General features: G+C 39.7%; 5 protein-coding genes and 3 long non-coding RNA genes across 10 annotated transcripts; 5 read left to right on the top strand and 3 right to left on the bottom strand.

Annotated features, from left to right (window-relative positions):
* The first annotated feature begins 5,636 nt into the window (after positions 1–5,636).
* Positions 5,637–12,015, top strand: LOC108888412 (uncharacterized). Its single transcript, XR_001961819.2, has 2 exons — positions 5,637–9,590; positions 10,979–12,015. It is a non-coding gene; the product is annotated as an uncharacterized LOC108888412 (long non-coding RNA).
* Positions 12,016–16,944: 4,929 nt separating this feature from the next.
* si:ch211-136a13.1 (HHIP-like protein 1) lies at positions 16,945–35,624 on the top strand. The gene is made up of 14 exons (XM_018684396.2): positions 16,945–18,172; positions 24,302–24,566; positions 24,883–25,162; positions 25,306–25,431; positions 25,615–25,758; positions 27,853–27,965; positions 28,225–28,365; positions 28,758–28,832; positions 29,161–29,287; positions 29,537–29,682; positions 30,583–30,664; positions 31,165–31,247; positions 31,476–31,886; positions 33,802–35,624. The coding sequence occupies exons 1-14, from the start codon at positions 17,861–17,863 to the stop codon at positions 34,572–34,574; spliced, it is 3,078 nt and encodes a 1,025-aa protein (XP_018539912.1). The 5' UTR covers positions 16,945–17,860; the 3' UTR covers positions 34,575–35,624.
* Positions 35,625–43,324: 7,700 nt separating this feature from the next.
* On the top strand, positions 43,325–58,948 carry LOC108888397 (uncharacterized). Its single transcript, XR_001961815.2, has 2 exons — positions 43,325–45,826; positions 53,190–58,948. It is a non-coding gene; the product is annotated as an uncharacterized LOC108888397 (long non-coding RNA).
* Positions 58,949–63,980: 5,032 nt separating this feature from the next.
* On the bottom strand, positions 63,981–66,409 carry bloc1s3 (biogenesis of lysosomal organelles complex-1, subunit 3). 2 transcript variants are annotated; one of them, XM_018684380.2, is made up of 5 exons: positions 66,295–66,409; positions 66,006–66,121; positions 65,728–65,917; positions 65,325–65,425; positions 63,981–64,717 (listed from the first exon to the last, which is right to left on the bottom strand). In XM_018684380.2, the coding sequence occupies exons 2-5, from the start codon at positions 66,117–66,119 to the stop codon at positions 64,532–64,534; spliced, it is 591 nt and encodes a 196-aa protein (XP_018539896.1). In that variant the 5' UTR covers positions 66,120–66,121; positions 66,295–66,409; the 3' UTR covers positions 63,981–64,531. The 2 variants fall into 2 exon arrangements, with proteins under 2 accessions (XP_018539896.1, XP_018539897.1); XM_018684381.2 differs by having other exon boundaries at positions 66,269–66,387.
* On the top strand, positions 65,955–70,427 carry trappc6bl (trafficking protein particle complex subunit 6B, like). Of its 2 annotated transcripts, XM_018684382.2 has the most exons (8): positions 65,975–66,104; positions 66,589–66,736; positions 67,043–67,140; positions 67,310–67,377; positions 67,464–67,581; positions 67,974–68,057; positions 68,251–68,344; positions 68,515–70,427. In XM_018684382.2, exons 3-8 carry the CDS (start codon positions 67,045–67,047, stop codon positions 68,544–68,546), a joined length of 492 nt encoding a protein of 163 aa, XP_018539898.1. In that variant the 5' UTR covers positions 65,975–66,104; positions 66,589–66,736; positions 67,043–67,044; the 3' UTR covers positions 68,547–70,427. The 2 variants fall into 2 exon arrangements, with proteins under 2 accessions (XP_050921354.1, XP_018539898.1); XM_051065397.1 differs by lacking the exon at positions 66,589–66,736 and having other exon boundaries at positions 65,955–66,104.
* Positions 70,428–75,214: 4,787 nt separating this feature from the next.
* On the bottom strand, positions 75,215–80,210 carry zgc:114130 (uncharacterized protein LOC570332 homolog). The gene is made up of 2 exons (XM_018684397.2): positions 79,656–80,210; positions 75,215–78,375 (listed from the first exon to the last, which is right to left on the bottom strand). The coding sequence occupies exons 1-2, from the start codon at positions 79,710–79,712 to the stop codon at positions 77,131–77,133; spliced, it is 1,302 nt and encodes a 433-aa protein (XP_018539913.1). The 5' UTR covers positions 79,713–80,210; the 3' UTR covers positions 75,215–77,130.
* A 21,301-nt stretch (positions 80,211–101,511) lies between these two features.
* Positions 101,512–104,491, bottom strand: zgc:162730 (uncharacterized protein LOC564559 homolog). The gene is made up of 2 exons (XM_018684383.2): positions 104,327–104,491; positions 101,512–103,853 (listed from the first exon to the last, which is right to left on the bottom strand). The coding sequence occupies exons 1-2, from the start codon at positions 104,357–104,359 to the stop codon at positions 102,594–102,596; spliced, it is 1,293 nt and encodes a 430-aa protein (XP_018539899.1). The 5' UTR covers positions 104,360–104,491; the 3' UTR covers positions 101,512–102,593.
* Positions 104,492–108,576: 4,085 nt separating this feature from the next.
* On the top strand, positions 108,577–114,712 carry LOC127139074 (uncharacterized). The gene is made up of 2 exons (XR_007808957.1): positions 108,577–109,097; positions 113,559–114,712. It is a non-coding gene; the product is annotated as an uncharacterized LOC127139074 (long non-coding RNA).
* Positions 114,713–144,179: the final 29,467 nt, after the last annotated feature.

Below are 144,179 nucleotides of genomic sequence, written 5' to 3' on the forward strand. Positions count from 1 at the left end.
TCACATGGTTTCTCCCTCTCATGAAGCGTCACTCCTCTCTCTCTCTCTCTCTCTCTCTCTCTCTCTCTCTCTCTCTTTCTGGATGCATTCAGTCTAAGTCAGAGTGTAGGACGGGACAGACAGGAACTGATCTCTTTCTTCATATACAGCCGGCAGAAGGTACATCTCTTTTTCTCACTTTATTTTTTCGTCTCTTGCTCCTATGTTTCTTTTAATCTTCTATATTCTATATTTTTTATTATTTTCTCTAGTTAATCACCTTTTTTCTCTCTGTTAATCACAGTTTGTTCTGTTTGCTTATATTCATACAAGATTTAGGGAGGCATGTTTTACAAGTAACCAGCGCGAATGGTAGAATGATTTAATATGTGAACTTTGAATTTCTGGAATACTGTTTGTGTTTGATGCAGCTCCAGATGTTAGACAAATTCTGTGAGTCATATCTAATATTTAAGTACACATCTCAGCTGCTGTTCACACATCAGATTACCTGCAGTGAATAAACTTCCTCTCCACCTACAGAGAATCTGTAACAAATTAGGGTGTGCAAAAGGTGCATGATATCAGCAGTCTTGCATTTGCTTTTGTGATGCTGTTGTGATGTTTGAGAGTGTTTCAGACCAAACAACAGCAAACAGATTTCTAGTTTCAGCACTGGCACCAGGTTTGCCATGCAGGCAGTTTTTTAGAGGGGAGGATAGAATCTGTGCATCTTGTTTTTTTTTCCCTCACAGATTTGATTTTCTAATCACCTGCACAACTTAGATTCAATTGAATTTTTTCTTGTTGATTTTTTGGCCCACTGTGGTTTGTCTATTTGTATCGTAAGCTCTATGTTAAATCACTGTCTCACTGTCAGTGCCCTGGAATGGCTGGTTGACTGGCTCTTTTACCAACTTTGTGTGGGCTGCAACTATAGCTGCTGGTATCAGTTTTCTGTAACTCTGCCTCTCTGGTATGCTGATGAAGTAGAGCTGTGGAGTCAAATTACTTTATGTTTCAGTTGTATTAACTGTGATCCTTATTTTACTGATTGGGCATGTCAGGTCAATGTATACACCAAAATAAACTTAAGTAACTTTACTAGACTGTGATTGCAGATGAATGTAACACAAACAAGGTGTTGGTCAGACACTTTTCAGAGATATTCAAATAAACTAGGTTCACTTTTATTTGAAATCTTTGATATTTTAAAAGTATTGGTGCCTACTCTTCCTGGATCACATGAACCACACTTAACATGTATAGGTTCTGTGTTGTTGTTAAGTAGGGCTCTGAAGGTGGGCATTTTTTGCTATATTCAGACAGTTAATTGAGAAAATACTGAGCACATTAATAAACAAAAATAATCAATTGGTTGGAAAACAAACTTGTCAATCGGGTCAATCTAATGACGTGGTTCTTTCTGTGCATATGAAAACTTTAAAGCTGTCATCAGACCAAAAGAGGTCAACTCCTTATATAACTGTACCTTTAATCTGAATGAACAGATTGCCTCTTTTCTACACAGTTCAATGTTGATATTCAATGCAGCATGCATTGTGTGTGTTTATGTCTGTGCATGTGTGCATGTGTGCAAGTGTGCGTTTATCTGTCTGGAACGCTCTCGTTCCACCATATGACGTTGTACAGTATTTCTGAAGTCTTACTGAGGAAAAAGATAACTCAAAGTACAGATATGTATCTAACATATAACTGCGATGTGTTTTTAATTACTTTGAACTACGTCTTCATCTTTTGTTGACCCTTATTAACTATTAATTCCATCCAGACCTGATTACTAAGTGGGATAAAACTATGCAAAAAGCTGCTAAATATTATAGAGACAATACATTTATGACAGAGATTATGACTGCATAGCAACAGATTTATGAAGAATAAAAATCTAAGGTACCTTTGAACTAGCTCATTCTCCTGCAATTTGTTTTGAACTATGGTGAACAATGAGGCAAAGACACAAAGAGACAAATGTATTATGGACTAAACTGCTGAGAATTTGTTGTAGTAAGGAGAAAGTTGCTTCCTCCTCTGCAACTGTGCAGTTTATCTTTACATTACTTAATAGTTCTGCTCTGTTTGCTCAGTCATGGCATTCATGTCAGTTCAGCAGAAAATGGCAGAGTTAAAGTTATATATTTTCAGTTGACCATGCAGAGTTGCACTATACAACAGGTATTCAGCTTTTTGACGGTGCGGTTCTAAAAACAAACTCATTATATCTTTGGGTAGTTTGTCTTCTAGGCGTGCAGTGTAACAGCACATGCTCCTGCTCAGTGCTGTTTTTATTTTTTATTTTGTATTTTTTGATGACCTTTCTGTGCTGAGACACAGCTCCCAGGCAGAGACTTTTTAATGAGAAGGTGAACAAGTTCAGTGCTCCTGTCGCTGGAAAAGACTCAGTTGCATGTTGGGCGCTTTATGTTGTGTGCTTATGAACCAGCAAGGGGACGAAAAAAAAATGTACCCCTTTCCCTTTTCTACTCTCATGAAAAACCCTTGGAGGCAGTTTTAATTAAATATACATATTAAGTGGCTGATGTGAGAGCTCTTATAAATTATGCTGCCGTATCTTACGGGTTGCAAGACTTCAGACTCTTTTTTTCAGTTCAGGAGGAAGGAACACACGCACAGACACACACATAGTGTATATCAGTGGGATTTAATATTTAGCAGGTGCAGTCTGAAATCCATACCTTTTAGTAGGGACATGTTATCAGTATAGCCATGCGATAGACTGGTGATCTGTCCAGGGTGTATCCCGCTTCTCACCCAGTGTCAGCTGGGACTGGCTGCAGCCGACTCTTAAAGGATAAGCGGTATAGATAATAGATGGATGTGATCAGTATGTTTTTCCATAAGATTTCACCTGAATATTTGTATCTGTATCACTGAGAACTTAATCTTTTGTGCCATTACATCTACATTTAAAATTGGGATCAGTAATTATGAGCACAGATGAACTGAACAGCTCACACATAAAGCTTCTCTGAGGATCACACAAGTCCACCTAAACAGAATGAATGAGTTCCTCTCTCGTTCAGGTTGTAAGTTCTTTGGGAGATCTGGGGTTTGTCCTTATGCTGCAACATAAAATATAAAGAATTCCTTTCTTCCTTAGTGTCTTTCTAATTTGTTTACAAACTGCTCAAAACCTTACAGTAAATCATGTGCACCTCAGCTGGTGTATAGAAAGACCGAAGAAGCTGATTTAACCAAAACCACCAAACATCTGAACCACATGTCAGTGGCCTATACCTCCACTAACACAAGTGCTGTCAGATAATCTCATGAACTCTGCAGGAAAGTGTTTTTGTGGAAATACCTCCACTCCACCGTGAGGACATCATAATGATCAATGAACAGTGAGCATTAACTGAATATTATGTGCTATACTAGGTTTCTCTTATAACACATTATTTGGTGACGACAAAAGAGAAACAGTCTCTTGCTCCCCTCAGTACGAATGGTTTCCTCAGTGAGAATTTGCCCTGAAGTCGCATCTGCAGTTTGGGTGTGGAGACAGGGTGGATGAGGACGCAAGAGAAGCCTGAGGGGTACTCTGGGTCAAACTGAACCTGATGCTTGAAGCACACCAGAGCCACAGTGGAAGACAAAAACAAATCTATTCAAAGTCACAGGGGTCTGACCTCAGCTGCAGTCACACAGACACAGAGAGTCAGAAACTTGTATCCATCAGCTTCATCAAAGTTCATTTTCTTAAATACATTTTGCACTTGCTCTACCATGTGTTTTGTAACTGTTTCTAGGACTCACTTACAGATACGAATACACATTTGCAGATTCCTTTACACATTCACAAGACTAAGATATAGTCTCACAGCTATTGGCAAACAGTATTGCCAAACTAATACCCCCATATTCACCATAAGAATATTGATAATTTCTGGATTTGGGTGAACTAAGCCTTTAATTTTTTTTTTTTTCAAATGACGATAGAATCTCAGCTTCCCCATTATCCTGACACTTTGAAGCCTCGTAGAGTTAAGTCTGTTTTCATCCTATTTCTCCATTTCATACATTTTAATTATCAAACAAGTGACGATTGTAAACCTCTCCGCACATCGGGTTATAAGAGGATTTTTTCCAAAACTTTAACATCCCTGAGGGCCAATTTGGGAGAAGTGATGGTGTTGAGCAATCACAGAATGAGGCTTTAACATGCTAAAACACCCAAAAGTTAAAGGGTCAAACCGCCTTGAACCTTTCAGCTGTCAGAGTTGTTGGAATTATTAATGGCCACTGAGCTGTCCGTTTGTATCAGACATAATACAGTCTATGGTTTGCATGTACGTGAGAGAATGTGACAGCCCGTGTGCTTGTCTTATTGTCTTTTTTTTTACAGTGTGTCAGTGAGCTTGATGACAAGGTACAGTAGATTTAGTTCACACCTGAGTTTCTACCCCATGTCTGTGTGTGTCTACAGCACAGGTGTTGCTCCCTCAAGCAATACAAGCAACTACAACTGTAGGTGGTGTGTGTGTGTGTGTAAACGTGTGCATGTGTGTATGAGTGTTTCTTCTTCTGTAGACATTTTCGGTTGCTAATCACTGGAGGTAGAGCCATGTATAGTGGTTGCATCTCTTTTCTGTCTGTATGACCAGATGCTATGGAAGCCCCCCAGGGACAAACACGTCCAGCTGAGACAAAAAGTGAAATTCATTATCTGCCTCACTCATTTTTTGTCCTTCTCTTTCATCCTCTGTGTCTGTGTGTCTGTCTCTACTGTATGTGTGGCATGCGTCAGACTTTGTTAATCCGTCTGGGAATTAATCCCTTTGAGATGCCGATTGCTCCTCACTGTACAGTGCAGTTGTCCTGAGACCAAGCACAGCTGTGGGGTTAACCTTCTGAACAGAACATATTATTGTTCACTCACAACTGTTTGGTTCATTTAGGGCTGAATGCATCAGATGTTGTTTTTTTTTTTGCCATTTTGAGACTAGGAATATCTTAAGAATTAAAATGTCTCTGCAACTGCTGGGGGAGGAAATCAGACTTAAGTCAGAGCTGATGATCCAAACTGATCAGTCAATTCTCTATTTTAAACATTTGCATTCCAGTCTATTCCGAGATACTTGTATGGTGCTATCTTTAAAAGCTGCTTTAGAAAAGTTTTATAAGCCAGTTTACTTGTGCTGGAGATTAGTGGAAGTTTAGGCGCATAATCAAGATCAACAGTGAAAATGAATGAAAAAAATCATTTAGCTCAGTGAGCAATTTGCAAGATATGATTTTCTAAGACTATTTCGTAAAGTAAATCTAATGAACAACGCAATTTATTTCAACAGCTTAACCTTTCTGTCCTTCCCCTATAAGACAACAGCATGCCTGCATTGTAATGTGCTAATGTTCCTCTTTCTTTTCTTGTTCTCTTCCTCCGTCCCTCTCCTCTGACAGCATTTCCCGGCTGTGAGCGGGGCCTTCATGGATTCCCCATACAATGGCAACACGTCCCTGCAGACGTCCACGTCCAACCTCAATGCCGGCTACTCCCGACCCTCAGAAACAGAGGATGACGGCAAAGTGTCCAGTGACACCATCTGGCTATGGATTGCTGTGCTGGCAACTATCGGCAACATAGTGGTGGTGGCTGTGGTTTGCGCCTGTGCCTTCTGACAAGATTGGAGAGTCTCTGATAATGAGAAATCTTGTATATCCTGAATATATATATATATTTTTTTCTTTAGACACGATGTAAAATAGCCTTACTTTTAAATGGATGACCATGGATTTTTGAAGTGTATGCTTTAAGGGAATTCTTCATTCCCACACTTTTGACAAAAAAACATTCAACTCAAGTTAAAATAGGCAACAAAAAACTATTCTATTTATTTATGTATCTAAAGAGGTCATCCAATTGAAATAACGATGTGATAATGAAAACTGAAGCAGAGCTTAGTTAAAATACTGGAAAACCATAAACTGACCAAACACAACCACACACATACACATGCCACACATGTGTATACTTTGTTGCACTGTTTATCAGACAACCACTACTTAAGACAATCCTGCTATAAACCCTGTACTGTCACTAGAGTAAATAAATTTCACTTATTCATTTAACCCACCATTTTCAGCTTGTCAGGGGATTTCAACCAGCAATCTATCACAAGCATTACATTAATGTCAGATAGCGTTATTCAAATTCAGCCATTACTCACTGGTGTTTTGTTGGAGGCATTTACTTAGACAAAGACAGCTTTCAAATACTTTGAAATGTGTCATTTTAAGTTTACATTATTCTTTAGCAACAGTTTCTACTTAGATAGTTAAAACTGAGACCATTGAAAATACATTCAGATAAACTTGTCCTGAGGTTGGTTAAAAACAAAACAGGTCAAGGGATGTTAATCTTAGCCTCCACGTGAACAGAGTATTAACATTGTTTTAATGAGCATAGGTCCCAGAGCTGAACACTAATTTTATTCATGTTGGATTCCAGGCTGAAAAATTAAAAAACAAACAAAAAACACAAAAACACACACACACAAAAAAACAACTTTGGCCTTAACATAATAGTGCTATGCTTGCCAATGGTCAGTTGGTTATGCAAGCCAAGCTGGTGTTATATAAACTCATTCAGTCCCAGATACACCACAGGCTCAGCAGAGGTCAACGTCAGAACCACAAGGATTAGAAAAGATCATAGTTTGATCTCATAGTGGGATCAGAAGCCAGAGAGAGAGGGATCCACAGTTGAAGTTTTGGTGGTTAGAGAGATCAGAGCCCTGCGACAACCCTGAGGATGCTTGATCAAAGCACTGAATTCCAACCTGTACTGTCTATACTATTCTTTTCTATTCTATTGATTTTATTCTTACATTTTCAGCACCCAGTTTATTTACTTGACTAATTCTGATCACTCTGGCCAATAAGAGGAATTGAATTCTTGCTCCGTTACTGTTGCTACAACCGTCTAGCTTTCCATTTTTGCACAGTACATATACAGTTTATCGGTGATGATGTAGGCAGATTAAACACTAAAATTCGGTAGTAATTTTTGAGAAAAAAAGTGTCTCAACAAAAACATGAAATGAGCTGGCAGACACTTGGTTATGATGCTCCCACGCAGTGACTACAGATTCTGTTGCAGCTTCAACAGTCCTCCTAGTATCCACAAACCTCCACACTAATAGGTAATCTAAAAACTCTGGTTCATTCAACACGCATGTCTTGCATTTGAAGACACTGTGTCACCCTTTAAAAAGCCCAGAGGAAACAAACTCCTTTTAGAAAGGAGCAGGGTTCAGCGGGGGACTGAGCAGTGATTTGTTGAAATTTAACAATCAAAGACGATCACACAGAAGCATTTCTTTCTGTCACGGTTACTTTTCCCCCCATTATAAGGATAAATACATCATTAAAAAGAGTAGTGCCATTCGCTTTCAGCTCCCTTCAAATCACTCTGAGATCGTTAGTGAGGAGATAAAATTTCATGAAGCTGATGGGGGAGAGGAAAATGAGTTAGAGTCAGGGTGGGAGAGGAGAAGGCAGAGGGAGGACATGGAGATGCAGAATGAGAAAAATGAGAGTAGATCAGGTCAGAGGATGTCAAAAAGTAATGGGAGGAAACTTCACGACACTGGAATGTATAGCACAGCAGAGGACTCAAACTATACTCTTCATCAGGCTGCTGTGAACTTTGTTTGGTTCTTGGCGAGCAAATAGACAGTGGGTTTAAACTGGAAACAGCTACGTGCTGTGACTGATGAGAGTGGTGAGAGTGAACTAAGAAAAAAAAAACAGCAAAATGAAAGCTAAAATGCTCCATAGAGCTGAGGGAAACCACTGAGTCACTAACAAACAACCATGGCATTTTTCTGCCTAAACTGAGCCAAACTTCAGCCATTGCGGTGTCAGATCATAAAACAGTGTTTTGTTACAGTTTTGGAAGACAGATGATACTGTCCTGCCAATAGAAGCATCAGATCAAAAAATGCTGGAGGCCATGGACAAACACTGTATTTTGTTGGCTTAATTTGAATGGCTTGTTGGAAATATGGTGCATTATCAGGCCATCCAGTACTGTATGTAAAAATGGGGACTCTTCACCTACTTTTAGTCCCTGTGAGTTAAACTTGGCAGTCAGCAGCAGTAGCTTCACACATACTAATGCCATTCTTTATGCTACTATCCTGTCTCAGATAACGTGTCAACATACTGCAGTCTAGTCAGAATGGATCATACAGCCAATGTCTTACAGTTCACGTATATGTGTTTATACATATGCATGTGTTTGCACATGCATCTTGCTATCTCCCAGTTGAGATCCAGCCTGTGTGAACTGCGTTATTGTCCTGTCAGTGCTCTGCAGCGTAATGAGCTGTAATGTGCGTCTCGTTCTCCCCAGCCCAAGCTTCCTATCCAGTTCCTCCCCCCCCCCCCCCCCCGCTTGATGTCCCAGAGGGAAGTATGTCCCTGATGGCTATTAGGGCGGTCAGAGCTGATCGTATCACTGCGGCTGACTTTATTCAAAGATTATTCTGCAGACAGAATAGAACTAACTTCAGCCGTCAGAGATGAAGACAGAGCCTAAAGGAGCGGACAGAGAGTAAGATGAGCAGAGATGAGGAAAAATTACTCATCTGAGATAAAGAGTGGCAATGAGTGACACAAGAAGTGAAAAAGGAAGATGTGGAGGAGAGATGGGAGATAATGAGGCAGGAAATGCTCATTTTCATCTCAGCCATTAGTACATTTACCCACAAGGAAAAAGATGCTGTTTAAGAACAAGAGTGGGAAGACGGGAGAGAGTGGAGAGGACAGAGGTGGATGGAAATAATAGCATTAATAATGGTCAGAATCAGAATGAGTGAGAATAAGAGTGAGTTAGTAAATCAGGAAACAAGAAGCAAGGACATGAGCATATAGTAAACATTTTATTCACCTACATTTCTAATTAACTAACAACTGATAACACTTTCTTTTATTCGTTGCAGTGACAATGCATACTTATTTACTTACTTCCCACAATGCTATAGTGTCTTTATTGTAGTTATGCAGTTAACTGATTAAGCATGTAAATGAGCTCATTTCATGCCTGTAGTCATGATGACCAGACATTTACCACAGACCTCAGGGAAACCTGGGTCAGAGTTTATTTCTAGTCCTCACCACTTCATAACCACTATTAGCAACCACACAGTACATATTCACAACTGTTACACTCCAGACAGAGTGTGTTTGTGGTCTTTGTCTGGTCAGTAGGGGCTCAGGCGTCCACTGGTCACCACCACCTATAGTTTGTACCTCTGCCAACTCAACCACTGTCCAATCACGAGACAGTTTCTGTGGACGCATGGACCCACAGTTTCAGCCAATTAGATACCATCAGCTTTTGGAACAGACTCAATGGACTCCACAACAAAGGAAAGAATGCACACTTAAGTATCTGTTATTGCGGACAGGACAATTTACACGAGCCTCCAACCAGGCAGTTATGGGCTTCTTTCCTTTATCTTGCTACAGACAAGAACTGCTTGTAAAATCAAACCGAAGCGAAGGATAAAATCTCTTCACCTATCACCAACCCAGTAATCCCAGCTACTCAACCACTCCACCGCAAGGTTAGAAAAAAGCTGGCTCTTGTGTTGTGCAAAGACCTCACAATACAGTTTTAAAACACATTGCCTGCCTTGATTTTTTCTTTTGTTTGTCTTCTTTTAGGAAGAACATCCCCTGTGTATTCCTCATGTTCACATTTGTTTTTCACGTTTCTTTCTCTTATACAAACAGCTTGTATAACTGTAACATCATGCACTGAAAGTGATGAGCCTGTCTGTAGCACAGATTAGTCACCGTGGGCCTCTCTGCTTAAAGTCTGAGTTTTAACTCATCTAAGAGATCATGCTCACCCCCAGGGAGGTTTTATTTTTTTCTTGTATTAAGTGCATGAATCTGAGGCGCTCTGAAAATAAATAAAGGAGACAATCATGCTTAAATTTTGTGGGAGAAAAAAAACACAACAGACCCATCCAATGTTTTCAAAAGCCTACAATTTAGTAAATAAATAAACAGTATAATGTAATTTGTGTAATGTGAGTGGTATGAATTTGCATAATGAATCTTTTTAACAATAAAAAGCTCTTAAAAGTACACAATGACAATTAAAGAAGTGAAACTTTTCGCTTTGGTTTTTTGTAAAAGGTAACGTTTCTTGCTAAACAACATGATTGCATTAATTGGATCCCATGCAGCACTTTAAAGTGCTCTAAGTAAAAATTCTCTACACTGGATATGAACCCAAGATGGCAGCATAGCAAGCTAAATGATCCTGGAAACTGAAGTGACAGAGGATCAGAGTGGCAATTTATCTTTGCTTCCTTTGAGGAATACATATAAATCTTTTACAATCATCAGGTCCTTATCAGGTGCAGAAAACAGCACAACTGAGTATTGTTTATCAGGTTTAAAAACCATAATATTTCTTTGGTGTGTTTCTCTTGTGTATTACATTATGCCGTCTGTTGTTTTCCTTCTGTCTTTTCCTCTCTAACTGTCATCTACCACATCCCTCCTTTCATGCATGTGAGGCACCAGACCGTGAAGTCCACAATGTAAAACCCCTCTGTACACACACACACACACACACTGTTTGTTACACTATACCCATGGGGACTCTTCTTGGCATAATGCATTCATTAGCCCCTTACTCTAACCATAACAATCTCATATAAATGTTTTACCTTAAACCTAAAACATGAACTCCTAAAACCAAGTCTTAACTCTTGTCCCACGGGGTTAGCATGTATTGCAGGTTACAGTCCCCACCAGGATATAAAAACTAGTCTACACACACACACACACACCACACACACACACACACACACACACACACACAAACTGTCCTTACTAGACCTCTGACTCGCCCCACATCGCCCCAAGTTTTAATTTTAAATGCTTGTGATAGAAGAATGCACTGAATCTTTTTTCTCTGTTTTCTGCCTCTGTACAGATCGTCATCACTGATCTTCATACAGGAGATGCACCGAGTACAACAGCTCAGACAGATGACAATAAAACTGGTTTGACAAAATAAGCTGAGAAACTACATCATGGCACTGACTTCATTCTGATCCACTTTCCTGTATGTGGATGACCATGTTCTAAATAATTATACAAAATGGATTTGCATGGAGAGGGACTCTAGCCTGTGTAAAAATAGTGTGGTGACATGAAATCCTTATCTGGATGAGGACGAAAAATACCAGCAGCATATAATGGCAATCTCTGAGCCCTGATGACACTGATCGGCATAAAAGGTTTCTGTCTGGAGTCGATTTGAACACTGGTAATTGAAGATTTACAGTTACTGTGAAAACAATATGGGACTGACAGGAGGACACAGTTGTACAGATAAGACATTCAAACTGTGATGCAACTGTTAGTGTAAAGCTTGTCTCTTACTTTTTAGACAGCACAACTGTACAAGCATGAAATTAATGATTTGTTTATTTCAAATGTCATGATTTATTGGGGACAGGATGATGAATTTGTACTTTGTACTAGAAGCTGTGGTTAGGCTTCACTGTGAAGGCTAAGGCCAAAATATAAGGGAAATAGCATTGTAGCATTATAGTATCTTAGCATTACAGCATTGTGTGTACCTCACTTGACATGCATGGCTATTACATTTCTCTGTTTCCCTTTACTGTCCTCCTTGATGGAGTAAACTGTTTGCCTCCTCACAAATAAGTACGACAAACTTAGCTTAGCTTAGATTCATTAGTTACTATATACTTATGTGTAAGGGTTTTGCTTTAGATTTGATTCAATGTTCTTTCTGTAGCTTAGTTTTAAGTTTTATTTGAGAATTCATTTTTTTTTTGTGTAAATTGTCAATCATGTCATACATCACATTTCTTTACCTTTAAATGGAGTTCATTAAAGTTAGAACTTTCTACTTGCGTGGATTGTGCATGAAACACATACAATTTGAAAATGATGAGTTTTCTTAATTTATGCATTAAATAAATGCTCATTTAAAATTGATATCTTCTAAAAGTTTTTAGTGCCATATTATGCACATGTTCCAGAGGATAACTGCTGAAAAATGGTTTGAATGGAAGTGTCTTGTCTCAGTGGATTCAACACTGGATATTTTTTAGTTTAATGGTGCCTGCTGAGTACTAAGTAAGAAGGAAAGTCAACACAATTGTGGAGGACAGAATGATGAATACTCAGTGATTATAACTGTCACATTATAAGGGATACATTCATATAATTGATATTTTTACTTCACTGTATGAATGACATGACGAATTTAAAGTGAATGTGAAAGGGCAGGACTTCATCCTAACTCTGACTAAATGTGAATTAATGCTAATGTAGCTTCATCAGGATTTAGTGCCTTTTAACTTAATGATCACAGGCTGTTTCAACCAATATGGCTACAGCTCAATCATACAGATATTAGTTTTAATAATTATTACATCATTCCCCTATAATCATACAACATTATTTTAATCTGTCATAAAAATAAATGTACAGTTCAAAACATACGGATTACAAATATAATATAAATCCTTCTCTTAAAAATTCAACTATATAGTATTAATCCAATAAAGAAATCACATTTCTCCAGTTCTAAATACTTTAGACAACAGACAGATGGAATGAATTATTTGTACACTCTGATAGACTAAATCATGACATAAAATCAGAGACAAGAGCTGGAGAGAAGTCTTTTTTTCTTTATTCCTTTCTTTCTTTCCCTTTTTCCTGTGTCTCTTATTGGACTAAAATTTCAGTTTATTTCTGCCTGTGAGCTTTACAACACATTGTATAACTGAATGAGTGAGTATGCGTGTGTGTGTGTTCTTGTTCTTGTTCCGGTAGGGACTTTAACCTGAGCATACACTAACCCATAGGCACTCGTATCACTGTGGGGATGGAAAGTGAGGTTCCCATGGGTAGAGACTGCTTTTTGAGGGGTTCAGGCACTGATTATGTATAGGTTTAGGGTTTGGCACTTAGTTGTGATGGTTTAAGTTAGGGTGAGGGGTTAGGTAATGCATTATGTCAGGGAGTGTCCCCACAGGGATAGTGGAACAAGTCTGTGTGTGTGTGTTTGTATGTGTTAGCACTTCAGGCTATCCTAGATGCTCCATCTGTAGTCCTGCCAGGCTTGGCTGTCTTTAGAGCGAGCTACTCAGACAAGCACAAATAAATGCACATCTACATGCACACATCCTCAAACATACACGAGGAACATCCCATATTATCTACAACTGATTTTTTTTATGACAGTGAAATGTATAATCAGGGGTGTTCTCGTGTTTCTGTTTTCTGTCATGACAGTTAAATCAAATAGTTGATAATGGATTGGAATTTGTTTGTAATTTTACAGAAAATATTTTTTACTGAAATGAACTGATGACTAGAAAGAACTTACCATTAATGTGGATGAAATATGAAATACAGCTGTGAGGCAGTTGGCTTGTTACTGTGGCAAACCTCAGAGAGGAAAAGAAAACGCTATGAAATGAAGATATCCTGTTGCTGAGGACAGGATCACATCATACAGAATCAAATCCTCACATTCACTTAAGAGGTCATCACTGGAAAACAACGAAGATATCTCTTGTCAGAGGTAAACCAATATGTGGGCCTGGATTCAAGACTGTAAAAGCACAAATCTGCCAAAACATGCAAAAAACATCACTGGCCTTTTTGGCAGTACATCTAATCTCGCATGACGCCAGGCCATGAAACGAAAAGAGAAAGAGATTAATGAATGATAAACACAGACAGCGAAGGGCGAAGCAAACAATTTTGTGAACCAGACTGTGGTAAAATTATCTGACGTGTAACTCCTTAACCCTGGGCTGCCTGACCTGACTTATCTGTGAGATAAACAAGACACCCAGACACCATTACTGAGAATTAAGTTATAGGTCGTAATCTCTAATCTCTGCCTGTCACATTTTTGGAAAACACCAGTGAAGAAACTTCCTGCTGAATGCCTCAAAGCCAAAACACTAGAGGTTAGAGATGAAAAGTCAATAATAAATGAAGACCATGTTAAACAGCAAACAAACAAATTATTAATAATGTGTCCAGTAAACATATTCTTATTATCTTTAAACATAGGTTGAATTTCCGGAGTGAAATTAACACTAAATATATTTTTAAAATGCACTTTTAAATAGTACAACAAACTGAAGACTGTACAAGAAGTCTGGTTACAAGAGATCTACACCCCGTCTGACATCTTTGTCTTTCTTTCTACTGGTTTCTGACACACACACACCATAGTGTTTTTATTGAGTAGCTGTAGCAGTCTGGCACAAAGATGTCTATATATGGTTTGAGAAGGGCCGAGGAAAACAATGATGTAAACTTGGCTCTCTTGGTTTCAGTTGTTCTTGGCAAACTGGTGCTTAACTTTTACCTAAGCAGGTCACTGTCACTTTAACAGTCAAACCTGGTGGGAGGCAAGTGAAGTCTGTGCACATAGCAAAACACTGGGAGCTGAGGAGGTCAGATATAGAGGAAAATCTTATCTCTTAACGAGTTAAGATTCAAGATATATTACCTGTTTACCTGTACTTCTGTTTTCTAAGGAAACCCAACTAGTTTAAAAGACTGTTGGAGATCAAGACTTGGTTGTAGGGTTAGTGTTACAATTAGATTTAGGTTAGAGTGAGGTTAAGGGTTAAGGTGAGTATTTAGTTGTGATGGGTAAGGTTAGGGTAAGGGGGCTAGGGAATGCATTATGTCAATGACAGGACCCCACAAAGATAGGCATGCAGGGCTGCCTGTGTGTGTGTGGAGTGAACCCTGTGTCAAAGAACGACAACAGATTTTGCAGCAGTAACTACTCACTTACATTACAAAGGAATGACTGAATAAAACTGATAGAGACACACAGTTTGAGAGCCAGTATGGTTGTTTGCCTTGATAGCTCTGCTAGGTTTGTGCGTATTTGTGTGTGTGTGTGTGTGTGTGTTTGTGTGTGTTTGCCTGCTTTTTCCCGTAAAGAATGACTCACAGACTAAGTAATTCTAGTCATTTTAAAGATTAGCACATTTTACAAGCTGAGTATAAACACTGTCTGTAGAAAATGCTTTTTAGTGGTTACATAGCACAGGTCTCATCTTGTCTGTTCAGATCTGATCCTCTCATGGCTCTATAACTTTGCAGACTTTTGTTTTCCAATCTAAACAGAAGATGCTGGTTTTTCAGCAAAGGAAAAATGAACAGTGAAACAGCAAATACCACAGGCTGTGTTGCAATTTAGGACAATACTGACATACATATTCTGATCCAGATAATGTCCTGTGATGCCAAATGTGATAAACTGCATTGTTTCCTTCCTTTTTACTGTAATGTTTTTGTTAGTCTGGTTTTGGTTTGGTATATTCCACTTATCCCTTTTGTGTTGTGCTACCAAAATTTGCAAATTAAAATGGAGAATCCATTATAATGGAGGTGATGTTTTTGGTGCATTTGCTTATTATCTTAATAAGAAAATGGCTAAACCAACTTTAGTAATATAAAACATAAACCTCTAGTGAGGTTGGTGATAGCAGTTTTAGCAGAGAAAAGGTGATAAACTGCATTCACTGTGTGTAGGAGGTTACATTTATATTTTAAATGAAAATGCACCCATTTATTTTTGCTTTATTAATCTTTAAGAACTGTGATTAATCATGAAGTTACATAACATGTTAAAGTGTCTATCGATCTATTTAATTCCAGGAGCGTCTGGCTGTAGATTATTTTCCTATCTGTGAGTGCAGAGTGATAAAGTGTCTCACAGTCAGCCAGCCAAATGGGAGTCACTCCATGATCTGAAAGGTGGCTGGACAGTAATGAGACACAGATGGTAGCGGTATGTCCACACACAGGCGTCCACACACACACACACACACACATAGACACACAAACCACAGGCACATGCACCCACTGCTCATCCTTTAGTCTACAATATGCTCAATGCACTGTGACATTTCACCAACATTATGGGGGAAAAAATTATACAGTATGGGATTTACATTCCCATACCATATAATTTCCAAAATGCTGACAAATCAGTCTAAATAAAACACAAATTACTTTAACAACAACATCAAAGAAACTGGAAAACCTAAATGCCATTTTTTACAACTAAAATAAGTGATTTTTAAAAAAATATTAAGCATGCTTTAGTAGCTCTGCTTTGGTCGCCACCAACAGTCTGGCTTTTTAGCTGCCACATGCTCCATTGTCTGTGTGTCATTTGGTACTTTCTTTTGTTGAAAACAGTTCTCTGCTGCAGAGAGAGTGAACCAAAACAGCAAAGTCATGGGCCTAAAACTGCAGAGTCTGGTGATGATTCTCAGATTTTTGTTCCACTGTAAGAACCCCTTTTACATACAAGTAGTTACATGATTCATTGTTTATATAAAACTATCAATTATAGCTGCTTCAGTAAGTTACAAGAAAGTGACAATATCCAAATTCGAGTAACACAATGTGAGATAACACTAATGTTGTCTTTTGTTTGACCTGTCTCTGAGCTATTCAAAAGGAAGATATACAGCTACAATTACTTGAAGTAAATATAATTGGATGCAAATGTTGGCCGGGTCTGCTCTTTAACATAACACTTGGAATTGTGTCTGGAGAGTCCATTGGTCTTTTCTTCCAGCACACGTCCTGATTCATCTGACCACACACACACACACACACACACACACACACACACACACACAGCAGTGTGAGTGAGTCTGTCTGGAAACGGCAGAGACAGAGAGGAGGTCTGGGAATGCTGAAAGTGGGGGGAGCCCAGAGGGAGGAGAGGTGGAAAGTTGCAACTTCAGGGCAATATAGACCGCATGCTATGGGAAGGAATGCATGTGTCTTTTGTAGGAGAGTGAAAGAGCAAAGGAAAAGAAGAGAGGAGGAGGAGGAGGAGGAGGAGGAGGAGGAAAGAAGCAAGAAGGGAGGGATCTAAGCTAAGGCTGCAGCGTGGCTCTGTGTCTGAATGAAAGAGCCTCTCTCCCTCTCTCTCTCTCTCTCTCTCTCTTTCTTCCACTCTCTCCTGCCGTCGGTCTCTATGTATGGCTTATATCCGCTGCAGCGAGTGAGCACATGTCCAGAGCAAACACAGCGGGACTCTCCAAGTGACTTCAAGCTGGAAGTAAATATTTTGCAGAAACTTTGGCTGAGGATGCAAACTTTCAGTTTTCAAATGCTTTCTTGAATTTCATCCCTGTTTTTAAGAAGCTGGACTATTTCTTAGAAATGCTTTTTTGAAGACTGCTTAGCATCCAGAAAACGTATTTTTGAGAAATTATCACGTGATGGACATTAAGCTTCAGTAACTGGAAGATTTGAAAACCTGATCTCCTTTGAGAATTTGTGTTCGCTGGTTCTGCCAATCAATTGCAGATCTCCACCACCAAAAGATTTCACTGGATCTGGATCAGTTTGACCTTATTTACACAGATCACAAGGGGCAGGTTGCCATATAAGTGTGATGTGTGGGTTGATAATTTAACCAGCGCAATCCTGAGTGCTTTGTAGGCCTCTGGCCAACTTGCAGGCAGGTGTGATGCTGGATCAGTGTGTTTGATAGACACACATTTCTACACACACACACACACGTCTGCCTGAAACTGCGAAAACCAGGACATCAAATGAGGGCATCCAACACTCTAAAATATTACATGAATTTTAACCTTGAGTGTCAAACCTGTGCTTGACAGATGCTGGTGGAGATGTAATATATACATTGGCTTCCTTTCTCTCACACATTATACTGAAATATCACACACAAGCTGCTTTGACTAACAGCATTATTGGGTCCAGAGCTACACTATCCTGAACTGAAAGATAGCATCTTTACACAATGGCCCCACAGACCTGTAATTTGCTCCCTCAGCGTATCCTGCGGCACACCATCTCCCCTCACCTGCCTCTGTACGTGCTGCTGTTGCTCCTCCAGACCTGGTGGGGGAGCTGTCACCCACAGTGTTTGGACTACAAGCCTCCGTTTGAGCCCCGGCAGCCATTGGTCTTCTGCAAGGAGTACTCCAAGTTTGGATGCTGTGACCTGGAGAAGGATGGGGAGATATCAGTCAAGTTTTACTCCATCATGGAAAACTTTGACCACTCAGGTTACATCACCTGCAGCAAGTACATACGCAGCATCCTCTGCCAGGTAAGAGAAAGATTTCTTTAAAAAAAAAAAAAAAAAAAAATACCATTATGCTACATTATATGGGTAAGAGTTCATCTTCTTGGGCATCCTGATGTTAAAGAGACAATATCTGTTTTTAATTGCATTAAGCAAGATCTGAAACTGTGCCATTGCACTGGAAACATACCTGTCAATGCAAGACATACAGTCATTTTCCCAGTGGGACCCACATTCATCTTTTCCAGTATGTGTTGTACTGACTATTCAGTCCCAAATATTGTGAACCTAAATATGTCTCTCATGTAAGGTAAATTTGTCCGTCTGCGGATGTTTGCAGACCCAAGTAGGAAACCTGGTGTTGACGTGCCTTTAAGATTAGCACAGTGTGCATATTTTGAGCAGTTAAAATTCACGAGTATGTATCATATGTGTTTTAGTGGGGACTAAATAACCACACTGAGAACTCTAGGAAATCTAAGTTTCTGTTTCATTCCAGAAGAAAGCGTGGTGTGGTTTGTACAGTACAGTAACCAACAAAACGTGTGGTTTAATGGCTGCATGGAGAATGGGACATCTGTTAGACAGGAGTTTACTCATGCTTGGAAAGCTAAACCACAGTCTTAACTATCACTTCATGAGTTCTTGGTGAGGTTAGCCTGTAATTGTAATTGGGCCATGTGAACCCAAATAAGCCAAATAATGCTTTGCAATAAAGTCAAATTTTTAACTGTGGTTTGAACATTACAGCTAAATTCAGAGGAGGTTCTTTGACCCAAAGCAGAGCAAGTTATTGACTTAAAACTGTCAAACAAAGACTTGAAAGAGGACTCACTGGCTTACATTTTCTCATGTGTGTAACGCATACAGTAAATCCACAAAGAGTAAACTATGCCTCATCCCTCCGAGATTCCCAGAAAACATGTGTTTAGTATCTTTTCTCACGTGAGGCACAGACATAGGCATGGGTTAACAAGACTCCAGATGCTGATACAGAACAACTATATGAGAAAAGATTACAGCACAATGTAACAGCACACTTATAGTACTTTTTCTTTTTCCCACAAAATACACACAAGATTGAACAACATAATTGGGAAGTTCAGAGGAATTTGAATGTCTTGGGCATTAACTATCAAGCATATTGACTGAAATCTATGTACTACCTTAAATAGTGGAAAACTAAAATAAGCTGTATTCTGTGACAGTATTGTGAGTGGATATAAATGAACTGTAATAGGAGAATTTGATAAACAAGTAACAGTTTCAGACTGTTAAAGACCAGAGATATTAAAAACAATGACTCATACTGCAGTAGTCAAAAATGACAAAATAAAGTTAAATATTGTCATAGATTTGAGTTGTATTTTAAGTGAGATGGCAATCTTCATAAATGTTGGGTAATAATGACTTTCTATTTAGAGTATCACCACGTTTTAGTTTCTTTTCTGAGCTCACTAATGTTAGAGAGAGAGCCACGAAGCCAGTACTACTCACTGATTGCATAATTTGGCGCTGACTTTGCAGCTCAGACACTAAACTACGTGCAGATCGTGAGTGCAAATTGAATGATTGGTGCAGCGCAATTTTGGCCTGGTGCATACTTTATGCTCCAGATATAATCTTCATTCTACAGAAGCCAAAACAACCGGGCTGAGGGCTGTCCCACGAATAACACTTTTATCTTTGATATCAACACCATAACAATGGGGGAAAAAAAAAAAAAAACACTTTTGCCAGTTTTACTGGCAGTTTAAAAGATCATACACTATGTAAAGACAGTGACAAATCCTCTGACTCGTAAAATATAGGTTTCTGTCACTGTGGTAATTATAGCCTACTGTGGTTCTTTCCAAGCAGGGCAGGCCATGTGTTGTGTGTAATGACAGCACTGCAGCGCACGTACGACTTTCTATGGTTAGTCTAGTTTGACTGATATATAGCCTGAATTCAAAACAATGTAAATATGTAAAGCTTAGAGTGGAGTCTCTCTTTTTTTTAAACCTTACACACAGAGTTATTTTTAGTTAACGAGCTCCTGTAGAGAAACTGTTTTGAAGAAACTGTTATTTTGCAGGCGTGTGATTTTTTCATTTCTTAAATGAGCACAATTATCTTAAAAGTTATCTTAAAGGAAAACAAAAGTCCCAAACCTTTTTCATTTTTTTCAGTCTTTAGACCAAAGGATCAGTTAAAAGAAGTGAACTATAGCACTGAAATATGTGGTTGTTTCTTTGAACTATTAAAATTTTGTTAATATATTTTATCATGATTATTTGTTTAGTTTTTAGTTGTTTTTGTTTTTAAATCTCCTCTGGAAGGAGACCCATTCTGTGGTTGTGGTCGCTCCCAGGTCAATGAAAGAGGCCATGGAGGTGGTTGAGTTACACTGCCAAGGTACTTATCCTGGGTAAACCCACTACACTGAGACCCTCTGTTCCAGCTGCATTACAGGAGCTTCCTGATATCAATGACACAGGGAAGAGGGGGAAAGAGAGACTGGCAAGCAGATAGAGAGACAGAGACTGACAGACAGAGAGTGAGGAAATGAGTAAGCAAGCGTGTGTGCGTGTGCGTGTATGTGTGTGTGTGTGTGTGTGTGTGTGCGTGCGTGCGTGTCAGGGAGACAGGAGGGAGACTGTCATGATCCCTTAGCTTAACTGACAAAACAAACAACCATTTCCTCCCCTGGCCAGGGGTACAGGATATATCAAGCTCCTTCAAGAGAGGGACATAGAGGAGGAGAATGAGGAGGAGAGATACATAAAAGCAGTGAAATAGATTAAATCTGGCAGAAATTAAAGGAAACATAAAAACAGGCAGAGGATTCTTAAGAAAGGAGATCAGAGATTCCCTAAGACAGACAAAGAGGACAAGAGGCCATCAGTTTAATGCAGATGTAGAATAAAATGTGTGTGTGTGTGTGTGTGTGTGTGTGTGTTATAACTGCAGCTATTGCTCAACCTTGTTCTGCCTTTTTAATATGACTACATCCAATATTAAAATCAAAACCAACAAAATCCGACCTGAGGCTACTCCAAAAACATTTAGCAAGCACTTACTAAACAACAGAACACTGAATTAACTGTTTCCCCTGCTGCATTTTTAATAAGCACTTTTAAGCACTGTAACAGCGTTCCTTAATTTTTCTTGTTCAAGTTTCCCAGCAGCATGTGAATGCACCATACCACAACAAATCTCAAACACACAGCAGCCAACCAGCTGCTGTCCTTCTGTCCTTTTCTGACCACAATCATAACTACTGGAGCTCAGCATCCACGTGCAGTATCTGACTCCAGCTGTGATTTACAGTAAATGGATATCACACAGGTTTAAGTTTTGTTATTAAGTTATTCCTCCTCTTTTCTCTACATCTCTCATTTCTACCGTTCACTTTCTCTGTCCCTCCCTTTTGGGGTCCAGTCAAGGTTCAGGTTCACACATTTATCAGGCATCTGTTTGCCACGAGTCTTCTCTCTCTCTGCTATAATAAAAGACAGCCGTGCGGACCAGTCAGTGCAGCATGGAGAGTCAGGAACATAGATGCCAGTGAGAAAGACTGAAAATGGCATTTTTCCTGCTCAAGTTTGAATCTCGGTCTGCTCTGAACTGGACAGCATAAACACCAAATTATGGTAGTTTGAAGTGGTTGCATTGTTAGGGAACAGCTGTTAGAAGTTATATGCATTTATCCTACCCTATGATAATAGGAGCCAAAATAAGGCTGTCTCAGAACAATGGGTGGTTTTTCAGCTTCAGTTGGTCAAACAAGAGAGGTGAAGACCATGTGAACCTGTAGCTGCAGTGATGAGTGGGCATCAAATGATTTACCATATGCGTCCAAAACCAGACACCGCTATGTGAAACATCTGCATGACTCTTGCTTGAAATACAGTGTGAATAGTAAAGAAGATGAATAAAAAGGAAGCGTAGGAATCGATTCAGTCAGCTTCCATCTGCTCCACATCCCAGTTTGCTCCAGAAACTGCTTTCATCAACAGTTCCAGCAGTTCTGACTGAACACAGCTTTGGTTTCGCCCTGTAGAGCTAAAGCTGTTCCCAAAGATGGCTCTGATCTCTGCCCAGAAATGTACTTTCATGTCATTTAACAAAGATTCTCTGTTGCAGTTAGCTTCTCTGTCTCTATTTTTGGTGAGTAATGGTATTATTTATTCATACAGCTGTGTGAGCCAAAAACTTACAGTACATTCTCATCAACTTTGATTAAACAATATCACATCAACAACTTATAATGTTTTTACACTGGCACCAATAATGGTATGCTGAATTAGCTATTAGCAGCTCTGTTTGTAATGTACACATGGATGTACAGTATGCATCACTATCATTGGATGACTCTGATACTGAAGAAAGCTTAAAAACATGTAGGTTGTCAGACAAGTTCTACAGTTATGAGGAGCGTCTTTTACCTCTGATTTCTAAGTCAATTTATGGACCTTAGTTATTATGAACAGAAAAGACAGTGCCATCCTTTATATGTGTTGTGTATGTGTGTTGAGATTTGACTGAGTCATGACTTTGAAGGAAAATAAATCTTGACACACATTCTGGCAATCGGGTGCTAAGGGATTTAGCTAACTAAGTTATGTAATAACTAAGCTATTTCAAAAAATATTGAAATAATGTTTAAGCAGAAATAAAAGCATGTACAAGCACACAAACATGCCTTTATATAACTTGGAGGAATATCAACAAATAAATTAATAACTAAACCAGCACATACACACAAATACTTGCAGTAACAACTATGCATACAGTACATACACTCTCAGACTGTGACATATAACTTCCTTCCTTTTCTCTCCTGTATTATATCCATAATTGATAAGGTGTCACGGTTAATGGGGCTTTTTGAGCTTGACATGCACAAAGAAATAAAAATGGAAATAATTCATAAGCAGCTTTTTCAGGTACGAGCAAACATAAGCTCTGTTACACGCAGAGTTTGCCTGTGTAGGTGTGCAAGTAAAGTTGTAGTTTCTTGTGCATGGAAGTGTTTTCATCAACCAGGTTTCTTTGTTATTGTTACAGTAGATTATTTACATGTGCCTGCAATTAGATGTAGATGTATTTTTAACGAGAATAAATCCACCACTTGTGTAACCACTAGCATTAATCCACATTTGTGTAACTACTGAGTTCAGGTGGAAGACTGTGACACAATACAGTTGAAACTTTTCTTGAATTTATCTCTCCTTGGGTTAATAAGAGACAACAGCACATTTGGTTTCAAGGCCTACAACTGCTACGTGGACTAACAATAAGAGTCAGTCTAAGTTCTTCTGACTTGTGCTAAATAATTAAAACCTTTTTTTGCCTAAATGCCAAAAACATCCTTTGGGAAAGTGTACTCATCTCAACAAATTATCCACTAGGAACAAAATGAATTGCATGTCTTCTACAAACTGCAATAGATGAAAGTCCCGCTTTTACCACCGTTATTGCTCATATAGACATTTTACTCTCATTTAACTTGCCTGACACTGTACTTAACTACAGTTCGTGCATCTGTTACCATCTAGTCAGTTGGTTTTTCATATTTGTGTCCCTGCCAAACATTTTATGAGTAAATAAGTGATGTTATGCTGGTTTTTTTTGTTCACTACTTCCCGGTGATGATCAGTTAGGCTAATCTGGCGTTGAGTGAGAGAGCACCAGTCAACCACATGATGGTTTGGTTTGCCATGCCTCCATGTGCCTACAGCTCACTATTCTGGGTGTGGACAGTGTGGTTGTGACTTAATAACTGACTGGACCTTCCTGGGATCCATTTATATCAGGCAGCACTCAGACAGGCTGTATATAACCCAGGCCTGACCAGTTAAAGTGAGGCGGTGAGGAGCTGTGGCAGAATAAGTCCACAAATCCTCAGTTTATCTGATCCATACATGTCCTTAACTCTACCTCTGAGATAAACACATTTGCTTAAAAGAGGGATAATAAGCACAGACACTTAAAACTCTCAACCCCTGATAAAAATCTGCATAGAAAGGAGCAAAAAACTTCCATCTACAGTGTCACGCTTTTATTTTTTAAAAAAGTGCTGCATTTATAATGTCTTCATAACTTGAACCATGAGAAAATTCTTAAATATTCATTCTTAAATAAATTTGTGTTTCTTTTCCTTTGCAGGAGTGTTCTCCATATGCTGCCCACCTGTATGATGCTGAAGATGCCAATACACCTATGCGGATGCTGCCTGGGCTGTGTGGTGATTACTGCTCCAACTACTGGAATCAGTGTCGGTACACGCTCAGTCTCCTCTTGGAGGACATGGGAAGCCCACAGGAGTTTGCAAACCTGACTGCAACGATAGAAGAAGATCGCAAAAGGTTCTGTGACTTTCTGGAGCTGAAGGACAAACAGTACTGCTACCCAAATGTACTGACAAATGCAGGTATGGTGTTGGATCTATTGTTGACTGTTCTAATAGTGAGGATGAGTATTCATCCCCTGGGAACCATGAATGTCAAGGTATACATTTTCATGGTAATTTTTCCAGTAGTTGTAGAGGCCAGTCTGAGCCAAAGTGGTGGAGCAACCAACAGACTGGCTTTGCTATCCCTTCATCCCTTATTATATACATACACATGCACTTAATTGATTTTTATGCCAACATGTAGATATCTGGAGAATAGGGGGGTAGCAATCAAGTCTGTCTTCTTGCCATAAAGACTCTAGCTTTCCCTTTCTGTATCTCCTTCTGCCCCCAGAGCTAAATGCTAACCTCGGCTCAGTACGTGAAGATCCGAAAGGTTGCCTGGAGTTGTGTTTACAGGAGGTTGCCAATGGACTTCGTAACCCTGTGGCCATGATTCATGCTGATGACGGAACTCATCGCTTCTTTGTGGCAGAGCAGCTGGGTTATGTGTGGGTGTATTTGGCTAATGGCTCCAGGATCGACCGTCCTTTCCTCAACCTTACACGGGCTGTCCTCACCTCACCATGGGCTGGAGATGAGAGGGGATTCCTCTGCATAGCCCTGCACCCAAGGTTCATACTTTCATAACAACAGTACCAAGTGGCTTTTTGCACAGATTGTCACACCTTTCACCTCAAAGGAAAAGGTGACTGTGCCTACATCATGTGTAAAGCATGACTTGGACATGAACATTTAGCTTCTCTTCTGTACTTAGGTTCACAACAGTCAGAAAAGCCTATGTATACTACTCTGTGTCTGTCAAGAAGGAGGAGAGGATACGTATCAGCGAATTCACACTGTCAACACATGATGATAACCAACTAGATCATTCATCTGAGAGGTGAGAAGTCCAAATATAAACAAAGAGACGCAAAGTTTTCATGATACTTCGTCCATCTAAGCTGCATATACTGTGGCCTGTATGGTTTTACGTGTATATACTCCAACAAACACTTGCAATGTATTCATGCATGTCTTGGATGACATGTATATATTTATTCTCTTCTTATCTCTCTTGCTGTAGAACCATCCTTGAGGTGGTAGAGCCAGCATCCAATCATAATGGAGGACAGCTTCTGTTTGGCCATGACGGCTATCTGTACATCTTTATTGGTGATGGTGGCCGAGCTGGGGACCCTTTTGGAGAATTTGGCAACTCACAGAACAAGTAAATATAATTTAACAAATTTAGGTGCTCAAGAATGACATTAACACTGACCAACACCTCACATCAAACTCCTGAGCTAGCACACTACTGTTGTAACAAAATATGTATTCACGCCAAAAAAGCCAACCTGAAATATGCAGCAAATCTATGACGTGAGCCCAGGAAAAGTTTGAAACCTAATTGGTTAAGACAAAATTATATCTCTTTCAAAGCTTCACTCTTACATGTAATTTAGAATAATTTGACTAAATAAGATAAACACATCCCTCAGGCTGCTCTATTGAAAAAGAAACTGCTGATCAAAGAAAAATTTAAAAACCTCCTTGACAGTGAGGTGTTGTCAACATAAACATATATTAACAAAATACCAGAGCCTAGTTAACTGGAAACGATTTCCAGTTGCTTAAATTCCTGTTAAATAAAGTCTAATGAAAAGAATCTAAATTATGGAGAACATAAACTTAAGACCTGTTGCTTAGAGACAACTATATAGTAAATGATACCTGTTTGAAGACTGATAATCTTATACTTATAAAACTTCTCGTAAACCAAGGATCTCCTTGGGGTGGGACCTGCTCATATAAATCTAATTATTACTTCAAGGTTACAAAAGTATCCTTGAAACCTACAATGCTCTGCAGTGCACTTGTTTATTGATTTCAGTAATTAAAATACATTTTCAAAACTGGCACAAAACATACTTAAGGGTTTGTTCAGAGGACCTCAGTTATGTGCACTTTGAAATGAGTGTTGAACACTTTTGGTAGAAACTGTGTAATTGCATTTACAGGCAGAGAGGACTTGTTGTTCTCATTCTTAAATAAAAGCATTGCCCATACACTGTAAGTGTTTGGTTGCAGTCCACAGATGCTGATGAGAGATGTGTTTAGTTGACATGTACAGTATATGTACATGTACAGTATATGTGGATGCTATTATGTGGTTTGTCATTCAGCAACAAACTGCGACTGTCATTCTTCATTCTCATTTGATCTACGCACAGTGGTTTAAATGTTAATAACTGCCAAAGAACAAAAAAGGTGTAAATATAATTGCTCATATATGTTGCACATACCTCCAAGAGTGTCATATTTGGAGATTGATTATGGAAAAAAATAAGGTGTGATATAAAGCTAACTAATATTGCAGCTTCATGCCAAAATAAAAAAATATTCTTGTTATCTTTTAAATTCATACAGAGGCTAAAGCTAAAATGAATTGTTAATGGCACTGTGGTGGGAGAAACCGTCGGAGTAACACATTCATTTGAAGTCTTATAAGCAGAAGGTTAATGACACAGTTTATGAAACATTCAGTATGGTTTAGCTGAGATGCTGACACCTTCTCTGCAGACAGTTTGGCTGTTTAGCTTGTTAGTTCCTGAGGGGTTCTGTTGACACAGTGTATTAGCTGTTCTGGGAATGACTGGGGATACACCCAGCCAAATCTAATATTGACACTACACATTGCGGGCCACCACACACTGGTATGTGTACGGGAGAGAGAGTGGAGCGTGGGATTGGAAAGAGTGGAAAAGGGGTATAAGTGATCAGGGCATATGGAGGAGAAGGGTGCATAATGAATGACAAGGGAGGTGTACTTGGAAAAAGATGGAGAAGGGGAAACTAAGAAAGGAGGAAAAGGACTAACTTAGATATTCAGCTCAGATGGGGTGACGGAGAGAAAAGTGAAGGTAGAGTGGACACCAACCAAAGAAAGGATGTTGGATGGAGAGGAAGACACGGGAGCGAGGTTGAATATTTTAAGGATTAAAGGAGGGAGGAGGATCAGGTTGAGGACCAAAGTTGCAGAGATAAAGACAAAGATGGGGTAGAGGAAATACTGATGGAAAATAAAAAGCAGCGAAGTTCAGTACAGAGGAAGATAAAGTTTTATTTGCAATAAATACACAAAGAGGACAACAAGACAGAGTAAGGGGATTTAGGAGTTAAAGGTGAAACACAAGTTGAAAAGAAAAATAAATGAAAGAATCAGGCCTATTTGTACCAGCCTTTAAAAAAAGCCCTCAGTCACTCACCTCAGACTCTTTAAATCTTTCACAGTCTCTCATCTGCTCTTCCTTGTGTTGGATAGGTCAGTGCTTCTTGGCAAGGTGCTGCGTATTGATGTCGACAACAATGACGATGGCGCCCCATACAGCATTCCATCAGACAACCCGTTCCTGAGGGAGAAGCAAACACGACCTGGTAAAACCCCTAAAATATTCTTTTTGTGGAATATATGCGTGAGTTGTACGATGAATCGAACATTTAAGATGAATGAACTGTAAATGCCTGATCTAGACTTTATCTCTGAAGAGTTCATATAATGTGTGACTGCAGCACTCCTGCTGAGAAAGACATATCTCAGTACATGAAAGTGAATGTCTTCATAAACACTGCCATTTTCAAACAGAAAAAAACAGCTGTATTTCGTTTTTCATCTCATTCTGTCTTCCTTTTGCAGAGATTTATGCCTATGGAGTACGCAACATGTGGCGCTGCTCCATTGACCGTGGTGACCCCACTACAGGCCGGGGCAGAGGCAGGATGTTTTGTGGTGACGTAGGCCAGAACAAATATGAAGAGGTGGACCTCATTGTTCAAGGTAGTTTGAAGCAGCATTTCACTGTGGAAGGAGACTCTACTTCAAAGATCTCACTTGAGGTTGCTCACTCTTATTATCTACTCATCCCCACACCATATAAAACTACTCTCTGAGACCACACAGTCAGACAGTGAGTCAGACACCATAGCTTAATCTCCCTACGCTCCCTAACAATAACGGTGAATGGGGTCTGGTTGTGTTGTTCCAAAAAAAGGCATGAAATAAACAAACATCAAATTACATGTCTCTTTTTCCAGCCAATCCAACAATTGTTCTGCGATTACAAAAGTGTATTTACAGTATATTTACTGCGTTATGAAGCAACTCCCATTAGGAAAAATTGCACAGTGGTTTTTTTGATGAGTAAAAACTGTGTCAACGCATGTTTAAAGGAGGCAACTATGGATGGAGGGCAAAAGAGGGCTTCAGCTGCTACGATCGCAAACTCTGCCAAAACTCGTCTCTAGGTGAGTGGAATTTCTGAGTCTCTGTCGCTGACTTTAGACTCTAATATTTGCACAGAGAGACACAAAATAGCCTCTGCAAAGTGAACACAGACATGAGCTATTACGTTTCTTCTTCTTTTTATGAGTTGAGAAGGATTGAATTGTTAAAATACTCATAGTAATTTCTGTTCTATGAAAGCTTCTTACCAGTCATACTTTGTCATTTATGTCTGAACAAATTTGTGAGGTCAGGCTCCAAAATTACTTTAATATAACCTACAGTATATAGTCTGTGTCTACACTGTGTTCATGTTATGTGATGAACTAACGTGTTGTTCTGTCTGTGTAGATGACATCTTGCCTATCTTTGCCTACCCTCACAAGTTGGGAAAATCAGTGACAGGAGGATACATCTACAGAGGCTGTCAGATGCCCAACCTCAACGGACTCTACATCTTTGGGGATTTCATGAGTGGGTATGTATTTCTGCCTTATTCAATTGGTCAGTCAAAAATTATTATTATTTTTTTTTGTATGTGTAACACTTCACCGTACCTGGAGAAACACAAACACTTTCAGAAACACAAAGCACAACACGCTGCACTTACACTGAACAACAACATAATTTCATTGTATAGTACTAAAATGTGTCTATATATCTGTATTTAAAGGGATATATTTGTGCTGGTGTGGATATATGTGTATCTCTGTTTGTTTGTATTTAGGCGTCTGATGTCTTTAAAGGAGAATGTCACCACAGGTGAATGGCAGTACACTGAGATCTGTATGGGAACAGACCAGACCTGCAGATTCCCCAAACTCATCAACAGTCATTATAAATACATCATCTCTTTTGCTGAGGATGAGGCAGGTAATGACATGTATCAGGCTACATAATATTCAAGGTGGAGCTACACACAAATGTTGCATAACTAGCCAAAAATAAAAGAAATTAGGTCATTAAGGTGTGGGAAACTGTATTTTTGTTAATACAATTAAGTTGAGTAATACGATTGAGTGGTATGTGTTGGACTTTGAAAAAGAAAACCTGTTTTGCCAGGAGGCCTTCATCAACACATAATGATGTTATCACAAACTTGATGGTTCTTTAATGAGGTTGGGTGGATGCTGCTAAAACAGTCCAAATTTTGCATGTTGAACCAACCAACGTATCTCAGTGGTGATTATTATTATTTCCCTGCAGCGCAAATTTTTACGGCATTTTTGACAATATTAACTTACTCATAGTGATTCAGCTTTGCAAACTTAAAATGCAATGAACAAGTGATGATAAGTACATTTCAGTGACGTGAAGTTCTCAATTTACTACACTGTCTGAATTTCTGAGGAGTTTACATGTTTCAGTAGAGAGTTAAGTTTGACTTAGACTTTGGTTTGGATTACAGAGAGCAGGCTGCTGACTTATTAGAGAGAGTGTTGCACACATGCTTCTGGCCTTAGATAATCTCTTCTCTCCCTCTCAGAATGTTTTGAGGCAGATTTAAGTTGACAAGTTCAAGCAAAGTTCAAACCTCTTTACTGTAAGACACCTTCCCTCACCATAACACATATTTTGTACCTTGTTATGTGTCATTTTTCTTCCTTCTTCTCTCTTCATCACCTGTTTTCCCTCTCCCGCTCTTTGTCCTATTCATACTTGTAAATATCTCACTCCCTCCTGCTTCCTTTCTATGTGCTTTTCACCATATTTTCACCCCTTTTTTTTCACTAAAATTGTTGTTAATGAGTATTTCTCTTTGTCTTTTTCTAGGTGAATTGTATTTCTTAGCCACAGGAGCCCCAAGTGCGACAGCCAGAGCAGGAGTGATCTATAAGATAGTGGACCCTTCCAGGTAGCTAACCATCACTATGAGTGTGTGGTGTAGAAGTTAAGGTACTTCTGATCACATCTGAGAAATGATACATTTTCTTTGGTCTTGTCAAGAGGCCAACTGTGAGAGTGTAAACTTCACCAGACGGGAAACTAACCATCAACTAACTGGGACCAGGACTGCAAGTTATGGAGACCTTGACTAAACTAATTATTTCTAGAATACACTTAAATTACTTAAAATGTTCTTTAAAAAGCTACAGAACTCAAAAAGCTCCTCTGGGTCAAAGTGACCCGGTGGCCGACAATGTACCTTTGTGTGTGTGTGTGTGTGTGTGTATGTAGTAGTAGTAGTAGTAGTAGTAGTAGTAGGATTTGTTGTTGTGCATGACATTTGTGATTCTGAAGCGGTTATCTTTTGTTTTTGAATAATAGTAAGAAGAAAAAAGTATACGGAATACGAAGGGCAATGGGAGGGTTAATAAGTTACGTGTGTTAATTTTTCCTCTCGTTACCCCACAGACGAGCTCCACCAGGAAAATGCAGCATCAAGCCATCGCATGTTAAGATAAAGGGAAAACTGATTCATTTCCATCCCAAAGAAGGTACAGGAAGTCTTAAAATAATGTTTATTTCTCTCACAATGCTTCCTAACTTCTTTCTGTTTCACTTTTGGTTTCCTTTTGTTGTTGCTCTTTATACAAACATTAGACTATTCTACCAAAACCTCATCTTGTCATGTAGTCAAACACCATGAATATATGTTGTCAAAGTCTGGACAGGTTTTTTGACGTTGTAGAAATGTCTTTAATTCTTCCTCTTTGTATTTGCAGAGTATGTAATCAACAAGAAACCGACCACAACACCTGTTCCCACGACGACCACAAGAAAAACTACGACAACAACAAAGAAAACACCAAGAAAACCATTCATAATAATAAAACCACCAATGCCAACAAGAAAAACAATTAGAAAAACACAGCTACCAACACCACCAACAACAACAGCAACAACCAGAAAAACAACATTACAGACAACAAGAAAAACAACAACCAGAAAGACAACGATACCATCAACGACTATAAAAGTAACAACAACGAGAAAGACAACATTACCTCCAACAACAACTATAAAAGCAACAACAATAAAAACAACCTCAGCCACAACAGTAAAACCAACAACCTTACCTGCAACTGTCCAGATGGCCATGGCAACAACAACTTCTGCCACAACCACACCCACTGGTAGGCCCACTGGTGCACCTGGTTACCAAGCCAGCTCCACTGATTACCCAACTTCTAGGTCAACTGTTAACCCAACCACTAGGCCCACTATTTATCAAACCACTAAGTCAATTGTTAGGACTAAAATTACACCCACCAATAAACCAGTGCACACCTTGCCTCGGGGAGAAGCCACCGGCATCAAACCAGGTGGTTTCTTCATCTGCGCTCTACTTTTCTTTTACATTTTAACATGTTAATAGCTTAATTAACACTTCCTAACTCCAGGCACGTTTTCAAATGGAGTATTCTTTGCAATTTTACTTTCAAGTGATAAAATCACAGCACTTTTAGTACAATTATAATAACATCACAATTATAATAATATCACAGTTGTACATAATTGTCGCGGGTGTCTTGGTTGCTACAAATGTCAGTTACAGGCTGTCTAATGACTCAAAGCTATATGGAAATGAAACCTTATGAAATATAAAAGTTTTAATTGTTTGGCAGCTAAGTTTACTGTAAATTTGCAAACTTCACCACTTTTTGATCTGTATATCTATCTGATGTACTTATTACAGTGCCAGTCTGGCTATTACAACTTTTTTATATTTAAGCAGTTTTATTGTATGGGCAAGAATAGTGAAACTACCAAAATGCTTGTTCGAGTATGTTAGCGATGAGTTACATAGCTCTGAGGAGTTTTAGGTCGAGAAAGATGATTAAACAGGTGCTTCAAAGCAAGGTGATAAATAACTTAAAAAAAACAAGTGGGCTTATTTGGTAAATACTATAGTAATATATTTATTTTAAATTATGCAATTGGCTGTTTTGCACAGTGCTCTAAGAAACTGTTTCACAAACAATTAAAATTACTGTACTCATGATCATTTTTATTGCTTTAAATTATAAGCAAATTGTATTTTAAAATAGACATTTTAATTTTTTCATAGGTTATTGTTAAATAGTGTATTACTTATAATTTAATCTCTTCTAAGACTTGGTGCAATTTTGTTCTCTTACTTATGCTTCCTATCAGTCTCCGCACTTACTTTACAACAACTCTGCACTGGAGAAGTCAAAAGAAAAAAAATCCTCTAAATCACGGAGGACTATAGATCTGCTTTAACAGATTAAAGCAGTGTTCACAACATTAAATGTTAGTAAAATTGCAATTAAATTGTTCAAAATGTAATTATAATTACAGTAGAGGTAAATGTCTTACTACTGGGTACTTTATGTTATTAATGAATAAGTTTGCCTGTGCAGATATAGACTGGGGGATGAGCCATTTGCACGAGCTTATGTCAAACTCAGGTACTGGAATTAGCTAAAGTGGCCTTCATTCCCAACTTTAATTCCTGCTTACGTGCTTTTCTTTGGCTGGTACAAGAGTCTAAAGCAGGATAAATGGTGCTTATCAATGTTTCGAGTATTTGCACTACTTTAAGTTAAATCAGGTACATTGACATTATTTATTTTGAATAAATGGTTCTGCATCAGCCTCAGTTTGGACATTCATCTTTGTGTGTCTGTGTTTATGTCTTTCCTTTGCCTGCGTTTAAGAAGAAAAATTCTCTAAATGGCTTTAGTGAGCTGTCAGGTCATGGATCATACTCTTAACTAATGCTTTGTTGTATTAGTTAAAGGACTAGTATGACATTTTAGGAAACATGCTTACTCATTTTCTTGCCATAAGTTGATCAATCAATATGATTCACATGTTCGTCCATTATATATATGGATGTCAGCTAGCAGCCATTTAGCTTAGTTTAGCATAAAGCTAACCAAATAACATCTTAGTTAGCTAACCAGCTGCTGGATGTAGCTTCATATTTACCATATATGTGTGTATTACTTAAAAAAATCATCTTTAACACATTGTAAATCTACATATATTCAAATAAAGAGGGTGATTCTGTCTCTCCCTCAGGTTATCGCACAACCGTCATGACTGCAGTCTCCTCTAGGATTGCTCAAACCCCAATCATCACCACACGTCCAACAAGGAGACATGGCAGACCCCTTCAGTATCCCCCTAGTACCACCTCCCAACCTTTAACTTCACCGCAGCTTCCTCCTCCTCCATCCACAACATCTCTGAAACGATCCCAGATGGCTCTGACCTCTACAAGTTACCCTGAGCATCCTGGAGCCTTGACCACACCTCATCCACCATATTGGAGCCAGAAACCCACCGTACCATCCTACAAGCCCCAGAGACCACCCATCAACACCATGCCGCCTAAAGGGCAGGACCAGAAGCTGTGGATTGGAGAGAAGCTGGAAAGTGCTGGGGAGGGCAACCAAGTATTCAAGAGACCCAGAGGAAGAGGCAGAGGCAACGGTATCAAAAGAGGAAGAGGAGGGAGAAGGCTGAGGGCCGGTTCAGTGAGACTGGTGAGCGCTGATGGTTTATCAGATCGAGGCAGAGTGGAGATCTTTATCCGAGGAGAGTGGGGGACAGTGTGCGATGATCTTTTCACCAGCAAGGCAGGCACTGTGGTGTGTCGACAGCTCGGCTTCACGACGGCGCTGGCGGTGATGAAGAGGGCTGCGCTGGGTGAGGCAGACAGCAGCGTCAGGATCCTATTGGATGACGTGGAATGTGAGGGTGGGGAGACATCATTGCTGGACTGCAAGAGATCCAGAGTTGGGAAACACAACTGCTCACATGGGGAAGATGTAGGGGTGATCTGTGGTTAGCACAGAGGAGTGAGACGTAGATGTCTGATATGTACCAAAAACACAATTTGTTTTATGCATGTGCGAAACTGCGGCTACTACCTGACTCCATTACCTTAACACTAATACTTGCACGTGTTGAACAAACTGGGTTTCCAATACTGACAGGGTAGTGACAGTGGGAAAGCATAGGAAGCAAAGGAGTAGACAGGGGAGTGATGTATGGTACTGTCACTCACAGGAAGTGTTAGGAGGAGGCGAGCAGAGAGGAGGAGAGAATTTGAAGAGGGTATGATAGGTTATGACAGACTGTCCATTTTTAAGCACAAATGTTCAAGTCAGTTTGCCAAAATTTTGAATTGAATTATGAATTGTATTTTTCCAGTTTTGCATATTGATATTCCATTTTTCAATATCCGCGCACTGCTAAACGCTCAGTGGTCCATCTGCATTACCTTTTTGTTGGCTTTGTCGGATCCTATTTGAAGACAGTTTCTCCTAAACTCACTCAGTCCACTGTTGTGTAAAAACTAACCAAGCACATACAGCAACACCAGTGATTATAGTTAATGGTAACATATAAACTAAAAATAATTTCAAATTTCAGTCTCAGTAAACTACTAAGGAAATCTGCCAAACTGTCCTTTGTCCAGTGCCGAAAACAAATGTGAAGTTTGCAGATTCACCCGTTTGACCATCCAAATTTATAACGTTATAACTCTGCTCTGGCAAAGTGTAAACTGCTCCACAAATGAGATGCTGCGCGATCTCCATCTACTCTTGCCAGTAATGACACAGGAGTAGATGGTAAAAGCACATTTGCCTTGAAATAACTGTGCTAACTGTGTGGTTAGCGACCATGAGCCCAAATAGTCTCGACGTCAGTGTCTGTAGCTTCAAACAACGCTTATTTCGGTGGACGCCCAAATAAATTTGACTTGTGATGTGGCACTTATGGCAGTGGTATTGTTGTTGTCAAAAGAGTCAACACTTGATGAAAGAGCCTTACTGGAAGAGTGACAATTATACTGCCAAATGCTGTAATGTTTGTTACTGTTTACATTTTTAGAGATAAAATGTAATACCAAAACTGGTCAAAATGGAATAAGTTAGTTTTGGAGAAACCTTCATGATGCTCTATCTGTTCTGTTTACATATTTACTGGGGTAAAGCCGCCCAGTCCTGTTCAAATAGTCTGTGTTCTGAGGAGATACTTGTATTTTTGTATGCATAATTTCAGCAGGTCTATTTTCTATTTGCTTTTTTGATACTTTTTTGAATGTAGTTTTAAGATTTAAAAAATCTAAAGAATTTTAACAAGGAAATGCTGGACATTCTGTACGATGAATGTAATAAAATGTTTCCAGTTTTATATAAAGAAGTTGAACAGCATAGAGTACCTGTCATGTGAGTAAAGTTTAATGCAAAGTGATTTCCTTGTCATTGTCTATTATTCTCTGCCAGTGTTTTCTAATGAGGTGAAGCATGATGGCTCACTGTGGATCACACTGATTTGTGCAGCACACTCTACCTAAACTCTGCGATAGGTTAGAGAGTGTCTCATTCTATCACTCACTTTTTCTCACTTTCGGACTGTGATCAAGATGTCAGGAAACAGCACTCTAAAATGAACACTATTCTTGATCGTTCAGTTGATTTTGCCAAGCTTCAAGCGCCACGTGTTAGCCAGGCACTCTGAAGTTCTTAACACAGACATCTAAAAGTTATGTGGCGAGAAAGAAAGAAAGAGAGAGAGAGAGAGAAAAAAAAATCAGGTCTGTTCTGGGTTTAACTGTTGTGTGATAAGCCAGTATTATCAAGTGAAACGCAAATATTCTGCCCGCGTTACACAATGTTTTGGAGAAGATACCTTAGAGGCATTTAAAATATTCAGTGACATCTTGCTATCCCACACAGAATTTGTTTTGGGGGTGAGAAGGTCCGGCTGTCCTGCCTTCTGGCAAAGCAAAAATATTTGTATTTCAGTATGAGTCTGAACAGTCAGGCAGGCAAGAAGCCATTTGAGCACATGAGCAGTGACAGACGATAGCACATAGTACATAGGCTGTAACAAAATGTTTCCAATGAATAATAATAATGTATGGCTATTACAGAGAGAATAGTTTTGGGGCATCAAAGATGACCTCGCCTTTAAATTTTAAATTAAATATTAGTCATCCTTTCTAAGTACAGTACGCTCTGAGCAAATAATATAAAATAATTTTTGCTTCTGCTTCCAGACCAGAAGGAGGCAGTCATGTATCAAGTTTTATCACCAGTGAATGAGACAACGTTTTCATCAGTTTGCACAATTGAAATTATTTTTCTTACAACAGAGACACCTGTCACTACAATAAAGTCTATGGCCTTATGAGCTAAGTGAGTCACAGTCAACAGATTATCTTATCAAATTATGAACGTGTTTATGTGTGAAATGTATCTTATAATGGAGCTAAGCAATGGGAAATACAGTGGTATTAAATCACATTTATCAGAGTAACAATGTACAGGGACTTGTCTGGAGAAATTCCACAGCAGCCAGTTGTTGAAAACTGATCTTTTGATATTTCTTGTAGATAGATACTGTATTTCTCCCGAGGGAAACTGGCTTTCAATTGGTGAGTTTGTGTTATTTTCATTGATTGTACCTTTAGCAGGTTTTTGTCAGTCACTATCTGTTATTATCAGCTAAATGCTTATATAGTCAAAGTGTGCTTTAGGGTAGCTGGTCACAGCTGTTCAGGATGCTCTATAATGTGTTAACTAAAGTCTCAGGGGAGACACTGTTTCAAAAACACATTTTCTAGCTCTTATTTACTAAAGTAGGGTGACTGAATACACATTCCAACAGCAGCTACAGCCTGGGGAAGGACTTTTAGATGGAAAGCAAGTTGCATACATACATCCACTCACACCTGAGCAGATTCACTGAAGCAGACCTGCTCAAGGGCACAAGGCAGTGTACGTTTTCTCCATCCTGAGAATGCCAAGACTAACATGTACACATTTACTGTAAAGTCCCAGTTTAAGCTACTTTTGGTCAACCACTGATCAGTGTGTTTGCCATGTTTGCCATGCCTGAGGCAAAATTGAGCAAATGGAGCGCTGCATTGAGACAAAGACTCATTGAAATGTATTGATTACATGCTGTGTTCACTCACCATAAGCATATCTATGACACTGACTGCACACTGTAAGAAACATTAGAAACAAAACATCCTGCAGTCCCAAACACTGACACAAGGGCGAGCCATCACCCTATGCAGCTTATTGCAGCAACATATTTACACAGTCTAGTGTCTGCTGCTGTTGACCCAGATTTATGATGAAAAAACCACATGTGCATCTGTGCATGTATGTGCATACAGAGATGCAAATGCACACATGCATTTGGACAATTATGAACATGCACATGTACAGCATTATTGTCCTGTTTTGAATGATGATCCTTGTGTTACCGATTCCCTACAAGTTAGCTTTCTACTGTAAGCTTGTGCACCGGGTGTGTGTGTGTGTCTGTATGTGGGGTCCTTGCCTTAGAACTTAAGCTTGAGTTAGTGCACTTCTGTCAGGATTGATATATTATCTATTAGGACAAAAGAGAGAGAGAGAGAGAGAGAGCGGGGGACACTAAAGGGTGCAGAGAGACAGAGGGAGCAGAAAATGATGGAACAAGAGTGACAATAATCACTGCCAGCAGACAATTTAACAGTGACGTTAATTATCTCTAATGGATCTATGTCTGATTAAGACGATGAATATCCCTGAACTGGATGGGAATGGATAGGATGTCCTATTGATCTACAGTAAAACACTTCTCCTACCAGAATAAAAGGAATATTACCATTGAAAACAAGCTTGTGCTAAATTCTAACATTACAGTATGTATCTTTTTTATTGGTTTGATATCATATATTAAGCAAATTTGCAAGGACATAAATCATATTTACAGTTAAGGCACAAACCTACATATTATTTTATCGGTACTTCATTCTTTCATATGTGTGATTACCTAATAATGAATATTCTGTTGTATAACTATATTTTTTCTTTTCTAACAGTAACTTGATATGTATGTTGATATATAAGAGTGCAAGTAAAAGGGAGACAAGTAGCAATTAAGTAGCCTGTGGTTTTATGAGGATTTTGTAAAGATACACACATACACACACACACACACAAAAAAAAAACACAAGCATGCGCATGGAATGCACACATGAGAGCACACACACTCTCTCTCTCTCACACACACACACACGCCCACATACTTCCCCCAGTGTCTTGTCTTTGGTTCCCAATTTAGCTCTCCCACTCTCCCACTGTCTCTTTATTTCTGTCTTAATCGCTCTCTCTCCTTCTCCTCTCCTTGTGTTACTCTGCTCTGCTGTTTAAAGTAGAACTTTTAAGAAAGGCAAGTTCGGGTTTGGAAAGTGATTTAGGAGCGAGAGGAGGAAAATATAGAAGACAGATGAAGGAAAAGAGAGCAGGGTGAGGGTAATGACGCAGCAAACTTTGGAATGAGCAAAAAGATGTGTGTGCCTGCCGCCTTCCTGTCCCTGTGTATGCGTCTTTCTGCTGCCAGATGCATCAGTATTTGTATTAATCTTTTTTTTCCCCTCATTATCTGTCTGTCTGCTCTGTTTTATTCCATCTCTTTACAAGTAAAACATAAAATTCACATCACATCAAATAGATTCCTGGATCAGAGTTGCCGCATCTCTAAAGTATCTTAAGAAGGATTAACCACTGTGTCAGTTCTGCTCCTCTGTACCTTATTCAGTATGTAAAGTGCATACAGCTGTACATGTCTTTTATCACTGCCTGACATGTGGGAACACTTATGCCATGGCCTACATCATAAAATCACATCAATGACATCCCTATGACATCATTCTACCTGGCATGTAAATTACAAAGATATTTAAACCCACTGTGTACATTATAACATCTATCTACATATGTCAACGTTAGGGCCATATTGCAACCCTGTCTCCAGTGAAGAACGCTGATGTTGATTTATATATATAAACATTTTTCAAATTCTCACCCAACCACATCCATCAGGCTGGATGCATTTGTGATGCAACACAACCCAGTCTCACAGCAGTTTGTGAAACAGACATATTATATAATATTAGTACTTGTTTAAGATTGGGGGGAGATCGTGGTTTGGTATATCACAGAAGAAGTTCATAGTGACTTCTGACAGACTGAAAATTTAAATTTAACTAAAATCACAATCTTTCACAAACCTTAGCCAAAGTGCTTTTGTTGCCTAAACCTAACAACAAACCCTGGTCTCTGGTGATTCGTGAGCTTTGCTCACCTGCCATGCACCCCTACCACCTCCCGGTGACTTTGCTGCCATTAAATTGTTTTCAGTGAAAAAGATCTAAAAACCCACAGTACACTATCTGCACAGCACCAAACAGCAGACAGACAAAGTTAGCGAGGAAATAGGAAACATAGTGGAGCCTTTAGCAGCTAAAGAGACAGATATTTCCCACAGGTGCTGGTAGAGACCAAAACGGAGCTAAGAGAGCTAAAAGACTGAATACTGGAATTAAATTCACCAGATAGCCAGAAACACAACTTCACATTAATGATAATGTTGCTCATTAACTGCTGAATGTGTAAATAGGCAACTCTAATAAGTCAAACAAGTAAAAGGTGGTGATATCAGTTAATGCATGTTTAACTACTGTTGATGATCAGTTACTTATTATTTATTTAAGAGAATATGTTGACCAGAAATTCAGATGCTTTTCTGCTAGTGCTTGGCTGAATCACTGCTCATTCTAATGCATTCAGGCACATGCATACAGTGGATAATGACCAGGAGGATCAGAAAAAGCATTGTGGAATCAGCAGTCAAGCAGAATTTCAGCCACAGATAACCGCTCAGCAGGCGAGGTACAGAGAGATAGTAGGATAAGATGTTTTTCTCTGTTGCATTTGGAGGAACCCTTGAAGTGAAAAGTACAGTCATGTTGACATGATGTGATGTATTTGGCACTGAAGTGCATTCAGAATTCAGCACATAAGTGGATGAATGTTGTAACAGAGACTAAAGAGCGATGTCACTGCAAGAGACATGAGACATGACAGTTTATTTATCTGTTAAGACTAATTTTCTTGACAGTCACTGTACATGCTGTGCTGAATCCACAGTAGACTATCATAAGGTGTTGCCAGTGCGACAGTACAGCTTCCTCTCTCACTCCTGCTTCTTCAGATACATTTTCCTGACCAAAGTCAAAATAGAGGCTTTCCAAAGAGACTTTCTGCACATACAGTAAAGACTGGATTGGTTTTGAGAAGATGCAAAACATCTGTGGCAAAGCGATGCATAGACATGGCTCACCTCCAGTTTCTGTTCTGTCTTTGCTGCCAAACTCACTTGCATGTCATGAGCAAACACTGGGGTGCATCAATTTCCTGTTGGCATCAAAAAGATGCATCAGTTTAAATATGTTGAAGAATGAATCATATTCATGGGAAAATGCAGATAGATGAAGATTTCTGGCAGTCATTTGGATGAATCTTGATTTCAGTCAACTCTTTTTTGTCATTGATATTTTGTGGAGATTTTGTCGCAGTTTTTCACTGACGTCAGCTTCATCTTGTAAAAAGTCTCATCTTCATAATAGGAAAAAAGGCTGTTGATGAATCATCACAGTTTCATTAATGAAATTTAAACAACGTAACACTACATTTAAATGTATTCAGGAGCACTAAGTGAAAAATAGCTGGAGTGGGTTTGGAAATGAAGACTCATCCGAGACTAAGGTTTTTCCTCTGACCTAAATGAGTCAGAGTCTTAATAGACACTCAGATGTAAGAAGTGCAGAAATATAATTTCTACAAAGCAATAACCAGCATAACTAATGATGATTTTTAATCAGTTTGCCCAAATAAAGGTCTCCTCCCACACACTTTCACACACGTGCACACACATTTGTGCAGACACACACCCTTCCCATCTGGTTGGAAGCACAGATGGTGGCACTGGGTGATGCTAGAGGCCAAAAGGACAGCTCTAACCAGCTCTGCACACACACACACACACATATACACAAACACACACACACATATAAAGGGACGATGTGACAGACATACATGTCATAGTTTACACATATATGCACTGATGTTCAATATGGGGCAACAGTCACATGTGGACATACAATAAATGCTCACACACACACACACACACACACTGAAACACACGCTCTCTCTCTCTCTCTCTCTGAAACAGGGCTGATGTTTCATTTATTTGTTCAATGACTCGGGTGCTGTTTGTCAAACAGAATTTCCATTTCAAATGAGAACTCTGTGTGTGTATGGCTGCGGTCATATGAACATGCACTACATATACTCTCTGTTCAATTTTTCATCGATTTGCAGCTGTGGTCTCGCCCCGCAGAGGAACCTCTTTTATTATCGACGCCTTCAGTGTGCTGTGCTTTAATGTGTGTGTGTGTGTGTATGAGTATGGCTGCACTGTGAATGTTGCTCAGGTAGGCTATGCATGCACAACCAAAAACTCACTGTATGTTCATTTTTCAGCAGGACGTGGTTTTGTTTTTGCCAGATGGAGATGGAGGGGGAGAGAGAGAGAGAGAGGAAGAGAGGGTGTGTGTGTTTTCTATGTGTGCATGCATATGAGAAAATATGAATGTATTGTGTGTGTATTATTCATGTGGCAGGGTTATGAATGGTGTTCACATGTCCTGAGAGCTTTCCTCTCCCAGAGCCTGTCCACTCTGTTCTGGAAGCTTCTTTTAGCGAGGGAGGGGTGAAAAAAGCAAGCGAAGGACAGCGAAACAGAGTGGGAGGTGGTGATGGAATATGGGGGGTGGGGTGGGGGCAACAGAGACAGAGGGTGAGGCGGGGTGAGGTGTGTGGGGAAGGGGAGGTAGAGAAGCGAAGGGTAAAAACAAGAGGAGAGGAGAGGGAGGGAGGGAGAGAGAGGGAGATAGAGGCAGAGAAGGACAAATATAGAGAGAATGGGAGTGGAGAGGGGGCGATGGAGGGAGGGAGGGAAATGAGAGAAACAGAGTGGGAGAGACAGAGAGAGGAGGAGGAGGAGGGAGGGAGGGAAGAGGGATGCTGCATTTTAGTGATAGCACAGACTGAGGCTGCAGGAGCAGACAGAGGGATGGAGAGAATCCATGAGAGAGGTAGAAATTAAGAGAGGGGAGAGGAGCAGTGCATTGTCAGAGAGAGCACGACAGGATTCCCACACAGGTAAAAAAAAAAATAGATATATTAAATAGCTCTAAATGAGAAGATCATTTGAACAGCTGACTAATAGAGACTGGGAGAGGCCTTTACTTCCATGACAACCACATCATAAGATTTCCTGGGTGTCATAGACGAGCAGTCAATCTGTCAAACCATTCATCCATCCATCCATAAATCCATGCGTATGCCCATCTTTCTCCCCCTCTATTCACCATCTAACATCCACGTGCCTCCATCCACTCATCCCTCCATCCATCCATTCTTCTCCTTCCCTCCCTTCCTTGACAAGCTCCTCCTCTCGCTTCACCCCATATCCATCTTACAATCATCTCGCCATTCCACCCACACACAAGCTTTTCTCCACAACCTCCCTCCTCCCCCTGCCTCATCTCCACCCTCCTCCTCTCTCCCTCCATATCTCCTCTGCTGTCACTTCCACAGATCCTGAGGGCATCTCTTTCTTTTTTTTTTTATTCCACATCCTTCTTCTCCAATTCTTCTCTTTCCCTCTCAGAGAATCCTTCTCTTTTGTTGTATTTTTGTGTTTTCAGGGAACGTTTACCACTGTTTTAACCCTTCTTTTTCTTTTCTTTTTTACAGAGTCACAGATATGGACTTCAAGGAAAAATGGAGCAAACTTGCACCACTAACCACAGCAAGTAAAAAGACATTTCTCCTGTACGAAGAGGAGATGAGAAGCCACCTGTAATCAGCCTATGAGACTAATAGCAGCATCAAGAACACAGAGAGAAACAGACAAGCATTTAAAGACAGACTCCTGCCTCTTTTGGGAAAAGTGTGACTCTCTCTTTCCCTTTACTCTCTCTGCTTGACAGTCTATCCACAGGCTGTCCTTCCATCTGTCTCAGCAGGATGCAGTGGCATCATTTTGAGTTTTGGGACAAAGAGAAATGCTAAATAGATCCTGGCATATTGTTAGACAGAGAGGAGACAAAAAAAAAAAAAAAAACAAGAGGAACATTTGCAAGCTTCTGGAAGGAAAAGGGAGGAGAGAGAGCTGTATGAGTCAGAGCACAGCGGCTAGAATACTGTGTATTCTGCATGCAAGAGAGGAGGTAGAGGGAGATAGAGGAGCGATGAGAGAGATATAGGGGGAAAATAGAGGAGGACTTGACCAGAATTGAGCAGTCATTAGACAGAAGAAGGACAGGATGAGGACAGAAGCAGCCACACTGGCAGGCGGTGAGTAAGTGAGATATAGGCCGAGTGAATCAGCTTGCTGGAGGGAGAGGGAGGCGAGAAGAGGGCGAGTTTAAAAAGTGGAGGGTTTGGTATGACTGAAGCCGGTTGAGTGAAGGTTGAATGAAGGTTTGCTGCAGGGTGGAAAGTGGACACAGCTGCAAAGGACAGAAGGACAGGCTTAATACTTGAGCAGCTACGGGGGAGAAAGTCCTGAGTGACTGTGTCTTGCTATAGGGACTTAGCATGACTGAGGTTTGCATATGGGAGGGACAGGCTTCAAGAAGGTTAACCAACAGGAAGGAGGAAAATGGTAGAGAGTAGAAAGGTTAAAGAGGAACAGGAAACACCAAGGAACAGGACATAGGGATAAGGAACAAATCAGGCTAGGTAAGAGCAAAACTTAACATCCAAGCAAGGCCAGTAAGAGAGCCTGAGCAGAAAACACCACAGACCAGAGAACTTGTCGTCCAACGCACAATGACAGGGACATGGAAACTTTAACTGTGACAGCAACACAGCAAGAGGTTCCTGTTAAATATTGATGCTGACAGGCCACTCTGGAAAGAGCTCACTCCTTGCACCACAGAAGGGGAAGCAGAAGGAAGAAACACAGTTGTTTTTTTTTTATTCTAAAGGATTTTTTTTACACTGCTGTTTAAGTGTGTCAGAGGACAGCCTAGTGTGGTGAAGTTGAGATGTTGCTGCAAATTAAGACAAGACCTACAAATTAGACAAGACTCGGTTTCCTGGAGGGCTTCTTTTTTTCTTTCTTTTTTTTCCTTTTTTTTGGCCAGCTGTGCAATTTCTGCGGGAGAGTGGAATGGCTACAGAGAGAACAGGATCTTTATCATGTGTGGAAAGAGCAAGCAAGAAGGGAATTAATATTTGAGGGATCAAATCAGGACTGGAACAATTTTTCCTTTTCTACAAGAACAAGAACCAGCCCTGGCTGATGAATACAGATTTATATTTTGGGGTTGACTGCCACTCTGAGGTACACCACTGCCAGACGCGATGAGCTAAACACTGCTGAAGCATTCATAAATGTATCCTCTCATTATTCTGTCCTGCACTGATTGGAACTGCTCTAACTCTCTGAAAATGCCCTCATTACAAAGATTTAGCCAATGGGGGTTTGCTGTCATGGCTTGAGGAAATATAAGTGTGGAAACGCTTTGATGTGCATCACCACAAAGGGATCCTTTAATTGGAGGCAGGATGTATACTTTGTTTTTGTCTCCATGACTGAATAAAGTCACGATGGCTCTAAATGTTATCAAGGCATTAAGCTAGAGGCTGCCTCCTCACTGATTCCTCAAAACATCACGACAATAACGTGGGAGGACACAACGCCACAGTCTCCATCCAGCTGCGGAGAGACCAGCTGCGTGTCTATGTGTGTGCGTGTGGCTGCATGGGGGTGTAAGGACCGTCAAGGAACTCAGCTGTGTTTGTGCACTATGCTTGTGTGGGTGTGGGTGTAGAGGTGTGTCAGTGTGCGTGCGTGTGTGTGTGTGTGCGCGCGCACCGAGCTTGGATCCCAGCTGTGTCTGAGTGTATTTTCAAAGCGTCGCCTGGAGCTGTGTGTATGCGCGTGTGAGTGTGTGTTTGCGTTTGTGCACGTGTGTGTTGCCTGGATTCTCCCCACCAGCGACAGAGCTGGACCTGAACAGCAGTGGTGAGAGGGGGGACAGGGAGGGGGAGGAGGAGGAGAGGAGGGAGCTGAAAGAAACCAGCAGGACGGACGAGAAGAAAAAACTGACAACATGCTCAGATAAAGAGAAGAAAGAAAGGAGTCTCTGGCTGCCCCCCTGGTGCAATGTGTGGTGAGTACACATCTCTGCTTGAATGGTACACTTTCATGGCTATGTGTGTCAGAGTCTCTGCATATGTGTGAGTTCATGTACACTGTGTATCCACCAATGTGCATCATATACCCTCAGGAGGATGACCAAGGTCAAAGGTGAAAGGTCAGTTAGAAGGATCAGAGTTCAGGATTATTAAGATAGTTCATGTTATTGGATGTGGGATTGGATCTTAGCCCAAATGAGACCTAGGTTCAGTGGCTCATATCATGTTCTCATCCACATTTCCACTCAAACAGTTTAGTGTAGGGTCACGTGATGCGGGTGCCCAGTGGGTCACATGACATCCAGCCTGGCACCTGAATGAAAACTAAGTCAACTACAGTTTCATACACTCCTTTGTAATTTGTAATATGTTCCCATGTACAGACACAAATTTTGTCTGTGCCTTTCATAAATTCTTATAAATCAACGAATTGGAGTGATGTATCAGCATCAACTGATGGTTGTTAAATGGCATGATGTACATAATATCAGCTACATCCGACACATTATTTACCAGAGGACACACCTCTACTGTTGTATAAGGCTTGCTAATGGCTGGTTAATATCTGGGAAAATTCTCCCAATTTCCCCCAATGAGAAAAAACTCAAAATTATGATTTCATGAAGTCTGAAGCTGAAATCAGGAATATTTTAGCTTGTAAAACACGCTTATTGCCTCTGGATGATACAGAGGGCTTTTAATTGTTGTGAGTTTGTTGTCAGGCGTGAGAAACGTATTTGTTACCACAGCAGCGAATGCATCACATACAGTAGGGTGATATTACTTTTCTTATTTTACAAGAGTGTTCAAGCTGAGAACCTCTCAAAGTGTCATAGACTTCTTGAGTACCTATCTAAATGCCATATAGCCAAGCAGACACTTCAATCTTCTTGTTCCAGAAAACAAACCAGAGGTATCAGTTACCATGTTGTTTGTGCAAAAATACAGTTTCAAACTGAGCCATTCAAAGCTACCTTTGCTTCAGCAGGTTCTTTGTATCCTTTGTTTTATGAGGATAATTTCTCTAATGGCTTAATGACTTAAAGATCTTAATTCTTCAACTCTATCACCTGAAAAGAGGGACTATTTAAAAACTGAGCCAAACACACACACACACACACACAGGTCTCTCTCTCACCAGATACATTTTGCTGTCGTGAATGCACCCTATACATGGTCTTACAGTAAGCACTCTCTTCTCCCTTACCCTCTCTCGATCTTTCTCACACACATAAAGCACCCAAACGCACACACGCACACACACACACACACACACAAACATGGAGGAAGCAGGGCTGTGGCTGAGGAGAAGTGACAGTCACTTCATGGCTGCTGGCCTCGTATTCTAACAGCACCGGCCTCGAGCTCGTAATGACGCTGTGGAACGTTCTAGTGTCATACGGATCTGGTTCCCACACCATCGCTCCGTGTGTGTGTGTGTCTTTCTGAGTGTGTGCATCAGAGACGGACACAGCTGGAGGCAGAAGCAACAAGAGGCTTTGTGAATTTATGTGAAGCATGTATGTTTTTATATGTGGGATTCAGACAATAATGATTCTGTCTTACTGCTAACCATGCAAAAAGATATCTTTCAGCAGCAGCAGTGTGTCATTGATCTCTGCAAAGACTGAGCAGTGTCTGTATTGTAGCAAACACAAAAACTGTAAGATCATTGATTGAGACTTTCTGCGGAGTCAATAACACAACCAATCAATGACTCCAATCAATACCTGCAATTCCTTCTTTCTCTGATCACTGCTGCATGTGCACCTGATAAACTCAGCACAGTCTGCCAAGGGAGAACTCAATTTAAAAAGCAAAAACAAAGAAACATTCCATCTTTGATGGCTCAGTGATGGCAAACAGCTGCCAGCCATGTGGCACAGGTGATGGTGCTGGTGACTGTGGGGAAACAAAATGAAATTCATTGCTTTCAAAACTTCTTTTCGAGGGGAAACAAAATGCACATTTGCTGCTATCCCAGCTACCATCAGCCCTGCGCTGGCTGTGACTGCTGGCCAGAAAAAGCACTTGAGTTGATCTAGTGTGACTCAGTCTTTTGAGGGGTCTGATTTGTATTCCATGTTAAATCCACAATATTGCCACAACATTACACAATAATGCAAATAATACATCCATCCCAACTCTTGGGACACATTGCTGAGCTGCTCCTTGAAACATATATTGCTTGTTGTTGCCTTAAAACCATTAGTGTGTGAATGTACATTATAGCCACCAAAGTTGATGAAGTAGACAAAACTCTTTATGCACTGTGCGTTGCTCATTAACAGCATTGGAGTCCATGCCAGTCAGTTCAAGTAAAAACTATGAGGACATTCAGCACTGGATCAACACTGCAGGAATGGATAATCTGGGTTCACATGAGGGTATCTGTAGGTTTTTTTTTACTGTATAGTCACTCTAACGAGGAGCTCTTGAGGATACAGATAATCGTGACATGAGAGCATGCATTATAAATGTAAATATGGTATAATCTTCTATTACAAAATGAATGAAATATGCATGGAGATTAGAAGTACAAATTAAGGGTACACATGAGGTGAAATGTGTGTGTGTGTATGTGTGTGTATGTGTGTTTGTGTAATTACAGAATGTGGAGACTAGTCTAGTCAACCTTTGGCTAATGTTTCACACAAAGATCAAGACCATTAAAGCATCGTGCAGGGAAAGGTTTCTGCTATTTAAGGGTTCACGAAATACCCAAACACGCTACACACTGTCCTCCCCCAGACATCTGAATTTTCCAAAGTTTCAAACTTCTATCTTTTCTTCCGTCCTCTAACAATTTTCTGTGCCCTTCCTTTCTTCAATTTTTTTATCTACCTCTGGTTTATTTTTATTTCTGTTTCTACATTTCTTTCTTTCCACAGTGTTAGTGATGGGACAGTCAATGCAGTTATAAGCTCGTGGTTTGGATGCTAACATTAGATGGGGCATAACAGTGCAGCATTTTGACGGGTCTGCCTCTAATTATGTCTGCATGTTTGTACTGAATGTCTTTTTCTGGCTGCCTATTACTCAGTCTGTTTCTTGTCTCATGCTCTCGAGTGTTTAACTGTCTATCTCTGTTTGTCCTCTATCTGTCTTAATAAATTTGAGCTCATTAATGTTCCATGGGATTTCTCCCTGAAGGCTCATATTTAAAGGTTGTTGTCATCTCACATAACCTTGACTCATAACTAATACACACTACTACCCCCTACATCTATCTAACTACCTATGTATTTTTGTGTTTTATTTCTGAATGTTACCAAGATTGTTTAGTACATGGATACCAACACGCTGACAATAAAAGCCATGGAGGCTCATGGGGACACCTATGCCAACTGAAGGAGTAATTAAGTTCCATAAAATGATGGCTACAGGCAGAAAACATATTTATCAGTTCCTCCACAAATCCTGTAATTTATGCAGTCACCAAACTATTTGCAAAAGATAGTAATTCTGTCCTGTCTGTGCAGTACTACTGGAAATAGTTTCCTCATTAAATAATTCAATTCAGACCCCTGGTGGTGAGCCCATGTCCCCTGAGGAGGACTTCTCAGGCAGTGCTGTCACCCAGGGGTTGCACTGCCCTCCAAAAAGCTCCTCTCATTGAAATCTTGCTAATGAGACCTAAAATTAAACGTTGTGTTTGTGTTTTAGTTTTGGGAAACACTAATTATGTAACTGCTCACATTTACCTGCACCAAAATGAAACTTTTTGGGGAAAAAAAGGATATTACTTTAAGTAATTATTAACTTTTATCCTGGTGTAATTTAAAATATGCATCTCCTAAGCTCTTATTTCCATTAAAGATAGTGAGATTATGTTGGTAGTGAATCTCAATGTAACCTCTCCTACAGTAATGTGCACTGCCCTGCAGATGGACTCTCCACAGGGAATTTATATCACACCCTACATAAATTAATATGACAGAGAAATAAGCAGAGCAGCTATCTGCACCAATTATGGTGAACATTATGCATGAGTTTCATGGGGCAGACTGCCTTGCGTTGCTCATTCAGTGTGGAGGCCGCTGGTGAATTTCCCAGTGCTACTGTGCAATTTTACTGCACTGCACAGTGTCCTCATTGTTTGCTCTAAAACAAGCTTAGAATAATATTTGTGACTTGTAAAATACTAACACAAATATGCAGAAGAAAGGATTGCTTTAAAATTACTTTAATGTTTTCCCAAAGTAATGCTTTGTTTGCATGAGAAAAGCTGAACATACAGTCACAATTAGGACACACAGCTTTATTTTTTTAGTTAGTTATTTAGTAGGATTAGAGTCAAAGTCTGATTACTGCTTCATTCCAGTGCCAGGAGATGTTTTTAACTAACCCCTCAGGCTGAAATGGGCAAACATGAGATTTAATTTAAAAAATATGCCAGTAATGGCTTTTACCTGAGTTCATGAGGAAAATATTCAGATTTTCATCATTCCTCCTGCTCTTTTGTTACAATCATGTGGTGGAATGGTAAAGGTGTAACTGAGTGAAATAGCGTGGATATACATGTATTCAAATATTAATTTGAATTGACTAAATGCTTGAGCTGCTGTGGTTCATTAAGATGTATGTTCTTGAAGAGTGGTAGGGGAGGAGGGAAGAGGTTGAGTAGAAGAGAAAGAGTACATGTTCTTGCAGCAGTAGTGGTCTCAAGCTTGTGAATGCAGTTTGAGTACTGCAGTTTACTACGTATACAGTATGTAACAGTGGTATGTACATGTGAAAACCCGTGCTTTTTCTCTCAAGCTTCCCACTGACTCACGGCATATATATGCACACAAATGCACATTCACAATGTTTATGCACTCACATTATAAAAGACATGTTGAAATGTAATTGCTGTAAAAGCCTAGGGGAATCCTTGCAATTCTACTGACAGCAAACAAAGAGGAAAAAAACAAATATCCTCTCAGGTCACTGTGTTGTTTCGATGTCCACAGAACCTTTAAAGGAGATAAGAAAGAGGGCATGGAAACGGCAAGTGGACTAGAATAAATGATAATAATTCTAGGTATTGAACTTAGGCATAATCAAAGTTCAGACAAGGATATAACGCAGTTGTATTGAGAGGTCCTCAAACTGTTACTTGCACACATTGTTTAATGTGAACATTTTATAGTTATGGTGCTCCAAAAAGCCAATAGTCTGACATCTGACAGATACAACACCTTGGGGAAGTGTTTCTACTGTATGTAACATCCTGCTGCACATGTAGCATTTGGTGGCAGCTAGTTTTCTGGACTGCATTGTGCTGTTGGTCAATTTACAGCACATGTAACAGAGTTCATCCTGTATAATAGAGCTTGTATAAACTGATGCCCAGGTTTGTCTCTGATGGCTTGAAGCACACCAAAACCAGGGTTCAGTTTCATGTGATGATTTAAGTGGGTAAAGTGGGAGGCGCTCTAACAAGTGGTTAGAGTGTTAGAGCATTTTCTTCCAGAGCTCCAGAGTGAATGTAAACCATACAGTTTATCTTCAATGCTGTACCATGGTACACACCTAAGATCTACAGTATATCCGTGTATAGCAGCAAATTATCTCAAATTTCTCGTTTCTATTGTACTTTCCTTTATTATTTGCTCCTCTTTGTTTTTTCTCCTCTTTTAGCTCTTTTCTCATTTTTTTCTAGACTATCTTTTTTTTTTTTTTTTTTTTGAGGTGTGCCATGCATCCCCTCTAATTGGGTTGGAAGTAATCATGTTACACTGCTGAATGGCTGAGCTGCATCAAAAGATGCCATGTCCCAGTCCTTACTCTACATACATTAACACACACACACATAGACACACATACCCCTGGGCTGCCACAACAGCTGTTGGGTGTTGAAATGTTTACCCAGCACACCAACAAAATAAAAAGATAGAACAACAAGTGTGTAGGGTAAAGAAAAGACAAGGTGTGAGGGAGAAGAGAAACCTTTGAGGGATTATCTGTTTAGCATTGACATTTATGTGCATGCCAGAGTCTTAGATTATAGTATTTCTGATTACACTAACTTAGTTTTTGATTGCACTAAGCTGATTACAGTAAGTTGACTCAGGGAGTATGTGTGATTATCCACAATAATACATCATAAAACCATATATTTTCTATGATCTATATTTATCTATGCTTTTATTGGGAGGAGGTGAATTATTGACAACACTGGAAAGGGTAATTGACCATCCACCTAATTATGGATGGCTCAATGTAGTGGAAATCTCAAATCCTGCATAAAGCCCAGGAGTCATACTCATTTTAGCACTCTCCCTCTCACACGCACACACACACACACACACACACACACACACACAGACACTCGTACTATCCTCATCCTAACCTTGCTTTCCCTTGGTGCTCCCAAACTGTCTCAGGGGACTGCAGATAATTTCCTCATCAGCATCTGACCTCATTCATTTTTAACGGACACCATTGATCCCACATCAGCAGTAATGCTCAACGACAGAGGAAAAGGGGAATAAATGTATGAAGAGAATGAACAAAGAATGATAAGTAGAATTAAGTTTATAGACTAGATGACTATAGACAACGTTGAGGAATTTTAAGTTTTAATTGAAATATTGTGACATATCACACTAGAGCATGGATGTTCATATGATGTATATTTCTTTATCAACAGAGGGTGTACAGGAGTTAGAATAGTTCAGAAAAGTGGGTAAGAACATTATATAAGACAAAAGAAAAGAGTGAGTGGGCACTATAAATAAGGTGAACAAGAGAAGGAATGGACAATAAACAGAACAAGCCCTTTAAAAAGCTAGATGTTGTTGGCATTGTGTCGGATGTTGTCTTGTTTAGTTAGACTTGTCTTGCCATCAGTGGGATGCGAAAGAAATGAGGAAATATGAGGGAAAGAAGAACAGGTGGTGAAAAGAGGTAAGAGGTGGGAACAAGTGAGCCGAGGAGTAGAAAGGTGAAAAAGAGCGAAGAAAACAAGATGTAGGGCGAGAAGGGGGGACAAGGAGGACAAAAGATCTACAAGAATAAGAGATATGGAAGAAAGAAAAGAAGAAGAAAAGTTTTGAAGTGGCATAAATTTCTGCTTTTGGTGAAGATATAGGTCAGACAGTAGACAAAAGATTCATTTCATTCTCCACTGACTTTGAACTTTTTACCTTCCTGTGATAAATATTCAATGCCCAAATGCATGCAGGAAAAAGTTTGCAACTGAAAATATGAGGGACCATTTTCAGCTACTATGTGTCAGATATAATTGACCTGTTTTTTTCCTCTTCCCCCTCCTTTTTCCATTTGCCTCTCTCCTCTGCTCTCATTTCAACTTTGCCCCCCCCCCTTCGCCTCTGTCTCCCCTGTCTCCAGGCGTCGCGCCCTGTGGGGGTGGGGTTCTGTGATGGTAACCATGGTCCCCGGCAGCCGCTATGTCTGCAGCGCTCACGCAAGAGAGGAAGACTCCACGAACGACCGCGAGGAGCGAATTCTAGCCGTGCTGGGCATCATCGGAACTGTCCTCAATCTTTTAGTGGTCATATTTGTCTACATCTACACCTCCGTCACCTAAGGTTTCCTTGGACAAGAGATGCTGGCATTGTCCCCAACTCTGCTCCACACTTCCCACCCTCCTCTTCAAGTATTTATATACTTGGAGGGTTTGATTATGCAGAGTAACTGCTGAGATGTGAGGATCATTGGCAGCGTGTTCAGCTGGATAGTAGCCATATTTATCTACACCTGCATTACTGCTTATCCCTTAAGACAGCTCTGCTCCGTTACCTAAAGACTAGTGCTCATCACAGAACAGGAGCTACAAGTGGAATTATCTGTATCACTTTTAAACTGTACCTTCACATTTCAAAACAATTTCACATATCCATATGTCAAATGACTGCTGACAGCGTGTCCAGTCTAGTAACGGTTATATGTGTCTATAATCGTACTGATCCATGACCTTGGCATAGTATCTCTGTGACTGCTGGTGAAGCTCTGATGTGTCTTTGATTTGATGGTGGTCACGTCTGACTGTGTTGCATTTGCCTTTTTGTCTCATAACTCTGTGAAAGTCTATGGTTTCTGTTGTTTTTTTTTAATCTTGCTCCTCTATGGTTTTAAGATACAGTCACTGCCAGTTAAATGTATCAAAATAGTCTGACAAACTCAGCACTATGCGTTAACTTGACCAACTGAGTAGATAGGGAAGGGTGGTACACTGCTAAGACTAGATAAGGACCAAAACTGCCAAGTGAATTATCAACAGAGGGACCCTTGGGCCCATCGGCTCCTGGGCACCGTAAAATCTACTTGAAGAGCATCAGTACAGATGTACAGATGATCGCTCATTACTAAATATTAGTCTCTGTAGTTAGTAGAATCAAAAAGTTTTACATGGACCTAACAAGTCCACACCTGAGCACACCAGAGGAGAGGTTCCTGGCTGTGTTAGGAGTCATCGGCATCGTGCTCAACCTCCTGCTGCTTGTGTTTGTCTACATATACACCTCCATCTGATGTCTGTGCCTGAACACCGTGTCAATTATGAGATAACTTGCCACATAACTTGCCACAGTGACTGCAGCTTTACGGAACAGCCAGGGGCTTCCAGTAATCACATTGTGCTGTAGAGGATGTTCTCCACATATGTATATATTGTACCTAAGCACACCCTGGTTCATAGCTTATTTGGGGATTATATGTTATTCTAGGTGGCGTTCTGTGCCTAATAATATAATGATATTCTAATAATAGTGGGAACTTGATGAACAGATGGTGGTAAGAGGCAAAAGCAGTGGGCTTATGTAAAGGAGATTTTGTTTACAGACTGGTTCATGATAGAAATACACAAAAGTCACCTTTTTTGTGGAAAATTGTGTCCTACGGTGTTTTTGTAGATACAGTACTCGCTCACATATGTGCATCATGTTTACCTAAGCTTATATTGCTATAATCAAATACTCTCTATCCTGCTTTGACCAAAATAACTGATGTAAAGACTGCCATCTTTGTAGTGATCCTGTTTGTTCTACATGCTCACTGATGTTGAAAACACTCAGACATGGAGCTGGATGGTTTTGATGTTTCAGTCTGTGTAGCAGCTCTGTACATGAGCAAAGATTCCTCTGAGGACAGCAGGTACCACAGAATTACGCTCTATTTCCTGGTGTCATGTTTCACTGATTGGATCTGTACGCAAGGCACGGAGGGGCACAGGAGAGGGCAAAGTGGGGAGCGGAGACAATGTCATACGAATCAAGGCGGTGCACTTTCACAGTGCAACACAAAGGAATGCAACAGCAGCAGAGAAATCAGGGAGAACCAGTGCAGATTGCCTGAAAAAAGAGGACATAAAACCTCTGTACAAGGCCTCACCATCTGTCTTGAAACTCGCAAAGGCACAAAAATCTCCCTGGGATTGGGTTACAACACTTCCGCTGGAGCTGCATGTCACTATGGATATGATTTTAGGTTTAAGCACTGCGCCTCTAATGGAGGAGCAAACCTAAATGCGGCTGACAAGCGAGCAGGAAGGACTGGCCTGAATCTACACTTCATTCTCGTCATTCTCTTCTCCACCAACAAGCTAACGCCAGAAAAGACATAGTACTGAGAGGAGCCACGTGAGCCTCTGCCGTCATTTCACACAGCACAATACTTTTATATGTAAATGCACCCATACCTGTGAAAAGGACTTCATTTCAAACACCATCAGTCAGAGGTTGTGGGAAAGGCATGAGCAAAAGGACAATGGAAACAGCGTGTTTTCCGAAATGAATAACAAGCATCTCTGACTGTTCACTTAACCTACTGCAATTTTACATGTTGGCTTGTGTGAATAAGTACTGAGATTTTGATAACCATTGCATAATATGATTCCTTGTTACATTGTGTATATATGCTCTTAGTTTTAGTATCAGTTTATCATTGAGTGTTTTGTTTGAAGCTTGCAAGAAAACCTTGAAGTCACAACCACCACACTGGAACATGTTTGGAATGAGCCTCAGAAAATGTCTATGGGTCTGGTTGCCAAAGTGTATTTTGTAGTTAGGTGTAGAAGATAAATATTCCCATGGCCATATCTACAGAATGCTGGACGAACAAGTGACCACAGTTTCCCTACTGAAATAACTAGCTTTTATTGAGAATTATTAGTTGCTTTGTTGAGTCCCACAGCAGCAAAGAATGAATGAAAAGGGTGCGTATTTCAATTACTTGTAATGCATAATTAACTTGCCTTAGGGACACTCTCTCACTGTATCACTTGCACATACCCATTCACACACTTTTGTCTTTTGTAACCCTAACCCTAACCCACCACATGGCTAATTCAATACAACCTGGGTTTTCAGTTGCTGAGATCCAAGAACACAGTCATATCGCTAAAGAGAAGTCAGACTAACCTAGAAGTCAGACTAAAACTAATATAGAAGCGGTAAGACCAACCCGGTGGTTATATTAAGGGGTTGACTGTGCAGCTTATTTGGAAGAGAAAACATCAGTGAACATTAAAATTATTACCCAAAATGTCTATTTATGGACGGACTTCCTGCTTCAATTCTACAGGTTTTGCTGTAGTTTTGTGGTTTTCCTGTATAATGAGGGATTATTAGCAATACTACAGTGAGCTCACTTTAAGTTTAACCTCCAAAATAAACTGGGTGCCAGCTACTCTGGCTAAATTGGAGGCTTGTTTACAACCTGTAAAATTATCTGACAGGTGCTGTGTTTTGCCCTGTTGGACCTACTTGCGGCAATGTGGCTGTGTTCTGAGATGCCAGCAATTACAGTGTTATCAGAACTGCTGCAACCAGTGGCCCATGAGTTTAATTTTGCACCATCTTTCAGCACACATCAGGAGAGTCAACAGCATGTTGAGATCAATGTGACTTGCACATTCACTTCCTGTCACATCTAATACCTGTACAGCAGAGTTTGTTGAACTAAATCCATTTTAAGTGTGCGCCAAAGCACAGTATGAGCCACCTTTGGTTTGCCAGACATCTGCTGTCAGACTGTGACGGTCAAAGCCACAGCTGTGCAGAAACACATCTGAATATATTCTGAAATACCTAAAAGTACTGGGAGATATTTTTGGTCCACTTTGTGCTGCCTCTAAAGGGTCAATCGATGTAAGCAAACAAACAAAACAAGTATGCTCAACTTTTTAGCTCAGGTTTACTTAAACAAAGGTTTTACAGTTCTAGTTTCTAAAAATGCACCCTTTTAAAGGGTTAATGAGTTGTAACTAACAGCTTAATTAATAGTTAATAAATTAATTAATAATTCTTTATAGATCAGAGGCTATTAATAACAACACTTTAGGTTGGACTTTTCGCTGGTGTTTACCCCTTTGAAATAAGGCACAGGATTTATGAGGATGGAATGATTTTAATAGTTAATAAATCCTTTACTAGTACTATATGGCTCATTAGAAAATAAGTCATACAGCCATTAATAAAATGGCAATATTATCAATTGAATATTGATTTATAAAGAATTAGCAAATTGTTTATTGACCATTACTAAAGCAATTGGTTATTACTTATAAACTCTTTTAAGGGGTGCTTTACTTGAAAATGAGAGCAGTTTGTGTGTTTTCAAAGGCCAGTGGTGAAACTAATATTTTTAGACTGAAACAAGTGAAAGAGGTGTATTTTGTGCCAATACTAAATCTTTTTAATGTTTTTAAATGTTCTTGCCAAAATATTAAAGTGTTAATACATATTAAAAACTCTACGAGGCAGAGTGACCCATCTTATACAACCAATGCTCAGATTGTATAGTCAGCCTAAATGAAGAATATGTTTAAAAAATAAAATCAACGAAGAAAAAAAAATGCAGATTTATAAACTTCATTATGGTTTTCTGTAGCCTTGGTCAGGGAGGAACCATCATCATATCAGCAATCAACAGACTAACTGATATTAGACAAAAGTTCATTAAGTTATTTTATTGTGTACTCTGGATGCAGTTCAAGGTTTTGGTTGAGACCAGTTAACATGACAGGCCCACTGCCAAGCAGACCGACGAGAGGAGAGAGCCTACAGGGTGAGCCCTGGCCATCTGCTGTCTCCCAACAGACATTCAGCTCTCATCTCCTCAATGTACACACACACACCGCACACACAGAACACGGAATTTACTTAGTTTTTTCTTTCATTTTATGCCTGTTCATGTGTCTTTTCAAAATCATTTTACAGGGTAAATGAGCTTATATGTGCGTGCAATGAAATAGTCTTTAATGCCAGAGACTAAACAGGTGCATCAGAGCACACCTGGGACTCCTAAGCACTGCCCCAGGCATGGCTTATGGAAAATGTTCATTCTGAAACTGGATTGATAAATGAGTCTGAGCTAGCTGGCGACTCTGAGACAGATTCTCATGTTTTTTCATGATTCACGAGCCGAATTGATTTTTAGCCTGAGAGGGCACATTGGACACAGACTGTCTGAGACTAGACAAGAGAAAATAATGTGGAGAAGAAGATCCCTGAGATATTTTGATGTTACTTCTGAGCAGCAAAGTTGTAGAATATTGAGTTAGATTTATCTTAGAAAGACTAGAAAGAATAAAAACAATTTGGGTATGACAGATTCCAGAGCTACAGTATTTTCTGCATTAGATGCACCACAACTTCACCCAGAGGAAAGGCTAAGAAAGAGTCCTGGCATACAGGACAAATTTTGCGTTATACATAGGAATTTTTCATTTACCAGTTAGCCAGCAGACAGAACCAGTGATTCAAGCAACTGCTAGATGTCAGAAAGCCTCAGATGTTATGCGACATGCTGATTATTTACTGACTAACATTCCAGGACAGTAGCTGCTACAGCACTAATCAAGCAAACTGAAGATGTGAAATGGGAAAAGTCCAGAGGGACTACCCCACTAATAGAGTTTGCTTATATCAACAAGTGATAAAGCTTCATTGTCAAAGGAGAGAAACTACATCCTCTAGAATTGTGTAGGAGCATTAAATCAATTTCTGATGAAGCTGATAACGAAACAGTAGTTTGTTATAATCCCTGAGAGTAACCACTGAACAAATGCTGTGAGATCTGGTGTACTTTCATGTAATGTTTATATATAATGTATAGTTATAGTAATGCCAATAAAACACTTTCAAAGAGTTTTCACCTTTTTGTTTTTTCTAAAAATGGCAACAGCAAAACATTTAACTGTTGGTATTATAGTCTCTAGTTCTACGTTCTATACTGCTGCTTTGATTTGATGTTATTTTGTAATATTGCTCTAACTATACAGACATATACAGCCCACATGAGAACTAGAGATAACATGAGTCAGCACCACACATTTTGCAGAGGGTGGGTATTTGTGTGTGCACTGACACTGACAATATTCATGAAAATTGTGCAAAAAGATTGGGAAAGACCTATTCTTCCTAAATCCATTGTAGTTAGTTGTAATCCTGACCAGCCTGGGATGTGGTGATAACTGGATTACAATAGCCAACAAAATCTAATGTGGAAAAACATCTGAAGCTTTTACATGAAAATGTAAGAAATATATTCATTATTTTGAGATACTAAATCATTATTTTTGAGAAAGTTTCTTTTTCTTTTTTTTTTACTTAGTCATGATTTTGAGGAAGTATCTGCCCTGATGACTCATGCCTTATAATACCAATCAGAGAGCCTGAAAGTTAAGTCCTTTCAGCTGGCATGATAGTGAAGCTGAGCATTCATCCTAACTCCTCCAAATGTTTTCTTACTAAGGGAGAATCACTGAAATGAGTTGGAATAACTAAATTAAGACTAAAATCTAGTGTAGTGTGTGTTCACAGCTTCACTTTTTATCAGCAGGATTCGACTTGAGTGTTTGGTGCTGCTGCTCCCTTTGGCTCCTCTGAGGGTTTTCCCCTTCTGGCTTGTCAGTGGGGTGCATCCTAATTCTGTGTAATCTTGAATGCACAAGCCGTATGAAAACAAGGTTATCACCCACACAGCAGAGCCCTTTTTAAGTAGTATAGTTGCTTTGGCGGACCTGTGCTGTTGTGTGCAGCTATGTTCAGCCAGCCAGATAAACTAACAGTGTGTCCTCAGGCGCCCCATGAGACAGCCACTGACCTGACTAATATGGGTGGCTGCCCTCTGCGCACACACATACATACACACAAACAGACTCATACACACCAGCCTATAGTCTCCAGTGTAAATCTGACTACAATTCAAATGTATAATCTAGTATGATTTAATAATCTAGGGTCGCTTTCCTCTCTTCCTGTTTTCCCTCATCCTCTGCACTCTCTGCACTGCAAACATTTATTTTCTCTCCCCAGCGCCTTGGTCCATTGTTTGCTATGTTCCTATTTTAGTCTTTAGTTAGTTTGCCAACTCAAGCATGAACCTCATCCCTGGTTCTGAGCCTCAAGCCACTGTCAGTGGAACAAAGAAAGATGTTTTATGTAAACAGTAATATAATGTCCTACTTGCCTGTTGAGTGTAACAATTCCCTCCGAAGTTCACCCAGCCTTGAAGGAAAATACCCACTGAGTCACATCGTTTTTTGCTCATGCTACTTCGGATGCACCTAGATCTCTGTTTAATGCACAAGCTACAGTGTGTCTGAGGCGATCTAAGTCATCTACATCACATTCCTACTGGGAGAGATCAGGAAACTAGTCTCATGACAATGTATCAGTTTAATTTGCCAGCGTTACTCCACATTGTATCACTAACCTTAAAATAAAGGCACAGTAAACAGGGAACAGATTACAGTAAGTAACATTGTACATCAGTATAATGTGTTTAACATAGAATGTAGTGATTGGAAGTCATTATCACCACTATCATTACCACTGTCACTGGCATGGTGTTGTTTCTCTTTAACATTGATTAAATTGATGTTTCAGTCATGATGGTCTTCTCAGCATTAGCCTTCCTTTCAAATTACTTATCACTTATGCAGCCTTCCAGCATGGAGCTCAGTCAGCACAGCTGGGACTGAGGGATGCACACAAACACACACACACAGACTGGAAAGAGAAATAATAGATATCTGGGGATACAAGAAATGCTTCTTTAGCTTAAAAACTGGTCCCTCAAATGAAGATTGCTGTTTCTTGTGTCTCTCGAGTCTCATTACACTCATGTTATCTGTATCCCAGGAGAGTCCCTGATCAATTTATTAACCACCTCTTCTACTCCCCCTACGGTCTGCTACCTCTGTTCCAGCCAAAGACCAGGGTGATCCCTGACCATATATACATACAGGAACAGGAATTCTTATTCCACTAATTCTGAACATTTTAGTCAAGGTTTGAAAACATGACAGACAGAGGGAAGATAAGCGAGAGATAATGTTATTACATACACATAGGTGTACATATTATATATATATACTGTATATACACCCAATTGCCACTTTATTATGTACACCTAGCTAAAACTAATTCAGTGCAACACAACAGCTCTTCCAAAAATCCTAGTCATTAAGGTTATAATGTTTAGTTTTTATTGAGACTGACTTAGAGAGGTGTTTTGGAGGATTCAACAATATCTGCAGAGATATCTCATCATTTGGTAGGATGTGCGTTACAGCAGAGCATATGAATCTTGTGTTCCAAATGATTACAGAGAGCAGACTTACAATTTAGCCTTTTTTTATTGTTGTTTTTAGTTTTTATAATTATTTTTATTACTATTGAGCAGCATTAGTCATTATATCTTGCAGTTTTGACTATTTTTTCCTGAACCTAAAGATGATGTTTTCTAAATGATCATTTGCATGGACTAACCCAGTGGTATTAGATGACAAATGGCCAGAAGCTTCACTATGACCCTAACTACAACTTCACCTCTGCCCCTCAGCATCGGCTATAATGAAGCCTCAGTGGATCTCTATTATCAATGCTGTCCAATGCCAAACTCTCTGCTCCTCTGTCTGCTGTAAACATGATGGATGTGAATTAGCACTGCACTGTGTGTGGTTTGTATCTGTTCATTTTAGCTTGATATTTTTAAGCTGAATGATGAAAGGTAATGTGAAACAGTGGTAGTTTTACATACAATCAAAATTTTCTTTATCTACATAAAGGGTTTTCACATTGTCTCCACGAACACAGATAAAAAGTGGCAAATCTTATCAATCACACTTAAAGACACAGCAATAATTGGGATAGACACACACGTACATGCAAATAAGAGGCGTTAGTGACGTCACCACAAAGTATTTGAGGCCTCCTCACTCCCTCGGTAACATTACCCACTGGACACACACAGAGGCAGCTACGAACCAACTATATACAACCCAACACAAAAATAGTCTCTGGGCAGCTGAGCAGCTTCTTGGCCTTGTGTGACAGTCTATGCCATTAGACACACAGCCAAACCAAACAGCGTCCCCTTTATTCTCTCATTTATCACAGACCTGTGGATCTCCGGAGCCCTGGGAGAAGAGGATAAAGAGGACTTAAAACTCAGAGAGTTACCGGTGGTGCCTGCCAGTCGTCATCCCTGTGAATATTTGGATCTATTTGCTTTGGGATCGGACGGGATTAAGGTCGAAGTAGCTTTTACTGCGCTCTGAGTGAGTTTCAAGGGTGAGAAATGGAACCCATCACACCAACAGAAGTGAGAGGGAAGAGAAACAGCAGGGAGGTAAATTTCAGAGAAACCTTCTTCATCTCACCAAAGATCTTTTTTTTTTTTTTTATCTTCCTGGCAAAATATATGGTGGTTGGTATGTTTTTCAACACTATATACCACTGTACTACAATATTAGACAGAGAAGATAGAATTAAATAGAATAAAATATCTCTAGCATGTTCATAAATAAATTAAACATAACTTATATATTACATTAGACACACACATACTGTATATCACAGCATATATTGATGTTACTGCAAATGATGGAACAAAATAGGACAAAGTAGAATTGTAAAATAGTATGCAATGTGATAGAATATCTCTCACTATCTCTCCCTGCCTATAAATAAAATTAAGCATAACTTGTGCTGTATATTATAGAATACAGATGTAATACATGCAGCATATTGCACACACGTATGTAGTGGTTAAAGTGTGTAAATATACTGTGTAGGTGCCAATAGAGGACCAGAGTAGAATAGAAGAGAATAGAATAACTTTTGCTATCATGTGTCTAAAAATTAGTTAAACTTAAATTAAATTAATAACTTATACATTACACTGGACATGACACAGATATTAGACATATTTCCAATTTAACAAATACTACGTGCACAGTTATGGACTAATATACAATTGATGGAATAGAACAGAGTAGAACAGCATAGGTTTACAGAGAAGACACCAAGAAAAAAGCAGTTCTGTGTTCTGTGTGCATCATTGGCGCCATCAGGTGGCTGAAACATGTCAAGACACTACAGTTAATCTGATACTTCCTGCTCTGAGTGCATGACTATGAACTACGAACACACTGGCTGCACATTGTACACCTCTCTCTCTTTCTTTCAGTTGGCTGAGCCTGTAAGCGTGCCTCCTGAATCTGATGCCCGATGCAAGGTGGACTTCGACGACATGCTTGGCCTCGTGGGTATTGTGAGCACAGTTCTCAACCTGCTGGTAGTGGTACTAGTGTATATCTACACGCCTGTTTGATATGTCCAAATACAGAGTCATATGTGTATTTATGGTAAAGCTTATGTATGGATGGAAGGACAGACAGAAGGAAGGGACAGGGTGCTTTGAACACAGCAGTGTGTTTTACTAATAAAACAGTACAATACAAAGACAAGCCTATACCAACAGTAGCATTCTCTGATGTTGTTAGTGTTGAGGATAAATTACTGGTATTCAGTCTGACTTGACTGACCTTTGTAGTTGTGTTTGTAACTATGACTAGTTTACCTCAAAGTTAAAGTCTTTTTCTGTGAGCTGGTAAATGTCTGATCAACACTGGGCAAATTGTTGAACTGAGTTCTGTGAGTGAAAGTGACAAGTATTTGTCAATTGTGTCTGAGTGTTTGTTTTCTTTACAGCTTCAGTCAGGTTTGCAAAATATGTTTACAATGTAAAATCATTTACTGTAAATTGTGACATTGACACAATCATGAATCATTATTTTTATACTGTATGTACCTGTTTTCTGCTGTTTTGTTTTTTTGTTACATTTACAGATTTATATTTATAAGCAATAAATTTAAAGTGAGAAAACTGTTGCCATTGCTACAACCTTTACTTTTATTCAAAGAACTGCACAATCAGGGCAATGTGTCGATTTATATTACTGAGTTACTCTCATTTTACAATTTTAACACACATGGGAAAAAAGACAGAGAGATAGAAAGCAAGATAGAAAATGATATGCCATGTAAAAATCATCCCAGTGGGTTAAGATATTATGCTGAATTAAATTCATATTTACAAAATACTGCACAAAAGAAATTGGATATTATCAGTAAATTCCTACATAAAATGTACACCAAAATGTAATGACAGAACATGTGTTTTTTTCCTTGAATCAAATATCCTCAGAGCTCCAGAGGCATGAAGAGACATTAACTACATATACAGAAAGTATATGTACAGTATATGACTGTTAAATATAAGTATTTGTTCATATGCATAGGCGTTGTTTGTAATTATTTAAGTCAACATTCTGTTTTTTATAGCTTGAGTTCTGTCTCATTCACTGAGAATACACCTATAATGATATTAAAATATCATAATAATAAGTTTATTTTAAATATATGTACTGATTAGTTTCTTTATGGTACAGGAGAAGTATAATTATTTGGATTACTGATGTTAATGTCAGGTAGTATTTGACAGCTGGTGATAATGTCAATCTTCTCAGACACAGCCTTCAGGTCATCCAGAATTAATCTGATGCTGTGCGAAGCGTTGATGATGGCGCTCTGCGACGCATTCAGCTGAGCTGTTGCACCGCGCACCTTTCACAAAAACAGTCAAACAATAGAAAATTGAAACGCAAAACTACTGATGTGAAGTCAGTTATTGTTGCAATTCAGAAGAATCAGAAACCGGCTGAGTTACAAGAGACAAAGGTATCATTCTCACTGTCTACTGTGTGCAATCAAACAATAATCATTTCATACATACATTTTTCAGTTCTATTCAGCTTCACATAATTTTAAATCACAGCCACGTAAGATGCACCTTTTTGTGACTGGTTTGTCACTACTAATTGATTCTAAGGTTATGCTTCTCACAGTATAGTGTACACTGACTTTGTCATAGCCAGCTTAGATGTTGAATTTAATACAGGTTTGCATTAAAGTATCTTTGTCTGGACTGTTGCTTTTCTTGTATTAAGCTATATGTTTTGTGTTAAAATATTCTAATTCAGTTCAGAGAATAAGTGCAGTGGCCTCTGTGGTAATGACGTAGTATGAAGGGTATTTTCAGGGGACTTAAATTGTGTGTGTGTGTGTCTGTACATATATATACACATACACACACACACACACACACACACACACATATATATGTATGTATGTATGTATGTATGAGTGTTCTGTGTCAAACACAACAGCATACCTCCCTGGTTGCACTTCCATAAACGTGCCGTAGTGTCTGTCCCACGTTATGATATAGCCGGCTGTTAGACTCCTGCAGCTTCTGCTGTAGAAGGGTTTCACCTGGAAATCAGAGAAATAACTATTAGTCATGATGACATATTGATGAAATGAAATTGAAAAAATGCCAAACACTGAGTTGCCTGAGAATAAACTGTAATTAACGGTTTAAAAATTTATCATTTAGAATTGCAACTACAACTACCAATTTGTGATATATGATCTTAAGAAGAGCTGGATTTTTCTATACTTTTTATATTTTAATATGACAAGTTCAGTTTTAAACTTAGTAGCTCTTTCAGAGATGTCAACTGCATCTCAAAGAGATGATAAAGTTAATAAGCGGACCTTTGAAGCGGACTCACCATGTGGCCTGTGTGTGGGACTTGGCCGGTCTTCCACTATAGACTGTATATCAGGATGGTCTCTGACTACGATAAGAGGCGGAAGGTCTCTCCTGAGTATCTGGGCGCTCCCCTGGCTCACTGAGGAGGCTCGGTGCGCCTGCTCCGCCTCTTCACCCTCACTGTCTGTTTCCGACGCCTCCCCAGGAACCTGACAACATCCAAGATACGAGACAAAAAAGGGTTAGTGACAGGAGAAGTCTAGACAAGGCTTGGTGTTCATGAACATACGCACGCACCGTGGCTCCGACTGAGGCCGTTTGTGGAGCGGACAGGGAGGTGATGTAGACTTCATCGTCAGAGTCTGTCTCAGACGCCTCGCCCTGCACCACTATCTGGTACCTGCTGGACATTACTGCATACACACAAACACACGAAACGTCGTTAGCAACACTGAAAGCTAGTATGGATGATTAATGAAGCTAAATAGCTGTAATAATGTCACCAACTCAGAGAAATTACAGTGTAATGATAGCTGAACGCTCAAAGTCTAAATACACACTCAAATGAATCCAGAAAGTGCCAAACCTTCTTGGGTGAAACTCTAAAATCAAAAAATACAAATCACATGAGCACTAAGGAAGTCGCTTGTTTTCCAGCCGCACGTCATAAGTGACGTTTCATACCGTGATTGGAAGACGTGCCAACTCCGTATAATCAAGATGTGTTTATAATTCATACCGGCGTACGCCGAAATAAAACGCACTTTTTAAATTGGTTTCAGAGGAACTACTGCATGAGCATACGATATTTATTGGTGCCTTCCGCTTGTGAACAGTGTGCTTTGTTACTTCTTGTGTGTGTTGTCCGCATGTGCCGTAGATGTAGTGGGGCATGTAACCCATCGCCACCTGGTTCTCTTTCACGTTCTTTTCGGGGCTAACTCCGCCTAGAGGAGCGTCCCAGCGTTGATATCGAGCGCGACCTACGACTCGGGCTCGTATTTACTTCGTGCACGATAATTTGACAGGTATAGTAGATTTAGCTGTTCATTCTGTTGAATTTACTTAGATTAACTCTAAGTATGACATGCACATGTGCATTCATTTCCCCCATTCTCTCATATGCCGGGATAGAAAAAGAAAAAACAGTTATCAGCCTGGACAGTGTTAGCAAAGAACACTAGCTAACTGATGCTAACTATGTGGCTACTGCTAAGCTGCGGCATAGGCTTTTCACATATACTCCAGATGTTGTGTTTTGAAGCAGATAAAATAAAACTGTTTTAGTTTTAGTTTTGTGTCGGGCTGTGTAATGACGTTTGTGTGTTCGTCAGGAATGGCAGACGAGTCCCTGTTTGAATTTCTCCATATGGAGATCGTGTCCCATGTTTACAAGGAGCAGCAGTCCAGTAAAGGAGAGATGGACAGCAAGGTGTGTACAGTAAAGGCACAAATCCATCAACATAATCACACACAATACACAGAAGAAAGTATAATGTCGCACACAATACAGCAGTTTACGGGACACGCCATACTTAAACCCATTTAAAGTCAGCTCCTGTCCACCGAGCAAATAAACCACATGGATTTCTTCTTTTCAGGACAGAGCCGTCTGTGTTTCTGTCCTGGAAGGCATGGGCTTCAGGGTGGGACAAGGACTCATTGAGAGGTAGATGAGCACAAACATACTGTATGAACAACAGTAAATGCTGTGTGACATGCACAAATATCTAGGCTGATGTTTATTATGTCCAGGTTGACCAGGGACTCTCCCAGCTTTAAGGATGAACTGGATATTATGAAGTTCATCTGTAAAGACTTCTGGACAAAGGTGTTCAGGAGGCAGGTTGACAACCTCAGAACAAACCATCAGGTAAAATGAAACTGTAGAGAAATAATATGTGGACTCCTGGCAAGAGAACAAAAAAAGTAATTTCCAAGGCTTACCACACTTTTGGTGTATGTGTATATAGAGTGTTTAGAGGGCTGTGGATCTACTACAGTTATTTAATCGGCCATTGAGATTTTCCATTTTCAGAGCATGTATCCTTGAGGTCTAACAAATGTGTTGAGTGCATCTCCTTCCTCATAAAATCTTTGCAAAGCCAGTGCTAATAGAAGTCAAAAACTCCACTGGGAACCTTTAAACCCACCTTTAATTATAGGAAATGTTTCTGGTAAATTAAGTACTGAAAATATTCATGCATATTATAATGTGTTCTTATAGTTTGTTGCTACCATACCTCTGTTTTTTTTCCTCCACAGGGTACCTATGTTCTACAGGACAACAAGTTTGCTCTGCTGACCCAGCTCTCCAGTGGAAAACAGTACCTGGATCAGGCTCCTAAGGTCAGGACACACCCTTTCTCTCTTTCTCAAAAGCACACTCAAAGGAACAATCCTACTGCTTTCACCTGGGGACCAACTGTCAAATCAGAAATGGGCCCTTAAGGCTTTGTTTTTTGGTTAACAGCCAAAGAAATCAGATTCAGTCACAGTAGAGCTGTGGCCAATTTGTATGTGTGTGTGTGTTTTCTCTTAGTACCTCGCCTTTTCATGTGGCATGGTGAGAGGAGCTCTGTCTAACCTAGGTCTGGACAGTGTGGTGACAGCCGAGGTCTCTGTCATGCCATCCTGTGAGTACTATCAGTATGCTAATCCACAATTCTCTTCACTATAAGAAAGAGTAAGGTAACATAACATGCTCACTGGCTACCAATAGCAGCCAAACTGCTGTTACTCAAGTAAGGTATCCTTGAGTAACATCCAAACAAATGTTTCACTTCCTTTTATTTTGTCTTGCCAGGTAAGTTCCAGGTGGTGATCCAGAAATTGTGACCTGATCCTCTTTGCCACCCTGATGCTGGTGAACAGGGCCCTGTGGGGTTCTGTTAATCCTAAAGAGAGGATACCAGTTCTTGTTCTCCCACTGAACAGTCCAACCATAGAGGGAATCAAACACCACCCTCTGATTTTCACAGTTGGGGCAAACAGGACTAGCAAGGTTCTGCTGATGACCTGGTACCCCTAATGGGGCAAACAGGGTTAGCCAGAGCTTACCTTTTACTCATGGTACTCTGATACAGAACAGATTTGTGTTACTCCTTTTGCATCTTGATTTTGATGGAGGTTATTTCCCACTCAAGCTAAATAATGTGTAGTGTTCTCAACTTTAGTTTGAACTAAATAACAGAAGCCTGGCCCCGATTGACCCCTTTTGGCCAAGCTTTGAAAAGAAATATTGTCAGTGGCTGTGAATACAATAGTGTGAAATTGAATGTGCTGTTTATGGCAATGTAATTTAATATTCTTTGTAATGTGTTGAAATATTGAGTCAGACAAAGTGCTTACTAATAAATAATTGGAAATGAAAAAAAAACATACAACAGAACAATCACTAGAATCTAGGCTAGGACATCACTTTAGATGATTGTCACTTGCCATATCACCGTCTTTCAGCATCCATCCAAATCATAGACAATTCAGATTCATTATTTACTGACTTGTTTCTCTGTAACCAGCACCTGGTGCTTTGCTCTGCCTTGTAGCAGATTGCCTTTAGGTGCTGGGTGCTTCATGTATGCTGGTAGTCATTTAAATTTCAGTTAATTTGAAGGCAAAATTCAAATCCAGAATGAGTCATTGGTACAGCAAATTTCAGTTAAATGGTGCAATGTAGATATGACAATGGTTTGTAGGCCCAGCTTTTCTACAAATTAAAGTGGAAGGAAGCTACTTAGTAAGCATCACTCTCTTCATCTGCAGTGATGTGTCATTTCAGAGCTGACCACTCAAACTGGGTTTACAGTTTATTTTTTGTACCAAGATGTACACTTGTTTTTGTCCTTTGTACAGCACTGATATGGTAAGGTATTATATTGAATAGCTTCCTGCTGTGCAACTGTCATGTTGTAAGGCTTTGAAATCAGTTTACATGGATTTCTGGGTTACATTTACTAATGACAACTTGCTTTGTACAAGGCTCTCCTCAAATATGAGTCCTAAAACGGCTTGAAACTACATGGCCGTTAAGTATGTGCTGTTTGTTTTATTTATTTTATTTTATTGACATACCATTTTCAGCAAATGGAATAAAAATGGAAAAAAAACACCACAGCAGCAAGGCCTTTTGAAGAAGAAAATACAATGTGATGAACACAGTGATATGGAAATTTACCTCTTTGGTCTTGTTGATGTAGTTGCCTATTTGTGCCACTTGAGGGACACATAAAGCTGTCATTATTTTCATGTCCATTGCTCTGCCAGTTTACCATATTGCCAAATTATGTCCAGTGTCACCTGCTCTCTCTAATCTCTAGTTTGTACTCCCACTGTTTGTGTGGGAGAGAGGAGAACCCATAGTTGAACAAACCTGGCTGTACAGTGCTATGAAAAACAAAGTTCTGTCCCAGCTGGCTAAACTGTAATTTTGAAGAAAAGCATGGTCAACCTTAGTTCTAAGTTAGCATTCACAATGAGCTTAGCCAGGTTCAGTCAAATCCATCATCAGATTTTGTACAATATTTTACACTTTGGGTCTTAGCTCTCTGGATTTTCATTATAGTTTTGGTATGACACTGCATTAACATTATTGCTGTTGTATGGTGCTCACTCTGCTTTTATTTTTTTCTGACAAAGTATCCCTGACTGTGTTACCAGTATTCCACTGCCATCAGTGTAATAATTTTACACAATAAAAGTCTTTACATTCAACTTGAATTTAATGTGCTCTCTAGGTGTCTCTCACCCAAACTGATATGGATGCTATTGTGTTATTCCTGTCTATATGACACACAACATGGAAGTTGTATTTCTCCCCCTGTGTGGGAGAAAATCATGCTCACTAGCCAACCAACTTAAATCACTTCATGCACATATATGGACAATGAAGTTTAGGCAATACTGCATACATCTAGGCATACTATCTGTTTAAAAAACAGTAGATGATGAACAGGCAGATATTCTAGAAAGCACTGGCAAAGGTTCACTGCAGTAATGGTAATGATAAACATTTCAAAGTTTCATTTTATACAGTACTTAAATAGTATTAACACATCAGTTAAAAAGGTCTTAGTTTTCTGCCAACGTTGAAACAATAGCCACCCAACTCAACCATATTTGTTCAGAAATCCCAGCACCAAGCTTAAAAGGTTCACATAAAATAGTGGAATGAGAAAGAGAGAATGATTTGGACTGCATCTTAACGAGGTTCCTCCAATTTTACACATGAAGAGTTTCCTCATCATGCAGAGTTCTAATCGGCCTGTGAAAACAGTTGTGCGATGGCCTCTGTGGCTCTCAAGGGAGCTTTATTAAAATCTAATTTAAAATTTAATTAATTTCTTAAAATCTAGACTTTCGCTCATCAAAAAAAAAAAAAAAAAAAAAAACTTAACTGGTCTGACAAAACCAAGATTTATCTGTTCATTCAGAGATAACCTTAATGAAAATCTGGTCCAGAGCACTCAGGACTTAAGACTAGGCCAGAGGTTCACCTTCCAACAGGACAATGATCCAGTAAGCAGTTAGCCAAGACAACCAGGAGTGGCTTAGGACATAGCTGTGAATGTCCTTAGAGGTCCAGCCAGAGCCCTGACTTGAACCCAATCAAATATCTCTTGAGAGACCTGTAATAGCTGTCCACCAACAGTCCCAATTAATGTGAGAGAGCTTGAGAGGATCTGCAGAGGTGAATAGCAGAAAATCCCCAAATCCAGGTGTGCAAAGCTTGTTGCATCATGCAGGGGACTGAAAGCCTGGATACCTCAGCCTCTGCTGCCTCAGTTTTGATTACTTTTTGAAAATCTATCAAGTCCCCCAACTTCATGGAAGTGTACCCCTTTAATCTGTTGTCAAATTTTGGGTTAGTACTCAAACTGGGTTGTGTCCTTATTTCAATATGGAGGCCCTCAAGACAAGAGTACTTGAATGAGCTTCAGAGTTCAAGAAAAGTTAGATAAGGTCTCCAGTTATAAGAGGACTGCCTCTCTACCATTGTTCATCTGCATAGTGCATTGTAGGTGAGATCAAGATGTGTGGTTTATGGAACTTCTATACAAATGTACAAAGGCTGTAAAAGAAGAAAACAGCAAAGAAAATTTAGTTAGGCGCCTGCATAAATGTGCAGCACCTGACCATAGCCCAGTCTTTTGCCCATTTGTTGCAACCCATTAAACACTTAGCCCAAATCCTCTATGCAAAGAAGAAGAAAAAAATTAGAAAGAGGGATTAGAGAGAAAGCCTGGGAGGGGTATAGAAAGTTGGTGGAGGAGGAGATTGAGAGAGTGGGCAAGAGGAAAATGAGATGGAGAGAATGAAGAGCCTCTACAGGAGGCTGGAGGGAAATGAAAGGTAGAAAAGAGAAGTGTATTAGGGTTGGGGGCGGAGCGTAGTATGGGAAGAGAAAGTTGCAAGAGGTGTTACAGTGGGGGAGAATGGATGATGGTGTTAGTTTCTAGTACCTGTAGCTGAAAGTCTCAAAAACAGTATTAAGTGAGGGAATGTCGAGACTCGGGACAGTGAAACTGAGGGATGATGGTGAGGGTTCAGCAACAGCTGTTTTGTGCTGCTCTACACGACTTCGCTCCCCTTCCTCCTGCTCTACCCTGCATCACAATGTCTCCAAGACGCTCACAAAGAGGACCGGTGAATAGAGGGAGGGAGGAGAGCAGAGGAGGAGGAAAAGTAGGAGGAGGAGGGTAGGACGGGCAAGAAGAAAGAAAAGATGTGTTGGGGGTGTGTGAGTTAAACCAGCATTCATTCTCTCAAATTGATGACTGGCTACAATTCAGTAACACTGTCCACATAAGACTGGCTGAGATCTTTTGTAGTGTGAGAATCTGACAGAGACTATTGATCTGAGTTAGGTTTCGTGAAAGCACTACTTAAGTTTACTTTAGTTTGTTGGAAACCACCAGTTGTAATGTAACATCACTGTTCAACCATGACAGTTTGGTTGTAGCCAAAACATTAAAATCAAATTCTTAAGTTCAAAACAATGTAAGTTTATTAGTAGACTGATCAGTTTGTACAGCAGTATATGCAACACCCACATGTCCAAAAAAGTGTGTTACTCGTAAGGATCAATATACTAATGCTATGTGGGTGCTAATGGAAGGATGCTGTAGTGAAATAGTAATTTCATATTTTATTTTTGTTTAGCAGTTAAGTAGCATTTAGCTTGGTTAACTCACAGCAGCCTATCTTTAAGTTGATTCAGCTAGCATTAACATTAGTGGTTAGCTGACAGAATGGCTATGTTAGCTGCTAGCTCATTCTTGACTTGCCAGCTAGTTTACAAAAAATTGTATGTGTTACATCAACAAGAGAAAACAGTTCATAAAGAAAGCTGTGACCAAGCTAGTTTTTCAGTTTTCTTCTTAATCTTATGTACTTTTATTCCTAAATGAATTGCACTTTACAAACTCAACCTAAAAAGGTTGGTTTTATTTTTCTCACAGCATCCTTACAAATCTGCAGATGTTGCTGTATTTACCAACCTGCATGATCTCACAGGATGCCACCCACTCCCATCCTCTCAAATTGTCTCCATCCCGTCTTAATCTCACAGCTTTTTTTTTCACAGCTTTCTTTTTCCGCCTGCACTATTACCTTTTTTCCCTTCTCACCTACCTATTCAACTTCCTCCACTCATGCATAGTTAAGAGTGAGATTCTCACACACACAAACACAAACTTTGTCTCTTGGGGCCATATGTTGACCCACGGTGGACCTGAATACAGCCATCTGCCTGCCTTTCCTATGTCCCACAGGGCGAGAGTGTGGGAGAATGTCTATCAGACACAATACAACACACACACCATACAAGCACACACATGCCTTTAACCCCTTCACAGCCACTAATCACTCCCAGACAGCCAGCCCATCTCATGTTAACAGAGACAAGATAAGGGCTCTTGTGAGTGTGTGCATGAAAGACAGATTCTTGGAAGGTCTACCATGCCCTGTCAGTTTTTCCTTCTTTTTCTTCTTTTTTTGTGGGGCACTGAAAATGGAAACACTAACTTTGTGTAGGTTTGTCTTGAAAGAGTCGATTTTTCCTGTTTTTTGTTTCGTGACAAGGTTCATTTAGTGGTTTATCCTGCTAATGAAGTCCTGCCTCTAAAAGTCTCAGTTATAGCAGATGAAAACCACTCAGCTGCTATGCAGGAGAGTTTGTCCCACGGAGGAAGAGGTAAGGGGATGTAACTGGGGCAAAGGAGAGAAAGAAAATGAGAGAGTAAGGATGGAGTCATTTAAGGCAGTGAGGGAGAAGGGAAATGGGTGGGGAGCCCAGGACTGGTAAGATTAAACCCCAAACAAAAGACTTCTTATCTCCACATGAAATCTTAGTGGCATGACTACACACACCCACACAGACACACACGTACACCAATGTCCTGCTATCCTACAGCAGAGCAGGTGGGACAGGCATGACTTGACAAACATACTTAAATTGATTTTAATTTGCAAATTTGCCATCAGGAAATGTGGATGAGCCCCTGACTTATTTTTGTAAACTTTTGTAAGCTCTCACATCAGTCAGCAGTGGCCATGGTTTGCATCTACTCTATTTTTCACACTTTTTCTTCCTGCTTTTATTCAGAAGACGTAGAAAAAATGCTAAAACCTCAAGGTATAAACAACTGGTAAGATTTTCTTATTGATTTATGAAGCAATCATCAGCAGAGGCTGCATCCTGGAGGAATCCAGTGATTAATTTCCTGCTCCCTGGTGCAATTTCACCTGGAAATATAAAGGTCTGTTGTGTTTCACTTCTGAAGAGTGTAACTTGTGGACAAATGGAGTGTAAACCAAAAACCACACTCAAACAGTACCTAAAAGCTTTCTTTAAAGGTTTTCTTTAGAATGTAGTGATCCAATGAAAATTGCATCTCATCTGTGAGGTGATTATTTACATTTTCAGATAGACTAAAGGATGAAATGTTTCTTTATGGATTGAGACCTGTGTCTAATTAAAACAAAATCCTGCAACTCCCTACATAAATCCCTGTGATTAAAATATTTTTTTTTAAACTGTCACCAAGCAACAAGTTTTTCTAGCAGAAAAACTAGCATTTTCGAGATACATGGTTTACACTTATACCTTCAACTAGTGTCCGTCAGTGTCTTATCATTACTCACTGACTACGATCCTAGTCTGAGATAGCAACTTAAGGGTGAGGTGCAATAGTTTTACCTTCACTTCTGACTATGTGTACATACAGATACAGTTAACCTCAACAACACAGGGCCACTGGGGGGTGTGAGCTAGAATGAAAACCGTAAATGACAGTTCACTGGTTTCCTGCTTCCTTCCTTCCTGCAGCTTGCATCTAAAACATCACAACATTGCTGCAAAAAATACTATAACAGCATATTCTACAGGGAAGGCAAGACACATAAGCCTTGTAACCTTTGCATTGCTGCATCAGCACCTAAAAACAAGGTTTCCCAGAAGTGTCTACCCTCACAGGATAAAGTAAAACCCCGAAGAGGTGAAAATCTAAAATCAACTAAAGCAGTCAATTTATTTAAAAAAACAAACAAAAAACAAAACTTTATTTCCAGTACAAAAAAGCAAAAGAAACCCAAATATATTAAACTTGATACAAGCATTAACAACTCAAAGTCCTCTATAAATACATTAAAATAAATTAAAGAAATTAATTTACTAAAGATTATCACCTTAAACACTGAACAGGCCTAAAACATGTTGATGAAAAGGCAATTTTAAATAGACCAGTTAACAGCACAGTGTCTGCTCTTCTAACAAACTACATCATAAACACACAAAACAGCTCAGTAACATTTCTAAAACACTAAGCATACATACTCTAAACCTACAGTATGCTGGGTCTAGTACAGTAAGGCAACAGACCTGGGAGCGCAGTATACATAGATGTGACTGCACTTCACATTCCTAACAGTACAAAGCAGTAACAGGGAGAATTAATACTGAATGACAGAGAGATGGAGGATGATTGGGTGGTTGCAAAAACATGAGAATTGATCAAAACTGTGATGCCAGTGCTGCCTGTGGACAAGGAAGGGAAACAAAAAAACCCACTCCTGGGAATGTTTGTGTTTAAGATTAGCTAGAATACACATTAGCATCACAAATGTTTTTTAGAGAAATATGCCAGAGGTAAAAACAGGACTTTTGTGAAGTCATTTAACTTGAACTTAGCACCTTGAAACCCAAGCTATGCTCACATCGTATCAGCTTCCATATAATTTAGATGCAAAATAATGTGATGGCATCTCATTTAGGCTTTTGTCCACCTTTGACTTTCAGTGTAGACTAGCCCATAAAATTCCCATATCCTGTTTACCCTATTGGCAAGTCATACAGATAATGATATATCATGAACACAGGATTTGAAGTATGATCAAGACCACTTGGCTCCCCTTTCCTCCTCTTGTAAGACAGGTTAAATTTGGTCATTTGGCATTTTACCAGTGGCAGTTTGCCAACAGAAGAGAAGAGCAACACTTGTAGTAAACAACAAAGAGACCTGAACTCACACTAGCTTATGTGACTAAAAAAAAAAAAAAAAAAAAACAGACTCAGACCGCTCCTCACATCTCTCCTTGCAACCCAGCAAATGTTGGTTCAACACTAACATGACCTGTTAAATAACACTACAGGCACTTTAGCTGTTTAAAAACTTAACATTCAGGTCTGAGGCCAGTGATCTAAACATAACCTCAGACTGTACAGTTACGAGGAGGAAAAAAAAAAAATAATCACCAGCTTATCAAAACAATACTGATTACAGTTAATGGAAAGACAACACCTCCTGAACACAAGTCACACTGTGTGTCTGTCCTACCATAACTTAAGAGTTTGAGCTACAAACAGATGTCTTTGGCTTTATCACATTCTTTAGATCACTCAGACGACGCTGATAAAATGTAAATATGAAAAGAGTGGTTGGACTTAACAACAGACGGCACTGAGGCCAATCACACTGTGATTACAATATCTTTCTCGCAATCTGCCATCTCAACATGTTATTTTGATAAAGCATCAAACACTTTCAGAACAATTAGACTCCTATCTTGATATGTACTCTGATGGCAACACACCTTTCAGTAATAGCATCACTGTGGCTTCCCTTACGCACATTTTTTAACCACGAAAATCTAACAGGCGAATCTCTGTCAGCGTTTTGAGTCAGTCACAAAAGTCTTTGTTTCCTTTGACGCCACACAGGTGCAAAGAAAGTCTGAGGTGTTGGTCCAATGGCTGTGTGTGAGAGGGGAATGTGCATGTGTGTGTCAAAGCATTGTGTGTGCTTGAGTGTGGATGTGTGTGTGTGTGTGCTGTATTACTGATCCTCGAGCATTCAGGGTCTGTTCAGGGTCCTGTCTGTCTGGATGTATGTAAATATGTATGTTTGTGTTCAAGCACTGCAGCCTAAAGGCAGAACCCAGTAGCATCCTCAGGAACAGAGAGCTGACTGAATACCGCCAGACGCCTGCCATTGCTTTCGCTAATGCCACTGCAGGATTCTGAGCCGCTGAGCGAGCTAGCAGAGCTGCCTCCGTCTTGGTCCTGGTCTGACAGAGAAGTGTAGGACAGGGATCGGGCACCCAGTGGCCCCGAAAAGACCCCAGTGGCACTGGGACTCTGCCTCAAGGAAGGGGAGCCAGTCGGCGAGAGCCCACATGGAGAGCAGCCGGAGTCTGGAGAAGGCAAGAACGGAGACCGGGAATCTGCTGCAGTGGCCTGGCCCACGGGGGGTGGGTACTGATGGGCCGGAGAGGCCTCAAAGGCAGAGTCCATCTCCAGGAAGGCATGAGAAAGGAGGTCAGTGATGTCAGCGCAGGAAGGAGGAGATGCAGAGGGAGCAGGTGTGAAAGAAGAGGTGGCGGTAAGGGCGTGCTGAAGGCCTTGCTGAGGAGCAGAGGGAAACCCAGCAAAGCTGAAGCTCTGTCTGACAAGAGGAGGTTTGTGAGTGCGGGAGGAGCAAGGCAGCTGCTGGGGAATGCTGGAGGAGGAGGAAGAGGACGAGGAGGAACGAGAGAAGGAATACTTTTTTTCTTCCTCGTTGTTGTGGACAAAGTGGCAGCGGATCCCGTAGGGGCAGAAGCCGATGGTGTGAAATGTGCGACACGGCTCAGTTTTGTATTTCGGATGCCTGTTAAGATCCCGCAACTCCTCTGGCCCGTGGGCAAATTGGCACTTCCCACCATACTTGCACAACCCGTTCTCAGTGAAAGATCGACACAGTTCAGTCTTATAACGGGATGAGGAAGAGGACGTGGAAACAGATGAAGTTGATGAGGAGGAGCTAGTGTTCAGTGCAGTGGGACTGATGTCACATTGGGAGTACTTTACGTCAGTCCCGGGCCAGCCTAGACTTGCCGCTGTGGTGCTGCTGGTCTCTACCATGCTGATTGAGCGCTGGGCAAGAAAGCCTGACTTTCCCCACTGGGAGGAATTAACAAGCTGGGAGGGCAGTGGGCTTTCTGACTGCTGCCCCCACTGGCTGGAGGTCAGAAATACATTGTCTGAAGGATCAGTGGGGAGGTTGGAGAGAGACGAGAGGGAAAATGATGTGCTGCTACGTGGCTGACCGATGTAACCTGGTGTTCTCATTGCCAGACTGATGGGTGGCAGTGGTCTGTTTGGCTCCCTCAGGCCAAGATTGAGTAACTGCTGTATAAAGAACAGACAACAACACAATATTAGCCATAACTTTTGCAATTACTATCAATATCATCAAAATCTCTGTGGCATGTCCAGTGCTTGCAAATTTCTATTTATTGACATCTGTTGACATTTCACTTAGAAACCATAGAACAATTAAAAGTACAGTTGTGCTATTGATCAGCAATTATACATATGTACTTCTTTTCAGTTTCCAGATTCAAGTTACAGTTGACAAATGCAAAACACGGTTTTTCCCCAGCCAGCCATAACTGGCAATACAGACGTTATGGAGCTGACTGTATGGGATTTAAGTCAGCAAAATGTGTATGTGACACAACCTCTTTTATGTTTTTATTCTGTTTACCAAAGTGGTAATGCTTGATTCAGTGTTGTAGTAATAGGGGATATCTCAGTGACCACTTATAGGACTATTATTCATAGTTTAGCCACAACAATTAGCTAAACGTAAAATTATCATTACATTGCTGCCATTTGAAGTGAGGGACAACGGCTAGGTTGCTGACTGTTGTATTTTTTACATAAACAGCATCAAAATCCAGCAACAATCTTTCCTGTCTTTTTAAATCCACACTCACAAGACCTCTAAAGTTCAACCTGGCATCCTACACACACACTTGTATCTTCTATTGTGATGAAAATGGCCAAGCACGACTTTTATAGTATGTATGACGCTATGCACCACATGTAGACCAGTGAAACTCAAACTACTTACTTTAAGTTACAGAGTCAGTGACTCTTCCTCTCTGACAACTGTTGCTCTTTGCTCTTTTGGTTGCTCCAAGCACAAAAACTCCTGGTTGTTTACGGTGGTGTTTTGATTCAACTTATTGGCGTTGTCTACCCTTAACAAGCCACCGATATTACTTGCAACCCGCTTGTCACCAGTGGTGGCAAATTACTACACTAGTTTAGCTAAGACTAAATGACCGAGTTGGGTGATAAGTAGACAGTTTGATGGGCCCGTGCTGCGATGCATTTGCAGCACCAGCCTCACTTTGTGATAAGTTAGCCTCGTGTCCGGGCTAACTTTTAGATCACATAACCCCCCCAGAACCCGATAAAGCCCTGGGTTAACAATAAGAAGTTACAACAGCACAGCAACAGAATCAGCTAAAAAAAATACAAAAACAAAGACGAACAGATAAAGAGAGCAAACGGCGTAAAGTTAGCAGCGCAGCTAGCTAAGCTAACGTTAACCCCTCCAATGACCTAGCCAACTTTTGCCCCCCTCTCCGCTCAACGTTTTCTTTGCGCTTTTCGTTTACCTTGCACATCATCTCTTCCAGGTCAGCAAACTGGTTGAGTTTAGGGTACGAGGGCATTTTGCTGAGTTATCAAAAACTTTCGTCCGATCCCGTCTGCCCCCGCGGTGATAGACGTGGGCAATCCGCTGGCATGAGTTGGTCAGAAGTTTCCAGCAGCGTCTGCTGTTCCAAACAAGCCCAAGACCCGAACCACGTGTGGATTTAAAACCTAACACTGCTGTTAGCCACTCCCACGCCTTTGAGAGTCAGCCCAGAGCTGTTTACACCAGTCCCTGTCCAGAAAACTGCTCGAGGGGCCCCCAGACTCGATGAAATGTAGTATTTCATAAGCAATTTAAATAATATCAATTTTTTGTTTGTCATTCTTAGCTTTAAAATTAGCTTCATGATTCCAGTTTTACAATACTTGTGGGTACTTATGACTGTAAGATGTTGTTAAAGGGTGGACATTTTGATTGTGCCTTTTCCAGACAACTTTAATATAATTGTTTATGCTGCTGCATAAATGAATGCACTTAGGTAATTTTTGTCAAACGTATCTTTATGAATACAGATAAAAATAAAAGTCCCATATATTAAATTAATGTGTGAACTGTGTTCATTGTATCTGAAAACAACCACAAAACCTCTTTATATGAAGTTGGAGTAGCAAGTGTTAATACTAACAGTGACTCCTCTTTGCTGAGAAGAGGAGGGTTTGTCACTGATATCACTATAATGTTTATGTAGCTGAAATAATATCATCTTCGCTATCAAAAATAATTAAGCCTAATACAATTTAAACTTTTATCCATAAGCCTGATATTTTATGAGATGCTCATGAAACTCTTTCATGCTTCATCAAATAATCAAATGAAAGAATGACTGTGCAACATCATATGCCTGTTATCAGATGGAGGAGGCAGAGGAGGAGCTATTGGTTGTAGCTAAAACAAATTAAGGTTAGGAAAGTGAAAAAAATCACAAGAAATAGAAAGAATGTGGACAAATACAGGGATGTGCAGATGAACACCCACAAGAAAAGGCAATCAGAAGCATAAAAACGACCACAGGCAGAAAAAAGGAGAGCTGAACATATGGGTAGAGAAGACAGTATGGAGACAGCCTAGCCCTATGAGACAGACAAGGAGGAGCGAAGGCTTTGATTTCAAAGGTAAAGGTAGATGTGTGAAAAATTCCACTGCAGAGCAGAGCCATGAGAATATCTGACAGTCCCACTCACATGAAACACACACACACACACACACACATGTTGGTTTCCCTATCTTTGCAAGGACCAAAAGTGTCAAAGCTAAATTATATTTCCATAAACTCAAGCCTTACGTTCACCTAAGATTATAAACCAATCACAACCTAACTTATAAACCCAAGCCTGGAGAAATTGCCAAAGTTGACTCTGACAGTAAAGGTCTCATTCTCCCACCATCACTGGTAAGACATTAGGTCCTCACAAAGATACAACTACAAGAAAGCACACCCACACACACACAGGTCTGCTAGGGAGTGAAGTTGTCACACCTCTGGGACTGTAAGGAGCATTGCAACAGCATGCACAGTGGCCTGATCACTCTGCAAACAGTTGGCTGAAACTTCAGGGAAAGAAACAGCTTTTTGCAGTTTGTTCTGTACAGTTCACTGCTTCTAGTGGCCGGATGTAAGGGTTTGATGCCCTCTGGGGAAGGTCCTGCTAAAACTGAATGCATGAGAGCATATGGTTGGAACAAAAGCAGTTCCAAGTAGTTTACATTGAAGATATTCACGTCTTCAAAGATCTGTCAATGGGAGAGAAATATTCTCAGATGATTTTTGTAGCTTTGAGATGTAACAGTGTGATCACAGCATAATCTGGAGTTAGTTTAATGTGTTTTTAATGAGCTGCGAGCCTATTGAAATGCATTAAACATCAAAAAGACAGTAATGCTTCCAATACACAGCCCTCTCGAGAAAATTAAAAGAAAGAAGCTACAGAAAGTGCTTGAAAAGGTTGCAAAAAATTTAATATTTAAAGTGCTCAGCCCCCACTCCAAGAAGAAGTCTGAAAGTTCTTGAAACCAGCTCATAGCTCTGAGCCCCCTTTACAAAGATGAGTTCAGCTGAGAACAAAGCCTGCCGAAAAGCTTTGTTTTGGTCCAGCCAAGTGGTCACCACTAAGTGTGTGTGTGTTTGTGTGTGTATACATGCTTGTGTGTGTATTGTGATGATGTAAGGGTATAGGTACACTCTACTACTCCACAGCCTGAAGGTTGTCTGAGCTGGCCGTGTTTTGACATGTGTGATTTGTATGTGAAGCTGAATTGGCGTCCTTCCTCACATACCAGTGGTGTTTTGATGTCCACCATGTGCCATGTAAACACGGCTTGCCACAAAGTCATCTTCCTAAAGAAGCATTTATTTTTTGTGTCGGCCTCTGAAACCACCTCCTCAGTCTCGTAATGTAAAGTTTAAATGCAGTATCGTCCAGAATGCATCTCAGTTGCATCTTGAGTGACCTTTTGTCATCAGATTTCACTTCCTTACGCGCATTTCATTTCACTATGAGGAAACTCACCACGTTTAAACAGAATAAACACTTTGAGCATTGGCATGGTTAACTTATCTTCTTTGCATTACAAATTAAAGTAAGGCAAATTTGATCTGCATGGGTGAATCAGCTGTTTTTGGGGTTTTGTTGTAGATTGTGTACAATTGGGTGTGACTGAAAGAGGAGAAATGGCATTTAGAAATCACTATCCTAAACATCAGGCCACATGTGAAAAAATTTTCAGACCACCTCCAAATATGGCCGCTTGTTATCGTATGACCCAGAGTGCATTTAATACTAATTCCTAATTATATTACAGCTGACCTTTAGGGCACTAACCCACACATGAGATGCTGCCCTAATTAGTTCATCATCTTTAAGAGGTTGGCTCTGTGTATTTGTTTTTTCCACCCTGAGATGAAGACCACCACTGTGAACAACAAGCCATTAGTAAGATGTCAACAGTGCCTTGAGGTAAGCAGGCTCTTCTGTTAATTTAGTTAAGTACACAAATGTTATCTATAAACAAGCTATTTGGGCAGTAAGTTGAGTTTACATCTATAAACAAATCTCTTTTGGGTGAGTTGGGGATTACTGAGTAGAGGGGTTGGGGGTGAGCGGTGGTGGGGCTTTCTGAGGGAAAAGGGGGAGGGGAGAAGGGAGGAGAGAGATTTGAAAGAGAGTTCTGGCTTCTTGTTGAGTCCAGCTGGGCTAGAGGGCCTTTGGAGTACAATGAGCTCAATGAGCTGCAGAACCAACTAACAAACTAATGGCCCGCCCTCCCCAACTCTACCCCCATGGATACACACACACACACACACACACACACACACACACACACACACACACACACACACACAGTGGAAATAACAGAGGGTGATGAATGGGTGAGATAGAAGGGCTTGTTAGGAGGAAAGAGATGGGGGTGAGGAGAAGGATGAAGGGGCAGGATTGGGGGCTATTTAGAAAAAAAACAGGGGGAAATGAGTGAGAGAAAGAAAGGAAGGCACTGAAGGATTTAAGGTGGAGCAATCAGAACCAAGCGATGGACTGCATCCATGCACAAAATGGTTTATCTACATATTTGGGATTAATCAACCAGACATGTAAACGATGTGTCATGGGACACATTCCATTTCAGTGGAATAATTAGCCAAGTCATTAGGATTCAACATCTGTTTGATATTAGAAGAGATTTACAGAGGTGACAGGGCAATGTGGGGTTGCCTGTGATGTCTGACTGTGGGGTGCCACTGCTGTGTATCTAATCTTAAGAAGTGGGATGAAATAATGAATTCAATCATGATTTCTAAAAAAAAAGATTGTCAACAGTGTGTGTGAGTGGAAATCTGCAGACAATCTGTGGAGAGAAACATTTGTATTCTGGCACCAATTTTATGTTTGAGTTTGTGTGTGTCTGTATGTGCGTGTTATCGAGAGCGAGACACACACATACTTGCACACTCAACCTATTGAATCTCTCATGATTAAGTGAAGTCATTCCTCAGCAGCCCCGCACACAGGCTTCTTCAGATAAGAGGCTACTATTACCAGTGAAATAATAAAGGGAGGGGAGGAGGGGTTTGTAGACCTGATGAACATCTGCTCCTCTTTTCCTCCCCTTTCTTCACCCCCTCCTCAGCACCTTCCTTCTATTACAATGAGCCCCCTACCCCCTTGTGTGTATGTGTGTGTCTGTGTGCATTTGTGCGTGTTTGAGCTTACAGAGGGCCCTTTGGGATTTACAGAGAGAGTTTGGGAATTAGGAAGAGAGTTTTTCTAACATTTATCAAATATATAGTTGTATCCGCAGTGTAGTGTTATATGTGATGTAATCAATAGCCAACTAACACAACCTTTTCTGCCAAACTTTACATCCATTTTATGCTGCTGTGTTCAAAATTATATTAACTGTTTGTCATTGATGGGAGCAAATACAGTAGCATCCGGAAAAATCCATTTAAATTTTATATTTTCTGTGAACAAGCTTAGCAAGACTGAAAATAGAACACAGACAAAAAAGTAAAACAGTTAAATGATGTACAATATGTATATTATACTAAACCTTTAACATAGAATAATGACTCACCTCATGAATAAACATGATAACCAGAGTGACTGCGCTGGAATGTTCATATATGCATAAATACAAAACAACTATGACTCACTCTCTTGTCTCTGTTTTATGCATGCACATGCACACACATCCAGAAACGCTGCACAGTAGGGTTCTACTCACAGGGCAGAGGTCATAACCTAACCTCTGACCTCTGACATCACCCCCCTCCTCCTCTCTTGCCCGCTGGAATTCACTCCTGTGGATTCAATTAGAAAGCCAGAGAGGAGGAGAGTGAGTAAGAGGAGGACGGTGAAGGTTGAAAAACAAGATAACAGTGACAAATGTCTGAAGACCGACTGGCATGGAGAAGGAGACAATGACTCAGGGTGGAGAGAGAGGGTGTGAGAGAGTGATGGGGGAGAGTTGAGACATTAATTCTTGAGACTTCTTTGGATGCGTTTGTTTTGGCAAAAACGAGTCAGTTGTGTATGTGTTTGTGTGTATATCTGGGGTGTCACAGCAGACATAGTGGGGTACACTGTAAGGCCAAGGGTATGTGGACGCTGATCCCATATTTTCTGTTCTTTTGTTCTGGGGAAGTTTTTCATGGTTTAGGTTTGCCCCCTTAGTTTGAGTTGAAGGAACTCTCAACATACAGTGATATTTTCACTGGTATTCATTTTATTCAATTTTAGCTTAAAACTATTTATGTCTATTTATATTGCCTTATGTTTGTCTTATCTTTTTGTTTTGTCTTTTTTTCCAAGTGTGGTGTGGAAGAACTCAACAGGGCTGCACAGAGCCCTGCCCTCATACCCATTCAATAAGTTTTGGATTAACTGGAACATCAGCTGTGAGTCAGGACTTATCTCCCAACAGAAGAGCCTTCCCGAATGGCAAAGGCTGTTATAGTAGCATATTTATGCCCCATGACATGTTCTGAGCTCACATTGTTTAGGAAGCAGAGGAGAAACTGTGTGTTCATATCTTGCATGCATACACAGGGATCTTGCAGGTATTTGCTGCATTCTACTGCCCACTGCTGGATCATTGCATAATTAGAATCCGCACTATGGTCACTGACTGCCATCCACTCAGCATAGTGAGCCTATTAGATTAAGAAAATGATGATATGAGTTGGGACCCAAACTGCCAGAGGGCTGCTTTTTGATGTATTATAATCATAAGATGGCTGCTGTGCTCTGATTAGACAATATAGACTCTGTGCACACAACACTCTTGATTTATGTTATAACATAGTTCATCGCCACTTCAAGATCTATTTTTGCTGAGAAAGAGTGATGTGAGAAATGAAAAAGGGAGAGAAGAAATAAAGTATTATGCAGATATGGAGTTAAAACAATATCCTTGTGACAGGTTGTTAAATGATATTACAGTAACACATCCAGTTTTTAAAAGCTTATACAACATAATTTAATTAAAAAGTGGCCGTGTTAAACATTTATATTAGAATTGTGATTGGTGATTCATGCTCATGTAAAAGGATTATGTTGTCATTGCGCACTTGAATGAATTTAATGAAAAAGACGTATGTAAAACACCTCACTGCAATTTACTGTCTGATTCACCAGTGGGGGGAGCTGTTGCACCATTCCCATGATAGTCCTGATTATCCTCCACTGAGTGGATTAGATTAAACTGGATAATTCAGTTTCCATATAAGGAAATGAGAAATACCATCTGCATCTGTTACAGCAGGATGTATATGCATATTACAAAACACATAAACTAGTTCATCTTTTTAATCACACAGGGAAAGAAAGAGGCCAGAGCTGCCAGCGAACACAGGGACTCGTAGACAGGGGAACTTACACAACCCTTGTCCCTGGAAGCGAGCCACACAGCGGTGTGTATGCATTAAGCGACAGTTCCTGGAGATCCTCCTGAACCCAAAACAAACACACACACTTGTTTCAATATCGAGGAATGGCTTATCACTTTGTGTCTTTGTAGGCCTCATGTGTGACTAGAAGAACAACGGACACTTAAAAATGTCTTTCGTTCAGGAAACAGAAGAAAAAAAAACAAGAAAAAGCTGCAATTTATTGGAAATTGGTTGATGAGGGGGAAAATGGAGTCTGAATGTTTTAAATCAATAGCTGGAGCATGATGAGCCAGACAGACAAAAGGGAGAGAGAAAAAGCTAAAAATAGGGAGAGAAGTAGGAAAAAAGTGAAAGGCTCCTGAAAAAGTGTGTTTTAAAATTCACCAAAGTCAAAAACGCAATAGAAGTGCATGTGTGAGTGTGTCTGTGTGTTTGTGCCCACATGTGAACCAGTCAAAGAGAGAGAGAGAAAGTGGGCTGTGTGGATTTCAAATATTGTAAGACACAAAAATATAATTTGAACAGTTTGTGTTGGTGTTCCCATGGATAATTTTAGTAGAAAAAAATCTGCTCACGGAGACTTTCCTTAACTGAGGTGTCAAAAATAATTTGTACTAATCTACTTATAAAGGTTTTTTTTTTTTTTGGTAATTACCGCAGTTCTGACATTAGTCTGAGAGAGGAACAAGATCACTGGCATAAAGAGACAGCATGCACAGTGATGTCAGGTGTTTGGATACTGAAGCACAGCCAAGTGTCAAACAAGCGTCATAAGGATCAGTGTTGCAACACATCTACTTAGTGAAGCTGTTTAAAGAGGAACACAGACAAAATACCATCACTCTGCTACTTTGGCTAGAATCAGACATTAAAAATTCCCCAAGACATCTTGACTTAGGTTCATTGGTTTTGTGCTGAAGACGAGAAAAACACAACCTTATGACATCATCAGATTTGTAGTTTCGGGGAACAGGAAAATTGAATGTAAGAGATACTGTAGGTAAAAAATGTTTAATCCAGTAAGCTCTCAGGCAATTCCTTTGGTAATTTAGTAAGATGAAACTGTGATAATGATGACATGACGGCAGTGCACGCTCCCTCTCAGATTACATCTAATAACAGACATGTCTTTGTGCCTCAGTCTGTAAACATGCAGTTCAGGGATGTGTGTTAAATCCCTGAGGCCATTTTTTTTAACTTACACACACAAAAAACTTGAAGCAAACAAAATCAAGTACATTTTTAAAAAAGGAACAAAAATCTTTCTATTTGGCTCATGATGTTATATTGTGGACTGGATGTTCTTGCTACACAGAAATATTTGTGCACAGATAATGAGGTCCCTTGTGCAGTCCAAACAATGATTCTTACACTGCTTTTGTGTTTCTTTCTGCTTTTATGAAATGATCTTAGCAGTAAATTACCAAATCATACAGAATATATAATATATGACGTGAATTTACTGTATGTGATGTGTGGTCATCTTGTCATGACGCTAACTTGGGGTGGATTAGCTTGTGTGTTTGTAAATTATCAGTGTGTTTATGTATGCATACTTGCGTGCATGTGTACTTTTCAGTGTTTGACCCTCTCCTTATCTAGACAGAAGTGGGGCAGCAGGTTTGGCGATGAATTTTCTGTTGGAATGTATGTTTATAACTCCCTCACAGCAATATGTTTCGCCTGAAAGCGATTTTTACTCCCATCACATTCCAACTTCCTATCATGTCAACCATTAGAGATTCATGAGAATATAGTGGTAATCCAGTGTGTATATGTTTGTGCTGTATGTTTGAAAAATCCTATAAAGAAAACAGCTTATCTGTTGACCAAAGTCGAGTAGGAGTAATGCTACAACAGTGTCTGTGTGTCTTCCATGCAGCTGAATGTGTGCCAAAGGATGATTCCCAGTCTGTATATTCTCACATGGTGCTCATCCAGCTGTATCCAGGCAACAGCTCATAATATTGATCAGTGTGTTTGATCAGAAGTATATTGATGGATCTGGAGCCTCATATCAAATGACATCTTCCACTTTCTTTTATTTGTATGGTGGTATCCAGGAAACTTGTAGCAACTGACATAAGAGTTGGGATGTTTTTGCCCTTGTCAGCATCTGCGTCCGTGTGTGTTAATTCAGTACATGGGTCCTATGTGTGTGATGGGAAGTGTGCCACACTGTTTCCTGTGCTGACTTCCCCAGTAGTTTCCATGTTTTGTACTGGCCTGTATGTCTGTTAACTGCCTGTGTATCATGGGAATGATGCTGCCAATTGTTTTGTGATGTCAAGTCCTTATGTTGTCACTGAATTTAATGTGTCAACCAATTTTCTAATGCACCTGGCTGCTTAAAAAATAAAATGTGATCCAGATTTTGACCTGGAGGCATGAAGTAAAGATCTATGTAATTTTTATAATGAGTTACAGGTCTAGAAGGATATAGAATACAGGATAGTATCTGCTATTCCTTTGTGTGTTTACATATTGCTTGCACTGTAATGTTAAGGATCACACACACCATACAGTTAATAACACTGACGATTGCAAACCAGTCATCCTTGGTTGGAGAGTTTGCTTGCAGCCATTACTGTGTTCTGTATTCATTATTTACCATTAGTTTATCTAGGATTAATGTGTCAGGAATATGAAATAATCAACCATAATACCAAACATCTTTAGTGTCTCTTACTTTAGGACTGTCTCAAAGAATATGAAAACTGTGTACTCAGTCATTCTTATCACACCACCTCTAGCCGTCCATATGATCTCCAGGCCTGATTTTCTCTCCCATTTCTTTGTGATATATACTTCTGAATTAATTTTGGGGTGAACTGTATAATAGTGGAATTGGAGGTTTGTTGTTGTTTTTTTTTATCTTTTATTAAATTATGTCGATTCTATTAGCTTTAATGTCAGAACCAGAATTCTTTGCTTTTAGAGCAAACATCTTAATGACGTGTCTCTCTGTGGAAATCACCAGATGTACACTGTAAGCCTCATAAACACTAGACTATTGTAGGTGCTCATTCAAAACAAGCTAGATGAGTAAAGATAGCTAATTAGACCTCTTTGCAATGACAGCATGTACATGTGTGTGTATTTTCTTTACTTTGAAAAGTCTGATGGTGATGATAGAAATGATCACACACATTCAGGCTCAGTTTTTGTTGTTTGAGAACGTCTCTAGGTGATGTGATTCTCTGTCTCCCAAGGAGGGTTCTAGCCAGATTAATGTAAACATTATGTCATGATGAATGGTATGTGTGTGTGTGTGTGTGTGTGTGTGTGTGTGTGTGTGTGTGTGTGTGAAGCTGTGGTAAACACATACCCAGAGACTAAGCTACATTCTCCTGGGACCAAGTAGGAGAGGAGAGAAATCACACCTCTGGGAACAACCACCATGAAAATCCCCAATCAGTTTATTCCCATTGTTAACCAGTGCTCATTAAAACTTTGTTAGGCTGCTAGCCAAACAGTCTGCCCAGTGTCATTAGATCCTATGCTTCCTCTTTTTTTTTCTTTTTTTTTTTTACAGCCGTCACTTTAACCTACCTCACGCAAGTCACTTCCCAAAAGCTCAGCCCATGTTTATGTGTCTGCACACAGACGTACCTTACCATTCGTAACTTCCCGATATGAGCTGTATCAGTTTAGAAACACATCTGGTTGACTGCTGCACCAGTATGTTTTGTTGTGTGTTGTGTGTGACGGTAATTTCTCGACTGCTGCTTTCTTATGATGATGAGTGTTGCTGTTTGAGAAATCCTAGTGGGGGATACATTAAGTATTAACAATAATCTTGAGCTGTTTCACAATATAGTGCACTCTAATACAAAACATGTCAAACAAAACTGAATATGTGTGGGAGCTAATATTATAACAGGCATTATAACACCCTACAATTAATATAGAGTTAACATATGGGAGTAGAACATGGAAGTCTAATCTTGATTTAAGGATCAGTGTCACATGCCAGTTTTAATTTTGTCAGCTAAAAGTATATTTAAAAATATTTGTTGACAACCTATTTTTCCTGAAGCAAACAAGACAAAAATGTCATGTGAAAATGAATAAATCCTAGGTGCAAAGGTGCTATATGTACATTTTTGCTGTCACGACATAGCCAATGTTAACAGCAATACCAACGTTAACCTTTGTTTTGCCTCTATTTCTATCACCTCTGTTCTTTTACTGAAGTTGGCATTCTAACCAGCCACGGTCTGTCCCGTCCTGTGATACCACTTTGTGATAATAAGTCAGTGTAGCATCCAGTTTGCCCTCACTCCAGCATGAGAGGATGAATTAGTAGCGCTCCCTAGATTCTGCATTCTAATCTCTTGTCTTATCTTGTGAATGCAATGGTGGCTGAAGTTCTTGGTGGGTAAAAAGCTACATTGGCTATGTAGCTTTTTACTTACCAAGAACTGCTATATGGCTAACATTAACATTAACATAGCCAACTGTTGGCTATGTAGCAATAGCAAAAACTTCCCCTTGAAAAACTAATGTACATGAACATTCACATGATGAAACCTGAGCAGTTTCCACTTGCTGATGAAGACCATGAGATGAGATTTTATCACATGTATGCAATACATTATTATTATGTGCACTGTATCACATAGACATTCTCCATTTATCTCCAGTTTAGTCCTCTCCTGCCTTTGTCTTCCTCTTCTCCTCCCCTCTTCTACCCTCTCCTCTCCTCTCCATTTCCATGATGCTTATTTTTATAAGAAGGAATTCTGCTGGTCTCTGCAATGCTAGTGTCACTGTGGTATGTATTCTTGGGAGGGCAGCCAAGGCTAAGCACACATACGCCATATCCATTCCTTTCCTTTCAATGACTAAACACACACATGCACACACACACACACACACACAGACACACACACACATACACATACAAACACACCTCACTAACCACTTCATTTTCTGCCCACCTGTTTAAACATAGCAGAGTGTATATGTGCATATGTGTGTGAGTGCTTCCTCACAGAGAGGCCTATTGTCCACCAGGCTAAGATGTGTGTGCTGTGTCATGAATTGGCTCGGCCGCCACAAGCCCACTGCTGATTTTAGCCTAAAACTAAAACACTGGACCTAAAATAACACCTCCAGTGACAAGAAGTAGCTGAGTTATAACACTGCTCCCTCAGCTTCGTGGCTTCAGTGTTCTGAGGATCAGGACAAAAATCATTGTATCCACAGGGGTGACACAGAAAACATTGTGATATAGAAGAAAATGAGAATATTGTCTGCTGCAGAGATGGCAATTTAGAAAAGAGTTGATTATTGTGAATATTCAAATGGAGAATAAGGATGTTTAACAACAGGCAACAAATATTTTTAGTGTTCTCTGATTATATATAATGTTTGTGTACATCACCAAAGTATTTTTGATCTACAAGTCACATTTACTTACTTACATGGTCAGAAATATACATGCCTTTTGAGGATTGTTTCTATTTTCCCATCTTAGTCAGGGTCAGTCAAACTCACAGATGTCTTTTTGTGTCTGTTCAGCATAACTTTAAATCTGCAACAACTGTAATGGAGCAAAATTAGCCCTCCTTTGAAGGTGTGTTTGTATTCACTCAGTGAGTGTAAGTCCAATATCCTTTTAGCTCTGGTCTGATCTTGGAGGGCTCTCTAGTTGCAAAATGCACTACTGTGTTCGCCAACTAGTCACTAAATTTGTGTGTGCTGCTGTGTGGTGCTGCTGAAAACAACAGTAAGAATGGTGAGGGTGAACAAAAACACTAAAGTTGAGGACCATAACACCAAAGCAATGACATGCAAAGATGCTCTGTAGAGCTAAGAAAAAAAGAAAAGACTCTGTGTATAGATCACTGTGACTGACCCCTTTCACATTACAGATAGTGCTTTGATCAAATGTTAATATAACAATACTGAGTATGGCAGATTAAAACTGAATTCTGAGGCATAAATAAAGCATCCATGATGTTCTACTTTGACTATGATGAGGTACAAAAAGAACAATTTGTCAAAACTGAAACTGTTAAACTACTTTGAAAGGCTACCTATGAATCATACAGTAAGCTATTAAAACCAAAAAAGGAGCCAAAGCATTTATTTTGATGACTTCACACATGGTGGTGTCTTAATGGGCTTGGGTCAGACAAGACAAAAGTGCAACTGTTACCAAAATTGGTTTCAAACTGACAAAAAGACAAAACTTTTAAACGTATACAGTATTTATGAGTATTATTGTCTGTATATTATTAGGATTAGTATAAACTTGTAAGAAACTTTGTGAGTGCCTATCCATGTCCAACTATAGCCAGTCATGCCTTTTGAAATGCAGGCCTTTTGATCACATATGTGTGCTATGAACTGATGTGAGTTATGAACTGTACAGCTTAAATTTACATCTCTCCTCTGCTGATGTTTGACATGTTAAGATATTTAACCTTTATTACAGAAAGCTGTTATCATACTCATGTGCAGGTCACACATCTGTTGTTAATAAATACACTGATGCAGGGCTAATTTATTTGATACCACATAAAAAAAAAGAACATAAAAACAGGAAGTGTGAAATCTAAAAGCAGAAGCATGTACTGAGTGTGAGCATGAACAGGAAGCGTGCAATGAACATGTATGGGCCAGCCTGTTGTGAAAGATGTGCTTTAATAACACAAACAGATGTGAAACTGTCTGAAGGGACTTTCTTCTTCTGCCCAACAGCCCGGCGCAACCGATCACACAAGGGATGCAGTTTATAAACGTCTGACAATTCTGCCAATGGATACAAAACTAATATCTAAATTTGATCTATTACACCAACAAGTCATACCCTCTGATATGATCCATAGGAACGAGATGTTCCTATGGATCATCTGGGGGGTGAGATGAGCTACGTGTGGTTAAAGTTAAATAAATCTTAATCATCCAGGAACAATAAACAAGAATGCTTTTGCTGTGTGTCAAGATTCAGGTTAGCAAAATGTATTCAGTCAAATGAAATGTAAAGCGCAAGATGGACTGATGTTTGACTGGATAGAAAATAGCAAGACTAGGTAAAAATTTAGTATATGGCTGGACCATGTATGGGCTTGTGAAATTATGATGTCCTACCACATTGTGGTTTGTCTGTCATGCTGGGGTGCCAGCATTGTCAGGTGGTGTTAATTCACCATAATTCTGGTAGTTTCCATTTTGCGGTTGTGGGCAGATGGGCAGAACTCTGCAGACACCTGACATTGAAGCTTACAATATTAGAGTGGGTTGTACTCCCTGATGACGTAATTGAAATTGTTGGCCACAAATTTGTTGGGCCAGCCAATGGTGTAACTTCATCATGGAAGGCCAGCTAATGGCGGACAGACCAGTGGTATAACTTCATCATGGTGGGCAGACCAGTGGTATAACTTGATTGTGGTGGGCCAGCCAATGGTGTAACTTCATCATGGAAGGCCAGCTAATGGCGGACAGACCAGTGGTATAACTTCATAACCCAGCAAACTCTATCACTCACTCACTCAGTCACGGACATTGGCATTTCTAGGGCTCGCCCAGGTGTTATAGTCCAGCCAAAAACAAGTCACCGCTCATAAAGACAGCAGTTAAAGCCAAAGTCAAAGAATATGTTGAAACTTTGCAAGGAAATCTTTTGTGATCAAATTCTATAGTATTGAAGGGCAAAATTTAACTTGCACATTTTGTTTGCGAAACAGAAAGTAATGTAAAAGTGAAATGGAGCATGTTGCTCATGTTTGATAATGCTAAAAATACATTCAGTTTGGCTTGTTGGCTTGTTGTTACATTGATCTTGTCAATATTATTGATTGTTCAAAAGAATAAAATGGTTTGGTGGAGTGACCTGTCCTGCCCTTGGGAATGTTAGCATCTAAAGAAACATCATCATTGACAATTGAATTGAACTTTTATTAATAAATTTTAATTCTATATATATTTATGTTCCTTGTAAATATAGTTTTTGCTTTTTGCTCTTTCTACTCCTTAGCCTTACTTCTACTTCTCTATATCTGTCTTTGTTTACTGTCATTGTTCTTTAGCACCGATATACCAAGACAAATACCTTGTATGTGCAAACTTACTTGGCAATAAAGTCTGATTCTGATTCTAAATTAGGTGTGTCAAACTCCAGTGTAATTTATAACTTTACAGATGAATGCCATCCAAGTCGTAGAATTTGTTTTCATATTTTTGCGCAATGGCCCATGGGTGCTGTTTCTGCTTTTCAGATTAGTACAAATTCATCTAGATTCACTTCCTGTTCTGTAAAAATAGGAAGGTCACAGCACATTAGATTATAACATATGTAACAGCTAGTCTTGCAGGTGGGTGCATATGGCTTTTATGTGCTATATTTTGTTAACATTAGTCATAAGTTTTCCAGATTCTTAAGTTTTCCAGATTCTCTAGATATGACTTTTATTTAAATAAAAAAAACAAGCATTCTTGAATATTTTTGAACTAAAATCAAAACAATATATTAGTTTTAAATTGGTCAAGCTCCCTTGAGGCCTTTCTAAGAGTGGCAGGGGTTTTCAAGATACATCTGAAACTCAATGAATGGTGTTCCTGTGAATCGGAAGTAGAGTACTTTAGCATGAATTCCTCCAGGTCTACCTCCTGCGCCCAATCACACGAGCCAATGAAAGCAAAAGTTGAGAGAGGAAGAGTGGAGTGAAAGGAAAAGAGAAGTGGTCGGGAGGGCGCGGAGAGGGGGGAGTTTAGGGAATTTTTCTACCGTCTCTACTCCTCCTCTGTCTCCTCCCACTGTTCCCTGCAGTTTGCGTCACAGCAGTGAAGCTGAATTAAATGAGGGCAGGAGGAGGAGTGGACTGAGCTCTGTAGCTGAGGAATGTGGCATAGAGAGAGAACATGGCTATAAAAGGATAGCACTTCCACTCCGTTGCTGTGATGTCACTACTCAAACATTTCCTCCTTCCTTCCCCTCGAAGTCTTACTGACATTGCTGTTTCTCCTTAATTTCTCTGGTTCTCTCCACTTCTAACTAAATAAGCAGGTAATGATGAGGATTAACAAAAAAGAGGGATGTTTGTTTTGGAGGATGGAAAAAATGATTTGTCTGTATGCACCCGCAGGTTATGTCTACAGTGTTTAATCTATCAGCCTCACATGAACTATAGGCCAGGCCTTTTCAATTTATTAAAACGTAAAAGTAACATCTTGCCCATCTCAGTCTACAGCTGTGCACTTGAAATACACAGAAATAGATAGGAGGCTTAGTCATCTCTGATATTCAGTTAACTGATACTCAGTACTGTCATGCTTGAGTCATACGCAGCACTTGTTACTGATTTGGTGGTCTACGCCGATTAAACATAATAAGACAAATATATTCCATTAATAGCATCTATGTATTTTATGTAAGTTTACTTTGAAAAGTGACCTAGATATTTGAGGAGAAAATGAATAATTAGAAATTCATTCAGACAGAACTTCTGAATTGCAATCAGTGTCTGGTATTCAAACTGAGTGCAAGTGCAACTTCAGATGGAAAAAAGAGGGAAAATAAAGGTTAGCCAAGCTCAACAAGTGTTGCTGATCAGAGCCAGCATCAGCCAGTCAAAGGAAGAAATTTAATTTTTTGAGTGCTGTAAAAATAACCGAAAGATGCTGCAATGCCCTCCCGAATCAGAGAATTAAAAATTTATTCAAAAAACATACGTATTCATTTTGTAAGCAACCTCAAATCCTAACTTTCCTCAATTATTCAGATGTAGCTCTTTACCACAACTACACACACCAACGCTGTGTCCCATGTCTGTCCCCCCTCTAATTGCACGTGAATGTGAATCATAGTGGTGACTCAAGAAAACTTCATCATTAGCAACGCGCCAAGTATCATGGGAAACCCATAACCAGTGAGCAGTAGAGGGCGGTAATGCAACAACAAAGCGGACATGAGCTGAACTGCTGTTTAAAACACAAGTAGAGGAATAAAATGTGTGACCCCTCACACCTTCTCGCTTGTCTAGATTCTTTCAGTCCAGTTCTGCTGGTTTCTGTTTGTTACTTGCATCTCTATAAGTGGTATAGAGTTAGTTTACCACTTTTTTGAGGCCTCATCCTAACCTCAGGAACACAACACTCCCAAATAAAGAGGAGGTTCTGCAGGGAGTATTGGGACAAAGCTCTGTTTACCTATTTCTAAGTATTCTAAGGTGCATTAACCCCTCAGATTTTTATCTATTCCAAGGAAAAAATGTAGTGCTTTCCAATGACCTAGTTAGTGAAGGAACAGTTACATAATGTACTTCGTCATTCTCTGAATGGTTGACGAAGGTTTGGTGTTGAAAGATTACTCAACCATAATGCTTAATCTGCAGGTTATGACAGAAAATGAGGGAAGGGAAGGAGGGAGGGGTTTTTAGGAGACATACGAAAATCAAGGCTGAAACCTGACTGTGTTGAAGTATACACACAAGCACACACAAGCACACACATGCACATAAGCAAATTTTGCAGGTAGAAAAGTGACTGTGTGTGTTATTTCTGGACAATCTATCCAGCAGTAAAGTTAAAAACAGATTACTGATAGAAACTCCTGGAGGAATCCCTTCTCTTATTTTTTCCTTCTCTTATACTTTTCCCTGAGTCGTTCTGCCAGTCACTTCTCTATCACAGTCTGTTTGCAATTATGACTTGCATGAATGCCTGTTTTGTCCATTTGAAACTTTGCTTAAGTTTCATTGGATAAGAGTATCTCTCTGGCTCCTTCTCACCTTTACACTATATAATTGCTTTAATAGATCTCCACCCAGGTTTGAACTTTATCTCTAAGGTGTGTGTGCATACGTGTGTGTGTGTGTGTGTGTGTTGGTCTGATTTAAGTTACTTTTGGGGACAAATTGTAGACTAAAAACCGGTTAAATGGGGACAGATTGTCCAACTGGGGACAAAAGCCATGTCCCCAATAGGGAAAAAGTAGATTTTTGGGTCAATGGTTAAGGTTAAGGTTAAGCTGAGGGTTAAGAAAGCAGTGGTTATGGTAAGGGAAATTAATGCAAGTCTATGTAATTTCCCCAAAAGTGGCGGTGTGTGTGTGTGTGGTGTGTGTGTGTGTGTGTGTGTGTGTGTGTGTGTGTGTGTGTGTGTGTACATATAGTGCTCAAGATCAGGAGGTGACTTGAGTAAAGAGAGTTTTGACAGCAGCTTTGTGGTTGATCATTAACAGTTCAACAGAGGGTGGTGGTTATGTAAGTCGTGTGTTGAGAATGACTTGTTGCACTGGTTGTATCAGGGGGTTTTAGGGTGTCAAGAAAAAAAAGTAATAATAGTAAAAAAAGTAATAATTAAGTGGATACTTAAAGTTCTCCTGACACAATTTAACTGTGATGTCTATACAATACATACAGCTGGATCAAAGGCCCTGTTATTTTTTTTCCTGATTAATTTACGCTTGATTCCATGTTATCAGCATTCCCACAACTTTTCCATATTGTCCAGCAGATTCTTGGAGCACATATTTACACATAAAGTTAAGTTGGCAAGTTAGGTTGACTAATCTTTTGATGATAGAAACTAAACTGTAGTTCTACAGTATGTTGTCATGTAAGAGCTCTGCAGTTTGGTGAACTTTAACCAGGCCTGCTCTTATTGAACAGGCTGAGAAGTTAATATTTGTGAACACACAAACACACACTGATCCCTTCTTTTTGTCTTTGCTGTTTACACTTTGTGGTCATTGTCCATTGCCATAGCAACACATTCTGCTACTGGTCCAAAGGGGAACAAGGTTTAAAGACACAATGCACAGTAGTGGCTGTAGCTGAGATTTACTGAGCATCTAAACTCTATAGACAGCTTAACCAGTGTATTCTGAGTTTTCCAGCCTGGCTTGTCATAGGTAATGTGTGATACAGAGATTTAACAAGTGTAAAATCAAAATTGAGCCAAAATGCTGCCTTAAGAGACAATTTCTGATCATAGGACATGGTATATGTGTTTGGGTCTGAAGAAAAACACTACATGCATTGCTCCATTTAAGTACTGACATATTATGTATTCACACTGACTTATTACAAACTGACCTAGTATTGAAAAAATGAATTTGCATGGACTAACATGATACTCATTCATTATACAATTTTGTGACTGTCATTCTCCACACTGCCTTGTGTTTAGAGGCAAAATGGACAGAATGCAGGTAAGATATTTGTCAGGAGCACCTACCATAAGCAGTGGAGGACAGGTGGAGGCAGAGGACAAAATAAAAAGCAGTTTGAAGAGGGAAAAAGGGTGGGGTACTGTGGGTGGATATGGAGGTACCAGATCAACTAGTACTTTTTGTTTAGTAAACATTTTCTTATCTACTTACAGTATGTAACTGCAATGTGTGTGCATTTATTTATTTTTTTTGTTATATTACTATATGTGTATTTGTTAGGGTGGGTAACAATTGCTAAGACAATATACTAGAGTAAACCACCCTCTCTTAAGTCATAAAGCAATAAATGTAGATTACAGAAATATGAAAGGGGAAATCATTGTTGTCAAATAAAAACATGTGAATACTAGTTAAGTCTTACTCACTTTTAATTGTGCAATACCGAGAGTAGGACGCTATAGCACAACACACCTTTGTTTAAACTGTGAATATTAAGGAAAATCCCCATGCTCACATCTTGCCATGCTCACGCGTTTCCATGGTTACCAAATTATCTTGGATAATTGCGGTATGTAGGGCTCTGGGCAGCATAAAAAATGTGTAAATTTGCTTATTTTAGCATTTCAGTTCATACGAGTGTCACATTTCCACAGTCACACAATCCTGTGGTCAGGCCACCATGTGTTCTCACCACAAACAAACCACACCAGAGTTTGTGTGGAAGTGGACCGAGACCAATGACAGTGCTGAAACCAGCCCATATGAACCAGACCCAATGAGCAAAAATACAAGAGTTTATTTGTACTAAACCCAACAGCTGAGGTATAAAACCAGATCCCAATAGGCTTATAATGTTCCAGAATAGGAGCGAAAAAGAGTTACTAGCAAGCAGCCACAGAGTAACAGAGTAAGAGCTCTGCAAGCCCATTTCTTAGGATCTGAAGTTCTTTAAAAAATCTGCCCCCACATGTTCCTTGGTTATCTGATTTAAAAGAAGAACTTCCATAAACAGAGACTTCCGGAGAATTTATCTCCAAACACTGCACAATCCAGATCTGGCAAAGTTTAAAATTCTAAAATGTCTCTTGCAAATGAGTGAATATCTCAGTCAAGATACTCCATGCAAGTGTTAAACAGCAGAACTGTGATCATGTACAGCAAAGATTAACCATTGTTGTACAATGTTGTAAGTTCCAACTGCAACACATATAAAGTGTCTCAAACTATTTCACACAGAAGCAACATCATCACCCAGTTTTTCAAAAGTTCCTATTGTTTGTTTCTCAGTTACTATGAGCCATTACAGTAACAAGTGTTTTTTTTCTTGATACACAGAATCCAGTGGTGTGACAGTACGAGGGGTGGTGGCTGTGGTGGATGGTTGCACAACACAAGATCTCTCTGGGAATATAAAGAGGAAATTGCAACAGGGTATTTTCATGAAGTTTTGCTTAGCTTGTAAATGTGCCTTACACAATCCCATGTCCTAAAGAGATTCTCTCATTTAAGCTCTGAACCATGGCAGACTAATTAAGGTAGCAGAGGTGATCGATCTGATTGGTTGAAAGCTGAAAATGACAGCTGCTGAAAATTTCCACTTTACTTTAACCCCAGAAGTGTTATGGTCCAAAAACTCCACATGGGTTAACTGTATTTCCTAGAATATTAAAAATCAAATGAGGTCAGTGTCTTGAGGAAGTCCTTTTGGCACGAAAGCCTCTGCTGATCCATTAGTTTTATAGATTTGGGTTTGGGGATTTTCCCTCATTCTTCCCAGTGGTTTTACTCAGGCTCAGCTGAGTTAAATGAAGACTGTTAATGACTAAGGTCAAGTCATCCTGGGTCTATTGTCAGGTAGGCTATTTTCAGACATAACCCTCCTGTGAAGTCTGTCTAGGGAGGTTTTTTTTTTCTTAGATTTTTTTCACAGACTGGGAACTGCATAAGAGCATGAAAGTGGTTAAATTCTACCCTGAAAGCCACAGCATTAAAAACCACAGACATATGAAGTGAATAACATAGATCATCATGGTGCTCTGCTGGGAAACCTTGGTTCCTGGCATCCTGGATGTTACCTGGAATATACCACCTACTTCAACAATGTTTCCCCAGTTTTTGTGCCCCGCACACTGCAAAAATCTGCTCCGAAATGGCTCAAGTAACAAGATAAAGGCACTGACCTGGCCTCCAAACCCCCCAGATCTCAAGCCGGTTCAGATCCATGTAGGCCTCACCCTGCACCCCAGTAATGTCCCAGACACCCTCAAAGGTCCTGTGTCCTTGCCCTAAAGTGTCAGAGCTATTTTGGCATCAAAAGGGGACACTACACAATATTAGGCAGGTGGTTTTAATGTTGTGGCTGATCCACTCTAACTGCAGTGCCTCCTGCCCAACTGACCAGAATGATGAAGAATTTTCTGGAAATTCCATAATGTTCTAGATTTCTCCATCACAGAGCTTTGGTACCAGCTGAATTTGACACATATTAACTGCAATGTATTTGTAAAGATCCTAAAGGTATTTTGTTACACCAGCTTGGAGTATAACTGAAAACAGCTCTCAAAACATTGCAGCTTTTACCCGGGAGTGAAAAGTAGAGCGATGGTGTGTGTACGTGAGGTAATCTAAATACAGTGCTGTATACACAACAGAGACACTGTATGCCACAAAACACAGCAGGAGAGAGAAACAGAGAAGGACAGGTACTCCACAGGAGGCAGGTTGCTCCTCGGTTTCTGTTACTTGTAATACAATAGAATAGTTAGATAAATACATGTGAAGTCTCATATGTGAAGAGCAGAAATGTTCCTAACTCTTGGCCTTATGAATAACAGTATGAAGCTGACATGTAGTATTCTGCATAGTCTTCAATCATTTGACAACCACCAGGTGAAATTATGTTAGTTACAATAATCTATTAATAAATCTGCCATAATTAAAGAATGCAGTTGGATTTTGCCCTTAAAATCTAAGACAGATTCCTTGAGGTTGAAAATGATTCCTTTACTGTTTACAACATAGGGCCAATACTGTTGACTGTAATCAACGCATCAACCAAAGTGAGTGTTAGTATTAATAACATGCCACATTCAAGGTATTATATCATTACAACCTCATTTTTTCCCTTAAATTTCCCTCAAATGTCTTTTAAGGTTCTAAACTGTACATGTGAAGATGCTTGTTATAATTAATGTGTACTTGCTTGCTGAACTATAATTGTGGTCAATATGTTTTGCTCAGGAAGCATGCTTGGAACATGAGATGAACAAGCAACCAATTACAAACGAGTCAAAACGAACAGCATATATTCATTTCTTTATTCGGAATTTTATTTGTCATTTCCAGACAATCAAAAATATAAGATTTAGTTTTATCTCACATTGGTATTTCACAGACCTTGAAATATTTCTCCATAAATAAAGTACAAAATACATTTTTTTTTCCGTTAAACACAAATAAATATCATAATAAATATATTAGTTTAAGTTAAACAACACAAGGCAACCAATGACCAAAAGGAATACTGTGGTGTTAAAGTCCCTGAACCAGGCTGTCAAACAAACAGGGCACAATAAAAGATGGGGTGCAACTTACAAATTAGCGTACAGAACTGTTCTACAGAATTGAATCAAATAAAGTGTGTCTGGCATTCACGTCTGTAGTCATTGACGCACGTTCCTCTATTAGCACACTTTGATCTTTCCGTATTCTGAAACTCATGTATGCTTGCACCCCAGGTCTCAGAAATATGACAACACATACACCCACACATGCATATTTACAGACACACATACACACTCATTTGCACACACACACAGAGCAGAGTGAAGTATGAAGCTTTGGTTGAATGCTACTGGGAGATCTGACGGTTTTCTCCCGTTTGAATTAGCTGTAAAGTGCATATCACAGATAAAATGGCATCAATGACACATGTCAAGTCTCACTGATTAAGGCTACTGATTCAAACATACTGTTGGTGGCACTGAGAGTGAATAGCCTATGAGGCAGGGAGAATCTTTAAGGCACTGGAATTAATGATTATAACTAACAAATTACGGTAACTACAAACCAGAGTATTTACTGGTACTGTCAAGACCTGCAGAGAAGTTAGCTCTAATGGAAGACCATATACAAAGGTCTAACAGGCTACACAATATTTTAGTATAAAAATAGATTCTGATAACATTTTGATGTGCTAATCTCAGTATGTGTAGTTTGTCCAAGGCAAGTTCCATTTTTACAAACATAAATTAAGAACTTTTAAGTGTTATTGTGTCATCTAAAGCTGACTTGTCCTGATCAGTTCTGGTTGTGAAGAAAGTCCAGACAGACAGACACAATTAACTAAGCGTCAGTTCTCTTCTGTTCTTTCCCTTTGGATCCACTTAGTCAGACAGGGACAGACGTTCGAACACAGTGAGCCTCTTGTTGGCCGATCCATCGAATGTTGGAGACTCGGTTCCGCTGGAGCCTCCACTGGAGCTGCTGTAGCTGTCCTCCAGGGAGTCCTCGGAGGAGAAACGCTGGAGTGTGGGAGCCTTGTTGAATGCCCCGTGGCCTCCAGCACCAGGAAACAACATGTTGCTATCCTGGTGGTGCCCATCCTCTTCCATGCTTGCGAAAACTCTGCTGTTGTTACTGTTAAAGTTATTTCCGTGGCCGCACACACAGCGCGAGGCCTTTGGCTCCAGGATGAGAGGAATGTTGTGGATGTCCCCAGTGCTGGCACGGGTCTGGTGGTTGCCAAACTGGAATGCTGCTGCCTCCCGCTGCAGGGAGTCGGTGAACACTGGGGAGAGGAGGTCAGCAGGAGGTGGAGAAACGGAGGGAGCGCGGCTGAACCCCAGGTTAGGATCATTAAAGGGTGAAGGGAATGGAGGAGATGAGCTGCGTGAGGAGCCCAGGAATCCAGCAAAGCTGACACTCTGGCGAAGCTGGCGGCATGGATTCTGGCCACTGGGAGCTGCAGGAGTTGGCTGCCTCTGATTAGAGAATTTTGCAGATGGCAATGGACCTCCACTGATTTTCTCCTCATGGATGAAGTGGCAGCGTGAGCCATAGGGGCAGTAGCCAAAGTTGTAGAAGGTTCTGCAGGGCTCCGTCTTGTACTTAGGGTGGCGGTACAGTCCTCTCAGCTCTGACTCTCCATGGGCAAACTGGCACTTAGTGCCATACTTGCAGCTGCCAGTTTCCTGGAAGCCACGGCACAGCTCAGTCTTGTAACGGTTAGAGGACAGCACCGGCGGGACCTGGGCGGGGAAGGTAGACGAGGGGGGGAAGCCTGGCGGGGGGGCCACAGTGGTAGTAGCAGGGCCCGAGGGAAAAGCCTCCATGTTCTTCAGCTGCCCAAAGGAGGACAGCAGGCTGCTGCTAGACTCAGTCAGGCTCATGGAACGGTCAGGCCTGAAGTGGGGCTGTTTTGGTTTGGAGATGGGGGCCTGGCCCCAGATATTGGTCGACCAGAAAGGGCTGCCATTGTCGTCACTGTTGACATGCTCAGTGCTCAAGCTGTGGGATCCTGAGGATTCAGGAGGGGAGGGGGAGGAGAAGAAGGAGGCTGACCGGTTCAGCCGACTCTGCCCTGGGACTTTGAGTTGAGGCTGTGGTGGGAGTAAGCCATCATCCAGGGCCAGGTTCAGAAAGTTCTGTGATAAGATGATTGAAAGTTAGTATGCAGGCATCCATACACATATTTTTTTAAAAGGTTCACATGTAGCATCTTTAATTTTTTTTCATATATAACAAATAACATTTTCTTTTTTTTTTTTTGAAAAACTGCACAAGAAGTTATACAACCATAATCTTCCATTTAAATGCAATCATAAAATGACAAGTAACTGTGACTGTTTGACTATTTTTCATGAATATTCTGATATTGGAAAATTGAAAAAAGAAACAACCCAACACTGTCTCCTTCCCTTATCTCATCAGCTCTTTAAACTAAAGAAGCCTCTGTGACTAAACGAAGCTTAAAATGAGTTTCTCTGTCAAATCAGTAATTCACAAAGGAATAAAATGAAAAAACAAGTCTGGGAAAGGGGTTACAGAGCTACCGAACTCCAGCCTATTTCCTTTTCTTTCCAAAACAAAACGCAAAATTCTTAAACGTCGGACCCACCTTCGTGAAGATGTCGTCAAGCATTTCGGACATGCTGCACCTCTTTGGCCAAAATAAGAAGAAGTTTCAGCTCTGATCCACGGTTGACAGTTTTGTATCTGCGTCGTGTCCACTCAGGTTAACTTCGGGGTTAGCGCTGCCTCGGCTTTTATTACAGATTCCGAAACCTTGGGAGGAGTTTCCACTCGCTATGTTCCCGGATGACCCGCCCTCCGACTCAAGTTTCATAGTGAGCTCAGTGGGCGGGTAGTAAAACAACAACACAGAAAAAAAAAGAATAAGAAAGAAAGAAAACTGTATTTTTATGGTCGCTGCGCGCAATGTTTCAGTTTTACAGGCATGTGAAAGCTAAGTGTCTGATTTACACAGTCCTCATGCATCCTCTCCATTTGGAAGTACAGTAGTCTTCAGTTTTTTGATGTGTTTTTATGTTTATTCTAATTCTGAACATGTCCAGTCTTTCTCTGCACCGAGTGATAAATCATTGCAGCTCTGTGAAATTTTTCAGGATCAGAGGCACCCAGATGTGAAGTGGCAAAGAGTGGTTGTTTGTTTAGACCTGATCCTTCTCATCCCACATCCCACAAAAGTAGAGCAGGGGCAGCAGAGGTAGAGCAGGGCTTCTCTGTACTAAACACCTACAAACTTACCCAAGCGCATAACCATATGTTTACAGTATATACACTGACTATGACTAATGGCCTGTTTTCAGGAAGTGTTAAAAATCATCTTTCCCTCTTATCACATACTGTATAGTTTCTGATTGATTTACCCACAGAGAGGAGAGATTATGTTACTGTACCTTGATGTTTACCAGAATACGTGCAGCTACTTTCCCCGTAGTTCCTCTGGTTTCTGTTATGATCACAAAAGAGCGCCAAAATTCTACCAGAGCACTGAAATAAGTCTTTAAGGCCCTCTGCTAATCAATAAAGGCATTGATCAGTGGAGAGTAAAACAAACAGAATTAAGACCAACAATGGAGTCGCATTTAATATTTATATGCTAGAAAGTACTTGACCTGTGACTTTGCTTTGTATGTCATAATGTACATATTGTGCCATTTTACACAAACTAATCCAGCAGCTCTGGGGTTTTTCTTTGTTTTTGCTCTTCAGAAATCTCACATCCATAACATGATTTGTCACATGCCATCACACAGTGTTTTTTATGGAAGATTCACACCCTCATCCCACTTTTAACTTTATTGCCCACAGCGGAAATAAAGCTGTCACTCTTTAAATAAACTTCACAAACAAAAAGAAAAAAAAAATATTGCCAGAAGATTATTGTTAGTGAGTGGTTACTATGGTGAGCCCTGCAGCGGTTATGTTTTTTTCTTTTGTTTGTTTGTTCTCCCTCTTGTAGGAATGCTACGAGAAGGAATTCTCCCCCCACGAGGACACGTTACAGTAACACAGTCAGCGTGTGTATGTGTTATGTGATCCTGTGTTATTTTGTAACTGTATACACACTCACTCAGGGTTATTTCCTGGACTCACACATTACAAGGGCTGTTTTCACCCACTGTCATCTGACTTTCAAGTCTATAAAAATGTCACATGCTCTTTTCTTGTAGTCTATAAATACACTTATAGCACATTAATTCAATTATACAGCATACTGTAGCTTTATTATCTGTGTAGAACTGTGTCACTGACTCAGTTTATTTGACCAGACCTGAGCTGCTGTTGACAATTTAATAATTAAATCAGAAGCTTGGTGAATACAGAATGATAAGAGATTACTGTGAATTAGCAGTGAGATATGAAGGGAAATGGGGGCAGAAAGATTAAAAGAAACAACCCCCCTCACCTGGTGAGGGTCTAATAAATGACCATTAAATAAATGTGTTATCTGATGTTAGTATACATATCAGCTTCCGTTTCATTTCTACAAGGCAGTCGTGCTGATATCAGCATATCTAGAGACTACATCATTTTCTGTGCTGCTGCTGCTGCTGCATATGTCAGTCACCCACTCAAATGAGTCATATTCAGTCCTGGTAATGACAGAGGATACGTTTTAATAGGTGTTGTGCAAGTGTTAAAAAAAAGTCACTGCAATATTAATTACTAATTGATAAGGCATGCCACCAGAAAAATGCGAAACTCAGCCTGAGGCCAAAACACAAAATACACAAGTGGATAGATGTTCAAAGATGTGTCTTTTTAAATATTTAATAAAGTTAAACAAAATATTATTTTTCTTACTAAGATGTAGGTATTTTTGCTTTAGGTCATGGAAATGTGATTAGTCTATGACTTGATCATGTCCAACTGATTTTTTTTGGCTGATTTTTACTGGTTCAACCAGGCTGAAACTAAACTCTCACAAAATGGAAGTACATAAATGAAGCAACAGACTATCAAAATTAAATACGCTGCATAAGTAAATAGTGTAAATGTACAAAGTAAGTTCCCACTTCTGCTTCAAGAAACTTTGAGGTATGAGATAACCATAGTTTCACTGCACATTACTGCCAGAACACGTCCATGTTCTCATCACATTCATGTACCCATCTCACTAATGATATCAGAGCCTTGAGTTTACATACACTGAAATACCATTTTTGGATGAGCTATGCTGTCTGCTGCTCAAAAAGGGACTAGCCTCATTTTTATTTGATGAACCAGTTCGTTTTTTTCATTTCTTTAAATCACATTACCTTTTTAAATAATATTATGTATTATGTAATGTACCTTTTTCTTTTATTAATTATCCTGTGAGGGACAAAAGACTGTGAATATGTCCTTATAGCTTCTAGTGAGAATTACACCCACCATAATGTGGCATCAGCCCAGGTCACAGGCCTCTTACGCAGACAGACACACTGACAGGTTGACCGAAGCCAAACAGCCCTCTCATGTTCAGCTTTTAATAACTGCAGCTAGATATAAATAATTTCCCTAAATATAAACCTGACAGCATTAGATACTCTGGAAAATGTATTACGGGGATGGCTCAAGGTTGTGGAAAAATTCTCTCTCTAACTTTTCCTCAGATTTTCCTCAGGCTAGGGCAGAGGTGAGGGAAGCAAATGGCTGCAATGACATGTGTGTTTGTTATATGTGTGTCTGTGCTTTCTTGTATGTGATTGTGTATGTTTGTGTGTGTGTGTGTGTGTGTCTGTGTGTGTTGTGGTTACCTCGTTCTACTTGTTTCTGTTCTGTGTCTTGCTTCAGTTACATGGAAAGTCACTCTTAACAGGGAGGGGCTCACACACACATGCATACTCACACAAACACAAGCTTAAAGGAGCATTCCTGCTGACGGTGACTTCCAGGTTGTTGTGTTGTTGTTTTTTTTCCCTTGGTGACTAAGAGTGAATGCTTAATGCCAAGTTTTCCGCTGGGTGTTTCTTTTTTTTAAAGTGACATACCAGTGTACATGCAGCTTTCTAACATATTAGGACATGATTACACAATGCTGCGTCAGTTTTGTTTTAAGGGACTGTTTTAAGTATGAGTAGATTGTGGGAAAATTTGTAATATGAGAAATGGAGGTGATAGGTCACAAGACTGGGATTAATCCATAGAAAAAAATAACTTGAATAATAATTGAAGACCTCAATTGGTTAAACTCTTAAACAAAAATCTCTTATTTTATAAAATCTTATATGAATTATGTATATTTCATCATAAAAATGTCTAGGGATGGTATAGTATAGGAAGACTGTTAGAGAGCTGGAAAGCCCAGGCCACAAAACCCTCAAAAGCAACTACTAACTACAGTACATGCTTAATTTTCCTCTCTATAAGGAAGAAACACACAACACAAAGAAGTTCCTCTTATCACATACCTTCACATCATAAAGACCAAATGTCATCTTTACATGCTACATGTTAGCATGTAAATAAATATACTGTCTTTATTGTAAATCATTAACCAAAGAGAGAAGAAAACGCTATCACAGGTCATAGAAAAAATACATCCCACATCCCTATAGAGTGCTTGCACAGCGTCTGTGCACTGCCACTGTGTAATGTAACTAGGCTGTATAGATGGATCATTAACTAAAACAGGACTGTGTTTATCAACTATAGTATCTACATTACACTGAACAGGGGACTATCAGGGGACTAGATCAGTGGTTGAAAACATATAGACAGTCTTTCTCCTTATTGTTGGGTAGTTTAATCTGTTAGCAACATGCGATCTTTTATGATCTGATCGTATGGTTTGAGTGTAAAATCTTAATCAGCAAAGTCAAAACTGAATCTAACTGCCGAGTAAATGTAGTGGAATAGAAAGTACATTGTATTTCTCTCTGAATTAGTGAAGCCTGAAGTAACATAAAATGGAAATAGCTGAACAAAGTACAAGTTATTGAAAACTATACAGTACTTGACTAAATGTACCAGATTGCAGCTTGATTCTAATGATGTTGAAAAAGTGAGCACTAATCTGCCTGCTGATTAATCAGATTATTTAAGTTTAGAATTATATTTATATATTATTCCATGTTTAGAAATATATACAATACTATAGGTTATTAATTCAATGTGTTGTAGTTATATTGTTTAAAGCAATGTAATAATTTCCCCCACAGTCAGCTTTCTGACAACATAACCTTTGTAACAACGCTAAAAGGAAATTGTATTTATTGTGTTTATATATTTTCATCCCTCAGGGTTTCCTTTCTAAAGAGACAGCAGGAGCTATTCTGTCCCAGTAGGAAGGGAAGTGAAGGGAACTTTTCAGGGTGTGACTCACCCTGGATGGCTGCAAACTGCCAAGTCATTATCATATGGCTCATGGTGACTGCCAGGTGAGGTCAACATACACAGAAGACAGCCAGGAGCCGCTAAGGTTTCCATTTTGCTGAAAGAAAATTGATGCTCATGACTGTGATGATGGTAATATTGCATGGTATATAAAAGATGTGGTGTTCATAAGTCATTGACCTCCTCTAAAATTTGATTTTAATTCTGAAATATGTGATCTTTTTAGTGGTTGATGCCAGAATTTACAACATAACTCCTCTCATTTAGTTTCTATTGCCTCTCATTTTTCATTTCCTTTATCCCTCTATCCTGGGCCCAGTTTCACCTAAAGCCCCTGACGGACACAGTCTGACCAGCCTGCGCCTCTAATAAGTGATACTTTGCAAATATTTAACCTTGCCCTCCATAACATTGCTATGGTGACATGCCAAACATTGCACACATAAGCGGGCACAGGTTCAACAGTTACTTAGCAACAGCCCCGGATCATGCAGGTTTTTAGAGATAACATGGCCGCTGCAGAAATGTGATGTGCCCAGGCTGCTCATGCTTCTGAATTAATCCGGTGATTCATCAGGATAGAGGGACAGAGTTGGAAGGGTGGTTGTGAAGGGGGGAGAGAGAGGGTGAGTAAGTGGTTTAAACTCATGTTGACATTGTGATTGGGGAAAGTACCTGACTCTCCTAATACAGTATTTATATATAGAGAAGCAGGTACACAGTGTCTACATCTTTATCGTGTATATGTCTTTTTACAGATAAGGAGGTTTCTCTGCAGGATAATTTGTTAGCAGCGGTGGACTTTGGAAACACACACAGCACTGTGAACGTGCAAACACATACGTTACCATGAGGGTCGCCTGACTTTAAAGGGACAAACTCTGTAGCTGAGAGCACAAACTTCTGGCTAAAGTTACAGAGTAAAAAAGCAAGTAAACAGCAAGCTCCAAAACCTCCACTGCTGGAGCTTAGTTTATGAGTTTATTTGACACAAACAATGCCTGTTAACTGTTCTCCAGATGTTAAAAAGGCAACCAAAATAGTATAAAACAACTTATATTTTGTAAAAAGTCACACACTCTTTTCCCTGCAGCACTGTGATGTAGGTTTTAGTAGTGTGGTTGAGAACTTTGAGAAATCCCCACATGTTGAAACATTCACTTGTCTTTCTGTTTACATCAGTCCATATGATGAGTATATTATGAACGCCATTACCAGTAATCTGGCAAAATGCAGCAGGTGATGACTGGTCAAAATTTTTTCTGTATGTGTCAGTGCCGAGGAGCAAAAGGGAAACACATAACTGTCATTTGGCAATCCTGGTCTGGTGTTTTCCTTTCTCAAGTGTTGAACTGATTCTTATTCCCACAAATCAATCACCTGACCAGGCCTATTTCCAGGATCATTATTATCTTCTCTTCTCTCCTACTGTGCACATTTATCTCAAATGGTTTCTGTTATGTTCTTTTCTAATTTTGTTTTCTTAAGGTTGACTGTTAATTATCATCAAGAAATTGTGATACTATTCTGAATTTAGAGTGTTGTATAAACAGGGGTAATGAAACGAGGCATGATTAAGAGAGTAAATTGAGGATACTTCGGATCGACTTTTATCTTGTTTTACCTGATTTCACTTAGAAAAGCCAGGGCTGGAAGTGCTGGTAGTGTTGGGCCCTCTTTGAAGTAAATACTGTGGCCAGTGGCATCAGCTCCAACTTCGCTTCACTCCAGCCTATTCGGATAGAAATAATAGAATATTAATGTTTTTTGTACAGTTCATTTAAAAACAGAGTTTCAAAAGTAATGTCCAGCTAATTAATTTATATACCTAGTTATAGAACTTTGTGCAGAAAAAGAACAAAGGCAAGGAGCATCAGAGGAATAACTGAGTGAGAGAACAAAAAGGAGAAAAGATAAAGACATCATAGAAGACCAGAGCAACTTGGCACAACGTTAAATTATGAATCATAACGTCTACATGAACAAAACATTACAAGGTAATACATAAAAAAGAATCTTAGCTGCAATATGAACTCTAGTTGACCCAGTGGCACAGGTCACCTTCATTTTGAAGCTTGGACTTTTCCACTCTCAGATGAACCTGGTCTGAGGTTATCAAAGGGTTAAAAATGTACGCAGCACTAAGGTGTAGCCTGTGGCACACATTAGCATGACGCTGGACTGGTTAAACTTGTTTCTGCAGGGTGTTTTTCTCAAGGCTTGATCAGGCACAATGCAGCAATAGTAAAATACAGCAAAATGTGCAAAACACACACTTAATTCACTTTATCACAGTTTTTGAGTCCAAAACCTGCTGTAATTTTTCCTTTTTTTTATTTTGCACAGCTCATAAATAATGCGGAAATATCTGTCTTGCTTCCTCTACCAATGCAGAAGTGTGGTTTTGGAGGAATTTCTGCTGTGGGCCAAACTCTGGTCAAAAGACAGATGTTCAAATGAAAATAGAAATAATTCATAGTCTATGCTAAATTCTTACTGTGACTACAATCTAAGATGATATCACAATTAATGCTTGTGTTTCCCAGCACGAAACGTAAAAGTAGTTTATCAGCACTGCACAGAACTCAGGGGAGTCAGAAGTGGTGGTTTCTTATAACAGAGTAAAATCTGGAATGTATGAGTGTGTGTGTGTGTGTGTGTGTGTGTGCGCGCGCGCACATGTGTTTCTGTTCTGACAGGGTGTTTTCTCTGCAGAGTTATACATTTCTCATCCACATCCCAAACAAATTTCTCAGTGTGAAGTTTTTCCCCCTCAGGAACAAACAGGCACTTAACAGATGCGGGAAGAAAAAAAAAGAAAGAGAAAATCTCACGTCATCTTTATGCCACAATCCTTCACACACTGACCAGGAGGACTGGGGCATGAAACGATTCTAATTCTGTCTTGCAGCTGATTTTATCTCCTGATCTGAATACACACAGATGTACATCAGAACTTTTTATTTTTTTGGTCAGTTGATGAAATGGAGAAGAAAATGGTCTGAGCTGTGTTGCAAGACAGTGTTTTCTGAGTGGTTTTGCAACAAGTCACAGTTACGATTCATGGTTAAAGCATTTAAAAGGGTCTGCGTCTGTTTTTTGCACAACATGTTCTATTTGGTGTACCAGTGCTAAGGTTCTAATTAAATTAGCTGAGGTTGTTTGGCTTCAGTTTCAGTTAAACATGTCATGTTTGTGGGGTGACTGAGTGAGAAATCTAACCATATTTCCTACTTTTTGTTTACCAAATCTTTGTTGTGTAGACAAATTGTTTCAGAATCCATATAGCCATTAGAATTTTGCACACATTGAAACAGATGAATGGTAATGCTAAGATACTGGGTACAGAGTAATGCCATGAGCTTTTTGGCTTTTGAGAGGAGCTGCTTCTCTATCCCCTAGATTTACAAAAGGGCTAATCTGGCTGTTTCCATTCCTCCAAGTGCAAACATAATAATAGTAATAAAAAGCCATCACAGAGCCTGACTTTCTCTGGGTAAATATGTTTCAAATACTGAGTTATGCTTTGAAAACCTCAGCATATTGGCACAGCAAATGCTTTATCAGCAAGTGACCTACCCCTGCATGTGTGTGTGTGTGTGCGTGCGCATGTGCTGCAGGTTCTCTCTCCGTTCAAGGTCACCACAGTGTGTTGTGAAGAGATATCTATGCCCGTCACTACATTATGACTCATTCAATGTGGAGGTGTTTTCCCTGCAGCAGATCTACACTGATTCCACCACAAATAAAGCAGGCTGCCACATGGCTGCCGTCCAGCTTTGGTCCTGTGTCCACTGTGTACCACATTAAGTTGCAAGAACTCCGCAGATGTTTTGGGGTTTTATTTTTGGGACTGTTTAATCACGGTGTTCTCTTGCCAAAGCTGGAAGGGCACAGCCAGATTTCAGCACTGCTGACAACACCCAAGAAACAAATTTCATCCACCAGGTCAAAGGAAGAACAAACAAAACTGTAGCAAAAGTGAACAAATGCCATCTGATGTTAGCTGAGAGTTTCCAGTGGGGGTATTACATATGGTGTAACATCTAAGGTCTAAGGTCGTTGGGACCAAGTGAGCAGAAATTACCTCACAAACAGCTACGAGGAAGAGTAACTATTGATTAGGATTGAGTGGAAAGCTGCTTCGTCTAGCGTGTTGCCTATTTCTGAGTTCAGAAACAGAATAGTGGATGTACAACAGTAGTTGTACACTATGTGTGTTGACGTAGATTATCTGAGTTACAGGAAATCATTGATCTGCAGAGCCCCAACCCTTCAGCCTTCTTATCACTGTTCAAAATTGGGCAATACTGTTGTTATAGAATAGAGCTGACTTGAATGAGCAGACACAGCTGATCATATCAGTTTCTAGCAATCCTTCATCTATTTCACATATATTTTCCCTTTTCTCCAGCATATCACTTCCCACTGAGGTTCTGAATAAATTTCTCTGAAGTAGTACTATTTCTCAACAACCCCCCCCCCCTCCCCCATTTCCTTTCCAGTTTTTTCCAGAGCACCAGCGCTCTTCCTTCTCACACGGAAATGGGGCCAGGTTAAAGAGAGGCAGAAGAATGAGCGGGGAGGGATAGACGGGAAGCCACACTTGGAAAATGAAACAAATGAAACAAAATGTTCTGAGCTTGCAGGCTGAAGCAACTGCCAGGAAATGAGCTCCGGCTCAGGGGCGAAACTGCCCCTAAAGTTTACAAACTGTCCTTAAATTAGATTTTAGGTGGGAAAAAAAATCCAGAAAAAACACAAAGAAAATTGAAAATGTACATCAACAGTGTTATAATTGTCACATTATAGAGGGAACTTGTTAAGTTTTAGAAACTGATTTCTATGAAATTGGCCCATGAATGTCTTAAGTTGATACTATGCAGCATAAAAAAGCCTCTCGAGATTTTTGTTGCCTGTGAGAAACAGCAGTGGAGAAAAGGAGACAAAGAGAGCAGAGGAAAAAGAGATGAATATCTTTAAATGCATTCTGACAGCTTCCTGCAAAACTCAAGATTTATGACTCTGATTGTGGGAATGCTCCTCCAAAACTATTCAAAAGAAGATAATTCTATAGCTGCAAAAACAGTAATCTGTGAGTGAGTCATAATTTTTCTCCCATTCCAGTATATATTAAAATCATATTTTAAAGCATCTACAGCAGTTATCAAGATTATTCTGATAACATTTCACCACTTTTTCTTTGTTTTCCATAGGGAAATTCAATGGAATTTTCTGTAGATATTCCAGCCTTTCTTTCCCACTCAAGAGACAAGTTTACTGAAACTCTCGTAAAATCTATCTTGCAGTGCTGGCAGAAGAATATATGACATTAAGCAACATCTTTTTTTTTTTCTTTTTTTTGGATGTATGTCTTTCTTTTTTGCTCCATACCATAATACACCAAATGTCCTCAATTTCTTTTTCTGATTCGTATTTGTATGATTCGTATGAAGTATGTCTTATTCTATTTCTGTCATCTGTAACTAGTTCTTTCATATAGTACATACCATTCTTTTCTAGTATTCATCTAACTACATGCATTATTTTTTTTAATCTGTTCATGTCAGCACTTTGGCAACATGTTTTTTTCATCAAAACATCACGCTAACTGAATTCAAATGATAAATGATCAGTAATAAACTAACTCACGCTCTAACTTGGTATTCCACTTTACTGGCTTCAGGGCACTTCACCCTCATTTATCATCCTTTAACCCTGACAGAGGAAAAGCCCTTACTGCTGCAGGGCTCAAGGAATATATGGCCCTTGTTTCAGGTTGGCCTTGTTCCTCTGGTTTCTGAGAAAATCACGTGGCAAACTTAAAGATAGAAGTCTTACAGAGATGATAGGCTGAAGACTGTACCTCACAGTGCCTTTGAGAGTTAAGATAAGGCATTGGGAAACCATCCAGGTGGCCCAGTGTAAGATAAGAAGAACTTTATTGAATTTCATTTAAAAGGTACTACAATTTTTTTTATTAAAACCAGGTATTTCTGCTGTTATGTTCCATTACGTGACTAAGGAAGGTCTATCTTTGCAAAAATATGTAGCACAAGTCTTAATCTACAAGTAGAATATTCACTGTATTCTACACAACCTAAGCAGGGAGCAGATATCAATCACAGTATTTCACTGTAACCTCCAGATTCTTTGTAACTGTCACATTAATTCATTATCAGAGGTAAGAATATTTGGAATCTATCAATCATCGTCTTCTACTTCATTATACAGTCTGTCTCTTTGATGTTGTGCCACTATCTTCCCTTATCCCTGAGTGTTGCTACATGCCAGACCCAGCTGATAACACCTCTGTGTCTAGCATTAGCCCTACCTTTTCTATCTGTATGCCATGGAAGTATCTTGCCCTACGCTTTCTCTGTAACTCCATGTCTCTCGACTGTTTCTTTAAAAGGAAAAGTATGTTCTTGGCTGCATTGCTGGAACAACACACACACACACACACACACATATGGAGAAAAAGAGGGAGAGATCAGAATGAGCGAAGAAGGGAGTTTCACAGATGTGTCTTGGCTAGAATGATAATACTACGCAAGAACTGACACAAAGAGAATTTGAATATTTTGTTTCTTTTTCAGGGTTCACAAATGTGTTGCAGCTGCATGACAGAGCAGCAGTTGTACACCCACTCTGATTGTCTTTTTTTCCCTTTAAATTGGGTCAACAAAGTTGAATTTTGCTGCATATTTTACTTCATGGTCACACGTTAGTGCTTAAGACCCTGTGAGGTTGTTCAGTACTGCTGCTGTGGATTCGTCTTAGACGTGTCTGTGACAGATTTCAAAGCACACAGAAAATGATTGTTGTAGCAGATAAATGACAAACAGCATTTCTGTAACAGTTCAACCACCATTTAGATGATAAGGATTCATTACTTAATCATCTGGGAAATTTATCAACCACGATGCCATGACATTTTAAATGAATGATTGGAAGATAGTGTAGTGTTTATGGCAGGATGATGGACTTGAAGATAGGCTATGACCCCGGATGCTGAGACAATCGGGAACACCGGTGACCTTGAGAAAAGACGGAAGCAAAAATATTTGCTAAATGAGTTGGGAGTTACCACAGAGAAAGAGAGAAGTGCACTGATTTGAAAAAAGGCCCTGGAGAAACAATGTCAGGTCTGGTTGAACTTCTGCTATTGTTTTATTTTACATTTTTGCTTGCACATACATTTGGTACTACACTTTACATTGAACATTATTGTATGTATATCTTAGATTTTGAGAAGATTAGTGAACAGGTACACATTTGTGTGTGAAAAACACAGACATACATGGGGCATGTACATGTATGCATATGTAATAAATGTACAGGTGTAAAGTATATTTACACTTTCTAGATATTTGTATCATGACAAAATCAAACAGGAATAGGAGATCTAAATAAATAAGACACTAAAACAGTGATAGGAGAGAAAATACAGCAAGAGACACAGAAACTCCTCTATCCTCAGTTCAGTCCTTCAGCTCTCCTCCTCTCTCTCACATACACTTTGTATTTCCCACTACAACACTATTGACACACACAGGCACACACACACAAACACATAGGACCATATCTGTAACTCTCCCACAATCTCTCTCTCTCACACACACACTGTCTATACTGTTACTCACTCCTCTCATTTGAAAGACTCTTTTGTAAAGTGTGTGAGCAGTATGGAGGTGTAAAGATGTAATGGGATGGCAGTGTGCATATGTGTGTGTGTGTGTGTGTGTGTGTGTGTGTGTGTGTGTGCGCGCGTGCATGCTTTTCACATGGATGGTAAAAACACAAGATCATGTTCATATGGCACATTCTAGATCCTCTTTGCAAAAAGGGGGGAAACACACATGTAGGGAACACAGCTGTCCCCAAAAAGTGTCTACATCTCTAAAAACTCCTATTCAAATCACACCATCCATGGTTCACTTACAGAAAACCTTTGGCACACAGGTTGCTATATTAGCAGAGGTTACTTTAATGCATACGAGAGCATCACTGGTGCTGCAGATGATAAGTAAATACAACCCACAGATATGAAGTATGTATGTGGTTTTACAGGGATTAACTGTGGCTCACTAACACTGGCAATTGTGGCAGAGTAGCTGAACAGTGCAATTCTAATGACAGACCACTATTATTCTTTATAGCTCAGTATGTTGTTCATGCTGGTGGACTTATCAAATTATAGACTCATCAAATTCTGGCAGAAAGTTATTGTGGCCATGATTGCAAAAGTTGTAATGTGAATCAAAATGTATAATGACTCAAGAGCAAACAGACTGCCCTTGTAATCAAATTCCCCAATGAACATGAACAGTAGACAGGTGGCATGTCCCTTAAAAATGCTGATCAGGTTTGGCAAGTCACACCTGTCAGGTGACAGTGACAGTGCACTGTCACTTCATCATTTCAACTTCACAAATGCACAAGATGCTCTGTCATCTTTGCTGTTGTTTGACCTTGTGGAAAGTCCCAAATTTAGGACCTTCAGTTTGTTTCCAGTACACATGTACAGGATACACACACACTGAAGCATCAGATTATTCCTCCTCAAGAGCTTTGTCATTTATGACAGGTGCTGAGTTCTCCATCTGGTCTTGTGGCTTTGTTATAGCTCTTAATAACTATACAAGCAAACTGCAGTTATTGAGAAAAGGGGAGCAAAATGTGGCCAACAGCCCAACATGGCAAACAAATTTTTAATAACAATCCTGGTCTCTGTTCCCTTTCCTATGAGTGGCCCTCAATCTGTCATCAAGACATTAAAAGCGCCAACACCCTCTTTGTGATGCTAACTGGGTCAAAACCCTGTGACTCCAACACCGACACATGTGCTGTCATTTACTCAAGAACTGCTCTTCATGTACACTCGCATGCTCATTCCTCAGGGGAGAGCAAAGCATTTGGAAACACAAAAGAAAAGTAATGACATGAAAATAGCTACAGTTCTGTCGATGACTGATGTGTTACAAGATGGTAACCCAGGAGGGATGAGGAGGAGACACAGAGAGTGCAAATACAATAAAAAGAGGTGTAACTGTATACAGGAAAAAATAAAGGTGGTAGAGAAAACAGCATGGTTGAAAGCAACGCCTGACATTTAAAAAACAAACATGCTATATTACACTGATACCACAAATGTGTGGATCAGTTGTTTTTTTCTATGTGTGTGTTTCTGTATGAGTGTGTGAAAGCCTAGAGACAAGTTTTGGGTGTGGCTTGACGTTGCTTAAGATTGACAAAGGCGAGGTCTTATGACATCAGCAGGTGAAACCTGTTTTCAGTTTGTGGTAGGAAATGATGCAGGCACAAGTGTGTGTTTGTGTATGTGGGTACAGTGAGGAAAAAAAAACAATCCTTTTATCTCCATGCTGGTTTGTGGGTTAAAACAGTGAAGCAAACAGTTATTGTGTATAGCTGTGTGTTTAAAAGAAACACAACCAGAAAAAATATCCACAATTCTTGATTCAGTTTGAACTTAAGCTGGTGATAAAGTGGCACTTCCTCTTAACAGACTGCAACAGGGTGGACTGGGTGTTTTGACTGGCAGTTAAAGCAGTGGCTGGGCAGACTGTATTATATAATGGACTGAGTCATTGACTTGTTTATATGACAGACAACACACACACACACACACACACACACACACACACACACACACACAGGCCTAAGCTGTGTGAGGGAAGAAGACTAGACTTAAAGAGGTAGAGAGATGAACACATACACACACATATGGACACACACACACACACACATACACAGAAACAAGGTTGGTGAGTCAGTGAGGAATGTGTACTGTGGGTTTGAGCAGAGCCGAGCACACAGCATGAGGACAGCAGCTGGGACCCTTCATGCTGGTGCTTGACAGCCTCAAAAGAATGTACAAGCATTTCTCAGAACTGTCAATGTACAGTCAATCTTGAAGTGTGTTTTGTAGAGTCAAAAAATATTCAAATGCAGCAAGTATTGGCTGAGAAAGAGCCAACTGTAAATGTACAATGAAGCGGAGATTAGTTTCAGCATGCCAACAATATCCAGTATCGATCGAACAGTACAGAAGTGTTATCATACTTAAGTATATTAGTAAAAGTACTGGTTCTGCTGTGAAATATCCCCTGTGATAAATGAATTATTTTATATGACATTATTAGACTGTTGATACTGATGCATTAGTGTGTAAGCAGCATTTATCTTTTGGGTGCTTGCGTAGGTGGAACTAGTTTTTACTATTACATGAATATATCAAGTTTGGTATTTCAGTCCAGTGCCTCCCAATCTTCAAAGGGTCCCAAACTAAAATCTAAGAGGGTTATGAGATGACTAATGGGAATCTATCTTCTTTTGATAATTTACTATGATATTTAAAATGAAACCATCTGAGAAATTTGGGGGTCACATGTCTCTGATGGAACAACTCATTGACACCTGAAACATGATGAGGATCTGCAACAAGACACAGCTTGTGATATAAAGGGACGCTAGTCAAAAGGTTTGACGTTATATCTTATGTGCTGACTGCACGTTATTGAATATGAAATCTTAATCTGTAAACTACTAGTACTATAGCTGAGTAAAAACGTCAACATTTCCTTCTGAAATGTAGTGGAAAATAACAATAAGTGACTGTGAGACTGTTGCAAGAGGGAATGTGACAAAAAAGTACTTTTAGTTAAAATTTAACTAAAACTTTTATCACCACGAATTCTTGTCCTTGTTTCAGTGTTTCCACTCTCTTCTCCTTAGTCAGCTGGTCAGCAACAGTTCCGTTTTAATCATTCAAGCTTACAACTTTGTTACCAAGAATATCAGTCTATATCGTTACTGTCTTTATTGCAGCTGACATTTTTTTTCCTCTCACTTAAAATATCATGACCTTTATCATGGGTGGAAGCCAGTGTATTTGGCAATATCTAAAAATTCATGGGAGTCAAATGGAAACATTTGATTGTCAAATGGAAACATTTTCATATTATGTGGACTGGGCAGGACACAGACCACTCTGATTATATTACTACACTCATCTATGATGTGAAAAGGTATTGTGACCACAAGAACGCTCCCAAAACTGCAGTGACGGGAATTAAGGCTTTCTCATGATGTCATAAGCATACAAGTCCTAGACGGGCATGATTCACAGGAATAAAGTTGTGATGTGGGCGAGTGGGGACCAGATTGCTGAGTACCCAGCCATATTCATATTGAACTGTCAAATTAATTCAATTCAACTCAGTTTTATTTATATAGCACCAAATCACAACATACATTCTCTCAAGGCACTTTACAGAGTAAGGTCAAGACCTCACAATGTTATTAGTGACAGCTCCCACCATGAGCAAGCACTTGGTGACAGTGGAGAGGAAAAACTCCCTTTCAACAGGAAGGAACATCAGACACAAATGTACTCAGCGTACGTGACTAAATGCATGGTCCACTCCTGTGTCAAAAAATGGCTAACTGAAAACAGTTAAATGTACAAGACTGTGTACATATTGTACTGTCAAAATTTTCAGTAATGAGTCACCGATGACTCCCTGAGAACGCTCCAGACACAGTGAGCTTTAAATGCCTGAGCATTTGCACTCTCTGTAATTTCTTGACAAACTGCAGTGATAATTTGTCACAAATGTGCCATAAGGATCTTTGGTTGCTCTGGCAGATGTCTTCTCTAATGCAACAGCCAAGGAGAGTCATGGGTACTACAGTATCGGGTGACATTTGACACACCAAACTGATAAAGAACATAGTTTTTTTTTTTTTCCAGAAACACAGATTAATCACTCAGAACTGATGAACACAGTTCTTTATTTTCATGAAATTAATTCCTCCCTTGCTCTGCTGCTTTGTGTTTGTGTGTCAAAGGTGTTTTCATGCAGGTATGGATAGTTTTCCCCGGTTCATGCTTCATTTCTTCTCAGCGTACTAGAAACATTCAGAGTCAGCACTGAATTTCAAGGAACTTAGGAGTTGTTTGGGAGTCTGTCGACCTGTTGGCTTTTGAAAGTCACTGTTTTTGCACTTTACCTTGTATATTTTCACTCACTGGTGTGTGAAAGAACAATATATATAAAATCTTGTCATATGTTTACTATAAAAACCTGGGAATGCAGAGGCAACATTCTCACCTGGTCTACATTTCATGCCAAGATCATGCTGAGCTTTTTCTGCAGGAAGTGATGACTGCAGAAAAGTGAAAGAAGGAAAAATAGAGGAATTATATAGAATGTATGCAAAAACACCCTAACACTATAGTTTCACTGTACTATACTATACCATGCTAGACTATACTATGCTATACTTCACAATACTATACTATACTGTACAATATTATAATAAAGTTCCCTCAAGTAAACTAAGCTAAACTGTACTGCACCTCACATTCTATACCACAATTTACTATGCTACACTACAATATACTAAATTGAACTAGACTGAACAGTACTGCATTGTACTACACTATACACAAAAACTACACAAAACTAAACTATACTGTACTAAACTAAACTAAACTAAACTAAAATAAACTAAGATAAACTACATTACTATGCTATACTATATTAAACAATACTAAATCAATCTAATGCTAATATCATAATAACATTACATACTGTGTAGGAATTTGTCAACATAAGAAGGCCCTTGGCTCTAGACTGTGGCTACATTTTATATTTAACATTTTAATCCATTTCTTGTGTTTTAAAAAATGTTTTTTATTTGATTGTATTTTCTAATGAATACATAATTTGGGCTTTAGTTATAATGATGTAATGAATAGTAATATAATTCAGCTTTTAGAGAAAAGTGCAGACACCAAACTGGCAAATGGTAGATTTGCCCAGTAGTTGCTGACAAAGCAATTGTGTTTAAAGTTGTCAAAATCTAAAACTGAATGCATGTTACTGTTAGCTGTTTGTCTAAAACACAGGAAATGTTTGCAGCCTGCTAAATGTGTAATGACTCACACATGACATGCAAGATAGGAGAGGCTATTTTCAAGACCTCCCAGGCCATGTTCAGTGATTATGACATCATGAGCTGAGATTTCCTGCTCAGCTCTCTTTTTTTCACCTCAGAGCAGAAGTGCGACATCTTAGAGTAGACATATATTGTTAGTGACTTTACTGCAGTTTGAAGTCTGTGCAAGAAACCAGGAAATTACAGAGAAGTTTCCAGCCGTGATAATACACTTTGTTTCCCACCACTTCACAGTTCATTTTCCCCTCCTTGTTGTGATGCTACAGAGGGCCCGTGCTCATATTCTCCAGTGTCAAACCGCATGACATAGGCTCACATGATGAGGATAGGTACCATCAAAGAACTAACTACAGTGACTCATGACCACAGTCTCTTGAGTTGAGTCTGCATCACATGAAACTGTATAGCTTCTCACGTATTGTACCAGTTACTGTATATGTGTTTCATTAAATTACAGTGCATTTGTCATTACCGCTCAGTGTCATATTTCTACATTTACTGTCCCTCATGTGCCGTGGTTTTCAAGTTCTACAGTGGATACGGGTGTCTACACTCCACCTAACCTGTCATCGCCATCTATCTGAACTGAAAGTTAACATGTAAAAGTCTCACCATTTAGATAGGTAGCTGCTAAGTGGCAATATATATATATATATATATAGAGGTATGGGTGATTATATCATGCATTAACACCTTATTTAGTTTGATATGACCATTAGCTAATAATTGCTAGAGCACTGACAGAACAGCTATTTTCCATTGAGTAGAAACATTGCACTTAGATCTGTCTGTCTGCCTGTCTGTCTTTCCATTCACCCATCCACCCACCCTTCCATCTATCTATATAGTAAATAACCATGTAGTATTTTGTATATTACTGTACAGCAAAATAGGGTAAGAAAAAAAATTGTCAACTAAACTACACGTACATATGAAACCTTCCACCTACAAGATTCAAGTGAAAGCTAGTCACCTCAAAGTTGTTATAGTAAACATGACGAGCTCTGTTTTAAAAGGAATTTCCACTGCCGTTATTCAGCCTTTGCTTTAAGTAAAGCAGTGGCAATAAGTCAGGCAGTTCAAAATCTGTCCTATCCCTCTTTGAATATATTGTGTGGTGCCAGCTCTTCTTGTTTAGACAAAATAGAAATCAAAGTCAAAATAGTGTCATTGATCAGAAATAAACCCACTGAGGCCTCTATTTAGTTCCTTAGTGGTAAAGCCCGCCAGCTCTATGTAAAGATAAGATCTTTTGAACTTTCCTAGATTCACCCGAGTCTTGCTCTGCACGTCATACACATGTCTTACAGTCAGTGCAGTATAGCTGACTCTCTCCTGACATGTTGATACACACCCTATCAGGGGGGTGTATCAGTGAAGCCATCTGGAAGAGCAGCAGAAAAAAAACAGCACTGACATGGCTCAAAATCAAAACACCTTGAAGTGTTGCAAGAGGAAATAAAGCAGGTCGTGTGTTGTTTGTGCACATGCATGGATCATGAATCACTCCTCCAAAATTCCTATAGCTGTGATGACATCAGCTGACTAAGTCCCACATGACAGGACAGAGATGGAAAAGCTGACCAAACAGCTTTTATCACTTGGAGTGCTCCAGGTGAGAATATTACAATGCACAACAACGTTAAGTCATAATGATCATGTGTGATCTTGTATAAATTTGGCAGAAGAAGTGTTTTTCCAGAATGGAAACAGTGACCAGTTTAACTCAGCATCTGATTCTTACACACCAAACTAACCATCTATGATATATACTGAGAGAGTGATGTTACCTGATGCTGTAATAGGCACTGGCAATATTTAGTCATATATTTTCAGGCCAGTAAATTACAAATCATCTGTTGTTCAGTCCAGTTTCCAGATTCACAGTCATTGACTATTCACCTTTTTCCCCCAAAGTTAAGCAATGGCGTCTCCATTCAGAGCATGTCAGTATACATGTTAGTAAGTGAACGCCTCACCTTTCAAATGTGCTTTAGTACATATAACAGTGAAAATATCAGTTAATGTAGCCGCAAAGTTCAGCCCTGATTCTGACTGACTTCAGTTCAGTAGTACGTTCAGTCTGTTGCTAGTCCAAACTGTCACATTCAATTAAGTACAAAACCAGCCAATACAGACACTGTGCATAAGATTAATAGCTCAGCACCTTATTATTTACGAATGAGTAATCTGATAATTATCATGTCCATGGCTTTTGTGGCCTTCTAATAGGGTTGTAATGAGAACGTACCATATTGTGAATCACAGCTAAGTGGACAAAGATACTCTCAGTCACCAGTGAGGTGAGCTCCATAGCAAAAGGCTACTGATACGGTCATTGACAGTGTTGACAATGCTACAGCCATTTCACTATGCAGTCATTTTAGCAAGTAGCCCAGAGCAAAACCTGATTAAGTTCAAGTAGCAAGGCCGCCTAGCAGCTGTGGTAGAACAGGAGCGAAGGAGGTAGTCAAGTGATGTTCTTATAGAGCCAAAAAGTCTGATTAGGATGGAGGTCGGTTATAAGACCTGAGTTTTGAATGGATGGGTCACCAAAACAGCAGACTTTAATGTGGGAGTCTACTGTATGTTTCCCATTTCCAAATAGTGGATGACTTTTGTTGAAGCATGACCATGACTACTTCTTGACCTTAATTGCAGATTTCTTATTGTCACCATGTCGATGAAGGTTCTCAAATCATTTTCGTGCCTAGACCTAACCAAACTTTAACTATAACCTTGCCTTTCATAAAAATGTCCTGTTGAAAGGGGTGTCAAGTCAGAAAAGCTTCCATGTGTTGTTCTAAAGGGCATCGATTAAGAATATTTTGTTGTTTAAATCGGATTCATTTTTGTTAACTTTTTTACTTTGTTTTTTATCTAACTGCAGTGGAATCTGACTAAAACACATCAAAAGTCACTGTGGCTATTACTGTAGTCTTGACATATGCATCAGCATTGGCAATGCCAAGACATATTTATACTGTTATAGAAATCTGTATTGCAACACTATGGTGTAAGCTCCAATATGGTTCAGTATGTTCAGTACTGTATGAATCTTGGTGATGTTTTATTCACAAATTGCCGAGTCATGCCAATGGTATGCTGCCTTACTGCGTATTAAATTTCTGCTTTGTTTTTTCCCAGTTGTGATTCCCTGAACGTTCATGACAACACAGATGGTGTGCCGTCAGCTGCATTGAGTGTAAGCCAATAATACAAAACTGCTGTGTATTAAATTTCCTCCACTGCCTCAAAAGTTCAGCCACGTTCCTCCCAGCCGTCACAGACAGCAAGCAGACACTGACCTGTCAGACCTGTGTTTTGGAAACAACAGCTGCTTATGGAAATTTTGTCAAGTTGGAGCTTCCTCATGTAATTTATTTTTATATGTATAAATAAGTCAGTTCATCAAAAGTGTGGGAGTGTGAGTGCATGTTTGCGTATGGTTTGCGCCAAACCCACTCTTAAAATCAAATTGCAGAACTGTTGTACTGGAAGATTTGTTAAAGGTTAACTTCCTCTTGGTTATAGCCATTTTTAGCTGTTGTTCAGGGTCACGATGTGTGTTTGTGCTTGTGTTTTTTATGTGTGGGAGGAAACTGAGGAAGACACACATAATCACATATGTACAAACACACACGCGCGCGTTTACACACACATCGGATTACTTATAGGGCTAACTGGGAGAAAGGGACAATAACATTACTATAGACATCAGTCTCTGCATTTGCATTTGTTACTGTATATTTTTCATGTGTTTATAAGTGTGTCCATGTGTACAATTGTGTTGATCTAACAATGATAAAACAGGGTGTGTGCCTGCTCACTCACAGGGAGAAACTGAGCTTGGAAACAGGACTGGCCAGTCAGAACCCAAGTAACCATTGGCTATGGAAGGAATTCACTGGCGGAGAAAGAGGAAAATTTAATAGCAATAAAAAAGGTGATCGTATATCAGGTGTGATTTTTTTTCCGGTAGTTTCAGAGAGTTGAGGCTTGAGTTACACTTGGTATGTTGATATAAAAGCAGATCATTTGAAGTAAAAGTCAATTTGTCAGCTCAGTATTTTTCCTCTCTTTATATGTAGTGTATAGCATGTTGCTTTTATTTTTATATCTTGATGTGGTTGTATATTTCTCCTGTAGAACTGCATGTTGGCATTTGAGAAACATAAAACCCAAAGGGCAAATAAGGCATTTCACACTGACATTAAGGATTTCTTTAGACTAAAGACTGGCCAAAAACTGAATCACACAGGGCCGGAAACTGCTGCCGCTGGGGGGGGCGTCCAGCACGTAGCGCTTCTGGCTACATCCCAGTGAGAGATAACCAAAGGCCCCAAGTTTCAGACTGTGGGAGAGTAGTGACATCAGTCATGACCAAACAACAACACATGTGAAACTCAAATAACAAGATGCAAGATTTAAGATAATGACAAAGCATTTTTTTGGAGAAGTGTGAGTCATTAAAAAAAAACAACAAAAAACCAAAAAAAGAAAAAACAAATACAACCTCCACAAATTGATGAAGTTATTATGGTTAATACAAAAAAATGTGTAGCTTCCAAAAGGCAAGGGACACACTGGAGTGGATGGTACATCTACAAGTTACATCATGTGTGAACTCACAAGTTAGCAACAGTATATAAGTGTATATGCCTGCATATAACATGGGAAGACAAAGTGAGACTGTTAACATTTTCTTTCTTTAGACTAAAGGGTTGTGCTTACACAGTCACACTTTTTTTTTTTTTCAAACATGGTTGTGTGTTTTATTACACTGTCTCAGCTGATTCACCATGTGTGTCGGTCTGTGTGCAGAAGTTAGTGTGTGTAAGTTCATGGGAGTCCACATGTGTTTTATTTAAAATATTTGACCAAATGATAGTGCACGTGTACATCTGTTCTCCTCAAAATGTTTCAACATGTGTATGTATGTGTTATTTCAGAAGTTTTATACTATAAGTATGTTCATGTGAGTATACGAATGTGTGTTTTTTTTATTACACTGGGTGAGTATGTGCAGTAAATTCTGGCTGACGTCAGAGTGTCTTGACTGGGCCAGTGTTTGTGTGTGTGTGTGTGTGTGTATACTAAGGGTGAGTGGGTGAAATTTACAGGTTTATTGTTTTATTCCATCCATGTTGAAGTGTTTTATGGTGCCAAAAGTCAGACAGATGTCTGCCAGTGTCTGAATCACCACATCATTTATGACAATTAGTCTTAAGTGTCTACCAATATGCTGTTCAAATTTTTTACCTCAATTCTGTTAACCCACATATAATCTTATAGGCTTTAGTGTTACTTTGAAATCTCACAGAAATCTAAAATCGGAAGTTTGGCGTACAGCATGGGTTTCGAATAATCCCACTTTATGTTGTAGTGAATAAGGAAAGGTTTGAAAACATTATAAGTACAGTAGTATGAGAATGAGTGGGGTAAATGTTATATATTACATACAGATGCAATATGTTAGTGTTTGTTGTTCTGCTGGGTTGATGCAAAGTACAGTAGTTGAATTTGTTCTATAATTTCACACTGCTGCCCACATGTATATTCAATATTGTAACACTTGTTAAGACTTAAAACATTGCTTATTTCAAATGTATTAAAGTAACATAAAAGTGTAAGGGTACTGACAGCTTGTTGTCTGACAAGGCATGATACACATGCTATCAATTGGTCAGCCATTGCTGCCTCTACAAATAAAGACTGGCACAAGTAAGCGCAAATTTAATGACATTTAGCAGTAACCCAGATGTATATGCATTTACAAATTTAAAACTGACAGGCCTGCACTGTTTAGAATTTCAGTTTAACAATGTTTGAACAGTCCACCAGAGGACCATTTACTTAGTTGTGCCATTGAACAGTGTTGATAATGACTGGAGTGCTCATTTTAGTCAGTTAGTTTAAGCTGGCTCCTCTGGTGTGTGGTAAAAGATGTCACAGAGAAAGCTTACAGTCATATACATAGTGAAAATTTTAACAGGCAAAGTGTGACTCGTTTCACTCTGAATAGTCTGTCTCATATTCACAGCCATCTGTTGATAGCACATTTCATTACACGTGTAATGACTGTCTCGAGGAGTGCCTGCACAGTTGTGCAAACGACAGAACTTGTTGTGTATTCTGTCTTTGACTGTTAAAGACATTTTTTCTTCCTTGTTGTAATCTATGATTCGTAGTAACAAACACAACTTAAAAAACATGCTTTGTCATTTGTCCAGCAGAGCATCCTCTCTGAGCTGTAAAGCCACAAATCTGCTGTTTCAAGAATGTAATAATGAAATGTTTGGATATTTCAGGCATTTTTTATTAATTAATAAAACAATATTATTGTAATAGAGTGGATGATACATAACATAACTGCAAATGTTCCATTAGGTTCTCAGTCTGCTCAGTGGAACATCAGCAAACACATTATAGGTCACATAATGTGTAATGGATCACACTGTGCTACACTTTAAGTTCACTGACACTCAACAAAGCCTAAATGTACACATCTGCCCCTACACTGTGTGAGTACCATTCTGTGCTGTACACACACACACACACACACACAGTGGTTGTACAGTGAGGCAGGTGTATTTTTAGCTCTTTCTGTGTCTATATTATATTGATACACATAAACACACATGAACACATCCACTCACACATAGAATATGTACATACTGTACTTTCTAACAAGGCAATCATTTCAGTTACAGGAGTGATATTGTATATGTGTCATTCTTTGCTTTGTTTGGGCTCATTTACCCCAGGTAAACCCCCAAACAACCCTCTCTGAATCCTTAAGTCACACATTATAAACACATCCCCCCGTCTACTAACGAACCTTGTGGTTTGGCAGGCGCAGCCAAGTGTGACTCTAGAGTTGTGTCAGGGAGTTGTAGGTGGTTTTCCACGGTTTACACACACTGGACCAGAAAAAAAAGACCCTGACACTGCGGAGGGCATGAGCCCTCCATTTCCACTAGCCACTAACTGAACTGTACACTGAGAGTGAGCTTAAAGTGTGATCTTGTGGACTTGGAAAAAGACACGATAGTAGGTGTCGTGGGAATGAAAGTTCGAGCATCAGTAAAAGGGAAGAGCTGGTGGACCACAAAACTCTTCATCAAAACAATTGGGTTGTGAAAGATGATGTCAGGTGACTTTGGCCATAGCAAGAAACTGAGAGGAACGGAAAGATAAAATCACTGATGAATCCTGGTTGTATCAGTACAACAATACAACAACAGTCCCAGGGTGTGTAAACAACATGAGGTGATGGACTCCTCAGGCAGGTTTACTACTGTTCAGGACAGTGCTGGAGAAATGATAGACTGGGGGTATCTTAGTCTTAATCTCTAATATTTAGATCTCAGAGCAAACCTAAAAGAAAAAGGTATATGCCTATCTAATACTAAGGTGGGTGGACTGTTTCATTTGTTCATGATCAACATGCAATATGTAAAGCTTCTGTCTATTGTGCAAGTATCACTCAGGAATGGTTCAGGGAACACTCTTGTGAAATAAATGACCTGTACTCCACAATCCTGTGATGTCATTCCCCCAGATTCCCTGGAAAAGAACATCTGTCCGTCACCTATGTGAAGCACAAATGTCTGCAATGGTCAACTTTAACACCTGGATGTTAGCAATCCCTTGAGGAGTGACTGCAACCAAGTGCAACAGCTTGCCATCAGGGCTAAAGTTGAAGCAATAAGATGCTTAACAGCAAGTATTTCCTTAAGACAAGTAGAGAAGGAGGGAATGTGAGTTGAAGTGAGACAATGTACAGTACATCATGTACCAAGCAGGCTTTTGATTTGACTTGAATTGAATAGACACCCCCCCCTTCAACCCTCCACCCAACCACCACCACCACCCACCCCTCTGAAACCTTCCTCTCTTACGTACCAAGGGGCCTCACTTCCTTTTCTGAAAGCCTTTCCATTTCCTCTCTGTCTGAGCCAAAGCTCTGCTTCAAACAAAACTACTCAGACTCGGCTCTACCCAGAACATTTTTCATGCAGCACACAGACATGTATAACTGACTAACCCACAACCTGTCTCTGGCATCGTTTTTATTGTCCCTGATATTGTGAGAGTACAATTTGAATTGTTGGGGTTTTTTTTGCCTGTTTTCAGTAATAACAACATCTTCAGTAAGACTTCTTATTTCTTCCACAACACTGTGTGAACAAAATATTTTTAAAACATTTCTGAAAGCTGTCAACAGAAGTTGTTATTGACCTTTTTAGTGATGTGGGCAGTGCTTTATTATTAATAGACTGAAAATGTCACAGGAACTATAAACTCTCAAGAAGGTCAGTATACACAGAAATCTATCAGAATTCACACAGACTGAATTGTTGGAAACAAAAAGATGGATGGGCTGAATTTTGATAATTTTTTGGAATTATCAAAGTTCACTTCATGACACTCCTTGAACATGTATGATCCCTAACCCACAACAGACTTGACTGTGCAGCCTCAGTGTTTAGTTCTGAGACCAAACCTGTGTGAGAGCAAGCCTGGTCATGTGAGCAAAGCTGAAATAAAGAACAAAAACAATCTCACTACATGCAGTGAAAATGGCATGGAAAAATAACACATAAAAGCAGAAGTACAGAAATTTCTGACATTTTTGCCATACAGAAATGTTTTCCTATCTGTCTGCTTCTCTGCCTGTCTGCCTTCCAGCAGATCTGTAACCATCTTTAAAGGACAGTTTATTGCTGTCATGGCTGAACTGTTTAATCTCATAATTCTGTTTTCATTTACCATTCATACATCATCTGTTCAGGACATTTTTAGGTCAACTTTGTTTGTTCTTCATAATGATGGAAAATCCTGTATATTGTAAAATAGTCTGCACTCTTCAAACATATGAATCATAATCACTGAAACTATACGCAATATGAAAAGATCAGCACCACAGAAAACATACACCATCAAAATAAGTGGAGCCATTTTTCCTGTTGCCACCTATTAATAAAGCTTTTACATGTTAACCACATAAATAGCCTTCATGTTTTGGAAAGGTGTGTGTTTATCCTACTTTTCATTTTATGGCCTCCCTCTTTTTTTATTGATGTCTGTTTCACCAATGTGGTGCTGCCCCCTGCTGTTCAAAGTCCGTAGAACAGATTCGGTTTCAGAGCTGGGGTTAAATTTGTTGTTAGGTTGTATAGTACGTGCGGTGACTCACACTTGCTTGTGAGGGTCACATTACACATACTACACACGGTATTTAAAAATGAAATGATGGGTGATTTGAGAAATGCTTTTCTTTTCTGAAATACGCTCATTGTCTCTGTTGAGATCCCAGAGGCTAAAATGAAAAAGCAGGAGTGAGCAGTTCTAGGGTCTAAATTTTTTTTAAATAGTTCTCTCTTATCCTGTGTTAGCGTAGGGCTCTGATTTTCCAGAACAGTCATGAAAAAAAATGGAAAATCAACCATAGCAAGTCCCCTGATGTTTGATGTAAAAATTAAATACAATCCTTAGTAACACTGATCTGTTTTTTATGTAATCTATTCAGTGTTATGTGCAAGATATGAGAGATGTGAGATAGACACGTGTCACAGACGTGGTGGTCCCTCTGGCCTCAGACATGTTACTGAGATTCATTTGCATGCATCCTGAGTTTAAATGTCAATCCAGCAAAATCAAATTTGGACAAAATTTGATGCATCAGTTCTGTATTAACTTAACAGGAGATCCATTGTATCAAAACCTGATCTCAAACAGCTGCCTCTTACACATGATTTGTTGTTTATTTTCTGAGCTCATGTTCAGACTCATATGATGTCAGTGAATATAAATGACTTATAGTGACATCTTGAGGCCATCTGGACCAATGACATGACAGCAAGACGGGAAACATTATGCCTCATTTATGTCACTCCTTATTGTCACATGACGGTCACATCATGTACACATGATTAGGCATGAAGCTGAATAAACCACAACTTCAGTTTCCTGTCAGAAAAAGAGATAAAATCAAAGATTTTCAACATATGTTAAGTACCAGTTCTTTGTTCAGTTCAGTGAACCCAACTTACATTACATTATATCATATTTTATATTATGTCCTACTCTATTCTCTACTTGAAACTGTAAGTCAGCGGACAAAGGTATCATTATTACTCAGGGCTGTTTTGGGAAATCAAGCCCCGTTATTTCCTCTGTGACTGAGACTTGTTCTGCGCCAGAGTATCTCTTCTTACACACACATACACACACACACACACACACACACACACACCATCAAAGACTTTTACAAGATGTGTTATACAGTATGCTCACAGTATGCTCACCCTCTGATATTCACCATCATCCAGGAATACACACACACACACACACACCATAATCGAGGGAAGATTGAAAACACTGTCAGTCTGTCAGTGACCAAGGAACAACCTCTGGGGTAAGAATGGTTAAAGCAGAGAGGCACAATTAAAGATATTTTTGAATCAGCTTTACTCCACGTCATAAACCTGTCAAATGGCATTAGGAAACAATCCCACTTCTAATTATTTGGCTAAGATAATTCATTACTGTAAAAGAATAGCTGATGGTTGTGATTGAGAAAGCTGCATTGTATTAGATCCATATAAAAAAAGCTTGGAATCTGATACAAATACTGAAACAAAGATTCTTTTATCCAGAACTTGGCTGTTTGTCACAAACACCCGCCACTTCTGAGCCAAGTAAAGGTCATAAACAAAACAATAACACACCTAGCTACAATTAACTTAAACAAGAATTTTAAAAGAAGTATTAACATACTTAAAAGGAAGTCAAGCATGTTGAGCAGTTGAAATTTTAGGAAAAATATAAGAAACAACATATGTCATTGCCCTGTCCTATTGATGGCAGTATGAAACTTGGCCCTACTGTGGGTCCTCGACCCACGTCTGGCCCATATACTTGCATGTCTAATTCCAGCTATTTTCCTCTAGTTTTGGCTGACAGCCAGAAGATTTCCTTTGTGTGTGCCAGAATTGGTTAAGATGTGGAAGCAGCACCTGTCATGCTGTATATGGGCCAGACTTGTGCCAAGGAACCGGTTGTATACTGGACCAGGAGAAACACAAGTAGAAGATAAAAAAAGATACTTGAACATGTTAGAAATGCTAACTTGAATGTGCTAACATGCTCACAATGGTAACATGGTGTCATAGTATCCAGTAGTTGTTTAGATATGTCACTTAAAACCAATGTTGCTTAAGGAAACGTTAAGAGGATCACAAAAGTTACTTCTCTGGGGACCATGAATGTCTGTAGGGATTCATGGTAATCAATCAAGGAATTGTTGTGATATTTCAGTCTGGACCAAAGAGATGGACTGGCCAATCAATTATCAACTGGTACATTTGACTCATTTATAAATCCTAAATATCATCATGGCTCAAGACAACAAGACATCACGGGAATCATGACACTCAAGATAATCAGCACCCAACAAATCATCTCTTTTACTCTTACTCAGCTTACTCCTCTTTATTCTTTTCACATTGAGATAAGTAGCAGTTAAGATGTGAAGTTATTTAGCAAAAAAAAAAATGCAGAAAAGCAAGTGACAGCCTGAACAAACACTGAGAGCTGTCTGAGAGTTCATGTTTGGATTTGCAATTAGCTCCCCCACATAAAGGTTTTAAAAGGCAAATGTGTTTCCCCACATTGGGGAACTGAATCATTGGTACAACACGCACGTCTGTGTTCTGACCTTCTTAGTGAAACTGAAATTGCTCAGGCAGTTTTGCAGGTGTTTATGGGCAAGTGTCTCTGTGGGTGTGCACTTTTCTATCTTATATTCTACCCACTCGCTTGGCCTTGCTAGTGTCTCTCCAAGACTTTGAATGTTGGTGGTATGTGTTTATACGCTGGGGGGCACAGAAAGGTGTCTCAACTCCACAATTTTCAGAGTACCACCCCTTCCCTGAACAAACACACAAACACACTCATGCAGATCTGAGAACGCATGAATCAGACGTGAGAGATGTACTTACATAAACTCCTCACCACACATTCACATTTGAACCATTACACAATTTCACAAGTGTCCTCTGTAAACATCCAGGAGCCTACTGGAAAAATCCCAGAGTTGATTTTATCAGACTGCCAGGCAGCAGAGGTCGAGTACATACTGTACATGTAGGTGGGAAAGTGAGAAGGAACGACTGGTGTCAAAGGCTGTGAACTGGTTTGACCGCATGCACACACATGACTACAGGGCATGGGTGTTAACCGGATGCATGACCAAGATGCACCAGAATCTCATGGGAATCAGTGGGGAGGAGGCAGGGGTTGTAAAATTCGTCTTGCACTGTAAAAAATGTTACCAGCTGTAATTAATTTTAAAGCGTAAAATACAGAGCAACTTATTAAATATTGCTATGAAAGAGAGCATTTAGGTATATTAAACATGACCAGCACTGATATTTATACTCTTGTTTCTCTATTAGCCTGAGGCCCATGTTGAATTATTTGCAGTAAAATGAGAAAGGCCAGAAGAAGTTTTGGAAGCATAAAATCTCCCAGAGCTTTTTCTTCAGTAACATTTTAAACTCCCTGTAACAACTCCACTGAGTTCTGAATGTGCTCTGAAAGTCTCAACCCAGACACAAAAGCATAAACATCATCAACAGGTTCCATTTTATTGCAACCTAAATTTAACATTTGGGTCGTACGAAAATAATCACAACTCTCAACATGCGATGGGATCAAAGCACAAGTATGCTCAAAGTATCTCAACTGTCTGATCTTAACTACTCGACATACTCTTGACAATAAATGAGCACATTTTCTCTGCCAGTGATCACTTTGTTCACCAAGGCATATTTATCGTACTTGTTTAGCAGACTCTTTGTTCCAGACACATCCGTGACTCAGTGAATGACTTCACTTAACAAGAAAGATCCCAGGAGATTTTGGACCTATGTAGCGGGGTCCTCCCTCAATCATAAATAAATAAATTCATCAGGGGAGGCCAGATGCTTTAGTAGTTCAGCTGCACAGCAGGAAACTGTGGAATACAGGGCAGGGACTGAGTGTTGGGAGCTTAGAGTAGTTCAGCTGGGCAACAAGACACACTCATTAACCTCAACCTCCATGTTTCAGAAGATCCTGACAAAAGAGGCAGGGTACTGTAAAACAAAAGTGCATATGTTTGCACTAACAAAGGATAACAAAATAGCTTTATTCCATACGGGGAAGCAGCAAATGCAATTTGAAAATTAGTTTATATCTCATTAAACAGAGCCATGTCACTTCAAGTATCCTCACTTTCTGCCACTGTAACAATCATTTTGGAAGAATAACAGAATTTTTGTTATGAGGTGTTGGTAGAGTTGAGGTAAGACGACAACCATCTATTGAGTTTGATAGATACCTGCCAACCAGTTAGACAAAACATATCTTCTTCTGTGGAAGTTTTTTTTTCATAATCACTACAAAGCTACACAAAAGAAGAACTGAGATTAGGTATCCATACTTCAACCTGTTGAGGTATGTGGTTTTCTATTCTCAAAGGAAACTGGGGGATTTCCAGTTTGGCTTTGATACACTTACAGTAGAGGTTTTGAGCCAACCCCATGTGGACGTTACAGGAAAAGAACCTCCTGGCACCTCTGAAACTAAAACCCATTATGCTTGGACTTTTCTCTTTTTTGTTTGGGCAAGTCCTTGCCAGTAACTTTCTGTTTTCAATGCATGTCAGTCTGCACATCAGCAGTCCCAACTAGTGCTTCGGGAAACTGTGTAGGGTTTTGTTTACCGCCATCCGCTCTCAACTTCAAGACTTAGTACCAGCACCAGCCTCACATCTCCATCCTCTCTCCCAACTGAAATGATGCCAGCAGCAACCCTTGAAACCCTTCCTTCAGGGCTTTCACTGATCTATGCTAGTGTGTGGGAGGCCCAAGGGAGAACGGGCCATAAATGTACTTCTCTGCTCATTGAAAAATTGCAACTGGTGGAGAGCAATAGACCAGCATCAGCACAAAACAACACCATCATCACACAACATCTATCAAGGATGTTCCTTAAATCTATATGGAAACTTCAGGTTGTGAATCTGTAAGCACATAGCTGACAATTAACTCCAACATGATATCTTACTTGCAACACTTGATTCTGGATAGTGGTTTCCTGTTTTGTCACAAATTGGGAAAGTGAGTCAGTCTGAAATAATCATCACACATTTCCTGAACTGGGTTCGTGCTTGACTTTAGAAGGGATTAGCATACAGTTAACATACAGTTAGATTAATAAATTCCCTCCTCACAGGTTCAGAGTCATTTGAACATTAATTAGCGGTTTTAGCATTAACTTTCCGAAGGGAGACCAAATAAAGAACAGAAACTATAAAATGACACCAGTTCACCAGCACTATTTGTCATGCTGTATCTTCAGGGTAGACACTACATCAACAATTTTCAATGAACTCAAAATTGACATCTCTGTTCAGCAAATATGACTATATTAGGTCTGCTGAAATTCCTTTGTTTGGAAATGGAGTGTATAGAGGTGTAGCTCTTGTGTGCACGGCAACAATTTGGCATCAACCTGAGATTGCGGTCGGATATAAAAGGATCATATGCAGGTTACATGTGGCTTCATGATTCTGGGTTATGAGTGAAAGTGGTTTAAATAAATCCAGAGGCTGGGAGCTCAGCTCACAGGGAGTCCACTTACATGGAAATGTGAAATGCAGAGCATGCTGGTAAAGTTGTCAGTGGAGTGGCTCTGCAGCAAGTGAGGCGACTTACTGCATTGTTTTACTGAAGATGCTCACCCAAAATCTCTGCCCACATGTCATTATCCACTTTACCTATGTGTGTGTGTGTGTGTGTGTGTGTGTGTGTGTGTGTGTGTGTGTGTCTGGGGATCTGGTCCATTTTCCAGTGTTATCTTCAGCTTCAGCCAAATTCTCAATATACATTTATATCATCCAAGCTCAGAGCTTGGTGTTTGTGCTGTGTGTTTATAATTCTGCTCTGACATCTGAGTAAATCTGACTGCATACGCTTGATTTTTAAGTGTGCTTAGATGTGTGTACATGTGTGTAGATAGGTATCCACACACATCTGAGAGGTCTGTGTGAGCATGTATATGTGCCTTCTAACCCTAAGTTCGTTTAAGTTTGTGCGAGCATCCTCATGCTGGTGGCAGTGCATGTGTGTGTGGGCTAATGTGCCTATGGGTGTATCTTCATGGAAAGCAGGGTATCTCTATTTCAGGTTCTCACGTTGACAGAAGAGTAGGCTGCTGAAATAGTATGCTACCAGCACAGCTGAGCTGGGGTTGTGTGTGCATGGATGCAGACGTGTGTGGCCGTGGAGGAGTGTGTACATGTTAGGGAAGAGACACTGATAAAGATGGTTTATGTGCGTTCTAAGCATTAAGGGAAATAAAAACTCTAACTGGGCCATTAACTTTGAATGAAATAGAATAGGCATCAGATCAAATATTAGATACTAATGCTGTGAAATAAAAAGTGTTACAATGTAGAGAATAGCACACTAAGGTATAAAATAATCACTTGTTCGGTCAATCTACCAAACAACTGACACACAGGAAGGCAATCATCGCTCCGGTTTGTCCCAGTGGTGTATCTCATACCTCAACTGTGAGCTTGAGATTCGTGCTATTGCAGGACTTTGGTGATATCAGGAGAAAACAGAATGACAGTTTTATTATATTCTTTCTTATTATATTCTCTATTTTTTGTCATTATCAAAAAATCTCATGAAAAGAGCAAAGACAATAAACGGACAATACTTGTTACAAGTATTGATTGTGTAGTAAAAGCCTGATATGGCATATAAGTCTGTGCCATAGAGTTCCACAGTTTTTTTTTTTTTTTTTCAAAAACACTTTGATGAGGACTGGCTGACGTGTTCCTTTACTACAATGAACATGTGTCCTGCAGTTTATCTGAGGTGGTCCCATGTAGACTAGCCTGCTGCTGAAAATACTCATTAGAGCAACAAATCGACAGCTGAAAAGAGCCTCCAACAAATGCACTATTTTCTTTAAGGACGGTATGAATTCATGACCAAGTTTTAAAGACATACGTTAGGATAGGAAAGTGGGAAAGTATTGAGAGATGGACAAACACGTCATAGGTTTTGTTCCTTTCATGGCATTTAACAGAAATACATTGTATTGACTGTCGGTCAATGTCCTGTAGGTCTGTCACAAGTTAAACTAGCACTCAGACTGCACATAATGTTATTATAGATGAGATAATTGATAAAGTAGGGTGTAGAATGGCCACAAACAGTATTTCACACCTCACTGAGCCTCAGCAAAAAAACTCAGTATGCACAATCAGCTTGCACAGACTGACAAGGCATCACTCTCTGAAGTGCCTTGATCATGCCAACATTAAACCAGACATGCAGAGGTAACCCTGAGACAGCGTTATGTGCTCTGAATGCATTCTACTTTTAATACACAATGGTGACCAGTTAAAAAAAAGAAAAGACCACTTCTCTGAAATTATTTAGCTCAATTTCGATTCACAGTTGTAAAAAAAAATTGTAATTTTACAGCCAGCAGTGTTTCTCCCTGCAGTACAATGCAGCAGCTGTGTGGTTCAACCCTATTCAGTGCTCTTAAAGGAGGTCAGTTAAAACAGCTGAGTCAGCACACTAGAGTGAATTGACTAATAATTTGTACTGTGACTGATCTGAACAATGCATGCAGTATTGTGGTGTGTACAATATATATATATATATATATATATATATATTTATGTATTTATTTATTTATTTATTTATAATATATTTTTGCTAATCTGTTGGCTGAAGTAGCCATCCTGCATTGAAGTCATTACTGAATTTGGCAGTTTAACAGCTGTCTCTGTCCTGAAGGCTCATTTCTTTTTATGTTTATATGCGTGTTCTGTTTCTCCTCGCTTAAAACTGTGCAGGAAAAAGTCCAACAAAAATAATCAATTTTAAACTCAGCCCAAGCAAACTCAATGGATCAAACCACATTTCTGCTCTGACTGCCCAGAATTGTGCCACGATTCTTAAAAGTCATGCTATCACACCCACCATCATCTGACCCTGCAGGTTTACACTCTACAACATCTATCAAAACAGATGTATCCTCTACAGGGCTCCGCAAAATCTCTATTTCTATTTCCTCATAGTCAGCCTCCTGAAAGACTTCCTTGAGCCCGCGAACATCCCCAGATTCCTTCATGTTCACTCTGTCCCACACTCCATCTTCTAGCTCCCTGTGGCTGCACGTACTACTTTGAAATCCCTGGCGCTGGCACTCACAGAAGCAGAGGGATCTGCAGCTCTGTACCTCTAGGCCGCAGTTAAACCAGACGCACCAGTGCACGCTCTGGATTCTGTCACCAGGCTGGTCATCACCACACCAGCCACCCAAATCCCACGGTGGAATAATCTTCCTGATCAAGTCAGATTAACAGTCACTCCAAATATTCTGCCTCTGCTGGGTATGCACTCTTCTCACTTCTCAAGCAAAAGTCTCTATCTCATTACTTAAAAGTATATTCCTTTTCCTAACACTTCTCTCATACATGTTCCTGATTTTCCTATAGCCACAACTATAATGTCCTTGAAGCTGGCATTTCTCATTTTTAGTTATTTGTAATTTTAGTAATCACTCACAGTAGCTGACTCACATCAGCTACTGTAGACATTAAAAAAATGGAGAACAGAAACTAGGGCTAAAGCATGCAATAATCGCTCACCTTAAATGAACAGTTCACACAACAAAAGTCACATTAACCTTCACATACCTGACAGTAAGACAGCTGGGCCTGCTGTTCACACAATGAAATCTGTCTTTTAACTCATAGAAAGTCATTTCAGCAGACTGTTGCTAGGGCAGCATGAGGAGTAGGCGTGTGGAGACACAACATTTTATGTATGTTTTTGCATTCATTCAAAATAATAACTGTAATCACCGTCATCTGTGCCGTTAAGACTGTCAAAGCATTACAAGTTTACCTAAATCTTTACACATTTAACCACATGTGTTTTGTTCAGTAAGAGAAGCCAGTCAAATCACTTCAAGTTTAAGAAACTGTCAGTGGTTACAGCTGGAAAATATATAGTTTAGACAAGACTGGGCAAGCTTAAAGGTAGAGCGTGTGAGGAACAGTTTGTTAGAATTTTGAACCCTTTCACCTGCAACTTCCTGTTCCCTTTTTGAGCAAGCATGTTCTCCCCATCGCCTTGATGTTGGGCAACATTTCCAGGGTGTTGGGCAATGCCATCTTCTCTATAAGAACAGGTGGGGTGTTATGGAATGTACTGTAGCTTGTGGTATGGACTGAAGTGCACAGAGTGTACTCAGATCTGTTTCCAATCAGCATCATCGCGAGATTCCCCTGAGGCAGATAACAAACTAAAATGAGCTGTGGTTGGAAAATGGATCATGTTGTTACATCCATCACATTAACTTGTCAGACAAAAAAGCAGGTGTGCAGATCCCCTGCAGCTGATAAATAACTGTTGAGTTGTAAAATCCTGTTTTTATAGCTGAAGTTTTGCCATTTTTTCCAATTGCAGGCATCTAATATTCAGAGAAGATATCACTGCAATTTGCATAGGTCTATCGCCTGGTGTAATCTGATGGCGGGAACAGCAGGGATTTTACAAATGCCAACAACACTTCTATCCAGTAGGAGAATGCCTCAGTCTCTTATCCCCGGGAAAACAGACAGTTCATTTGTCACTACAAAGAGTTAACTTTCCTTAGTGCTGCTAGTAGATAGAATTTCTCATTTGATTTCATATGTCATGTTATCAGGTTAGAACCAACAGATGTCTATCAATACACCACACGTTGTAAAAAAGTTTTGGAAATGACAGTTACAAGCAAATTTACCTCTAAGAAGTCATTTTACAGATTTCTGTCACAATGTTATTATTCCTAAATGCTGGAAATTATATTATATATGATATTAGTGTTACATTTCTGCCCCAGAACTTGAACTTTGCATTGGTGGCTGTTTGTGAATGCTTTCTGCTTAACCCTTGCACTGTCCTCTGGGTCAGAGTGACCCGGTGGCCGACAATGTGGTTTTGTGTGTGTGTGTGTGTGCGTGTGTGTGTGTAGTAGGATTTGTTGTGGATGACATTCGTGATTCTGGAGCGGTTATCTTTTGTCTTTGAATAATAATAGAAAATAATTTTTAAAAAGTATACGGAATACAAAGGACGATACGGAGGGCAACGTGAGGGTTAATGTTATAGATATAGATATTATGTCTTGTATCAAGAGGAACAACAATGCATGATCTCTGCTGTTTTCAGTTTGATCCAATAATTTAATCATGCAGTCTTCAGAGATCCTGTTGTGTAATTGTACACTGAATAGCTAAGATGTGCGAATGGTTGTAAACAAACAAAATGAATCTATGAAGGGTTGAAAATGGAAAGTTTGGTAGATATCTACAGACATCTACAGTTTAGAGTACGTCCTCTAGACTGTTTGCACATTGTTCATTAATATAATCATTTGATAAAGCTGGGCTGCTCAGCCACATGTAGGGCATGTGTGATATAAACCACAGACAGTATTAATATCACAGCTAGTGCTTAGTGGGTGTCTTTCATGCTTCATTAACAATTATCTTTTGCCTGGAAATAACTAGAGCGACACCAGCACATCACAGGGGTTAGTTAGTATATAAGCAAGTAAATAAGTCATTAAGCTCTTTGTACTTGCTTTGTAGAATGTTATTTATTTCCTATGCAGTGTGTCTTCATACAAAAGACTTTCACAGACCCTTGCAAGGAATCTTTCAATATTTTAAAGACAAAATCCTTTGAATGTCATCATCATCAAGGAGCCTTTACTGTTGTTGTTAACTGTTTTATATTTCTAGGGGAAAGGAGAGGAGGAACGGACCTCCTCAGTGCATTGATCAAGCTCAGTGTTGCTGTGGTTCATTCTTTAAACACTAGATGACAGTAATACATTTCAGAGAAGGGGAGAGCGAGTGAGAGGCAGCAAGCAGGAAAGAAGGGTAGGAGAAGAAAGGAATTTGGGGAGAAAAGGAACGATTGAAGGGAAAGAGAGGGAGAAAGGAAAGCTACCAACAAGGACTGGGAGGAAGATGAGAAAGAGGAGAGGGACTAAAGAGGCCATCTAAGACTGAAGAAAATGAAAATAAAAGGGGCAGTGAAAGAGATGGATGAAAAGACAAGCAGGGTAGGAGAGAAAGTGAGTTAAAACCAGAGATGGAAGAAGAAAACTGCATCAAAAGGGGGGTGGATATGAGACAACTATCTGTGTGTGGGGTGAGAGGGAATGAAGACTTTGGGGGAGAGAAAAAAAGACTTCCTAGACAAGAGGGAGATTGGGAGATAAATGGACAAGAGTAGATCTGTATTGTGAGGGCAGAGATAGAGGAGATATCTGATTCGAAAGTGTTTCGCTAATATTTTCAATCAGATGCTGGGTGTTCTGCTGTCGTCAAAGAAACAAATTAACTTCAATTCTCCACTGTCCGTTTTATCTGATGTCTTCCTCTCCCTGTCTGTCTGTCTCTGCCACTGCCACTTTTTCTTTCTTTCTCCATTTCCTTCCCCACTGTGACCCCCAAACACCCTCCTTCCCTTCCCACAACAAGGTTTTTTAGCAATTCATGCTCTTACTTTAAAAAGTGGCTTATAAATCTAAGTTACAGTTTTACAGGCTTTAAAAGAAAAAAAAAGTGCAAGTCTTTACAGCATGTTGTAAAGTATAAAACATCCGCAGGACATTACCAACCAATAATTCCACACTGTAACATCCATCCAGAGCTCTGAACTGGCAACAACTGAGGCTGACACTTGGACACTTTGTTGGTGCTTTAACACAGCATGACATGTAATGCAGAGCCAGAGGTCCTGTCCAGTCGAAGTTTGCCACTGCTGCAGCTGGTTGAGCCTTGTAGCTATGGAGCTGGACAACTGCTAGAAGATGTGCAGCGTGCAGTGGCATGGAACAAATTTGTATTGTTTGAACAGTCTACTGGCAATATGCACTCTGTTAAACTTTATTAGGGGAATGGAGCTGGTAAACAACTCTGACAAACAATTACTTTCCTCTCTGGTGGTAACATTTTACAGAGGCAGACATCTTCATCCCCTGAATCCATTAAAGGGAAGGTGACATTTTGGGGTAATGCACGTGCACGCTTTCTTGCTGTGTTTTAGATGAAAAGATTGACAGCACTCTCATGCCTGTCCTTTCAACATGAAGCTGCAACCAGCAGCAGTTTGGGCTTAGCTTTGTATAAAGGCTGGAAATAGGGGGACACAAGGTAACAAAATCTACCCGCCAGCTCCTGAATCTGTTGTTTGTTTAATATGTACAGCCTGAGTTTTTCAGCCTTAATGAAATCATTTCCACTACATTTGAATGAACTGATTTATGTACACAATCCCCAACATACCTTCATCATAAAATGGTACCCAACCTATGGTGATATGTTTCTAATGGACTGTAACAGGAGGTAGGAGGGCAGAGGTGGGGGATCTCCTGCTTGTGTCTGATGGCTCAGGACAATAGGAGAAAAATGTGCAACTGGAAATCATTACTGGAATCAGAATAATTTGTCAGTTTTGGTTGAACTCACACAGGGGCCCTACTATGTGCCCATTGTGGTAATATTCAACCATTCATCCGTGTACTTTACAGATCTGAAATTGATAATAAGCTGTTTGGATAATGTCTTCCTCAAAATGTAGCAATTTGACCTTTTAAAAGCTAATGATTCATAGTCGCTTTCTGTCTGTAAGCTTGTGTTGGGAAAAAAGGGGGGTGGGGGTGGGGTGGGGTGCTGCAGGTTTGTTATCAGGGTTTCAAAGGTGGAATCACCCATCACATCTGTCTTGTTAAATAATGTTGATACACTTCTGCAGACACCTTCAGATGAAATTCCAGCATCCTGAAGCCAACTGGCCTCATGTCTGCTGTCAGCGCTCATCAAACCGGTGATGAGTTAACGTTGTACTGAAGGTCCATTTAACCTCCAGTGTCACAACAGGTAATTTTAAACCCTGCCGATCATTCATCCCCACAGCAAAAGGCTGATGGGACGATTGACCCTGCTGAGAGTCTTCTGACAGTCTGGCTCTCCATCAAACAGTGTAAAAGTG

This window comes from Lates calcarifer, linkage group LG21 (assembly GCF_001640805.2).
Source record: "Lates calcarifer isolate ASB-BC8 linkage group LG21, TLL_Latcal_v3, whole genome shotgun sequence".
NCBI classification, from domain to species: Eukaryota; Metazoa; Chordata; class Actinopteri; family Centropomidae; genus Lates; species Lates calcarifer.

Coding starts and splice junctions, on each gene's coding strand:
- si:ch211-136a13.1 (XM_018684396.2), top strand. CDS start 17,861: ATGGCCCCACAGACCTGTAATTTGCTCCCTCAGCGTATCCTGCGGCAC. Junction 24,567..24,882: donor AAATGTACTGACAAATGCAG/GTATGGTGTTGG, acceptor TTCTGCCCCCAG/AGCTAAATGCTAACCTCGGC. Junction 29,288..29,536: donor TTTGGGGATTTCATGAGTGG/GTATGTATTTCT, acceptor GTTTGTATTTAG/GCGTCTGATGTCTTTAAAGG.
- bloc1s3 (XM_018684380.2), bottom strand. CDS start 66,119: ATGTCCAGCAGGTACCAGATAGTGGTGCAGGGCGAGGCGTCTGAGACA. Junction 65,918..66,005: donor CGGCCTCAGTCGGAGCCACG/GTGCGTGCGTAT, acceptor GGATGTTGTCAG/GTTCCTGGGGAGGCGTCGGA. Junction 65,426..65,727: donor TCCCACACACAGGCCACATG/GTGAGTCCGCTT, acceptor TCTGATTTCCAG/GTGAAACCCTTCTACAGCAG.
- trappc6bl (XM_051065397.1), top strand. CDS start 67,045: ATGGCAGACGAGTCCCTGTTTGAATTTCTCCATATGGAGATCGTGTCC. Junction 67,141..67,309: donor AAGGAGAGATGGACAGCAAG/GTGTGTACAGTA, acceptor TCTTCTTTTCAG/GACAGAGCCGTCTGTGTTTC. Junction 67,378..67,463: donor GGACAAGGACTCATTGAGAG/GTAGATGAGCAC, acceptor TATTATGTCCAG/GTTGACCAGGGACTCTCCCA.
- zgc:114130 (XM_018684397.2), bottom strand. CDS start 79,712: ATGCCCTCGTACCCTAAACTCAACCAGTTTGCTGACCTGGAAGAGATG. Junction 78,376..79,655: donor TGGAAGAGATGATGTGCAAG/GTAAACGAAAAG, acceptor TTCTTTATACAG/CAGTTACTCAATCTTGGCCT.
- zgc:162730 (XM_018684383.2), bottom strand. CDS start 104,359: ATGTCCGAAATGCTTGACGACATCTTCACGAAG. Junction 103,854..104,326: donor TTGACGACATCTTCACGAAG/GTGGGTCCGACG, acceptor ATCTTATCACAG/AACTTTCTGAACCTGGCCCT.